The 144,179-nt window shown below is 42.0% G+C and overlaps 1 protein-coding gene across 6 annotated transcripts in view; it reads left to right on the forward strand.

Annotated features, from left to right (window-relative positions):
• TSSC4 (tumor suppressing subtransferable candidate 4) overlaps positions 1-3,519 on the forward strand; it is a 21,849-nt gene extending 18,330 nt beyond the window's left edge. For all 6 annotated transcript variants that reach the window (XM_044082756.1, XM_044082758.1, XM_044082754.1 and 3 more), the window contains one exon: positions 2,299-3,519. In XM_044082756.1, the coding sequence (XP_043938691.1) occupies positions 2,337-3,359 (1,023 nt within the window). In that variant the 5' untranslated portion in view covers positions 2,299-2,336 and the 3' untranslated portion in view covers positions 3,360-3,519. The remainder of the gene's footprint in view (positions 1-2,298) is intronic.
• Positions 3,520-144,179: the final 140,660 nt, after the last annotated feature.

A 144,179-nucleotide genomic window follows, 5' to 3' on the forward strand; every position in this document is an offset into this window, starting at 1 on the left:
ATAAAATAGTTATTTCTGTATCTAAAATACCTAAATGTTACAAGAAACAGAATAAACAACTAAACTGCTACAAGAATAAGCTTTTATTTAGGCAAAGAAGTTAAGGTCTATCCTTTGTACTGATCGTGGGTGTGTGCCGGCCTGTAAAATCTGATGTGTGTCCCGAAAATGTCCCACTTTGCCCATTTGAAAAGGTGGCAACCCTAGCCCCCCACAGTGGGGCTTGCCCTCCCTGCTTAAACCCATTTTGGATATTTTTTTTGTGGGTGTTTTTATAAGGTCCACGTTTGAAGACATTGACCATATGGTGTTCAATGTTTTCAACTGTCGATCCTGTAATGTAGACTCCTTAGAAATCTATATAAACACACACACCTCAGTAGGATGTAACAGAGACGTATGCTTTATGAATAAAAGTGTAAAGCTGCCAAGTTTCTGATACGTTACAGAAGTCTGGAGAGTGCAGTGCTAACAGAGATGCAAGACTGGATAGGTTGTTAGCAATACTCTTGGCACTGACAACGTTTAAACACGTTGGGCTAAACATGCACACTGTTGAAGTGGGATCTGAGTTTCTAGTCTGTGGTAAAGGATGTGGTTGGGGTGAATATCCCCACTGTAAACCAAGTTCTTTCTTATGTGATAAAAGGTTGCAAAATAATTTGGTATTGGGAGTATAATTCTTGACTTTCGTGAGAAAGTAGGCTTTTAACCTTTTGAGATTCAGTTGGGTGCCTGCACTAGCAAGCTGGGAGTACCAGATTGATATCTTTTGAGGAAATGTTAATAAGGGAAATAATTGTAGCAAGGTGAGTTATTAAAAGTACAGATGGGAGACCACAAGGGGATCACTTAAGAAGTTATAGAGATGCAGTTCTAAATTGCATTGTGGGTCTCATAAATTTGATGTGCTTGCTTTTTAAGTTTTTCTTGCATTGAACAGAAGTGCGCGTCCTCAAGTCACCATACAAATGAAAGCAGTAAGTACTATAAAATAGATCAGTTGTTTTTTTGGTCCTTTTTACTGTAGGGCTTGTGATCTGAGACTGAACTAAAACTTGTGATGTGGTCAAAGGATCTTCAAACGTGTTTACTTGTAAGCTCACACTCTTACTGTTTATAGCCTATTTGAAGAAGTAAAAACTGTAGCTAATAAGTTTAAATACTTTGTTTTATATTTGCCTGCCCAGTGCATTGAGGGATAAAGCCCTGACCAAGAATAAATTCAAGACTCAGATCGGTGACAAAGTTGGCAGGAATGATGACTGTACCCATTCTGGGGGGAGGAGAATGCTGGATGGGTGGATCTCTTGTTGAGCCCAGGTAGATACTAGAAATTGAAGACTTTGCAGGGCTGAGCATATGGGAATTGCAAGGATGCATAGCTGCTGTATGGACAAGGATTGCTTCCTTGGCCATACCTCATTGCATGTCCAGACTTTGGCCTATTACACCCAACACAGGGCCTTGGGGAGAAAGCCTTGTTGTTTCAGTCATCATATATGACTCTTCAGGATCTTTGTCCACTGCATGTCTTCCTTCTAGACAGTAGATGGCTGTAGATGTGGGGGTAAGTACAATTTGGATTTTTCTGTCCTTTTCCCTCCTGTCAGGCATTACCAATAGGAAGTTGCAGCTATGAGAGAGTCTTGCAGCTGATAGCCATAGCAAGTAGTTAAAAAAAAATGTTTATAATTTTGACACAGGTTTATTCTTCGTATTTTTATGTCTACCTTGAATCCCTGAGTTTAGGCCTGCATTGGACAGAAATATCGTACTTGCAAAGTCTTTAAATATTCTGTGATTGTTTACTCTTGGTCCTTAACTAAACAAAAGATACAGTGCATACTACTTAAAAAGGCAGATTTATTCCCCCACCCATAGATATTGCCCATACAGCAAGGTGAGTTGCCATATTTCCCCAGGATGGGTGAATGAGCATCACCTACTCACTCCATTCTCTTCCCACTTGGCCCCTTCTCCATTGCCGATAGTGATTCTTGAACATGTCATCTTGGATAATAACAGAGATTCATCCTTCTGCGCCACAGTCCTGAATTTGGTTAATTTTGTGTGAGTAGGTGTTTAACGCTTGGTTTTTTTTTTTTTTCCTCCCCCTCCCAGAAAATACTTTTGAGTGACGAGTTTGTAGATGTACAAACAGGTTGTAGATTAGTTTGAATTGCTATGCTTAATTTTGTTTTGATATTTTTCTGTTTAAATTTACATCCATATGAGCAGGTTTGTGCTAAGTTACATTTATTGCACTTAATTATTTTGTTTTTGTTCCTACTTTAGGACCTGAAATATAAAGGTTGGTGCTAGTCTCATTTTAGATGGCATCATGGTTGAATAACAATATGGCAGAACAAAAAGGTGAACTTTGTGTGACTCTTGATGCTGGTGAAGCTGCGGATGAGGATTGTGATTTGCCTTCAGATGATTTATCTCTCAGTGACTCTGATCCAGAAGACAAAGTATTCCTTAATGAACCCGAGGTCAGTGATATCTCTTCCAAAGAGTTTCCTTTGGGTGTTACCGACACTGAAGTGAACACTAAAAATCACAGCATCCAAGAAGATGTCAGCACTTCAGTAGAACAGCTGCCTTCTGAACTGTTTCAGTTAAAGGGGATGAGTTCCTCTTTCTCCCTTCGCAGTCGAAATATATTCGATAATTTAGAAAGTGCTGCCAAAGGTACTACATCCCCTTTAAGTGATGATGAGGATACTAGTTTATTTAAAGTTCCGTACCCCAAATCTCCTCTGGCAGTACACACATCAGACAGCGTTACAGAGCGGCAAGGAAAAGTTCCACCTAAACCACTCCAGTCTCTTCCAGATTATATAGAGCACCCTGAACGCTGGACTAAGTACAGCTTAGCAGATGTTTCTGAAACAAGTGACTTGCAGAATAGGCAAGTGGCACTGGAATTCTTGGACAGTTTGAAGAAATGTAAAGATGGAACATTAGGCAGAGAAAGTATATCTTATTCTTTTAATCAAAATCATGGTAATAAATCATCAGATAAGATCTTGTTTAAACAGCCAGTTAAAATGCAGGTGGATGGTTCCACCACAGGAGAAACCTTGCAAGAGAAGCAGTTGAAGCTGGACAGCCCCTCAAAATCAGTAAGCCTAATACACGTAGGCAAAGATAGTCCTGAGAAGGTAGGACTAGAACATTTAGTCCATGTAGATAATGATTCAGAAGATGGGGCGAAAAGGTCTGATACCAAAGCAGTGGAGCAACCCTGCAAAAACATTGAGGTGCCACCTCATTTGGGATTTCATCGCATCAAAAAGAGCATTAGAAAGAACATACGCCCCAAGTCCGACCAAGAAGATAATTCCGACTGAAACTTTCAGACTTCATTGGTCATTAATGGTGGGTTTTTAAATTGTTTTAAATTTTACTCCAGTAATTCCTTCTTTTACTGGGTAAGATCTTAAGATGTACAGATGTTGCAGAATGACTAGACATATAACTATCTTGCAGCACATGCAGATATGATTAAAATTCTGTGTACCATTTTTTTTTTTAATCTGTGAGAGTTATTATTTCTTGGATAACTGAAACCACTTTCTTACTGACATTGGCAGATGACTGTTTACATTCTCTTATAACACTGCCAGACAAATTTTCGTTTCTTCATAATTCTTAAATTTTATTTGTGTTTATCATTTTAGGTGCTAGGAAATAGCTGCTTTCAAATAAACAAACATTACATAACAGCCTAGAGGTACATTCATTTAAAAACAGTAGCAGTGAAAATGCCCATCAAGATTGTTTTATATAACCCTTTTAAAAGTAAACAGTAATGTGAGAAGACACATTCTTAAGGTCATAGAAGGATATTTTGCATTCATAAAAAGAACTGTACATTGGTTTCATTTCAAAATGAAAGAATTTGTAGTATTCTCAGTGGCTTTTGCTGGTTATTGCTGTAATTTAACCAGCTGATACATGTGCAATTTTCCATGGTAAAGGTTGTAAGAAAACCAGCTGGAAGAACAGCATACCATAATGTAGTGCTTTTAGCAAAACTATAATGAACCTCGGAATAGTGATTTAAGTTTTGTATAGGCTTTCTTAAAGCAATTTGAAGAAATATGTCATACAGCAGTATTAACTATAATAATGAAAACCCTTTCTCTAAGATTTAACTGCTAAAATTCCAGATTTAAGAATGCCCACAGAAGAAAATAACAGATGTTAATGGACATGTAAGTCGAGCTTCAGCCAGGAATCAATTTTATTCCTTATGATTATAATATAACCATCAACTTGGTCGATTCAGTACTTTCTGCTTTTTGGTGGTCCCCAAAAGAAAGCCGTAGATTGGGTTTTAGTTACATTAATTGTTAAAATGGCATTTTGATGCCCACACAATGTGTCTTTCAGCTTTTCCCGGTTAGGGGTCGCCACAGCGGAACTCCGGTCCATTAATGATTGGTAGTGGATTTTTACATACCGGGTTACCAACTCTGACGCACAACCTTCAACGAAGGCACACCCCATTCACGTATGCATCCACACAGAAGACACACTAGCTGAGAATCGAAAGGGACAACGTCTTGCTATGAGGCGACAACGCTACCGCAGCACCAGATGCCCACACAATATGGTATTAAAATCAGTTTGTAGTGTCCTGAGTACTCTGTCACTTACAAATGTCAAGATAAGGTCATTATCATAAATGGTGTCAGAAGACTTTGGTTATATCTTTAATGGTGCTCATAACTAACAGAAACATCACTGACTTCTCAGTTAAATATGACAAAACTTTAAAAAAACAGACTCCATCACCTAATATATTGTCACTCTAGGAAGATGAGCAGTGGAGTCAAATGCTTTGTCAAGTCAACACAGAAGAGAGACTGCAACTTTCAACTGATGTGCACGTTCTTTAGCCGTCTTCCGGAAAGGATTTAGTAGCTGTTGTGCTAAAGTGTCCTTTCCTAGTCCATGCTGAAAATTGCCTAGTAGATTGTTCTTGAAGTATGCAGAGTATTCATTTGACAAGTTCACTACCTGTCTCTTGTAAATCTTTAATAATGGAGATGTAACCGCAGTCAGGCAAGAATAATTCTTTTTAAGTCCTCCTTTTTAAGCATAATGAATAATGTGGTAAGCAACTTCCCACTACTAGGAAAGCATTTTATTTTTTATGTAGAGGTGTTAAAAGTATTTCTAATTGGCCAAACCTAAAAAAAAAAAAAAAAATTGGTGCCAGGTTTTAATATTTGTAGAGCAACTACCTCAGCAGTGATGTTTGGACCTATATTAGTACTGATGATCACTTCCATGGCTTGTTCAGGCGTAAACAATTTTAAGATTTTTTTTTTTTTTTATTTGGGTCCATTATCCTTGAGATTTATCTTAACATTTGAACAGTTTTACTTACATTTGATATAGCAGCTCTACTTTTATGCTGTGAACAAGAAGCTTACTAGTTCCATCCGACATATTTAGCAACTGACAGCATGTTATTCCCTTTATAGGTTCATAGGTAGGTACTAGGCTATCTGCCCTAGGGCCCATACAAGCCGAGCCAAAAAATGTACCCTGGCTTTCGCCACCCAAGAAAATTATTTTCCTGTGCCCCTGTCGAGCAGAGCCACAGAAGTGATCCCCGAGGTGAATTTCCCATTCAATCATCAAGATTTTTCTTGAAGAGTGCTAATGAGGAGCTCTCTTTGACATAGGTAGTCTGTTCCAGAGTATGGGAAGTCTCTGGGACAGGAATCTATCCCTCCAGCATGTTCTGTTTATTGTGGTGACAAGGTTTAGGTCCCTAGAGCGTGTAGCTCTGAGGGATTGGGATTTCTTTAAGTGGAGCATGTCCAACAGCTCTGGGTTTGACATAGCTTTGTATGTTAGGCAGAGATCGCCCCTGAGTAGGCGATATGTGATGGAGTAAAGCTGTAGTTTTTTTAGACTGTCTGCATAGGGCATCTGTTTGAGGCCAGTAATCCTCTTTGTGAGGTATTTCTGTGGTCTTTCCAGTTGTTGTAGATGTCTTGTGAGGTACATACCAAAAGGGGCATTGTACTCTATAATGGGTCTAATGAGTGATGAGTAGAGGGGAATGATGACCTTTTTTTTTTTTTTCTGGATGAGAATCCTTTTGTGATGAGATGAGCCACGTAGAAGGATTTCCTGACCACTGTGGCGATGTGATTATCAAAGGAGCGGCTACTGTCCACCTGTGTCCCAAGGTCTCATCACATTTTCGGCATTAAGTAGACTACCAGCTATGTGGTAGTTCATGGGTACAGAGTTTTTACCAAAGGGGATGACGATACACTTTTTGGCATTGAGCTTCAGGCCGTGGCTTTGACACCAGGTATCTGTCTCAGTGAGGTCCTTTTGTAGAGTGTCCACATCGTTAGGAGTTTTGATTATGGCTCTTAGTTTGCAGTCTTCTGCAAACTTTGTTAGCCAAAGACCTTCTGTGTTGGCCTGCACTTCAGAGAAGTAGATACCATACAGGAGAAAACCCAGGACTGAACCCTGTGGTGCTTCACTTGTCACTGGTGTGATGTTGGATTTGGAATCCGCTACTTTCACAGTGTGGGTTCTGTCCGTGAGCCAGTTGGCAGCCCATCTTGTGACACAGGGATTTATACCTAGTTTAGTGAGATTATCTATAATTCCAGAATGGGGGATGGTGTTGAAAGCCTTGGCGAGATCTAGATAAGCTGTGTGAACCATTTTACCCTTATCTATGGCTTTGGTGACTGCTTCAAAGAAGTCAGTCAGGTTTAGGAGACATGATCTGCCTTTTGCAAATCCAAACTGGGTAGGATCCAGAGTTTGGAGATTTACCAATGTCTTTGTTTGAGTTCCACGATGATATGTTCCATGGCCTTGCAGACCAGGCTCGTCAGGCTAATGCGGTAGTTCCCGGGGTCCATAGTGGCTCCCCCTTTGTGGAGTGGGATAACCGTCGCGGTGCGCCATTCAGTGGGTACAAAGCATGAGGTGAGGCTATGATTGAACATGGTACTTAGGTAGGGTGCCAGTTCATTCTGTAGTTTTGTGTACAACGCATCCTGGGATATTGTCAGGTCCCATGGATGCTGCGTTCTTGGCTTTTGAGAGTTTTTTTTACCTGTGCAGCCGTGATTATAGGAACTTTGCATTCTTCCAGTATAGAGATGGGCCATCTAGGGGGTGAGGGGGGGGGGTAAAGTTATCACTGAACCTATCTGCTAGGATGTTAGCAGTATCAGTTGGTTCTGTATCTTTAGTGCCATTGTGCTGTAACTCAGAGCAGATCTGAGTGTTCCCATTTAGATTCTTGACATAGCTATAGAATGCTATGTGGTTGTCTTTAGAGTCAGTGTCAATTATGTTTTTGTAACTAGCTTTGGAGGATTTTATGAGGGGATCTCCGCTTCTTACTGAGGTTGACCAGGGAGTTCCTCCAGTCATGGGATTTTACTCTTTTTTGCTACAGTTTCTTTCTTCTGTTGTAGAGTTTGTTTATGGCAGAGGACCACCAGATTGGCTTCCTTTTTTTTGGAGGATAACATCTTGGTTCTATTAGGGATAGCATGATCCTTGCATTCGTGTAAGTGCTTATAAAGTGCATTTGTGTAGGATTCTGCAGTCGTACCTATGTTGTCCATCTTCTTGGGTGTCATGAAGTTTGCCTCTTCTGTCTTGAGAAGTGTAAAGTTGGCTTTGGAGAAGTTTTTTTACGATGGTTTCCCTAATTGGAGGTGGGGGTGGGATGTGGATGTCTAGGCTGATTAGCTTGTGGTTGGATCTGACCAACGAGGAATTGACCTCTGGTGTGGAACACCGGTTTCCCATATTGGTAATGACCAGGTCTAGGATATTGCTGCCCCTGGTGGGGGTGTGAATAAGTTGATCCAAGGCGTTGGAATTTATGAATTCTAGAAAACGTTGAGCAAAAGAGTTGGTACATGAGTAGTTTTCCCAGTTAATGGTGGGGTAGTTGAAATCACCCATTATTAGGGTGTTGGGTTGTACCCTAATACTTTCCAGTGTATCAAGAAATGAGGAGTGTGAATCCTGGGGCATGGTGGGGGGTCTGTAGCAAGCTACAGTTTGGATTGTGGTCTTACCCAGAGTTAGTTGCACTTGGATAATCTCAGATGCATTATGCTGTGCAACTAGCCTGGAGGTGTTGTTATCCTTAAATAATATGGACACGCCTCCACCTTTAGTGCTTCGTTCTGGGTTAGGTGGCCGTAAGGTGTGGTATGAGTTGTAGCCTGATAATGCAGGGGTGCTCTCTGGAGCTTTGAACCAGGTCTCTGTCACTGCAAAGATGTCAATGTTCTCCATTTTAAGGAGTGCCTCGAGTGAGTGAGTGCATTTTGAGGTTTAGACTTCTAGCATTGAGTAGCATTACCCTCAGATTTTGCTTATTTGTAATAATTTTATTTTGTATTTTTGTATTTAATAACTGTATTTTTTTTTTTTTTTTTTTCAAATTTCTTGAGCCGTGGTTTTTTTTAGTCCTGCAAGGATTATTCATTTGGTCTCTGAGACCGTTCCACTCTTTACTGTTTCAAATTAGGTGGCTCTTTTGACTAACAGTTACTTACTTTAAGGACTTAATATCTTGTTTGCTAGCTTTAAGAGGCATTTTTACCTTTGCACAAGTTTCTTAGAAAGCAATTAGATAATGCATGCTCTACCAATTCATTGTATATCCTCTTTGAAGCTTGAGCAACACATTTTCTAGCATTCTGTATTACCGAACACCTTGAGTGGTCCTTTTTTTTTATACTGATCAATTTAAAGAATCAATAGATTATCACTGATTATATCCAACAGCCCAGCTGAGTTCAACTTGATGCCACCTCTATTATGCACGACCCAAACTGTGTACGAGCATAAACCTGAATTCGAACACCCATGGGTTTAGTAAGTGTAATCTAAAGTAGAGTCTCTCGAGTTTTTATGTTAGTGCAAGGGGCTTGCTAGTTATTATTGAAGTTGTCTGTCATCATGACCCACCCTTTTTTAGTCTGGCCCTAGTAATTTAGTCCTTCAGTGAATATGGTAGGAGGCAGGTGTAAACTACTCGGAATGAGAATCCACAACATCCAAAGCATTCAGTTCATCAATGTAATGTGAAATAGAAGGTTCGGCAAAATATTTTCATGTGTTAATGGAATTGTAACACCAGTTACCACTCTGCTACAGTGATAATTGCTAGTTAATGTTTTCTCTGCTTATTGTCCCAAGGTTAGAATCATGGTGCTGTTAAGTTGAATGCAAATGTAGGTTCACCTTGTAACCAAGTAAGAACATGGCATTCTTTAAACAAAAAGGTTTCACCATAAATAAGTTGATTTGTTAATTCAGCCCACAACATTCATCCACTAATTTGTATTCAAAGACTGGGATTTATAGAGATGAATTTCATAGGGGAAGATAGCTTGCACTGCACAGACCATACTCCAGTGCAATAACTAATCAGAGCTATATTGTGGGAATAGGTAGATTGCTGTACTTCAAACGGGACAGAGGAAAAAGAAGGGAATCTTAAGTGAAAGAGTGATGGAACACAGTGTGTAAGAATAATAGCAAGTTAGCAGTCTCGTGCCTTATTCATAGGAGGTTACTAGGCTATTGGCCCTAAGGCCGTTGTAAGCCTAGCCAAGAGTTTAGCCCATGTTTAGACAAATCGGCACCCAATGCTCCTGTCCAGCAGGGACATGAGTGTAATCCCTGGGGTATATTTTCTGTTTTCCATCTAGTTATCCAGGTTGTGCTTAAAAGGGGTAAAGAGGTACTCTGCTTTATGTGGAGAGGGAGTCTATTACATAGATGAGGGAGTCTCCGGGACACACATCTGTCCCGCCAAAAAGTCTTGTTGATGTCACAGAGCAGGTTGAGGCCGTGCATGCAGGTTACTCGCATGGAGCTTGACTTGCAGATTTGCTGCAGTCCCATCAAGTTGGGGTCCATGATCGCCTTGTATGCCAGACAGAGGTCACCTCTGAGTCGTCTGTACGAAACTGAGTAGAGGGATAGGCTAAAAGCCCTATTTGTGTATAGATGTTTGAGGCTTTGGATTCTGCTGGTGAGGAACCTCTGTGGTCTCTCCAGCTGCTGCATGTGCTTTGCGAGGTACATGCCGAAAGGTGTATTGTACTCAATGGACCTTATAAGGGAAGAATCCAGGGATGTCATTACTTCCTTCCCTGGATGAGATACCCTTACTTATGAGTTGGGCTATATAAAAGGCTTTCCGTACCATGGAAGCAACATGGTGTTCAAAAGTCAGGTTGCTGTCAACCTGGGTGCCCAAATCCCTCACTATTGATTGAGTGATTAGGACGTTGTTATTAATGTGATAGTTGTGGGGACGTCACTGGCCCCAAAGAGGAGGATGATGACGCATTGTTTGGTATTCAGCTTGAGGCCATGTTTCTGGCACCAATCATTTGTCTGTGTGAGACCCTGTTGGAGGATGTCCACATCAGTAGGAGAATTGATGACAGCACCCAGCTTGCAATCATCTGCAAACCTGGTCAGCCATAGCCCACTGGTTTTGGCCTGCATCTCAGAAATGTATATCCCAAATAACAAAGGCCCCAAGACTGAAGCCTGGGGTACGCTGCTTGTTACGGGTCTACTACTTGAGGTGGCTTCCACTGTTTTGACTATGTGTGTTCTATCAGTGAGCCAGTTTTCTACCTATCTGGTAACACATGTATTGATGCTTATTTGAGACAGTTTATCTATTATGCCCGAGTGGGAAATAGTGTCAAAGGCTTTGCCCAGGTCAAGGTTCGGAGGTGTGCACCATCTTTCCCTCGTCCATTGCTTTGGTGACTTTCAGAAGAAGTCAACCAAATTTAGCAGACATGGCCTCCCCTTGATGAAGCCAAACTGTGTGGGATCAAGTGTTTGGAGGGTGCCAATGTCCCTGTTGTTGAGGTCGATGATAAAACGTTCCATGGCCTTGCAGTGCAGGCTAGTTAGGCTGATGGGACTATAATTTCTCAGATTGGTAGACGCTTCGCCTTCGTGTCAAAGGATGACAGTGGCTGTCCTCCACTCAGCTGGATGAAGCCATTACTCCGGCTTTGTTGAATAGTGTGCCTAATGGTGTTGTAAATTCCTGCCTGAGTTCATGTAGGATGCAGCCTGGGATGTTATCGGGTCCCATGGAGGCTGTATTTTTTGCCTTTGAGAGAGAGCAGTGATGATCTGTTCCCCAGATATAAGGGAAAGGGGGGACAGGTACTGGGGATGTCCTGATTTACTGATGGGGGGGCAGAGGGGTAAAGTTTTCACTGACTCATGTCAGCCAGCAAGTTTGCTATATCTACGGCATTTGGATATGTGGTGTCCTTGACCACCAGTTCAGAACCGATCTGGGTGCTTCCTTTGAGGTTGCTGACATATGTAAAGAAGGCCTTATGATGGTCTCTAGTAGATGTGGCCGCTTTGGAGGATTTCACTTGTGCTCTTATTGGTTGTTCAGGCTAAGGAGACATTGCTTCCAGTTGGGCACCTGCTCCTTCTTGGTCTTGGACAACAATTTTTTTTCCTTTTGTTATAGAGTTTATTTATTGCAGATGTCCACCAGATAGGTTTATTTTTCCTTTTGGAGGATGATTTAGTCCTGTTTAGGTATTCCTGATTCCAGACATCTATGTAAATGCTCGTTTTGTGCTTTGGTGTCTTGGGTATTGGAGGAGGAGGTCCTGTAGTTGGTGCAACATGCACACAGAACAGGAGAGGAAATAGGATGTCACTAGCATTTAGTCTCTGCTGCCTCCTGTGGCAGCCAGCAGGATTTTCCCTTGTCTGCTCATGCTGAAAGAAAAAAAAGCTATGCAGGCTACATGTCGCCTACAGGTATGACTCAAATGTATGTAACAGATATAAAAGAAGGTTCTTGGCTGCACTGTGACCCACAAAGGAAATGACAAATGCCTGCTATTACCAGTCAGAGCATTCTTGCCACATCTTTGCTTTCTCCAGAGATATCCAGGGTAGCTGTAGTGCAAGTGACTAAACAATTCTCCCATGTGGGAGATGCCAGTCAGCCTGATTAGCCATTCTGCCAGGTTGTACCAGTTGTTTGCTTTATGGAATAGTCCTGCATAAGATCACAACTGGTTCCCTGAACTTTATATGAAAAATATTATTTTGCTATGCTTAACACACAAGGTCTGCATTCTCTATGGGGTACTAGCCTTGGCAGCCATTGTCATGAATTTACTGGAGTACATAATAATAATAGTCTGAGAATCCTGTCCTTCCCATGACTTTTGACTCGCTCCTAATGTACCTTAGCACAGCAGCAAAGTGTTGTGCATTTTCCATGCACAGCTTACTTGCATGAGTGGTTCGGCACTGCATGTTGGTGAGGGCATATGCGCTGCACGTTGGTGAAGACGAAGGTGTGTACATTGTAATTCTGAATGTTTCTCTGTAATACCCAGCAATTCATTGACATTAATGGAGTATAGCCTCATTAGCCTGTATGTAATGCTAACTAGTGATGACTTTTGTGGATGATCAGTTATGTTAGATGCTAAAATACATCAAGGAAACAGCAGTTGCACACATTTGAGCTGGTTGAAACACTGTTTTACAGCATAAAATCACTAGATGTTTGGCATTAATTCACCGTTTCAGAATCGCAAGGTATTAGGATTATATCCTGCTCAAGTTATAACCACCAGACAGTTTCAAACTATCTTTCACACACCATAAGTGTCCAGGGTTGAAGCAGAGCCATATCAAGAGAGCAGTTTGGGCACCGGAAGCTTCAAAGCTGTCTTGCTGCCAAAGTTGACTCCAACTTCAGGCTTTGTGGTTAGTTAGCAATTGTTGCAGGCTGGGCAATAAGAACCTTCCTGGGGAAAACCTTTCCACATTTTCATTTATCTGAAAAAAACCTGTGCTTTTTTTTTTCCTTGAAAATATATAGTTGTATTCTGGTAAGATTTTTTTTATGGATTGTTATGCCTTGTAGGGGAGATTACACAGTCAGTCACAGAGTAAAAACTGTGTAAAATATTTTTTCTTGTTTTCTACATATTTATGTACAATTAATGTGTTGTGGTAGGACATTGTGCTTTGGGGGGCTTTCGTTTTTAATTTTTTTTTTTTTTTTTTTTACCTCCAAAGCATTTTTCTGTCAGGAAGTTTACAAATTGTAAAAGTTCCACAACCCATCTTTCCAGGCTTTATTTTTGGCTAAGCCATGGAGCAGTTAACTGGTCCACTCATTTCCTTTTCTCATCTGCAAGAAAACGAAAAGCTTTTCTGAAGTCTTCAGGAGTTAGGCCTTCTCCCTTACTGCCTCAGCTACTGATGAGGAACTCTGCTGTGGCCAGTCTTTGTTTTTCTTCTGTTAGCTCATCAATGTCTCGGTCCCTCTGAAGACTGGGAATTGAAAATGTCCTCTCTGGCTGCAGGGTTATCCTGACCAAACAAAGGAGAACCAGTTTTGTTGGTCTTTGTGGTGGTGGTTGTGGGGAGTGAAGCCTTACCACATAATCACATCAGGATGTGTGATCCCTGGGATAGTGCCCCTGACATGAGTTTTCCAGAGAGTCTCTCAGGAAAAGAAAAAAAATGTTACTTATCCGTTTTTGTATGGATGAGGAAGACTTGCTTGGATCTGCTAAAGAATTTTTGCTTTTAATGCTTGATTTGTTTCTTCAGTGAATACAGATAGAAAAAGTTTTTTTTTTTTTTCCTTGCATTCTGACACTGATGAAAAAATTAGTTGAACAGAGAATTGATGGGGTTGATCTTTACTTCAATAATTTCACCTTAGGCTGGAGATTGTGATTCCGATGAGTTATTCATATTTTCCCCTCCAGAAGAGCTGCCTTTTTCCTGAAACCTTAACTAAAATGAAAGCAGTTTTTTTAGTGAGAACAGAATGAAATTCCTATTTCCTGGCAGATTTGTTCCAAGTAGATTATTTCTCAGCCTACCTTTGCCACTCCTCTTTTTATCAGCTTTAGAAAATGTTTTAACAGTTTGCAATATGCCTGATAGCCTCCTTCCCCTAAGTAGCATCTGTTTTCTAATCTTGAAATAGATTCAGCAGTTATTTCTTCATGTAAACACATACTGCTAAACAGATTAATGTTAACCCTATTCCTTCTGACAAGGATCGGAAGGCTTTTAATAAATTTGGAAAAAAAGTTTATTCTTCTGCTATATTAGAATTTTGAAATTCCAGGCTCACGTGTTTAAATCGCTAACTGGCTTCTTTAGAAAACACGATAAAATTAGGTGTTAACCTCCCCTCTTCAGAGGTAAGAAAAAAATGATTGTATCCACTTTTCATGTAAGCAAACACTGTTTAAAATGCTCCTTAAAGGAGAACTGCACCCACAGACTCAAAAAACATGTTCATTTCATCATGGTTTGGTGTTTTCTACATTTTAACACCACTCTGGGTCTATTTACAGGTTTTTAAATATTTTTATACATAATTTCTGAGTCTGACCACATGGGGTCTGGCATCTTGAAGTAATTCTGATTGTTTTGTATGCCTCTAGATATCCCATAATTCAGTGCTTGTCTGTAAAAATAAATACATCACACATGCCTCTTTCTTCCTAAAGCTCCTGTCACTACACTAATTTTACATGCACACTGCGGTCTTTCAATTCGTTTTAAGTAACATTTCATTACGTTCAATGACTAAAAGCACAAACGGTGCAAATGCCACAGAACAGACTTTCAAAGTGCTCTTTACTGCTGCTGCTTTTTTAGAATGGCTAAACTGTACTCTTTTGCAAAGCCTGAATTTGTATTACTTCGACTCCTCTCCCATCCCCCTTTACACCTAACTTCTCTAGCTGTCAAAGTGCTAAGGGTAATTTGAGCTCTTACCTACTGTGATTGACAGCTCACAGTAGGAGACATGACTCTTGTACTGTTTCCTTGTTCTAGCCTTTACTTTTTGTATGGATAGAGGAATGGCCAGAAAACTGTGACATCACAGCATGGGTGGGTTTTAGGACAGTAGTTGTGATGTCAGTTTGGAGAGGAAAATGGCCAGAAAACTGTGTCCGACCAGTGGCATTAATAACATCAGTGAAATAGACAGTTTTCCAGGGCAGGACAAAAGTTTTTTGAAAGTGAAAAAAACAGTACAGTATGTTTCTCTCCACTAGAGCAGTACCAATCTATTTAAAATATTTTAAATGCTATATTGTTGTTTGTTCACAACAGGGACAGTAAATAGGGAGAAAAAGAGAAGTTGAGCATTTAATAGTAGAATCCCATTGTTGTTTTGTAAGAGACTGTTGATGCCGTCTCCAAAGCTGCTGTTGCTGGATCAATTAAAAGATTTGCTTGGTTATATTCTCAAAACTTGCCAGATGTTGAAACTGAAATGTTCTTTTGACCCTTCTGCTGCTGAGGAACTTAAATATGCAGTAAAGAGAAATTGATTTGAGGTGTAGCCCAAATTTTCCACCCCTTTTATTAACCAAAGACCTTTTTTCAAAAGACAGTTTATGCAAAAAGGAGCTAGCATGATTTTTAAAAAGCAGTGGCAAGGAGACTAAAAGAAAAGCAAAGTCACCCAAAATCAAGGACGGCCCAAAAAGTCAGGATTACTTGAATGTTCAACCTCCTCCCCCCTTTGCAAGCTATACTTCTCTCTAGGTATGTGTCTTCCCCAGTAGATTTAGATTGTCAGACAAATGGGTTCTGAAAATCATCCTACAGGCGAACAGATGGCAAAGGCAGCCCTCACATATTTTAATGGGATTCATCCTCATCCTGCAAAGCAAACATCCATGTTTCTTCCAGTTTTTGATCAGATGTTGCCTTAAGGAGTCGGAACTAGTGTCCTCTGATCAGATGAGCAAAGGTTTTTCTTCAAGGATCTTTTGGTGTCACAGTAAGTGGGAATTTGGAGATGAGTCCTTGACTTCTCCTTTTCTCAGTCTCTGTGTCAGGATCTCAAAGATTAAATATTATCCCTCCAAACTTATCTTTTATTCCTCTACTCAGTTTCATGGTAATGTTAGACTTAAGTGATTGTTGCCATAAAATTCCTATTGGCAAAGATGTCAGACACTTTAAAATCTGTCATACATTATTTCTGCCTCTTACCCTTTAGTTTAGATATTGCATCAAGGGTATTTACAAGTGTCTGGCTGCAGTGATAGCTTACTACAGTCTTCAAGGCATTCTTTATCTTTCTTCATTTGGCTGATTACGTCATGTTTGCAGACTTTTCTTTAGTCATCAAACTTCTCCAGTGTGTCAAGAAACTCCTATTCAGTCTGGTGTTTTAAGTGATTTTACCAGAATCAAAAGTATGTGGCCCTTGAAGTACAAGTTTGTAAAGACTCTTGGTAATTTTTGGCCAAAATTAACACTCTAGAGTTTGATCCTAGTTATAATTTTTTTTAACGATCAATGTTGAGGACCTATATACGTGTATTCCACATCAAACTGGAATCGAATGGGTTGCCCATATGATGTTGAAACATGAAGCCCCTCGCCGAGACATCTCGTTGGTGATGGAATTGCTGGACTTGGTCTTGTCCAACAATTTCTTCACCTTCAACCAACAATTCTACCTACAAAAGGTAGGGTTGGCTATGGGGTCCCCATGTGGGGCCAATGTGGCCAACTTTGTCATGGCGTATTGGGAATCATAGGTTCATAGATTAGTACTAAGCTAACTGCCCTTGTGAGCCATTTTAAGCCTAGCCAATTATCCCTTGTGAGACTCAAACCCTGCACCTTGTGTTTGTAAGGCAAATACCTTAACCATTAGGCCACCCTAATCAGAGTTGGTGTTTAAAAGTGATGTGTATGTTAAATGTGTAGCGTACTACACTAGGTACCTTGATGATATCTTTGTATTAGGTGATGAACAGGTGGCAAGTTCCTTATTGGAAGGTTTCAACAGTTCAACTGAATTTTTAAAATTTACGCCAAATTTCAATCCTGTGGCCATTTCTTATTTAGATATTTGGCTCACTAAAAATGTTGAGTTGAATTGTTACATGGCTAAAATATTTAGGAAAAGCACTTACTCAAACATGTTTCTTCATTTTTCGAGCTGCCGCCCTTTTCATCAGAAAGGGGCGGTTGTAAAAGGTCAACTAGTTAGGTCAGCACAAATTTCTACTCAAGATGAAGGTTTTGAAGAGGAATGTGAATTTTTGAAAACAGCCTTCCTGCATAGAGGTTACCCAGAATGTTTACCGGATGCTTTAATAGAAGAAGTTAAAATAAAAGGAGCTAATCACTTGTATGAACCGGTCTTGATTGGGAGAAGTGTTATATTAGAGGTCACTTCGTCTGGAGAGTTGGATCAGTTACCCAAACTTGTTAAGGCTTCAACCTCACGGTTTGAAAATGCAAGTTGTAGTTTTATAACTACATTTAGTACACAGAGTAGCCCCTGTGTTAATATTGTCAAGAAAAACTGGGGGTTGTTTAGATGTAACCAGGTTTTAGTGCATAAACTTGGTGAACATCCAAAAATTGTATTTAAACGTGGTAGGAATTTGAAAGAATTGTTAGAAAAAAATACAGTTCAAACTGTTGAATTACCAGGTATGGTGAAATGTGAGTCTTGCAATATGTGTAAATACGTTGATGTGTAACTAGTTCATTCACAATCAATGATTATAAATATCTGATACAGGGGAAATGCAACTGCAACTCAAAGGAAATTGTTTACTTAGCCAAGTACATGTGTTGCTCTGCATTCTATGTAGGTAAAACTATGTAGGCTCCGTGATAGGATGTATGAGCACATTTATGCTATAAGTCGTAATAAAGCAGATAATTCGCTAGCTAAGCATATTTCTATGTTTAACAATCATTTCAAATGTCTGGTTATTGACAGTATTTCTTGAAATTTTTGGCGTGGCCCTTTTACTTTCAAACTAGAGGAGCTGGAATTAAAATGGCAAAATTAGATTGGATGCTTGTAATGTACCTGGCTTGAACGATTTTTGTTCATTCAGTAGTATTCTAAAACTTAGGAGTCTAGAGAGGTAAATTTGAAGTAAGAATATAATTGTTTTGTGCACTTAGTTAATTTTAATATATTAAATGATCTTGAGAAATTGTATTTTGCTTTTAACATGTTGATTACAGTTTTATAGTAAATTTTGTTAGGTGTTTAGTTGTACTTTGCATCTTTATGCAGAGTTAACTTGTAATATGAACTATTGTACTGTTTTATTTTTGCAGTTGAGATGCTCACAGTCATTTTCTTTGAAAAGCTTTGATTGCTTGGTTGATTGTTTAATTATCCTGCTACTTAATGCAGTTAGATTTGGGTATGTGTATATTCTGAAGAAGTCTGCCTTGAAGCAGACGAAAAGCGCTTCAAATTAAACTAGAGTGTGGATGCCAAAGTCGCTTGGATTTATGTCTTATAGATGCTTTGTCCAACAGAAGAAAAGCGCTTTGTAGCAAAATAGAACTGTATAGGAAATCTTCCGGAGATTTTCCAACTAATCTCTGACTGCTGCCAAGGAATTTTACTATTATGAGATGTTCTTCGTGTTTCACTGTTGCAGTCATCGCACTTGAGTTATCTGAGTGCAGGTAACCCTCAGTTGGCCCAAATACCAGAGACTTGGTATTTCTGTGTCAGTTGCTGTCGCTCTAGGACTGACGGCAGATTGTCAGTGGTATAAAAACAGGCAGCCGAAGCCATTACATCAGTCTTTCTTGCTGAGGAGCCAGAAGCAGTTCCTATGAGTGCCGTTCGGGCATTACCTGAGTTTTTGTTTCCAAATTGAATCATCCTGAAGTCTTCTAAAGCTAAGTACCCCATTGGGGATCCTTATTTCTTGCTCTGACCGATGTCAGGAAAAAGTTAACAAGTGTCTTGCCTGTGGAAAGCAAATACCGCACCAAGATTTCCATTCTTACTGTGTCACCTATTTAGGCCCAAACCATGACGTTACCTCGCTGTTGGTTTTGTGCTTTGTTCAACGCCCAAGCTATTTGTCATCGGGTCCTTATTGTCTCTAAATACTTTAGCTTTCATCTCTGTATTCTGAAATGGCTTTGGTAAACCATAGGACTACTGATCTCCTGAAAAAACATAAGGATAAAAACAGAGATGGACTGCACAGGTCCAAAACTGCCGACGACGCTTCCGTTAAGCTAGTCGCCAGTTCGCCGTTACTCAGTGAGGTGCTTTCGCAGCCCCTGATGCCCGCCTCCATGGATTCGCAGGCCGCTACCAAGACCCGTTCGGAGTCCGGTATGCTGCGAGACTCTTCGACTATAGAAACTGCGGATGTCTCTACCTTGGATGGGTCTGGAGCTGCTGTGCAGGCACTGGCTTCTGAGAAAGTTCTTCACACTACCGATATTCAACTCAAGTTGATGACTTCTTTTGCGTCTTCAGTTCTGTCTAAAACTACCAAGTTTCTAAGGCCAAGAGTATGAGTTACGCCTAAAAAAACAATGACCCAAACTGAAGCACCTGCTTCCTTGCCACATTATCAAATGCTTAAAATGGCAGACCTGATTAGGAGAAGCCAGCCTTCCCCTTGATAAGAGAAAGTGATCCGTCCCCAGCAGCTTTAACAGACCAAGAGGCTGACTCTGAGGTTTCTGAATATGAAGACATGCCTTTATCTTCTTATGAGGATTCGGATGCATAGGATTCCCTTCCCTCTGCTCCCCCTCCAGAGGATGTTCTCGTAAAGTATGTAGGGTTTCACCAAAAGAAACATTTCCACAGGGAATGCCAAGACTATCCTCGGTCCAAAAAGAGACTCTGAGAATGTTTAGATTTCCAACAACATAGACCTTTAGTAATCTCTCCAGTTGTGGATGATGTCTTTGTGAAAACCAGTCCGACTCCTGATACTATACCTCCTGCTCCAAGGAAAGCAGATCGGTACTACAAAGTCCCTGACTCTCACAAATTTATTTTCAAAAATCCTACTGCTGATCCAGAGGTCATTTCCCTGGGGCCTAAAGGTATAAAAGCAACTACATCTAAGAATCTCATCCCTTTGGACAGGGATTCCCTAGCTTTAGGCAGATGGGGTAAAAAAGTATACACCTCTGCAACTCTTGCCATTAGGGCATTGAATTGCCAGTTTCACATGCAGAAACACCAGCAACATATTATGGAACTTTATTAAGCAAAAATTATCAACCTTTACAGACTGTGCAGAAAATAAAGAATTACAAGAGCCTTATGCATTCTGCAAGCCAAGTCAGCAAGCATACTTTGCAATGTGTCTTTGACGCTCTAGAAGCATCTTGCAGAGCAACTGTCACTGGTTCTGTTCTGAGACAGCATGCTTGGCTTAAGGAACAGACCTTGCCAGACCATGTTAAATCAAAATGATTAAACGCCCTTTTGGACAAAGACAATGTTAGGCACCAAAGCAGAAGTTCTAAAAAAGATGGAAGAAAAAGCTTAATCTATGCAAACAGTTAAAGTTTTTTGCAAGTGCAGCCTCCTAGATTCAGTAGGCATTGCCCTTCAAAACATTAGTCTTTTCCAGTCCCCCTCAAGGCCGTCTCAAACTAGAACCAGGGGAAACAGACCCCCCCCCCCGATTACAGTCTCAGGGTATGCAGAGATCTAAGCGATGGAGTGCCTCCACTTCTAAAACAGGGAGTGCTAAGCCACCCCCTTATGGAAAGAATTCACAATGACTTCTCAACTCCACTCCTCACCTCTGCCCAACGGCCCGTGCCCTTGGGAATAAAACTGGCCCATCATGCAAAAAACTGGATCTCCATCACCAAAGACTGATGGGTCCTCAACATTGTATCCCAGGGGTACAAATTTTACTTCCACTCACTGCCAACCCGAAAGGGTTCCCAGACCTTCCTCCAAACGAGTGGACAGAGGCACAAAACCAAGTTAAATCCCTTCTCTCCATAAGAGCAATTCAGCCTGTTCCTGCAGAACAAATACGTCAGGGTTTTATTCCAGACTTTTCCTGGTACCCAGAAAAGAGGGCACTTGGCGCCCAATTTTAGACCTTTCCATTCTAAACACCTTCCTGGTGGTACCAAAATTCAAAATGCTCACCCTTCAGCAGTTTCTTCCTATGCTGTCCAAAGATGCCTGGTTATCCACCCTAGACCTAAAAGAAGCCTTTCTGCACATCCCTATCAGGGGTTCATGCAGGACATACCTACATTTCAGGGCAGGATCTATGCATCATCAGTTCTCTGCACCTCCCTTTGGCTTATCCACTGCTCCCAGAGTACTCACAAAATGCCTGGCTCCAGCCATTGCCCATTGCAGATGGAGAAAAATTCAAATTTATCCATACTTTGACGATTGCCTGATTCAAGCAGACAGTCAGGAAAAGCTGTTGCAGCACCTGATATTTGTAAAGAACCTTCTAAACTCCCTGGGGGGCACTATCAACAAAATAAATCAAAACTAGTCCCCAGTCAAAAGATTGTATTCTTGGGATCAAGCTTGGACACAGCATCCCAGATGGCATTCCTTACTCCAGAAAAACAAGCCTATCTGACAGGCTACTTCTCTCAAATGGCCACCAGAACCCAGCTATCGGCAAGGAAAATCCTGCAGGCCCTAGGGTTCATAGCCTCCAGCATTCTACTAATTCCATATGCAAGACTGCATATAAGGAAACTTAAGTGGTACTTAAAAAAAAAAAAAAAAAAAAAGTCTTTGGTGCCAACATTCTCAGGACCTGGAAACAGTCATACCTTGTCTAAGGACAGAGTTTCTTTGGTGGGCAGCAGCATGCAACCACAACAAGGGACTTCCCTTTACTCAACCCCACGCTGGCCAGACCTTAACCACAGATGCATCAGACTATGCCTGGGGGGGGGGGGCACACCTGGAGACAAGTGCATTCAGGGCCACTGGAGCCCAAGTCAAATTCATTTGCACATTAACCAGAAAGAGATGCTAGCTGTTCAGCATGCTCTGACAGCTTTCAGATCCCTACTCTCACCAGGACCCCTGCTAATAAAAACAGACAGCACAGTTATGTGGTACATCAGCAAACAGGGGAGAACCCCCTTTTAATACCCACTCTGCAGCCTAGCCATGGTCTTGTGGAACATGGCCTTGGACATGCATATTCATCTGCAAGCTCAATTCCTGCCAGGCAAACAAAACTCTCTGGCAGACGACTTTAGCAGAAATCTCCTAGACCCACACACGTGGCAAATAGAACTCGGCACCTTCAGCCTTCTAATCCAGAAATGGGGGACCCCAGAGGTGTACCTCTTTGCCTCCCCCTGCAATCACCAGCTCAGCAAATTCTGCACCAGGACACCTCACAGCAGGGCCTGGAAAGTGGATGCCCTATCCCTTCCAGTGGGAAAACCTCTCAATCTATGCATTACCCCCTGTACCTCTTCTCTCAAGAATATTACTCAAGGTAAGACCGGACAGACCAAGGGCAGTACTGATTGCCCCAGACTGGCCACGCCAGCACTGATGCTTACTACTGCACAGCCTGTTACCAGTGCCACCCTGGCACCTACCCCAGATCCCAACCCTCCTCACTCAGCAGGGGGAGGGGGCAGATCTTTCATCTGCAATTCCAAACCCTGAATCTTGCAGCCTGGCTTATTCCTTGAATTCTCCCCCAGTGACCAGCCTAAGCAAGCAGGTGCTGGATGTCATTCTTGAAGCCAGAAGACCCCAGTATAAGGAAATCCTATGCTGGTAAGTTTGTTCCTGGATTCAGTCTAAAGGAGAGGACACAGCACTGCCCTCCTTATTTTTAATCCTGGATTACCTAGCAGATCTACTCCACAGAGGCCTATCCTTCTCCTCCATTAAGATCCATGCCTCTGCCATCTCGGCTCATTACAACACTGAGCCACCACTTTTCTCTCACCCTCTCAAACAGTTCCTGAGAGGGGCAGACAACTTAAGGCCACTAAGGAGAGCACCCACCCCTGCTTGGGACCTTAACCTTGTACTGGAAAAGCTCACTCTACCCTCCTTTGAGCCTGCAGCATCAACAGAGTTAAACTTTCTCTCTTGGAAAACAGTCTTGCTTCTGGCCATCACTTTCAGATAGTGGAGTGTCTGAACTACAAGCACTTCATTATTTTTCATGTTGACAGGGTCTCCCTCAGGACTAACCCTTCCTTTATGCCTAAAGTGGTGTCCAGTGTGGCTCTCAACCAATCTGTCCATTTGCCAACCTTCTTCCCTATTCCATAAAGGGGAAAGGATCCTGCACTCCTAGGACGTGCACAGACAGCTCTGATTCTACCTTGGTAAGACTAAGCCCTTCAGGAGATCTGACCAGTTACTATTCAGTTTTGCACCAGGGGCAGAGGCCATTTCAAAAAACCTTTCCAAATCTATAGCACACTGTATCCATTTCTGCTACAAGCACCATGGGAAACCAACCCCTCAGGCGGTCGGAACACATTCCACTAGGGCAACTTCTACCTCTACAGCATTCCTCTGGGGAATCCCTACCAGGGACATTCTGGAAGCTGCTACCTGGAGTTCTGTACACACCTTCACCAAGCATTACCACCTGCCTATCTTTTCCAAATCCGGGGCGGGTTTTGCAACAGCTGTCCTGCAGTGCATACTAGCCAGCCCCAGCTCTTCTTGACTGCCTCCACCTTTTCTTCAGCTTTGGGAATCAACCCAAGTGTGATTGACTGCAACAGTGAAACACGAAAACATAGTACAGTTGTGTACACTTACCATAAATGTAGATGTTTGAGTGTATTCACTGTTGTAGTCTTGATTTCCCACCCTGCAGCCCCCTTGTCTCTCTTTCCTCTTTGTTTATTACTCACCCCTTTACCCTTATTGGTATTTACTTTTTACTGGTGGTGGTTTTAGCACCATAACTTAGCTCCCTATTTGGAGGGCTCCTGACATTTGGGGCAAGAAAAACTGATGTAATGGTGTCTGCTGCCTGTTGTTATACCCCTGACGGCAGTCCTGGAGCAGAAATACTAAGTCTCTGGTATTCGGGCTGACTGAGGCTTACCTGCAGGCAGATAACCCAAGTGTGATGACTGCAACAGTGAATACACTCTAACATCTACATTTATGGTAAGTGTACTCCACTGTACTTTTTGTGGCATCTGTGACTGTCACGATTCCCTAGGTCAGACTTCACATTAGAAAAATTCTTTGATACCTAGGGTCAGTCTGTTTTTTGGCATCAGCATTTATCATTTCAGACTCCAATGCAGAGGTTTATGGGACCAGAGGTTTTTGTGATGAGTGGACCAGGTCTTCAGACTTTGCCTGGGAGAATGTATTCATAGCAGTGAAAGTGCAAAGTCAGTGGAACGGAACAGCAATGTCAAACTGATGCTGGCAGTAATCAGTGCTTTGAAAGCCTTAAATGACTTTTGTTCCCCAGGACCTCTTCAAGTTATTACAGACACCACCACAGTGATGTAATATATAAACAGCTAAGGGGGACCAGATCTTCCTATTTGCACACTTGCCGTGATAGCTTAGGAGGTGGCAAGTCAGCTCTGTTTTGCTGTTCAGACCAAATTCTGCATTCTGTCAGGGCAGAATACATAGGAAGCTGAGCAGGTCCAGAACAGACACTTACAAATGCAAATTTCACCCAGGTGTATTCTAGGATGTAATACAAATGTGGGGAATGCATCAGATGCATGTTTCCCTCCTTTCACAACAGAGACTTCTGTTCAGGATTCCCTGCAGGTGTGCCTGGAAGAGCTTATGGACAGGAATTTTCCTGTATGCTGTTTCACCCTTTCTGCTGATACCAAAGGTACTTCTAAAAATCCAGAAGGACTTTACAAAATCGATGGTGGTGACTCAATTTGGCCCACGCTACATTCATTCTCCCTTCTTTTGAAACTGGCTAAGAGCAATTGACACGATCCTCCCCACAAATTATTTTACTCATTTAGTCATATCCTTTAGGCACTTTTTTTCTGAGGAAATACAGTGGGTACCATAGTAGCCCAAAACCCTACTACAAGAAAATCTTGCACGTCTAAGTGGAAGAAATGTTCTAGTTAGTGCCATGCTAAGATCCAGGATACATTTAAGGACCAATACTTCTGATTCTAGATTTGTAATAGTTATTCGTTTTTACTCAACTGTCAATATTAATCTTTCATTTATTTCTGCTTGTCTATCCTTAGATCCTCTTCCTCTGCCTGTCAAGTTGAGCAGTTTTTGAACGGAGTTTTACATTATCTATTTACATAGAAAAGAAGTGTCTCCTCCTTGATCTTAACTTTGTGCTTGAAAAAATTTACCCATTTTTTGGAAAAAAACAAAACAATAAAAAAAAAAAGAAAAAAAAAAACTTTACACTCCTTCCTTTTGAGTGAGCTTGTCACGATGATTTGAGGATTTTCATTTGCAGCACTGTTACTCATTGGTCTGACTTCTGCCAGAAGAGTATCTGAATTACAAGCTCTTCTGGTGAGTCAACCCTACCTCATTTTCTAGGACACTGTTTCTTTGAGAACAAGTCTTTGTTTTATGCCTGAAGTGGTTTCAGAGTAACTTGAGCCAAGCTGTTAATCTTGCTGTTTTCCTTCCAAAATCTGAAAATGTGGGAGAAAGAATCCTATGTCCACAGCCAGCTCAGATGCTACTTGGACATAACAAAATCCTTCAGGAAATCTGTCTGTGTCCCATGAAAGTCAGAAAAATGGACAACCAGTGCCAAAGCAGACAATTTCAAGATGGTTGTGTTGTGCTTATTCTTTTTGCTGTTTACCATAACAAGCCACTACTTCCTAGGGTTAGGACCCACTATACCAGGGCTTTGGCTACTTTTGTGGCTTTTTGGAAAGGGTTGAATACTAAATATTCTAGAGGAAGCAGCTTAGTCTTCACTACTTTTGCAAAGCGTTACTAGATTCCCTTTCAAGGTCCACAACAAGCTTTGCTAGGACCTTTCTCAAGGATTTCCTTAATTCTTGATTTTTTTTCTCCCTTTCTGTATTTTCCTAAGCTGTGGTAATCTAACCAAATAGCTTAGGCTATGGCAACAGGGTTTTAATTTTGAGCATATAATAATAATGTAAATTAATTTGCCCTAACAGTAGATGTTTATTTCACTGTCAAAGTAGCTTTCCCCTCACTCCACCCCCCCTATGTTTTGTTTTCCAAGTATCACCAGGGTTTGGATGTATGCACATTTGTATACATAGCTACATTTGTTTGTTTTACTACTGCATTTTCTTTTCCTGATTATTTACAGGGCTTTAGTTTCCCTTTCTGAAGAAAGCTCTGAAACTTTTGGCACACAAACTACTCTCTCTATGTAGATTTGCTCAAAAACCTCGCAGAAGGATGCATGATAAGTGCCCCGAAGCTTTGAAAGATGGGTGATTATATTGTGGACAGGGTATAATCCAGATAAGTTGGGCAACTGCAGCCGTTGCATGTTAGAACATCTACCATTCTGTTACTTACACAAGTGTACTTTACACTTTATAGAGGCTAGAGAGAGGTATACAGGGTTCAGTAGTATTTGCAAAGGGGTATTGCAGCAGTCATGTTGATGTGAATATTATTCTGTGAATATTATCTAAGAACAGTTGTGTTAAGTATAGTAACACTTTTCAGTACTGTGCTTGCCTGCAGCATAAAGCTGCAGCTATGTTGTACATAGGCTATGCTTTTGTAAACCTACAACTGTATGAGAGTGGCTATAGCCCACTGCAGCAGGACCGTCTCCCCTCCAGTCTGCTGCTGTTGCTCATACAGCATTGTCATAGGTTCATAGGTAGGTACTAGGCTATTGGCCCTAGAGCCAATATAAGCCTAGCCAAAAAGGTACCGTTGCTTTCGTCATCCAATAAAATTATTTTCCTGTGCCCCTGTTGAGCAGAACCACAGAGGTGATCCCTGGGATGAATTTCCTATTTCCCATCCAGTCATCAAGATTTTTCTTGAAGAGTGCTAATGAGGAGCTTTGATATAGATAGGTAGTTTGTTCCAGAGTATGGGAAGTCTGTAGGACAGGAGTCTTTCTTTCCAGCATGTTCTGCTTATTGTGGTGACAAGGTTTAGGTCCTTGGAGTGTGTAGCTTGGAGGGATTGGGATTTCTTTAAGTGGAGCATGTCCAACAGCTCTGGGTTTGGCATAGCTTTGTATGTTAGGCAGAGATCGCCCCTGAGTAGGCGATTTGTAGTGTAGTAAAGCTGGAATTTTATTTAGACTGTCTGTGTAGGGCATCTGTTTGAGGCCGGGAATCCGTTTTGTGAGGTATTTCTGCAGCCTTTCCAGTTGTTGATGTCTTGTGAGATGCATACCAAAAAGGGCGTTGTACTCTCTAATGGGTCTAATGAGTGATGAGTAGAGGGGAACAATGATCTCTCTGTTTTTTCTGGATGAGAAATCTTTTGAGATGAGGTGTGCCACCTAGAAGGATTTCCTGACTACTGTGGCAATCTGATTATCAAAGGAGAGACTACTGTCCACCTGTGTCCCAAGGTTTCATCACATTTTCGGTGTTGAGTAGACTACCACTTATGTGGTAGCTCATGGGTACAGAGTTTTTACCAAAGGGGATGAATATGCACTTTTTGGCATAGAACTTGAGGCCATGGCTTTGATACCAGGCATCTGTCTCAGTGAGGCCCTTTTGTAGGATGTCTACATTGTTAGGAGTTTCGATTATGGCTCCTAGTTTGCAGTCATCTGTGAACTTCATTATCCAAAGACCTTCTGTGTTAGCTTTTACTTCAGAAAAGTAGATACCAAACAGGAGAGGACCCTGGACTGAACCCTGTGGTACTCCACTTGTCACTGTCTGAAGTCGGATTTGGAGTCTGCTACTTTCATACTGAGGGTTTTGTCAGCCAGTTGGCAACCCATCTTGTGACATAGGGATGTATACCTAGTTTAGTGAGTTTATCTATAATTCCGGAGTGGGGGGTGGTTTCAGAAGCCTTGGCGAGATCTAGATAGGCTGTGTGAACCACCTTACCCTCATCTATGGCTTTGGTGACTACTTCAAAGAAGTCTATCAGGTTTAGGAGACCTGATCTGCCTTTTACAAACCCGTACTGGGTGGAGTCCAGAGTTTGGAGATTACCAATGTCTTTGTTTACAAGTTCCATTATGATACGTTCCATGGCTTTGCAGAGCAGGTTTGTTAGGCTAATGGGGTGGTAGTTCCCAGGGTCCGTGGTGGTTCCCCCTTTGTGGAGTGGGATAACTGTCACTGCAGCATTCAGTGGGCACAGAGCGTGAGGTGAGGCTATCATTGAACATGGTGCTTAGGTGGCGTGCCAGTTCATTTTGTAGTTCATGTAGAACACAGCCTGGGATCTTGTCGGGTCCCATGGATGGTGTGTTCCTGGCTTTGGGGGGAGAGGTTTTTACCTGTGCAGCCATGATTACAGTATCTTTGCATTCTTCTGGTATAGAGTTTGGCCGTTTAGGGGGTGAGAGGGGGGTAAAGTTAGCACTGAACCTATCTGCCAGGATGTTGGCAATATCAGTTGGTTCTCTATATTTAGTGCCATTGTGCTGTAACTCAGGGCAGATCAGAGTGTTGCCATTGAGATTCTTGACATAGCTATGGAATGCTTTGAGGTTGTCTTTAGAATCGGTAGTGATTTTTGTTTTCGTAACTAGCTTTGGAGGATTTTATGAGCAATCTCAGCTTCTTACTGAGGCTGATCAGGGAGTTCCTTCAATCATGGGATTTTACTCTTTTTTTTTTTTTTTTTTTTTTTGGCAACAGTTTCTTTCTTCTGTTGTAGAGTTTGTTTATAGCAGGGGAACATTAGATTGGCTTCCTTTTTGTGGAGGCTAGCATCTTGGTTCTGTTAGGGATAGCATGATCCATGTACTCATGATGGTGCTTAAGTGCATTTGTGTAGGATTCCGCAGTCGTACCTCTATTGTCCGTATAGATGGGTGTCATGAAGTTTGCCACTTCTGGCTTAAAAAGCATTGGTTTTGGAGAAATTTTTTACGGTTTCCCTAATGGGGGGTGTGGTCTGGATGTGGATGTCTAGGGAGATTAGTTTGTGGTCGGATCTGAGTAATGAGGAATTGACCTCTGGTGTAGAACGGCAATCACTCATGTTGGTAATGACCAGGTCTAGGATATTGCTGCCCCTGGTGGAAGTATGGATAAGTTGATCCAAGGCATTAGAATTTATGAATTCCAGAAACCGTTGAGCAAAAGAGTTGGTACTTGAGTAGTTTTCCCAGTTAATGGTGGGGTAGTTGAAATCGCCCATTATTAAGAGTGTTGGGTTGTACCCTAATATTTTCCAGTGTATCAAGAAATTAGGAGTGGGAATCCTGGGGCATGGTGGGGGATCTTTAACTAGATACTGTTTGGATTGCGGTCTTGCCCAGAGTTAGTTGCACTTGGATAATCTCGGCTGCATTATGCTGAGCAACTAGCCTGGAGGTGTGGATATCCTTAATGAATATGGACATGCCTCCACCTTTAGTGTTTCAGTCCAGGTTAGGTGGCCAAAAGTTGTGGTAGGAATTATAGCCTGGTAATGCAGGGGTGCTCTCTGGAGCCTTGAACCAGGTATCTGTCACTGCACCGATGTCGATGTTCTCCAATTTAAGGAGTGCCTTGAGTGAATGCATTTTGAGGTGTAGATTTCTAGCAGTGAGTAGCATTACCGCCAGATTTTGCTTGCTTGTACCTGTTATGATGGTGAATTTGTCATTTGAACCTTGCCTAAAAAAGGCACTATAGGGGTGGCAAGAGCCTTAGCCAGTATCTGGAATCCCAAGGGTGACTAGTGCAGGCCTTTTTTGGCAACGCATTGTGGTCTGTCAATCATGTCATCCCAGGCAGGCAGATACTGGATCCCCTTAGAATGACACCAAAAACTTAGCCAATTGTTGGTCAATCATTTTGTCCTTGCACTGTGGTATCATTCTGGGTGATGGCAGGATGCTACTCGGGGCTAGGCTCATACCTGCCCGGGCTACAAGATCAGATAGCTCCTCCGTGTGTCTCTTCATGTACTCCAGGGAGGTGCGTCTCAAGTCATTCACACCAGCATGGACAATGACAGTCATATTTGTACTTGTGGAGTGACCTGAGTGCGTGCATTATGTGACGGATCCTGGCACCCAGCAGCTGACACTAATTTTCTCCTTGTTTAGCCTGGTGAGTGGAACATCAATGTGCCTGACTATAGAGTCACCTATGACTAGAGTGTTGGGTACATTGTTATGCCTTATGGGCTGTGGTTGAGTGGCACACTGAGTTTGTGGGCTATGTCATTTGGGTTGCATTTCTGCTTTGGAGGTCTCTGTTGCTTGAACAGATTTTTATTGAGAGCCTCCATGAATGTAGGTGTGTGTTTTGTGTTGCTGTGTGTATTTTGGTGGTGTAGGTTTTGAGGGACTATGTGATGAGTATGGTGTGGTGCAAGTGTTTACCTTCTCCTCTTGACTGTCTACTCCAGTCTTGGGTGAAGAGAGCTTTGCTTCCAGTTTGGCCATATAAGTGCATCTCTCACAGGTTGTAATGTTGGGTGGTAGGAGGAGAGGGTTGCCTGTATACATGAGGCAATTTCTGCATTGCCCCAAGATGCCCAAATTCATCAGGTAGACAGGAGAAAACACCGGGAGCTGACCCTTAGACATGCCTGGATATGTGCTTATTTATTAAGTACTAAAAATTGTAAATGTGTGAGACTAGGCCATGGTAACACTATTTGATGCACAGTAGCATTACTGCTCTGGACTGTGCTGGCATGCAGCAGAAAGTGATACTTGCCTTAGTGATTGCTTCCAGTATCTGCCTGCTCGTCCCATGATGTAAATGTCTGCTAAGGGTACATCTTCTGGAGTCCTACATGTGTGGTACCCCAGACCACTTATCCCTGCCTCCAGTGCTACCTACATTCTCATGTGAGGCCCCAGAATTGCTTTCAGGGAAATGGCCATTCACTACAGCTCTCAATGGACCCCTGTATGTTTAACTATCCCTATATAGGTCTAACCCTGTCATTACATATCTTGCCAACCACTGGAAAATCTTACTGTTCAGCATGTCTGTGGACTCCATCTGTCTGTTATTTTCCAGTTCTGTAATATGTTAGAGAGCTAGGCCAATGTTTGTATGTGCCACTGGTACCACACAGTACCACCACACATCACCTTTTTTGTAATGTGACCTATTCTCTTCCTAGATGTTTGAACATATTTGAAAGATGGTAGATGGCAGTGATAAAAATCTGTTAAGTTCCCCAAAAAAGAAGCCCTACTACAGGCACTTTAAATGCATTGATCATGGCTGTTTGGGAGAAGCAGCAGCTACCAGCATCTATGGATTTTGTATGACACCGTGGTCAAAATGTTAATGTCATAGGTTTGGAGGAATTGCACAATACAGCAATGGCAGAAGCATGTCAACAACATGTACCAGTTCTTGTAGAATATGTATAGCATATTGGCAGAAGTGACTGCAGTTTGGTGTTGAGGGAGCTTTCACTGCAGCCCTCACAGATGAGTGTTCATTTTTGCATTTCTGCATGGTGGCTGAGGGAGCAGATTTTATACTGAGGGGAGGAGGACTTGACATGAGTTCTGGGAGTAGCCACATGCCTCATCTCACATGGGAATTAGCCAGGTTATAGCCATATTGCATCTACTGTATTAACATTTTATCTGGGCTAACATAAGGGAGCACACACACAAGTCACTGCCTATGTGTTCCTTAAGAAAATTGGGTGCTCAGATTCAGTGGCCCTCCAGCAAATGTCAGTGGTAATTACTGTCATGCACCCACTTAACATTTCCATGCATATTGCAGGGCTTTGTGGCTTTCAAGTTGGGAACTATCACACTGATATTTCATCTGCTTGTGTATTCATAGGAACGTGCCACTGATGTCCTTCAAGGATGCATCTGCAGTCCTTACAAATGGGTTGTCCTGTCGTCAGGCAGCCCTCGGTCGGCCGGATTCCAAAGTCTGGGTCTGGCTTCGGCTGGTGTTGCTCTTCACCCGACGTCATAGCTGCAGTTATTCGGGTATAAAGGCATCAGCCGACGCCATTTTCCTCAGTCTTTCTTGCCGCGTGGCGCCCGAAGCAGAAGCTGTTCGCAAGTGCCGGTCGGACAGATCCAGAGATTACTACTACCGAATACTACTTCGAAGACTTCTAAAAAGCTAAGTACCCCGTTGGGGACTCTTTCTTGCCTCAGCCGATGTCAGAGAAAGTTAATAATTGTTTATCCTGTGGGAAACAAATACCTCATAAGGATTTCCACTCCTACTGTATACATTGCTTAGGCCCAGACCACGACGTAGCAGCTTGTTTAGCCTGCTCTTCTTTTAACCGGACGCTCAGACGTCGGTCGGAGTTTGCTGAACAAATTTTCGGCTCTGATTTTGCCTACATTATGCCGTCGGACCCTCCGACAGCACAAATTTCGAAAAAGCGAAAAGAAAAGGACCGACACTCGCGGTCCGCGGTTTCGGCCGAAACCGCGATTAAGCAAACCACGAGTGTCTCGGTTTCGGCCGAAACCGAGATAGCGGTACTTTCTCCAGCTGAAACCATGCCTTCTACCGAGGCCTCCTCTAACCTGGTAGAATCTGCTTCTGAAAATCAGCCTTCTGTGGCGGTTTCCCAGGATTTATCAGACACAATCCCACTGGATATTTCCACCCCTGCACGTGGAGCTGCTAGGCCTCCTGCAGCCATGTCTATTAAGGCCTTTGCCAGGGCCAAAGCAGCAAAAGCTTCAAAATCTGTGCCTACCAAACCACCCCCACACAGGCCCAGCACTAGCTCACATATGTTATCTTTGGCTGAGGATTTAATTTCTTTAATTCGTGGTTCCCAGCCCCATCCAGACAGGTCCTCTCTTCCCCCTCCAGAAAAGAGGCCTAGAGCAGAACCCCCTGAACCAGTATCCTCTGATGGTTCTTCTGATGAATCAGAACATTCAGAACTTCCTGAGGCTCCTTATTCTCCTTACGAAGACTCTGATGCTGAAGAGTCCATTCCTTCAGCCTCTCCGCCTGAGGAATTTTCCTTTGGGGAAACATTGCATGCTATGAGAGAACAATTCCAGTGGCAGGGCCAAGATTTTTCAGACTCCAGGAAAAGGCTTAGAACCTTTCTACATTTGCCACAACATAGGCCTTTGGCTATTCCTCCAGTCCTTTCTGTTGTAGATGATGCATTTAATGATGCTTGCACTGCTCCTGACTCTCTACCTCCGGCTCCTGCTAAGCCCGATAGGTTCTACAGGGTCCCGGACACTCACCATCATTTATACAAGGCTCCCTTAGCAGATCCAGAGACCATCGCTCAGGGCCCAAAAGCTGTAGCTACTACTTCCACTAGAAACCCCCTCCCCTCTGAAAGGGAATCCAGATCCTTAGAGAGATGGGGTAAAAACGTTTACACTTCTGCAACCTTGTCAGCTAGGGCTTTGAACTGCCAGTTTCATATGATTCAATATCAAGAGTTTATGCTTGACCAGTTAACTAAAAAGCTTTCCTCTGAAGAATCATTAGATAAGAAATATGTTCAGGAAATGGTACATAACATACAGCAGGTTAGTAACCATTCTTTAAAATGTGGCTATGATGCACTGGAGGCTTCCTTTAGATCAGCCATGACTGGCACAGTTATCAGGAGACATGCATGGTTGAAAGAACAAGCATTACCAGACCATGTCAAATCAAAGCTCTTGGATGCACCCATGGACAAGGTCAATTTATTTGGTTCCCCTGCTCAACAGGTACTAAAAAAGATGGAAGAGAAGGCAAAATCTGTACAAACGGTCTAAGATTTTTTGCAAGTTCAACCTCCAAGGTTTAGCAGGAACTGGCCCTCCAAACATTGGTCCTTTCCAGATTCCTCTAAGGCCCAGAGGGGCAGGTATAGGCATCCAAGAGGCAGAAACCAATCCAGAGGTACCTACAGGGGACGCCAATGGCAAGGTAACAACCAACGAGGTACACACGCAGCCACCACCACAACAACAACTCAATCACAGTGACTTGGCAGTGGCACCGCCTACCAGGGAACAACTAGAAGCACCTTTAGGCGGAAAACTAACATTATTCTCAAAAAACTGGCACTGCATAACAAGAGAAAAATGGATTTTACAAACTATAGACCAAGGTTACAGGTTCCATTTCCATACTCTACCAGGGAAGAGAGGAATGCCAAACCTACCACCTTCTCAAAGGACAGAAGCTCTAAAACAAATATCTCAGCTATTAAGAATGAGAGCTGTGGAAAGGGTACCACCTATGGAGCAAGGAAAAGGATTTTACTCCAGACTCTTCCTGGTTCCAAGAAAAGAAAACAAATGGAGACCCATTCTAAACCTGTCCGCTTTAAACACATTCCTGATTGTTCCAAAATTCAAAATGCTGACCCTACAGCAACTTCTTCCCATGCTGGGCAAGGAGTCTTGGCTGGTAACTCTAGATCTCAAGGAGGCATACCTGCACGTCCCCATAAGACCAATTTGCAGAAGATACCTCAGATTTCTTGCAGGATCAGAGCATTATCAATTCTCAGCATTGCCTTTTGGCTTATCTACTGCGTCCAGAGTGTTCACGAAATGCCTGGCATCAGTAATTGCTCATTGCAGGCTTCAGGGAATCCAAATTTATCCATACCTGGACGACTGCCTGATACAAGCGGACAACAAAAACAAACTAGCAGAAGACTTACAAAGAGTCATTTACCTGCTGCAAGCCTTGGGATATACAGTCAATATAAAAAAGTCAAGGTTGACTCCATCCCAAAGAATAACCTTTCTGGGTGCAGAGCTGGACACATCAAAACAAATGGCATTCCTAACTGCAGAAAAGAAAGAACAACTACCTCTCTACTTCTTGGCATTAATCAAGCAGAACCACCTAACTGCAAGAAAAATACTGCAAGCTCTAGGATTCATGGCATCCTGCATAATCCTGGTCCCTCATGCCAGGCTGCATATGAGAAAGCTTCAATGGTACCTAAGGAATTTGTGGTCCCAGCACAAGCACAGCCTAGAAGCCAAAATTCCAATAATTCCATGCCTGAAACAAGAGTTCCTATGGTGGGCTCATGCCTGTCAATCAAACCCAGGACTACCCTTCTGCAACAGCCAACCAAGCCAAGCCATCACGACAGATGCCTCAGACCTCGGTTGGGGAGCACACATGCAGGACAAGTGCATACAAGGCTTATGGACTCAAGAACAGCTGTGCCTACACATAAATCTAAAGGAAATGCTGACAGTAAAAATGGCAATCCAGTCATTCCGTCCATTTCTCCAAGAAGGTCAGTTGCTGGTAAGGACAGACAACACCACAGTTATGTGGTACATCAACAAACAGGGGGGCACACATTCATATCCTCTATGCCGGCTGGCGCTGGACCTATGGAATGTGGCCCTGACCTACAACATTCAGTTACAAGCAATCTTTGTGCCAGGAAAAGAAAACATTCTAGCAGACATATTAAGCAGAACAACCACAGATGCCCACGAATGGATGCTTCACCCGGACATCTTCAAAGCCATCACAAAGAAATGGGGATTACCACAAATAGACTTGTTTGCATCTCCGGTCAATCACCAGCTAAAGAAATTCTGCACGAGGACGCACCACCCACTTGCTTGGAAGGTGGACTCCCTTTCTTTCAGTTGGAAAAGCCTGACAGCATACGCTTTCCCACCACTTCCTTTGATGCACAAGGTGCTTCTGAAGATCAAAGAGGACCGTCCCAGGATCATTCTGATAGCTCCAGACTGGCCAAGACAACATTGGTACCCATTGCTGAGGAGCATGTCTCAAGAACAAATATGGACATTACCCCTGAGCCCATTATTGTTAACACAGAACAATTACAGAATACTGCATCCAAACCTGAAAACTCTGCAACTAACTGCCTGGAACATTACATGACAGCAATTAACCCAAACTTATCCCAAAGGGTTAAAGACATAATCCTGGAGGCACGCAGGCCTGCAACAAGAAAGAATTATGCTGCAAAATGGAAACGATATTTCATTTGGAGTACTGCAAAGGGAGAAGATGTGACTCTAGTAAACATGGCCAACATCCTGGAGTACTTGGCAGAGCTCTTCCACACAGGCCTGTCCTACTCTTCCATCAAGATACATGCTTCAGCTATTTCAGCACAGTATAGCTTGGATCCTCCTGTCTTCTCTCATCCCCTGCTCAGGCAATTTCTGAGAGGAATTAAAAATGTGAAACCTCCCAGGAAACCACCAGTGCCAGCATGGGACTTGAATTTTGTGCTAGAGAAATTAACACTTCCTCCCTTCGAACCAGCAGCGACAGCAGAATTACAATACTTATCATGGAAGACTGCTTTTCTACTGGCAATAACCTCAGCTAGAAGGGTCTCTGAACTACAGGCACTAATGGCAGTACAACCCTTCCTGATCTTCCATCAAGATAGAGTGTCTATGAGAACAAATCCTACATTTATGCCTAAGGTGGTATCCAGAGTGTCATTAAACCAGGCTATTCACCTACCCACATTCTTCCCAAACCCACAGAACAGGGAGAAAGGCTTTTACATACCCTGGATGTACACAGGCAGTTACGCTACTATCTGGACAGGACTAAGTCCAATAGAAAAACTGACCAGCTACTGGTAGCATATACCACAGGAAAGGAAGGAAAACCAATTTCAAAACAGACAATCTCCAAATGGATAGGAAATTCCATCAGATTTTGTTACTCCTACCATGGAAAGAAAACTCCAGAAAACATCAGGCCTCACTCCACGAGAGCTACAGCCACTACTACAGCTTTCTTACGAGGCGTGGCTACCAAGGACATTATAGAGGCTGCTACTTGGACCTCCGTGCATACATTTGCCAAGCATTACAATTTGCCTTTATACTCTAGATCCCGAGCAGGTTTTGCCACTGCTGTTTTGCAAGGGATCCTAGCTACACCATAATCACTACTCTTCCTCCTCCCCTTGCTTAGCTATGGTATTCTACCCATTTGTAAGGACTGCAGATGCATCCTTGAAGGACATAGTACAGTTTTGTACCTACCATAAATGTAGATGTCCGAGAGGAATGCATCTGCAGTCAGGATTACCCACCCTCCTTCCCCTCTGAGGTACTCCTAGGGTATTTGCCAGCCTCCAGCTAGCTTGGGGGGGATCTATTATGGTGTATTTGTTTGTATATATGTACATACATACTTATTTTTATGTTTACCTTATATTATTTGGAATCATTGGCATTTATCCAAATTTAGCCTTCCAGGAGGGCACCTGGCATCTGGGGCAAGAAACACTGAGGAAAATGGCGTCGGCTGATGCCTTTATACCCGAATAACTGCAGCTATGACGTCGGGTGAAGAGCGACACCAGCCGAAGCCAGACCCAGACCCAGACTTTGGAATCCGGCCGACCGAGGGCTGCCTGACGACAGGACAACCCATTTGTAAGGACTGCAGATGCATTCCTCTCGGACATCTACATTTATGGTAGGTACAAAACTGTACTTTACAGTGACATGTGTAAAGCCTGGGCGTGGACAGCTGACTGGATTCAACAGATATGCATGGTCTAAGGAGTGAAAATTTGTCATGCAGACTCTTGGTCCTAAAATATGTTATATGGTCTCTTTCCTGGGAAGTCCTACTCCTATTGCTTGTTGTAACGCTGTGACTGCCTGCACACCTACTAGAAAATGCACACCTTGAGAGAGCTGGCTATTCCTGTTAAGGGTTGTCTTCCCTGGAACTGGCAGACCAGTGTTCTACATTTGACACATGGATGCATGTGGCATAGTAGGCTACCAGTGATTCAAGGCACTGGACATGGTTGCAGCTAGCCCTGAACATATAGACATGTCAAGGCATCAGTCAGAAGATGTGCAGGGATGTAATCCAAGTACAGTCCTCAGTCACCCACATGGACTTTGAGACTGGTGTGGTGCATGGCCACTGGGATGATGATACCAAGCACTGCTTATGCCTCTGGGTAACAGGAGTTCATGCAGAATGCCTTTATTGGACTTATTCTGTCCACAGTGTTGTATCCATAGCCATCTCCATTCAGATATTTGCTAGGAGCACCATCACTGCCCTGTACCCTACTGTTGCAAATGTGTGGGGTTTATGCCTGTGACCATGACAACCACATAAAATGGTCATCACAGGAAACAGTCTACTTCTGTCACAGTCAGGGCATCTTCATACTTCACTCCACACCAAGGGTTGGCTATACTGCAAAACCACTCGTGGTGGGGCACCTTGTGCACACCTCATACAGGTCCTTTTCCACTAGTTCATTACAGGTAAGCTTTGTCCACCTGTTGCAGGGATCCCACTTCACACGAAAGTAGTGCCTCCCCATGACCCATCATTACAGTGAATGCACAGCACAGGCCTATATTGGATCGCCTACCGATTCAGTCGAAGAAGTCACATATGAGTAATTTATCCATCTTGTGACTGTGTTCCTGCATTTATTATTGGCCCCATAAATATATTGCTAGGGAGATGGCCATATGTTCACGTGTCTCTAGTTACCAGTGTATGACTGCAGTGATCTGCACATGTTTTGTACACAGTAGTGTAAGTGGAAAAGTATGATGTATGGAGAGACTATGTGGCTCAACCATGTAGTACCCATCAATGCTTCTACAAAATACTACATGCATATTTTTCTCTCTGAAATTACTGCCACCGTTTACATACTGGGACCCATAATAGTATTCTAGATATTGTCGCTTTACATATACACTGGGTGATGAATAGCAGCTTATTGTTCTTTGTTTCCATCTGTTCTCACTGTAGGTTGCATTGGGTCCTGCTTTTGTGGGTGTTGAGTGTCCTGTTAATGATTATTGGGCCGCCTGCTTCCTTGGGATCAAATGTAATGCACAGCATGCTGTGAACAGCTGATAGGCTGTAATGAGGCATAATGTAGTGTTACCCAGATATGTCTGTGCAGCAGATCCAGGATTTCAGCAGGCTTGACCATATGTTCCACTGTATTTCTGGTTTGGATGTGTGTGGTGATGTCTTGATCTTTGGCCATGCTTTGTAGGTTCTGTAAGGGTGTTAAACACCAAAAAAAGAAGCGACAAAAACTATAACTTCAAAGTGTTCACAACGAAAGAAAGCAGGAACCACAAGGTGCATGTAAACACTTAAATAGACCACACGAAAAATGTCACAATATATCCAGTATATCCAGCGCTTTCACTCTGTCAATACTGAGCTTTGTCAAGATAAAAACCTACTAGCCTTGTTCTCATTAAATAGAAAGTGTTATGTCATGTGACTTGTTAATTAAATTGTGTTAAAATCAATTAAGCTGTAACCTGTTTATAGCAAAAACTAAAACAATGGACAGTCACACTACAGTATGTCTAGCTTCAACGCTAGTTGTTCAATACATTATAATATGTATAATATATTTTTAAGATAATATTCAAAGACTAAAGGCTACAACTTTGACCAAGAAACTAATCATTTCTTCGCTGCTTCATAATTTAGTGGTTTAACATTGCATAATGATAATATTTAGAAATTTAAATATTTAAACAATTGTTGTGAATGTTTGTTTAATATAAGGCTTTAGTATATATTACCAATAACTTACTTGACAATTTTAATCCTATAATATGAACGACTAAATAAATATATACAAAAATACATTAAATCTGTAAATGCAAGAAGTTTTTAAACCAAAAAAGTTCTAAAAACAGTATTAAAAACATTGTTATAGACATTTTAATATTTTTAAAAGCAAAAAGAATAAGTGGATGTAAAAATATATAGAAATATATAAAAACTGAATGAATGAATGCATTGATACCTAGTTATAGACGGGCCATTCTTAGCTTTAGGACACTACTCAAGTTGATGCTGTCATTAAGACCAGGAAATTTACCAGCATCTAATTTAAGCTGCCAAAGAAGCTCCTTGTATTCCAATCTGGTCTCCCAGTCGCCTCCCCTGTTGTCTACCATCACATGCTCTAAGACATTAAATTTAAGTTCCATGTTCTGACACAACATAGAATGCTTATAAAAAGCATTAGATTCTTTCTTTTTGGATACGTCATATAAGTGTTCATAAATCCTCCTTCTCAAAGTTCTTTCTATTTTTCCTATGTAGAAACTGACATTTTGTACAAAAACCTAAATAGACTATACTTTTAGTTCCACAATTGGAATAGCGGTTTGCTTGAAAGAGGGACTTCCTCGATGGAATATAAAGTGAATCACTGTTAATAATGGAGGTGCATTGTTTGCACATCCCACATTTAAATGTACCTTTTCTACAGTTAGTCTTTGATGTTTTAGGGAATTGTTTCATTTCAAATAATTCTTTCATGTTCGTATCCCTTCGTCTAACAAAATTAGGATGCTCAGGGACTATGTTTTTTAGTTCATCATGAAGCGTAAGAACTGGCCAGTGTCTTAAAACAACATCTTAAATTTGACTAGAATTGTTGGAAAAAGTGTGAAAGTAGTTGTTCTGATGTTCAGTCTGTTGGTCGGTATTGCTGTTATCAACCTGGGTATCACTTAATCCTAAAAGAGGGGGATATTTACTTTCTCTATTGTTGGTAACTTCTTTGGCTAAAGTATTAACCAATGAAACAGGATAACCTCTTTCAAAAAACAATCCCTTTAGAAAACCAACTTCATCCAAATAGTGGTCTATAGTGCTAGACATTCTTGAAGCTCGGATGAGCTGCCCTTTGACAATGCCTTTCTTCTGATGGAAAGGGTGACCACTGTCAAAATGCAAATATGAGTTGGAGAAAGTAGGTTTTCTTTATAATTTAGACGTAAACTTATGATTTGGAATATCCTTCAAAAGAGTTGCGTCTAAATAATTCAGTTCATCCCTGCTGACCGTGTAAGTAAAAGACAAAAAAGAAGTAGTAGAGTTTATGTAGTTAACAAAATCATAAAAGTCTGTTTCAGTTCCACTCCATAATAAACAGATATCATCCAAATATCAGGTATAATGTTTTATGTGGTCAGCCCAGCTGGTTGAGAAAATAAAAGTTTGTTCCCATTTGTGAAGCACTATGTTAGCATAGAGGGAAGCACAAGGAGCACCCATCGCTACTCCTTTCTTTTGTTTGTAAATTTCTCCATTAAAATAAATAAAATTGTTTTCTAACACTATCTCCATAAACTCGACTAAGAAGTTTGTAACATTAGCACTAAGGCCAGCTTCATTAACTAGTATCTCGTTGAACCAGTCTAGACCTGTAGAATGTGGAATACTGGAAAACAACTCCACTATATCTATAGTAATCATTAAAAGCTCAGAATGAAATAACTGAGGTTTAATACTTTTAAGAAAGTCCCATGAATCTTTACAAACCTGTTTCAAAGATAGAACAACATTTTTTAATGCTTGATCAATAAATTTACCTAGGGGCTCAGTAATACCTCCCGCCCAGGAAACAATAGGTCTAAATTTCAATGGATCTAGGCCTTTGTATGTTTTGGGGATACCAAAAATTATCGGGGTCTTAGGTTTAGCTACATGGAGATAATTATATAATTTCTCATTAATAGCACCTTGTAATAGGTGGTCCATTAGCAGGAAATTAATCTTTGAGTAAGCTAAATGCATTTCATTCTTAGAAACCAGCTCATATTGGTCAGAATCCTGCAACATACTATGAAGACAGGCATCGTAATCTGTAGTATACATTAAAACAACCCCACCCCCTTTGTCGGGTTTCATAACCCTACTGTGTTCCTGCATTTATTATTGGCCCCATAACTATATTGCTAGGCAGATGGCCATATGTTCACGTGTCCCTAGTTACCAGTGTATGACTGCAATGATCTGCACATGTTTTGTACACAGTAGTGTAAGTGGAAAAGTATGATGTATGGAGAGACTATGTGGCTCAACCATGTAGTACCCATCAATGCTTCTACAAAATACTACATGCATATTTTTTTCTGTGAAATTACTGCCACCGTTTACATGCTGGGACCCATAATAGTATTCTAGATATTGTCGCTTTACATATACACTGGGTGATGTACAGCAGCTTATTGTTCTTTGTCTCCATCTGTTCTCACTGAAGGTTGCATTGGATCCTGCTTTTGTGGGTGTTGAGTGTCCTGTTGATTATTGGGCCGCCTGCTTCCTTGGGATCAAATGTAATACCCACCATGCTGTGATGGGGCGTAATGTAGTGTTACCCAGATATGTCTGTGCAGCAGATCCAGGATTTCAGCAGGCTTGACCATATGTTCCACTGTATTACTGTATTTCTGGTTTGGATATGTGTGGTGATGTCTTTATCTTTGGCCATGCTTTGTAGGTTCTGTAAGGGTGTTATCAACACTGAAGCTGAGAAATTAATCGGCAGGCATTCACTGCTGGGTTGCTTGGTGATTTGTAGTATATAAATGAACTAAGCAGTTGCTACATAAGAAAAAAGTTTGGTATTTAATACTGAAGTCTCTCTCATGGCATAGAAGAGAGAACACTTTTTTAAAGAAGTAGTAATGCAGTCTGACTTTAAACCCAGATATTGCCAAGTACTGCCATATGGGCTAAAATTGAAGCTGTGGTATGTGCGTAGAGAATTGGTGTGAAGGCTGTCCTAATGGTCATTCATTCACACCAGGAAACCTAATGATTGAAAGCCTACAGATGGACAATGCAGATATTATCCAAGAAAAAAAAAGCCATTTTCATGTGTTTTTAGAATAGATACCTATTTGGTATCATACGAGCTCTGGCTTCAGGAATCACTGGTGTTTGTACTGAGTGCATTAAGATCACCCCATGCAAATTAAAAGCTACCCTACTAACATTCTCTGCCAGTCTTAACAGTGGAAGTTGCTTACCTGACACCAATACTTTTGAACTGTGGAAAAAAAAACAAGATTTATTTATACCTTTCACATCCTTTTTAGTCACCTTTTGTTTCTCCTCTTTTCCAGTTAAAACTATTGAATCTAAAGTGTTATTTTGCTAATCATTGAATTTAGAATTTTCTTTGTCCCTGCTTTATCCCTTTTTCTCTTCCACTGGCTTCTTATTTATTGTTAGTGTTATTCTTACTGGTCCTGTTCCATCGAAACCAGTCGCCATGTCCTTTTCAGCTCCCATACCCAGCTAGCTATGTTCCAGTTTGCTGCTGTTTTTTTACTAGTCTTTGTACTGTTTGTACTCCCATTTTCATTGAATAACTCTTTGACGTGCATACCTTGAGGGGAGGTCACCTTTGAGCTAACCGTTTCACTCACTCTTGTGGAAATAGTGAGCAGCAGGTGTTTCCATCATGCTTCAAGCACACATATGGTATTCATGTAGACTAATACACCCAATATTTTCCTTCAAAGCTTTGTTTCACCTCTGAGAACTGGTAGCTTGTATAGTACTACTGCTGTCACCTGCATGCTGCCTTTGTATGCCCCAAAACTGTGGTACTTTCTGAAGTAGAAGGTTATTTTTTCTTCTCTCTGGTTTGATGAATACAGGCTTGGATGAATAGCTTCCATACCTACCAGAATGCTACTCCTCACCTCCCTAGGGGAAAAGCTGTTTTGTGAGGCTCTAGAGCCTTATACCTTTAGATACAAGGTCAAAGCAACAGAAATCACCAGAATTAGACTCCTCTTGTTATTTTTGCCACCATTTATGAGTTGGATTATATTAGCTAAGTACCAAGTTGATAGATTTAGAATGTTTTCCTAAATGTGGGCTTCTTTTAATTGAGAAGTTTTCTTTCCATTGTTGGTTATACAGGCCCTTGTCTTCACTTTTAGTTTCAACAGATACATTTCTGTAGGTCTACAGTGGGATTGCATTTGAATGATGCATAAAGTGGTAGCCACTCTTAGTGCAGGTAATTGGCAGAGCTTTGTCTCAGTCTCCTTCACTGGATCTGAAGAGGTCTTTATCCATAGTACTGCACTTACACTGTGTATCACCACCAGAAGGCATACATTCAGGTGCCATAACTGTCCTATTACCCACACCAAAAATTGCTTAAGGAAGCAGAAGACTGCTGCTTCTTCAGAGGAAATTCTGTCAGCGTTCGTGTCTCTCTTCTGGGTTTATTTAGTGTGGATTTGAATTATTCCTTTTGTTTTAATTACATCACATTGCCATAGTCTGTAAATGTAAGAACAAAAAAGAAAATTGAAAAGTTTTGATATGCGTGTGAAGGTTTTGTATTTGCTTTCTGTTTCAGTGATTGCAGAATTCTTAACTTGCAGCAGTCTTTGAAAATGCTATCATATGGACTTGGTGATTATTTTTTTTTTCGTTCTTATCAATAATAGCCTTTGGAATACTTAAGTTTTACTTTGACTTGTATCTCTTTAGGAGAAAACTCACCCCACACACACACAATTCTAAAGACACATTTTTCCCATTTTAATTTTATTTTACTGTAAAAATTGTATCTTAGATTTCTACAAATTTTGTCAACCAATTTACTAAAAATAATAAATGGGACTAGAATATGGTGTGGTACTAAAGTAAACGAGTAAATAAGAAATAAAGTACCGAACCAATAAGGCTGGACTAAAACCTAGTTGAATAACACACACAGAAAATATAAAGTAAGCGCTTTCACGATTACCACATTGCTACCTCAGACTGTTTGGTAAAATCAGTTATTAGAAGCAATCCAAGTCTGTCAACCTTAAAGGTATACCAAAAAATAATGATATGCAGTGTTTACATCATTACAATGTATGTGTTGAAACAATAAAACCACAAAAATGTCATGTAAATAACTGTTTCATTGTTTAAGTGGATGTGCTTTCAAGAAAGGTTTGAGACTGGAGGCAGCATTCAAACCTGGTGGTTTATCTGCGTTCAAATGTAAAATCCATTCCTTTTTTGTTGCTTCTGTTTTATTAACTATATCTCCACCCCTTAACCCTTCATCCAGAGTCTGGAGAACTAGAAACTTGAAGGAATGTTCAGTCCCAAAATGCATGCAGTGTTGTGCTAATGCATTCATACTTTTCTAATTTCTGATGTCTCTGTAGTGTTCAAGAATTCTATATTTTAAAAGCCTGCTGGTTTTGCCTGTGTAAAAAGCATGGCAAATCTGACAACTACAGAAATGAACAATATTTGACAGTTTACAATTTGTGTAGAAGTTGAGCTCTATTTTAAAATATGCATGAGGATGTAAGTATGTTGAACATGTTAGAATGTGTTTGCAAGCTGAACAAGACCTGCAGGCGACAGTGTCAAGTCTACTTGACCAAATTACTTTCCTGTTATACTGCGATCTATAACAAAGATGTTGTTTCAAAAGATTTGTTATTTTTAAACATAAAATGTGGTACTGTCTGACTCCTTTTAGATGTTTATCATGTTTCGCTGTTGCAGTCCTTAAAAAATGGTTTATCCAAGCCCACCGTCGGCCAGAATACCAAAGTCCTTGGTAAATGTCAGCTGCCTTTGGTTTCAAGCCTGACGTCCGGTACAAAGGAAGGCAACCGATGCCATTTCCTCAGTCTTTCTTGCCGTGGAGCCTGAGGCAGAAACAATTTGCATGAGTGCCGGTTGGCCGATTACCTGCTTTTTGTATTCCAACTACTAAAGCTGAAGACATCCTCAGATAAGTACCCCGTTGGGGTCACTCTATAACAAATGTCAGAGAAAGTTAATAACTGTCTTGCCTGTGGAAAATAGATTCTGCACTGTGATTTTCATTCTTACTGTATCACTTGTTTGGGCCTTGAGCACGACGTCCCTAATTGTGATCTCTGTGCCTCTTTCAACCCATATACTATACGCCGTAGAGCTAGGAGCTTATATAAGCATTTCGGAGTTTAGCCTAAGTTCATCGGTATGGTGTCTTCTGGTCTCCCGACTTAAGATGTTCCTTAGAAGCGCAAGGATGAAGACCGCGACAGGCCTAGGGTCAAATTAGCCAACGATGTTCCTATTAAGTTGGTTGTCAGCCTAGCGGTAGTCAGTGAGGCGCTTTCATTGCCCCTGCAGTCCGCGGATGTTTAGCAGCAGGCCTCTACTGAGTCCTTTTCTGAGTCCTCCATTACCACAGGCTTCCAGTTCTTATTCGGACCCTCCGTCAGTCACCACCTCTGATGGGTCCAGAGCCGCTAAGCAAGCACTGGATTCTGAGGCCTCTTTTCTCCGCGAGGAGACCAGATCAAGACCGACTACCCTGGTTCAGGCTACTGCAGTGGCTAGGCCTCCTGAGTCCCTCCGACTTTCTAGCAGGCTTTCCAGCCGCAAATTTACTCAAAAGCAGGCGCCGGCCTCCCCTCAGATGCCTCCGTCTCAGATGATTAAAATGGCTAGTGATGTCTTGACCCTTATCAGGGGCTGTCAGCCACCTTCTGAGAGGGCTAGGGAAGGGAATTGTCCCCAGAAGTTTTGTCTGGCTCAGACTGAGATTTCCTGAAACTCTGTTGATGAAGAGGGAAACTCTCAACTTTTTTCTGGTTTTGAGGATTCTGATGCAGAAGACTCTATCCCTTCTGCCTCTCCCCTCCAGAAGATTTTTCTTTTGGATATACTCTGAATACTGTTAGGGAGCATTTCTGATGGGAAAGTCAGGACTACCTTCAGTATAAGAAAAGGATTAGTGAATTCTTGGATTTGCAACAGCATAAGGCTTTGGCGATCCCTCCGATATTGGAAGTTGTTGATGTTTTCATGGAGAATTCTTTGACTCCTAATTCTGTTCCTCCTGCTTCCAGAAAACCTAACAGGTGTCATAGAGTTCCTGATTCTCAACAGTTCCTTTTCAAGAATCCTACTGCTGATCTGGAGATTTTCTCAGGGCACTAAGGGTGTTAAAGCCACAGTTGCTAAAAATCCTGTTCCCTTTGACAGGGAATCTAGGGCTTTGGATAGATGGGGTAAAAAGGTTTATACCTCTTCCACCCTTGTGATTAGGTCAGATGTTCATCGTGTTTCACTGCTGCAGTTATTACACTTGGGTTATCCTGCTGTCAGGCGGTCCCGCAGTCGGCCAGAGTTCCAAAGTCTTGGTCCGGCATCTGTTGCTGTCGCTTCTTCCATAACGTCAGTGCCCCAGGGGTATATAAGATGCAGCCAACGCCATTTTCTTCAGTCTTTCTTGCCACACGGTGCCTGAAGCAAAAGCAGTTTGCAAGTGCCGGTCGGATGACTCCTGAGATTTTTGAATTCGAATTTCAGAACCGAAGTCTTCAATAAAGCTAAGTACCCCATTGGGGAAACTTTTTCTTGCCTCAGACCGATGTCAGTTGTGTTGTTGTTGTGTCTTTCAGCTTTTCCCGGTTAGGGGTCACCACAGCGGAACTCCGATCCGCTAATAATTGGCAGTATACAGGCTTGCCGGGCCTAACACACAACTTTCAACAAAGGAACGCCCATTCACGGATGTCGCCACACAGAAGACGCTCTGAGAATCGAACGGGTAACATCTAACTGTGAGGTGGCAACGCAAGTTAATAATTGTATTTCTTGTGGGAAATACCTCATAAGGATTTTCATTCTTACTGTATTCCACGCCTAGGCCCAGACCACGACATCACTAGTTGTCGGTTTTGTGCTAGATTTAACAAGCGCACTATTAAACATCGGTTTGACTTTGCTTAACATTACTTTGGCTGAAGGTTCAATTATACCATGCCATCGGAACAACTGACGACTGGAATACACAAAAACACAAAGACAGATAAGGACAGGCATCCGAGGTCCAAAACTGACGACGAAGCCTCTTCTAGGCCAGTCGCCGGTTCTCAGTGAGGTGCTTTCACAGCCCCTGACACCCGCTACCTCAGAGCCACAGTCAGCCTCCGACGTCCACGTGGAGATGTGTAGGCCTCTGGAAACTCAAGGTATTGGGCATACGAAAACTAACCCCTCAGATGGGTCTGGAGCCGCTGAGCAGGCATCGGCTTCTGAGGGTGTTTTCAGACCTTCACAGCTTACCACCAAAACAACAACTAAGTCTAAAACTCCATTAAAGACAAAGAAGCAAGTACAGCATTCACCTGCACAGACCTCCATGCCTAAAAAAACAGATGCTCAAAATGGCTGAAGACCTAATTACTCTGATCAGGGGTACCCATCCCCCTCCTGATAAAAGGCCTAGGCAGGATACAGACTATGACTCCTCTGACCAGGTTTCCATTTCTTCTGATTCCTCTTCAGACTAGGGATACTCTTTACCCCCCTATGAGGACTCTGATGCTGAAGAATCAATCCCTTCAGCCTCTCCTCCTGAGGATTACTGTTTTGGGGAAACTTTACATACCATGAGGGAGCATTTCCATTGGGAGGGCCAGGATTATTCAGAATCCAAGAAAAGGCTCAGAGACTTTCTTTTATTGTCTCCGCACAGACCCCTTGCTATTCCGCCAGTGTTGGATATTGTGGATGATGTGTTCTCTGAGTCCAGTTTAAATACTGATTCTTTCCCCCTGCTCCAGGCAAGCCAGACAGGTACTACAGAGTCCCTGACTCTCACAAATATCTTTATAAAAACTCTGCTGCTGACCCAGAAAATATTTCCCAGGGTCCCAAAGGGGTAAAGGCTTCCATGGCTAAAAATCCAGTTCCCTCTGACAGGGATTCTAGAGCATTAGACAGATGGGGGAAGAAAGTTTACACTTCTGCAACTTTAGCAGTAAGCGCTTTATATTGCCAGTTCCACATGCTTAAATACCAACAATATTTAATGTCTCTGTTAAAACAGAAAATGCTTACAAGCTCAGAACATCCCGACTATAAGGAAATGCAGGATTTATTGCATGCAGTTGAACAAGTGGGAAAACATACTCTGCAATGTGGTTTTGATTCATTAGAGGCTTCTTGTAGAGCAGCAGTTACAGGATCTGTGATTCGAAGGCATGCGTGGTTAAAAGAACAAGGTTTACCTGATCATGTTAAGGCAAAATTATTGGATGCTCCATTACAGCAGGATATTTTATATGGTGTTAAGGCAGAAGAGGTATTAAAGAAAATGAAGGATAAGGCAAAATCTATGCAAACAGTGAAGGATTTCTTCGAGGTACAGCCACCTCGATTTAGCAGAAATTGGCCTTCAAAAAATTGGTCCTTTCCAGTGTCAGACAGACCACAAAGAGGCAGATAAAGATGCCCAAGAGGCAGATCTCAGCCCCAAGGTTCTTACAGACCACGGCCGTGGGGTGCTTCAACCCCAAAAGGAGGGGAAAACAAGTCACAACCTTATAGGAAACAGTCCCAATGACTTCCCCCATTCAAATGCCAAGCACTTACCTTTTGGCAGTTCCCTTAGGGGGAAAATTAGCACTTTTTTTCACAAAATTGGCATATAATCACCCAAGACAAATGGGTTCTGAATATTCTCTCTCAAAGTTACAGGTTCCACTTTCACACTCTACCAAGACCAAAAGGAATGCCAGACCTGCCACAGAATCAATGGGCAGAGGCACAAAAACAAATTACAGCCCTCATGGACATGAGAGCTATTCAAAAAGTGCCACAACAGGAACACGGACAAGGACTTTACTCAAAGACTTTTCCTGGTCCCCAGAAAGGACAAAGCCTGGAGACCCATACTGGACCTTTCTACTCTAAATACTTCTTGTAGCAACAAAGAAGAAACACAGGAATGGTCCGTAATAAAGAACTGCAAGCTAGCAATCACCACAAGAAGGACGACTGTTTACCTAGGTTTCGTCTTGGTCAAATTTTATTGGGAGATGGGTATGCTCAATTAGTTTTAATTGAAATTAATTGAATTCAATTAGTGGGAGTGTATTTATTGCCTAAAGTTTGCACAAGTTATTGTTCTGAAGAAGTCTGTGAAGAAAGACGAAACCTAGGTAAACTGTCGTCCTTCTTGTGGTTGATGCTAGCTTGCAGTTCTTGATTACGGACCATTCCTGTGTTTCTTCTTTGTTGTTACAAGCAGTATTTGTGTGGTCTATCTATTTACTCTAAATACTTACCTGGATGTTCCAAAATTCAAAATGTTGACACTACAGCAACTTCTTCCCATGCTGGGCAAGAAGGCTTGGCTTGTTACTTTGGACCTGAAAGAGGCATACCTGCATGTTTCTATCAGACAGAATTGCAGAAGATACCTCAGATTCATAGCTGGCTAAATGCATTACCAATTGTCTGGACTGCCCTTTGGCTTATCTACCGCGCCCAGGGTCTTCACAAAATGCCTGGCACCAGTAATTGCATTTTGCAGACAAAAAGGAATCCAAATATATCCCTACTTGGACGACTGCCTTATTCAAGCAGAGCGCAAGGACATTCTTCTAAAGCATCTGGTGTTTGTAAAAAGATTGCTAATTTGCGTAGGGTACCTAGTAAACGAAAAGAAATCAAAACTAGTGCCCTCACGAGATAATATTCCTGGGTGCCAGCTTAAATACAACAGCCCAGATGGCTCATCTCACGCCAGACAAGCAAGGACAACTGACTCAGTACTTTCAATTGATGGCAACAAAAACCCAGCTCCCTGCAAGAAAAATTCTGCAGGCCTTTGGGTTCATGGCGTCCTGCATACTACTAATACCATATGCCAGACTGCATATGAGGAATTTACAATGGTACCTAAAAAGTGTTTGGACTCAACACTGTCACAGTTTGGAAACAGTAATACCACTTATTCCCTGCCTACAGCAGGAGTTTCGATGGTGGGCACAGGCATGTCACCACAACAAGGGACAGCCTTTCACTTTACCCACAGCCAGGCAGACACTAACAACATGCTTCAGATTATGCCTGGGGAACACACATGGCAAGAAAATGTATGCAGGGCAAGTGGGCCGCAGACCAAATGCATCTTCACATCAATCAAAAAGAGATGCTAGCTGTACAAAATACCCTAACAGCTTTCAAGGACCTTCTGCATCCAGGACAACTATTACTAAAGACTGACAACATCACAGTTATGTGGTACATAAACAGGCAAGGGGGCACTCATTCCTATCCCCTCTGCAGACAAGCAATGACCTTGTGGAACACAGCTCTAACCAATCAAGTTCATCTGCAAGCACAGTTCCTGCCAGGAAAGAAAAATACTCTGGCAGACTTAAGCAGAAACATCATGGATCCTCACAAGTGAAAATTAAATCCACAAGTATTCAGCATGATAACACAAAAATGGGGGTACCCAGACATAGATATTTTTGCCTCCCCAATGAATTGCTAACTACAGAAATTCTGCACAAGGACTTACCACACACAAGTATGGAAAGTGGATGCTCTCTCGTTAGCTGGAAAAGCCTAAAAGTTTATGCCTTCCCTCCACTGCCTCTTCTTTCAAAGGTACTCCTAAAAGCCAGACAAGAAAGGCCAAAAATGATCCTGATTGCCCCAGACTGACCACGCCAGCACTGGTACCCAATCTTAAAGAACTTGGCTCAAGGCCCACCTTGGATTTTACCTCTAATTCCTCATCTTCTGACTCAACAAAACAATCAGATCCTGCACAGCCAGCTCAAAACCTTAAACCTGGCTGCATGGCAGATTTCTTAGCCAAGCAGACAACACCTCCCTCTAAAGCTGTTGTGGATGTCATTTTGGAGGCCAGGAGGCCCAGCACCAGGAAATGCAATTCAGAAAAGTGGAAGAGATTCTGTGCCTGGAACCAGGCTCAAAGCTTTGACCCTCTTGTCCCAAATATTCCTCCAGTATTACAATACTTAACTGAGATGCTGGACAAAGGCCTATCCTTTTCGTCCATTAAGATCCACACGTCTGCCATCTCGTCTCATTACAACACGGATCATCCTATTTTCTCTCATCCATTGCTAAAACAGTACTTCAGAGGGGCTAAAAACATAAAACCGCCCCAGAGAGCACCAACTTGGGACCTCAATTTTGTCTTGGAAAACTAACTTTACCTCCTTTTGAGCCAGCCAATTCAGCAGAATTAAAATGTGTCATGGAAAACTGCTCTGCTTCTGGCAATAACCTCAGCACGAAGATTCTCAAGAGTTACAGGCACTAATGGCAGTGGAGCCTTTCATGATTTTTCACCAAGACAGGTTTTCTTTAAGAACAAACCCTACATTTATGCCAAAGGTGGTATCCAGTGTGGCTCTTAACCAAACTGTTCACTTGCCAACTTTTTATCCAAATCCCAGGAATAAAGGGGAGAGACTTCTGCATTCATTTGACATACACAGGCAGTTACGTTTCTACTTGGACAAAACAAAAGCTTTCAGGAAAACTGAGCAATTGTTTGTAGCATATGCTGCAGGATCACAGGGAAAGGCTATTTCAAAGCAGACCATTTCAAAGTGGATAGGGCACTGTATCTGTTTCTGCTGCACACAGCATGGGAAAACTGTACCTAGCAACATTAGGCCACATTCCACCAGGGCAACAGCTGCTTCAACTGCCTACCTTAGAGGAGTACCTACCAAAGATATCTTGGAAGCTGCAACTTGGAGTTCAGTACACACCTTTACCAAACATTATCACTTGCCTCTTTACTCTAAATCCAGAGCTGGCTTTGCCACTGCAGTACTGTAGGGCCTCATAGCCACCCCAAATCCTCTATAGAACCAGCCACCCAACCTCAGCTTTGGGATTCAACCCAAGTGTAATGAGTGCAGCAGTGAAACACGATGAACATAGTACAGTTTTGTACCTACCATAAATGTAGATGTTCGAGTGTATTCACTGCTGCAGTCCAGGTTACCCTCCCTCCATCCCCTCTTTCTTAGCTGGGACTTATCTATACTTTTCTACCCTATACTACCTGTGTGGTGTATTTGCTGGTAACTGATGGTTTTGGTTTTATTTTTTTATGTATGTTTTATTAGCAATATGTATTGCCTACCTGTTTTGGGGCACCTGACATCTGGGGCAAGAAAAAAACTGAAGAAAATGGTGTTGGCTGCATCTTGTATACCCCTGGTGCACTGACGTCAGGGAAGAAGCGACAGCAACTGACACCGGACCAAGACTTTGGAACTCTGGCCAAATGCAGGACTGCCTGACGGCAGGATAACCCAAGTGTAATGACTGCAGCAGTGAATACAGTCTAATATCAACATTTATGGTAGGTACAAATCTGTACTTTTAATTGTCTTTTTCATATGCTTAAGTATCAGCAGCATACTTTGGAGGCTATTGAGGCTAAAATTGCTGGTGTTCCTTCCCAATGGAGAGTAAGGACATGCAAGAGTTATTGAATTCTGCCACTAAACATTCTCTACATTGTGGTTTTGACACTTTGGAGGTTTCTTACAGGGCAGCAGCCACTGGTTCTGTTATTAGAAGACATGCTTGGTTCAGGGAACAGACCCATTCTGAACCTGTCATATCTAAATTACTGGATGTGCCTTTGCACAAGGACAATCTTTTTGGTAACAAAGCAGAAGAGTTGTTGAAAAAGTTGGAGGAAAAGGCCAAACTATGCAAACGGTTAAGGATTTTCTGCAAGTTCAGCCTCCTCGCTTTAGTAGACATTACCCTTCTAAGAATTGGACTTTTCCTGATCCTAGTAAATAGAGTCGCACTAGGCCTAGGGGTTACAGGTCTTCTAGGGGACAGACTTCATCCCCTCAAAAGGCTAAGCACTGGCAAGCTTCCTCTTCAAAATCTGGGAGTTATAAGCAAACCTCCCAAAGCAAGCATTCCCAATGACTCTGGCCTTCCCCTGCCTGCCTTTGCAGGCCCAGGGTTTCCTTTGGGAGGAAGGTTAGCCATTTTTGCAGATGGCTGGTCCTCCATCGCAGACAAATGGGTACTCAAAATAGTATCGAAGGGCTAAAAGTTCTCCTTTCACACCTTCCCTGTCCCCCAAGGATACCCAGATATCCCCCTCACATCAAAGGGCAGAAGCAGAAAAACAAGTTTCTTCCTTTCTAAACCTGGGAGCAATAGAGCCAGTTCCTGCACTACAGATAGGCCAGGATTTCTACGAAAGACTTTTCCTGCCCCCCCCAAAAGGGGGCACCTAGTGCCCTATTCTGGATTTGTCCATTCTAAACATTTTTATGGTGATTCCCAAGTTCAAAATGCTCACTCTTCAACAGTTGCTACCAGTGCTGGCCAAGGATTCCTGGCTGATGACTTTGGATCTCAAACTTATCTGCACATCCCAAAAAGGGAAAGCTGCAAGCAGTTCCTTCGCTTCAGGATGGGAAAGGGACACTTCCATTTCTCTGCACTGCCCTTTGGCTTGTCTACTGCTCTGAGTTTTTATGAAATGCTTGGCTTCAGTCATTGCTTTTTGCAGGCAAAGAAACATACAAATTTACCCTTACTTGGACGATTGTCTTATTCAAGCAAACTCTCCAGAGCAACTTCTAAAGGATTTGGACTTTGTAAAGAACATTCTCATCTCTTTGGGCTACACTTATCAATGGAAAAAAGTCAAAATTGGTACCCATCAGGGAGATTGTATTCCTGGGAGCGAGTCTCAACACAGCGGGCCAGATGGTATTCCTCCCTCAAGAGGAACAGATGGATCTTTAGAATTACTGCAAGAATTTCGCAAGCATGACCCAGCAGTCTGTAAGGCAATTCCTGCAAGCCCTGTTATTCTTGGCTGCTTGTATTCTGATGATTTCATATGCCAGACTGCATATGAGGAAAATACAATGGTACCTCAAGAACCTTTTGTGTTAACACACTCAGGATTTAAACTTGATACTTCCTCTGATTCCCTGCCTGTAGACAAAGTTTCTTTGATGGGTGACTGCCTGTTCACAGAGCAAATGTCTGCCTTTTTGTCCACCTCCTGCCAGCCAGACTCTCACCACAGATGCCTCGGACTATGCTTGGGGAGCACATCTAGAGGGCAGATGCATTCAGGGGACTTGGAGCTATCAGCAGATTCATTTGCACATAAATCTGAAGGAATTGATGGCAGTCCAACAGGTCTTGATGGCTTCCAAGCATCTACTCTCTCCTGGTACTCTTAGGACAGACAACACCACAATCATGTGGTACATCAACAAGCAGGGAGGGATTTGCTCTTACCTTCTGTGCAGACAAAGCATGATACTATGGTCCACAGCAGCTTCCATGGGCATTCATCTGATAGCTCATTTTCTTCGAGGAAGGCTCAACGCCTTGGGAAAATGGTTGAGCAGGCAGGTCCTGGATCCTCACAAGTGGCAAGTAAACAAGACCATCTTCTATCGCATCATTCAGCGTTGGGGCACTCCCCAGGTGGATCTCTCTCCTCATCTCTGACCAACCACCTTATCCCAACCTTTTGCACCAGGGAACATCATGACAAAGCTTGGAAAGTGGATACTGTGTCCCTCCCCTGGACACAGCTCTCAATCTATGCCTACCCTCCTTTGCCTCTTCTTTCCAGAGTGCTGATGTTCTTCATGTTTCACTCTTGCAGTCATTGCATAATTATCTGCTTGCAGGTAGCCCTCAGCTGGCCTGATTATCAAAGTCATGGGTCCTGCTTCGGTTGCTGTCTCTTCTTCCATGACGTCAGGTATTCAGGGGTATAAAGCATGCAGCCTACGCCATTACATCAGTCTTCTTGCTGTGCAGTGCCCGAAGCAGTTCGCAAGTGCCAGTTGGCCGACTCCTGAAATTTTCATTTTAGAGTTTCAGAACCGAAGTCTTCAAAAAAGCTAATTACCCCGTTAGGGATCCTTTTTCTTGCTCTAAACTGATGTCAGTAAAAGTTAACAATTGTATTATTGTGGAAAGCAAATACCTCAAAGATTTCATTCGTACTGCATTCCTTGCTTAGGCCCAGACCACGACGTCCCTCGCTGCCAGTTTTGTGCCTTTTTCAATCCTCTAACTATTCGTCATCTGTTCATTTTTGCAAGCTATTTCGGTACTCTGTTTAATTATCCAGAAATGGCTTCTGTAAGCCATCCAACTAATGACATTCCGTAAAAACACAAAGATAGAGACAGGCAGCATAGGTCCAAAGCTGCCAATGACACTTACGTTAAGCTACTCACCAGTTTGCCAGTGCTCAGTGAGGCGCGTTCACAGCACGTGATACCCGCTACTTCAGATTCGCAGGCCTTTACTGAGACCCATTTGGAGTCTGGTATGCCGCAAGGTGCTTCTTCGACTATGTAACCTGCGGATGTCTCTATCTTGGATGGGTCCGGAGCTGCTGTGCAGGCACCGGCTTGAGGGTGTGTTCAGGCCTGACTTGCATATCGAACCAATGCCATCTTCTTCAAGGCCTAAAACTCAATTCACACTTAGAAAACTGATGTCCAAACCACATAGTCAATCCCATATGCCTAAAAAAAAAAATAAGAATGGCTGAAAACCTTATTACTCCAATTAAGGGAAGCCAGTCTTCTCCCTCTAAGAGACCTAGAACTGATTTTTCCCTCTGAGTCTTCTGATCAGGATTCTGACATTTCTGCTTCTTCTGATGACCAGGATTTTCCCTCCTCTACCTATGAATATTCTGATGCAGAGGACTCCATACCATTTGCTTCCCCTCCAGAAGATTTATCTTTTGGTGAAACTTTGCACACTCTTAGGGAGCATTTCTGCTGGGAAAGCCAGGATTACTCTGACTCCAAAAAGAGGCTTAGGGAATTCTTACTCCTACCTCAACATTGGCCTTTAGCTATCCCTCCTGTACTGGACAGTGTAGATGATGCCTTCTTGGAATCTAGCCCGGCCCCAGACACTTTACCTCCGGCTTCCAGGAAACCTTGACAGGTGTTAGAGTACCTGACTCTCACAAGTTCCTCTTTAAGAATCCTACTGCAGACCCAGAGACCATTTCACAGGGACCCAAAGGCATTAAGGCTAATACTGCCAAAAACCCTACCCCCTCTGATAGAGATTCCAGGGCCCTGGACAGGTGGGGTAAGAAGGTATGCACTTTTGCTGCTTTGGCCATTATGATCTTAAACTGCCAGTTTCATATGTTAAACTATCAGCAGCATATTATTGGATTACTTGAACAGAAAATGATGTCGATTCCTGACTGTGCTGAAAATAAAGAATTACATGATTTAATGCAGTTTGCTGAACAAGTTGGTAAACATACTTTGCAATGTGGTTTTGGCTCCTTAGAGGCATCTTGCTGGGCTGCTGTCACTGAGTCTGTTCTTAGGTTCATACTAGGCTATCTGCCCTAGGGCATTTATAAGCCTCGCCAGAATGTGTTTGGCTTTCGCCACCCATTTTAAATTAATTTTGCTATGCCCCTTTTTTGAGGTTAGTATACTGTGCCTCTGTCTAACAGTGACACAGAAGTCATACCCGGGGTAAACCTATGATCTCCCATCCACTCATCAAGATTCCTCTTGAAGAGTGTCAATGAGGGACTCTGCCTAACCTGGACTGGGATTTTATTCCAGAGTGAAGGGAGCCTCTGGGTTATGAATCTGTCCCTCCAGCATGTCCTTTTTATTTCAGTGCTGAGGTTCAAGTCTCTCAAGCGTGTAGCTCGATAGGATTTGGATTTTCTGAGGTGCAGCATGTCCATTAATTCCAGGTTGGACATGGCTTTATACGTCAGGCACAGATTGCCTCTGAACAGGCGTTATGCCACTGAGTAGAGCTGGAGTTTCTTTAACCGGGCAGCATATGGCATCTGTTTGAGCCCTTTGATCCTCTTGGTGAGGTACTTTTGGGGTCTTTCCAGTTGCTGCAGGTGTCTGGTAAGGTACATCCCAAAAGGGGCATTGTACTCAATTATGGGCCTGATGAGGGATGAGTAAAGAGGCACAATGACCTCCCCTGATCTAGATGTGAATCCCTTCATGATTAGGTGGACTATATAAAATGTTTTTCTAACCACTTTGGCCACGTGGTTGTCAAATGAGAGATTGCTATCAGCTTGGGTCCCCAGGTCCCTAATTACTTCTTCTGTACTTAATGGATTACCACCTATGTGGTAATTTGTGGGCACTTTGTTTTGCCAAAGGGATGACTATACACTTTTTGGCGTTTAGCTTGAGGCCATGGCTCTGGCACCAGTTGTCTGTTTCTATGAGGCCCTTTTGGAGGATGCTTGTGTCTGCTGGAGAGTCGATTATGGCGCCCAGTTTGCAGTCATCTGCGAACTTTGTCAGCCACAGTCCTTCCGTGTTGGCCTGTACCTCCGAGAAATATATACTGAACAGGAGAGGTCCCAGGACTGAGCCTTGTGGGACGCCACTTGTAACTGGTTTGGAGTCTGACATGGCTCCAGCAATTCTAACCATGTGGGTTCTGTCCTTGAGCCAGTTTGCAACCCATCTAGTGACATAGGGCTTTATATTTAAGCTGGTGAGCTTATCTATAATGCCCGAGTGGGGTATTGTATCGAAGGCTTTTTCGAGGTCCAGGTAGGCTGTGTGGACCCACCTTCCCCTCGTCAATGGCCTTGGTGACTGTTTCAAAGAAATCAACCAGGTTTAAGAGGCAGGATCTGCCCTTAACAAAGCCGAACTGGGTAGGATCCAGTGTCTGTAGGTCCCCAATATCTTTATTTATGAGGTCCATGATTATCCTTTCCATAGCTTTGCAGACCAAGCTAGTCAGGTTTATGAGGCGATAGTTTCCAGGATCCGTTGAGGCACCACCTTTGTGGAGAGGGACCACAGTTGCTGTACGCCACTCTTTGGGTACATATCCTGTAGTAAGGCTGAGATTGAACAGTAGTTTTATGTTTGGGTTTAGTTCTTGGAGTTCATGTAGGACGCAGCCCGGGACACCGTCTGGTCCCATTTATGCTGTGTTTTTTGCTTTGGAGAGGGTGGCTCTTACCTGAGCATCCGAGATGTCAGGGGGGCAGCACTCTGCTGGAATAGATATTTGCCCTTTTGGTGGGGGGGGGGAGAAGTTTGCGCTGAACCTGTCCGCTAGGATGTTGGCAACGTCTGTGGGTTCGGTGTATTTTTTGTCATTTTGGACTAATTCTGAGCATATCTGGGAATTACCACCCAGGTTCCTAGCATAACTAAAGAAAGCCTTGTGATTATCCTTAGTGTCCTGTGCAATTTTTCTCTCAAAGACGATTTTATGAGTGCCCGTAGTTTTTTGCTAATACTGATCAGAGATGCCTTCCCTTTTTGGAATTTTGCTCTATCATTTAGTAGCTTCCTCCTTCTATTGTATAGCTTGTTTATGGCTGGGGTCCACCAGACAGGACGTCTGCCTTTGGAGGATTGGGTCTTGGTTTTATTTGGGATCGCATGATCCATGCATTCCTGAAGGTGTTCATAGAATGCGTTTATAAAGGATTCTGCGGTCTGGGCCGTATTTTCCACAGGCCCGGGGGCTTTGAAGGATTCCACCTCAGTTTTGAGGAGTGTGAAATTTGCTTTAGAGAAGTTTTTCACTGTGGTTTTCTGGGCAGGGGTGGTGTCGGGATGTGAACATCCAGTGAGATTAGTTTATGGTCTGATCTTACCAGTGAGGGATACACTTCTGGTCTGGAGCATAGAGTCCCCATGTTGGTGATGATCAGGTCCAGTCCATGTCTTAGAAGGCATGCTTGGCTTAAGGAGCAAACTTTGCCAGATCATGTTAAAGCTAAATTACTGGTTGTTCCCTTAAACCAAGACTGCCTGTTTGGCACAAAAGCAGATGTACTACTTTAAAAAGATGGAGGAAAAGGCTAAATCTATGCAAACTGTTAGATTTCCTGCAAGTACAGCCTCCCAGATTTAGTAGGCATTGGCCTCCTAAGAATTGGTCCTTTCCTGTCTCTTCCAGGCCTTCTCAGTCCAAACCCAGGAACAACAGACCACCTTAGGCTACAGTCCCAAGGTACTCACAGGCCTAAGCAGTGGGGGGCTCCCACTTCCAAAGCTGGAAGTAGTAAGACACCCTCTATGGTAAACTGTCACAATGACTTAACCTTAAACCTTCCAAAACCTGCAACTGACTGCTCCTTTAGGGGGAAAGATTGCCTTGCATGCAAAAAACTGTGAACTCATTACCCAAGACAAATGAGTTTTAAATATAGTTTCCCAAGGATACAGATTCCACTTCCACACCTTACCAACCCCAAACAGTTGGTCAGACCTACCCCCAAATCATTGGGCAGAGGCTCAACAACAGGTTCTCTCTCTTCTAAGTATCAGGGCCATTCATCCTGTCCCAGCAGAAGAATGCGGACAAGGCTTTTGTTCAAGACTTTTCCTGGTACCCAGAAAAGACAACTAGCGTCCCATCCTGGACCTGTCTATCCTAAACACCTTTTTGGTAATCCCAAAATTCAAAATGTTAACTCTTCATCAGCTGCTTCCCATGTTAGGCAAGAATGCCTGATAGTCCAATGTTGCCAATCTGCACATCCCAATAAGGGAATCTTGCAGAAAATACCTACTCTTCAGAGCAGGACTACATGCACTATCAGTTCTCTGCACTGCCCTTTGGCTTATCTACTGCACCCAGGGTATTCACAAAGTGCCTAGCTCCAGTCATTGCATTCTGCAGGCAAAGAAATATTCAGATATGCCCATACCTGGACGATTGTCTAATCCAGGTAGAAAGCCCGGGCATACTATTAAAAAATCTGGCATTTGTAAAAAAACTGCTAACCTCACTGGGGTACACCATAAATGAAAATAAATCTCACCTAGTACCCTGCTAACAAATTATATTTCTGGGAGCAAGCTTGAGCACAACTTCCCAGATGGCCTACCTCACGCCAGAGAAACAAGTTTGACAGGCCACTTCAAACTACTGGCCACAAAGACCCATCTATCTGCAAGGAAAATACTGCAAGCCCTGGGGTTCATGGCCTCTTGCATCTTACTAATTCCATATGCAAGACTGCATATGAGGACACTACAATGGTATCTAAAAAGCCTATGGTGTCAGCATTCTCAGAACCTGGAATCAATGATTCCTATCATTCCTTGGATAAAGACGGAGTTCCTTTGGTGGGCAGAGGCCTGCTGCCACAACAAGGGACAGCCATTCACTTTACCCCCTGCTGCCCAAACCCTAACAACATATGCATCAGAGTATGCATGGGGGGGGGGCTCACTTGGCAGGGCATTGCGATCAGGGCAAATGGAACCTGAGTCAAATGCATCTGCATATCAATCAAAAGGAAATGTTAGCTGTACAGAATTCTCTGACAGCCTTCAAGTACCACATTCTTCCAGGACAATTATTAGTAAAGACAGACAACACCATTGTTATGTGGTACATAAGCAGGGGGGAACGCACTTGTACCCTCTCTGCAGACTAGCCATGGCTGTGTGGAACACAGCCTTGAGATACCAAGTGCACCTACAAGCTCAATTCCTGCCAGGCAAGCTAAATTCACTGGCAGATGACCTAAGCAGAAATTTCATGGACCCACGAGTGGAAACTGGAACCAGATATATTTAGCATGTTGAGAAAGAAATGGGGGAGCCCAGAGATGGACCTTTTTGCCTTCCCTCAGAACTACCAATTGGGCAAATTCTGCACAAGGACTCCCCACAGACAAGCTTGGAAAGTGGATGCCCTGTCCTTCACCTGGGAAAGCCACTCAGTTTATGCCTTTCCCCCTCTGCCCCTCCTCTCGTAAGTTCTACTAAAGATCAAACAGGACAAACCAAGGACAATACTTATTGCACTAGACTGGCCATGCCATCACTGGTACACACACTTGTGCAGTATGTCACTGCTGGAACCATGGCATCTGCCCCAGACCCCTTCCCTGCTGTCCCAGCAGGAGGGCCAGATTTTGCACCCTCAGCTTCAAACCCTGAACCTTGCAGCCTGGCTAATTACCTGAGCTCTCTAATACCATCCCTCAGTAAGCAAGTGCTGGATGTCATTGTGGAGGCAAGGAGGCCTAGTACTAGAAAATCCTATGCTGAAAAGTGGAAAAGATACTGTTCCTGGAGCCAAACTCAGGGGATGGGCACATCAGTGTCCATCTTTCCGCATATTCTTCAATACTCAACAGAGATGCTTCACAAGGGCCTTTACTTCTCTTCTATTAAAATTCATGCCTCTGCCATTTCAGCACATTATAATACTGAGCCTCCCCTCTTCTCTCACCCCCTGCTAAAACAATTCCTTAGAGGGGCCAAAATTTTAAGACCACCCAGAAGAGTCCCTACTCCAACCTGGGACCTTAACTTTGTATTGGAAAAGTTCACTCTACCTCCTTTTGAGCCAGCTGCAACTGCAGAGTTGAAATTCCTTTCTTGGAAAACAGTCTTCCTTCTAGCCATCACTTCAGCAATAAGAGTGCCTGAATTACAGGCCGTCATGGCAGTGGAGCCCTTCATCATCTTCCACGTGGACAGGGTGTCCCTCAGGACCAATCCTTCCTTTATGCCCAAGGTGGTATCCAGTGTGGCCCTCAATCAGCCCATTCATTGGCCAACCTTATTTTCTAATCCACAGAACAAAGGAGAACAAATACTGCACTCTTTGGGCGTGCACAGACAGCTTAGATTTTATTTGGACTGGACTAAGCCTCTTGGGAAAACTGAACAGCTGCTACTTGCCTTTGCTACAGGGGCAGAGGGGAAAACCATTTCTAAGTGGATAGGCCATTGCATTCATTTCTGCTATAATCACCATGGAAAACCTACCCCACAGGGGATAAGATCACATTCCACCAGGGCTGCATCTACTTCAACAGCCTTTCTCGGAGGTGTTCCTACCAGGAATATACTAGAAGCTGCTACCTGGAGTTCTGTACATGCCTCAACCAAGCATTACCACTTGCCAATTTTTTCTAAATCCAGAGCTGGTTTTGCCACTGCAGTCTTGCAGGGCCTAAAAGCTGGTCCTAATGCTCTCTAATTGCCTCCTCCCTTCCTTAGCTTTAGGAATCTACCCAAATGTAATGACTGCAACAGTGAAACACGAAGAACATAGTATAGTTGTGTACACTTACCATAAATGTAGATGTTCGAATGTATTCACTGTTGCAGTCCTGGTTACCCTCCCTCCAGCCCCCTGACTTCTGTTGGCTGTACCTCTCTTCTTCTTTACTGTATTTAAGCTTTCTGGTGTATTTGCTTTTTGTTAGAGGTGTAACCTTGTATATAATTGCTTTCCATTATGGGGGCACCTGACATCTGCAGCAAGAAAAACTGATGTAATGGTGTCAGCTGCATGCTTTATACCGCTGACTACCCGACGTCCTGGAAGAAGAGATGGCAACCGACACAGGACCCAAGACTTTGATAATCAGGCCGGCTGAGGGCTACCTGCAAGCAGATAACCCAAATGTAATGACTGCAACAGTGAATACACTCGTCCATCTACATTTATGGTAAGTGTACACAACTGTACTTTAAAGATAAGGGACGAAAAACCAAGGGCCATTATCATAGCTCCAGACTGGCCCAGGCAACTTTGGTATGCACTACTTTGCAGTCTCTCCCAGTCTCAGCCTTGGCATCTTCCCCTGATACCCGATCTCTTGGTTCAGGAGGGAGGAAAAATTCTACATCCACATCTTCAGACTCTGCATTTGGCAGCCTGGCTCATAATATAAACCTTTCCCAACAGGTGGTTGAGGTTCTTCGTGAGGCCAGGAGGCCTAGCACTGGGAAATCTTATGCTGACAAATGGAAAAGATTCTGCATTTGGATGCAGGCTAGAGGGGAAGACCCTTCTCGACCTGCTCTTCCTCTTATTCTTGACTATCTGGCAGGCTTGCTTAATGGTGGACTTTCCTTTTCTTCTATCAAGATTCATGTTTCGGCTATTTCTGCTCATTGTTCCTTTCAGCGACCCATTTTCTCTCACCCTTGATGAAACAGTTCCTCAGGGGATCAAGCAATTTAAAACCTCCCAGAAGGGCACCTACTCCTGCTTGGGAGCTTAATTTTGTACTTAAGAAACTGACTCTGCCTCCTCTTGAACCAGCTGCTTTAGCAGATTTGAAGCTTCTCTCCTGGAAGACTGCCTTTCTCTTGGCTGTTGCTTCAGCTGGAAGAGTTTCCGAGCTGCAGGCCTTAATGGCAGTAGAGCCTTTTATCATCTTCCATGTGGATCAGGTTTCTTTTCTAACTAATCCCTCCTTTATACCTAAGGTGGTTTCTAGCCTGACTCTTAACCAGTCTGCCCACTGCCTACCTTCTTTCCTAATCCTCAGAATAAAGGGGAAAGGTTACTGCACTCCCCGGATGTGCATAGACGGCTTAGATTGTACCTGGACAGGACTAAAAACTTTTCGAAAGTTGGATCAGTTGTTCGTCAGTTTTGCACTTGGAGCTCAGGGCAAAGCTATTTCTAAACGGAACATTTCTAAATGGATTGCTCATTGTATTCACTTTTGTTACTTACAGCATGGCAAGGTTCCTCTACAGGGTGTTGGGACCCATTCTACTAGAGCATCCTCTACCTCAGCAGCTTTTTTAAGAGGTGTACCTACTAGGGACATCCTGGAAGCAGCTACCTGGACTTCTGTCCACACTTTCACAAAGCATTACAATTTACCCTTGTTTTCTAAGTCCAGGGCTTGTTTTGCCACTGCAGTGCTGCAGGGCATTCTTAACCCTTAAATAGTGGGTGTGCCTTTTGTTCTTTTTTCCTGGGCTTTGGGAATCAACCCATTTTGTAAGGACTGCAACAGTGAAACCAGAACATAGTACTGTTGTGTGCACTTAACATAAATGTAGATGTTCGAGTGTATTCACTGTTGCAGTCCTGGTACCCCCCTCCATCCCCCTTTTTTCCTAGGGCACAGATTGGATTTTTCTTTTCCTGGTCTAGCCTTCTTGGGGGCTCCTGAGAGTTAAGGCAGGAAAAACTGAGGAAATGGCGTTTGCTGCCTTCCTTTGTACCTGATGTCAGGCTTGCAACCGAAGGCAGCAATGGTTTGAGTATGCACGTGTTTTCTGTATAGAAATGGAGACTGGTCTTTGATGGAGTCAGGAAGGCAACCAGCTAGGTAACTTAGGTTGGGATTGTTAATCAGTATACAATCTAATGTTGACTGCTTTTTGGAATGTTCGTAAGAGTTGGGCAGTTCATGGGGTAGGGTAAAGTTGAAATGATTTGGGAAGTTGGAGGGGTTATTGGATGAGCAGAAGTGCCAAGCAAGGTTGAAATCACCAAGAAGTATTGTTTCTTGGTTGAAATTGGTAGATACCCAAGAAAGGAGGGAGATAGGTGGCTATGATGATTATTGTTTTGTTTGGGTTGATCGTGAGGTGAGAAGTTAAGATTTTGGAGTTGGGTAGGTCAGGAGGAGCACAGTTTAGTTGTTCAACTTTGAGGATGTCTTTCAGCACAATGGTGATTCCACCACCTTGTTTTTTTTCAATCTGTCGATAGTCTAATGATATTAGAGTCTGTTGTGATAACTTCATTGTCTTTAATGTGGAGCTTTAGCCAGGTTTCATTCATCGCAGATATATCAGGTGAGTAAGTGCTAGGGCAGCATGGAATTTGCTAGGTTTTCTTATGATGCTAAAGAGAGTGAAATTGATAAAGAGCAGGTCAGTATTAGAGGTCTTCAGAAATCGGGTTATGGATGGGAATGTGTAGTAGACCAAATTGAATTTGTTGGGGTGATAACTGAGGAAGACAGTTGGCAGGGTGAGAAGTTAATATTGGGAAATGGGTTTGGATAGATGTCAGCTTGGAGTTTAATTTGTCTTATAGAGTGTAGTAGAAGCTGTCTGAGTTTGAAAGGTAAGAGAGGTTGAGTTATAAAGTTGTGGGCTGATGTCTGTGTAAGTGTGGAATTGAGAGTAATGGGTGGGCAGTGGAAGTGTCTGATTTGGGATGAGTGGAGGAAGGTGGAGTAAGAGTATTGGTTAATAAGGAGTAGTAGAGAAGCATGGTGGTTGGAGAGGCAGGAGAGGGGTGTGGGGTACAGTGAGGTGGTAGAGAGTAGTGCTTGGAATATGCAGTGGAAAGTGTGGGGTTGAGGTTGGGTTGATGCTTGAGAAGATGGGTGTGGATAGGCAGAGGGGACTGGGGTGAGTGGGGGGGTGGGAATGGAGTAGTGTAGGGGAGCAGAATGAGCCCGAGCAGAATGAGTTGGTCCAGGTTGTTGCACAGGATACTGGTACAAAAAACAAATGAGCAGCTAGACACCAGGTATGTTCATATATAATCCTAGTTATGGCCTTGGCCTAGTACAGACATAGAGCTTAGGTGTGTAACCTTGAAGTAACTTTGGTCACAAGCAGTACTAGTAAAATATAACAAGGGAAGCTAAGCAGGTACTAGGGGTCAGAGAACTAGAAGTGGGGAAGGAGAGCAGTAGTAAAGTTTAGGTTGAGTGGCGTGCCTGCAGCCATTATTACAGCTAAGACTTATTTCCCCTAGACTTTACATACATTACAGTGTAAAAGAATTTGCAGGTTTTAAATGGAAGTTACCACCTATAAAAGAAAAAAAATAAGAGGATATTGTGTAAGTGGGGGAAAAAGAGGGTTTTAGTTCAAGGAAGAGATAGTTATGGAACAGTTGAAAAAAAAATACAATAGAAAACATATAGAGCTATTGCAGTAGAAAAGTCTGTATATGGTATTAGTATTGAGTAAAATTTCACTAAGCAGTCAAATATCAGGATTTGGGGGATGGCAGTCTTTAGATACAGTACAAGCAACTCTTTGTCATAGTTGCACTATTGAAAAGTTAAGTTACTCATACAGCTGAAAAGCACTAAGTACAAGCCGTTTACTTCCCATTTTTGGGGATAAGACAACTTAGGGAGTTAAATATATTATCTAATGTAATCAAACTCAATGCAATTACAACTGACACACAGACATAAAGCATGCATTAGCTTAATGCTAACCAACTGTGAATGCAACACCATGGTGTAAATTTTGATGTTCTTCATCTCACATTGCTGCAGTCCTTACATATGGGTAGTCCGCTGTCCTCGGTCGGCCCGAATACCAAAGTATTAGGCTGACGTCGGTCAAGGCGCTTAGAACTGACATCAGGACGTCAGGGTACAAAAGCGCATGACCGACGTCATATCCTCAGTCTTTTTTGCCTCATGGTCCGATGCAGAAGCAGCGTTGCAAGTGCCGTTCGGCGTTCTGAAATTTTTCGAGTTCGGAGTTTCAGATCGAATCCAAGTTGGCTAAGTACCCCGTTGGGGAATATTTTGTTTTTTTCTTGCCTCAGTTTATTACCGGATGTCAGAAAAAGTGAATAATTGTATTTCTTGTGGGAAACAGATACCGCATAGGGATTATCATTCTTTGTGCATTCCTTGTTTGGGGCCTGAGCACGACGTAGTCGGGTGTCGCTTTTGTGCTAGGTTTAATAAGCGCACTATTAAGCGAAGGTTGGATTGTGCTAGGCTGGTCTTCGGTAAGCGGTGCAATTATAATATGCCGTCGGATACTCCGCCCGCTTCCACGAAGAAGCGCAAAGACAAAGCGGTTAAACCCAGGCAAGATGAGTCGTCCGTTCCGGACGCCGGTTCTTTAGAGGCTTCAGTGGAGCCGGTGGTTCCGACGGAGGCTTCTCTTGAATCTCAGGGGGAGACTTTGATTTTGCAGGATGTGGCCTCTCAGGAGGCAGGTCAGGCTGAGGGGACTTCCCAGGTTTCTGTACTCCCCTCCCTTCCCAGGGTGATTAGGCCTTCTCCTTCTGTTTCCAGGGCTTCTTCCAGAGGCAGGCCAGGTTTGGCTTCTGTTGGTGTCAGTCCTAGTTCAGCAGGGTCTGTGCCTAAGAAGCACATGCTTAAAATGGCAGAAGATTTGATTACTCTGATTAGAGGTTCTATGCCCCCTCCAGATAAGAGGCCTAGGGTGGAGCCTGAGTTGGAAAGTTTTGAACAGGTTTCAGATGATTCAGAGTCTTCGGCTGAAGACATGCAGGAATTCACTCCTTACTCTGATTCTGATGCAGAAGATTCCACTCCTTCTGCTTCTCCTCCAGAGGATTTTTCTTTTTCAGAGACTCTTCATTCTATGAGGGAACATTTTAAGTGGGAAGGTCAGGACTTCTCTGATTCACGGAAAAGGCTTAGGGAATTTTTGTTTTTACCTCAGCATAGGCCTTTAGCTATACCCCCTGTTCTGGATGTAGTGCAAGATGTATTTTCAGAGGCTTCCCTTAATCCTGATTCTCTGCCTCCTGCGCCAGTTAAACCTGATAGGTATTACAGGGTGCCTGAGGCTCATAAATATCTTTATAAGAGTCCTAGGGCGGACCCAGAAACTATTAGCCAGGGACCTAAGGGTGTCAGGGCCTCTGTTGTTAAGAATCTAGCTCCTCTAGACAAGGAGGCTAGAGCTTTGGATAGATGGGGAAAGAAGGTATATACCTCTTCTACTCTAGCAATGAGGGCTTTGAATTGCCAATTTCATATGTTGAAATATCAGAATTTTCTTCTTACTCAATTGAAATCTAAGGTGGATGCTTTGGCGGAAGGCATTGAATGTAAAGAATTACAAGATTTGGTACATGTCTCTGAACAGGTGGGTAAGCATTCTTTACAGTGTGGTTTTGATGCTTTGCAGGCTTCCTCTAGGGTGGCTGCCACTGGTTCAGTCCTTCGCAGGCACGCCTGGCTTAAGGATCAGAATTTATCTGACCATGTTAAGACAAGAATTTTGGATGCTCCTTTACAGTCTGAAGTGTTGTTTGGTCCACCTGTGGAGTCTGTCTTGAAAAAATGGAAGACAAGGCTAAGTCTATGCAGACTGTTAAAGATTTTTTGCAGGTTCAGCCTCCAAAGTTTAGTAGAAATTGGCCTACTAAGGGGTGGACGTATCCTTCCTCTGATTCTCAGTCTAGGGGTAGATCTAGACGTGGTAGGGGCAGAGCTCAGAGTACCTTCAGGCCTAGGACATGGAGTTCACCTGCACAATCTTCAAGTGAGGGCAGGGGCCAGTCCTTTCGTAAACAGGCCCAATGACCCACTTTTTCAGCTGCCAGATCCTTCTTGCCTGGCAGCACCTTTGGGAGGAAGGTTGGCACTCTTCAAGGAAAATTGGCTTTTAATTACCCAGGACAAATTGGTATTAGATATCATACACCAAGGTTACAAGTTTTATTTCCATACCTTGCCTCCTTTCAAAGGCATGCCAGACGTTCCTCCTCAGCAAAGACTAGAGGCTCACAAACCGATTTCTCAACTACTTCAAATAGGAGCTATACAACCGGTCCCTCTGTCAGAAGTGGGCCTAGGATTTTATTCTCGCCTGTTTCTTGTACCAAAGAAAGGGAACACGTGGAGACCAATTTTGGATTTGTCTATCCTCAACACATATCTGGACATTCCAAAGTTCAAGATGTTGACGTTACAACAGCTTTTACCTCTGCTAGGCAAGGATCACTGGATGGTGACTCTGGATCTCAAAGAGGCTTACCTACATGTTCCTATCAGGCCCAGTTGCAGGAAATATCTGCGTTTTCGGGCTGGGGCTTTTCATTATCAGTTCTCTGCATTGCCCTTTGGCTTATCTACTGCACCCAGAGTGTTCACAAAGGTCCTGGCTCCAGTGATAGCCTTCTTCAGGCTGAAAGGAATACAGATTTATCCTTATTTGGACGATTGCCTGATTCTAGCTCAAGGAAAGGACGAGCTTCTTCATCATATACAGTATGTGATGGCAGTGTTAAGATGCCTAGGGTATTCTGTGAACGAAATAAAGTCCAGTCTAGTACCCTCTCAGGACATGTACTTTCTGGGTGTGAGACTGAATACAGCATCCCAGATGGCCTTTTTGACCCCGGACAAACAAAAGAATCTTTCTCTCTATTTCCATCAATTGTCTCGTCAGTCCAGGCTGACTGCAAGGACAGTCCTTCAAGCCTTGGGGTTCATGGCATCTTGTATTCTGGTACTTCCCAATGCCAAACTGCATATGAGGAAGCTACAATGGTATCTCAAAAATGTATGGACGCAACACTGCCAAGATCTGGACACTGTCATTCAGATAATACCTTGCATTCAAAAGGAATTTTTGTGGTGGGCTCAGGAATGTCACCTAAACAAGGGACTCTCTGTGACCCGACCAGAGGCGAGTCAGATTCTAACGACAGATGCCTCAGACAAAGCTTGGGGAGCTCATCTAAATGGAAAATGGGTACAAGACACGTGGCCTGCCAGACTTCAGCATTTACATATCAACTTGAAGGAGATGTTAGCAGTCCAATTTGCATTGATGGCTTTCAAGGATTTACTTCCAGGGCAGGTGTTGATTCAAACAGACAACACAACTGTCATGTGGTACATCAACAAGCAAGGGGGGACACATTCATACCCTCTATGCAGACAATCAATGATTTTGTGGGAGACTGCTCTCAGTTTACAGTTAACTCTTCAAGCAAGGTTTCTGCCAGGAGCACAGAACTCCTTAGCAGATGTGTTGAGCAGACAAATAATGGATCCCCACGAGTGGAAATTGGATCCTCATGTATTTCAAAAATTGACAGTGTTATGGGGAACTCCAGACATAGATCTGTTCGCTTCTCCACTAAATTACCAGTTGCCAAAGTTTTGCACAAAAAGGTTTCATCCCACAGCTTGGAAAGTGGATGCTCTATCATTCAATTGGAGCAATCTTCACGTCTATGCCTTTCCTCCACTGCCTCTCCTCCCAAAGGTACTCCTAAAGGTCAGACAGGACAAGCCAACCATGATTTTAATAGCTCCGGATTGGCCTCGACAGCACTGGTACCCATTACTGAGAAGTTTGGTACGGGAGCCTCCATGGCCTTTACCTTCGATTCCACACTTGCTGTCTCAGGAGAACAGTCATTTACTCAATGTCAAACTACAGTCTCTGCATCTAACAGCCTGGCATATTCTGTTCTAGATCCTGGAGGGTCTCAGCTACCACAACAAGTTTTGAATGTTATTTTGGAGGCCAGAAGGCCTAGTACAAGGAAAGTTTACGCTGATAAATGGAGGAGATTTTTCATTTGGTGTACAGCAAAGGACTTTGATGTTTCCAAACCTAATTTAAGTGCTTCTCTTCAATACCTGACTGAGTTATTGGACAAAGGCTTGTCCTTCTCCTCTATAAAGGTTCATGCTGCAGCCATTTCTGCTCACTATGACTGTGACCCACCATTATTTTCTCATCCTTGGTTTAAGCAATTCCTTAGAGGGGCAAAGAATATAAGACCCCCACGTGGAGCTCCTACTCCTGCTTGGGATCTCAATTTTGTGTTGGAGAAACTCACTCTACAACCTTTTGAGCCTGCAGCTACTGCCGAATTGAAATTTTTATCATGGAAGACTGCTTTTTTGTTGGCCATTACCTCTGCGAGAAGGGTTTCTGAATTACAGGCCCTTATGGCAGTTGAGCCTTTCTTAATTTTTCATAAGGATAGAGTATCTTTGCGTACTAACCCTTCCTTTATGCCTAAAGTGGTTTCTAGTGTGGCTTTAAACCAAACTATTCATTTGCCTACTTTTTATGCAAACCCTCAAAATAAAGGGGAAAAGATTTTGCACACTTTGGATATACACAGGCAGTTGAGATATTATTTGAGCAGAACTAAAGGGTTCAGGCAGTCTCAGCAGTTGTTTGTTTCTTTTGCTTTGGGTTCTCAGGGCAAACCTGTTTCAAAACAAACTATTTCTAAGTGGATTGTTTTTTGTATTGCATTCTGTTACTCCCATCATGGTAAGGAGGTTCCAGCTGGGATCAGGCCTCATTCCACTAGGGCTACTGCCACTTCTACAGCCTTTTTAAGGGGGGTGGCTACTAAAGATATTTTGGAAGCTGCTACTTGGAGTTCAGTGCATACTTTTTCTAAGCATTACCACCTTCCACTTTACTCTAAATCTAGGGCTGGATTTGCCACTGCAATTTTACAGGGCATTTTGGCAGCCCCCAATGCTTTATAATTTTGCCATCCTCCCTTACCTCTGCTTTGGGATTCTACCCATATGTAAGGACTGCAGCAATGTGAGATGAAGAACATAGTACAGTTTTGTACCTACCATAAATGTAGATGTTCGAAGATCCACATTGCTGCAGTCCAGTTAACCCTCCCTCCTTCCCCTCTGGGGTGGTGATGTGTTTTGGATTGTAAATATTGTACATATTGTAAATATTGTTAGCACAGGGGTGGTTGGATGTTCTTTTCTGTTTTTTGGCTATGGCCTTTCTTTTTGGGGCCTTCTGACATCTGGGGCAAGAAAAGACTGAGGATATGACGTCGGTCATGCGCTTTTGTACCCTGACGTCCTGATGTCAGTTCTAAGCGCCTTGACCGACGTCAGCCTAATACTTTGGTATTCGGGCCGACCGAGGACAGCGGACTACCCATATGTAAGGACTGCAGCAATGTGGATCTTCGAACATCTACATTTATGGTAGGTACAAAACTGTACTTTTAGAGGTTATATGCTTCTTTTAAATAAGGACTGAGGCTAAAAAAGACCTAATATTATTGTGTTATAACATATCAAGAAAGCATTGGTTGTTTATAAAATAGGCAAGTATAACATAAAAATAAAAGTAGAAGTTGGCAAATCAATGAATTAATGCACTAGCACCAAGACTACAGGATCTGATGAAGCTAAACCTAGCGAAAGCGCTTATCCCCTGTACTCCTGTTTGCTATGAATAAATGCCTATTTTAATTTGAATTACAGAAGAACTTTGGATTTACGTTTTTATCCTCGTTTTTGCACATGCACCTGCTTATTTACTAAACTATTTTATAACATAAAAATGTTAGGTTACCTTGTAGTAGATGTCTTTTTGATTTTCTAACTTCTGTTTATGTTATAGAGGAGTATAAAATCTTTTTTTCCAGTATTATTTTACAGATATGAAGATAAAGAATAGACATATTTATATGAGGAGAAAAGCAAACTTTAACACTTTATTTCTTCATATATAAATTAGTAAACCAGTCATATGTCTCTTAATTTCTTCATTTAATTTACCTTCCATCCGTTTTCTCTGCTTGTCTCTTCAGGGATGTAATGGACCAATCCATATCTTCTGTTTGTCCAATATTTTATTAGTTTGTAGTTATGGCAATGCAGGCCCAGATCTTCAAAGAGTTTAGTTTCATTAGAAAAGAATGTTTTTAATCTGGCAGGAAACAGTAGATGCATTTTGATTTGCGTTTTTTTATAAGTTCTGTAATGAGAGGAAGAAATTAATTTCTCTTGGATATTACTGCTGCAGAACAGTCATTGTCAAAACGAATGTTACATCCATCTATTTTGAGTAGTGATTTAGCCCAGGCAGCCTTAAGAGCAAATTCTTAACCTTGAGAGGTAAAAAACAATAATAATAGACTTCAGAGAAGTGTTGTTTTTAGATGCAGGAGTAACTAAATATCTATGTGCTCTCGCTATTCTGAACAGGTATATGGATGTTATTCCTGTGAGATCTGTTTTCAAGGTAATCAATTTTGGATAGAAGAGGATTTTGCTTTAACAGGCACTCAATGTTATTTTCATCCTCATTCAGTCTTCTATGGCACTTAAAGAATCTTCAGTGCCTAATACCTGGATCTTCTGCAGCTGCAGAGCATCATTGATTTCTTCCATTTGTTTGGATCAGTTCTGTTTAAAATCTTCACTTGTGGTGTACAATGTATCTATCTTGGTTGATACTTCTTGAATGTTAGTACAGAATATTGTGGTTACCTTTGTATGACTCATTGTAAGGCTGAATAAGAAGACAAATATTTCCCACAAAGAATTTGATAGGACAATAATGGAATTTGTAAAAAAAAAAATTATTTGATACATTCTTCAAGTACTGCAGGATTAATCGAAATTCACTCGGTTAAGCTGTTTAGAATTGTTTAGAAATATCATTTCCTGTCAGAAAAAAAAGTCAAAAGCAGAGCAGGAGAAAAGTGCTGCTGTCCTAGTCACATCCTGGCCAAGTACCCTTACCTAAAATGCAAAACCTTTTGTTGGTAGATGTCAACCCCACCCCCCATACTTTGTAGGTATGGAAGTGACATCCTCCTAGGGATTATGCCTTTCTTTTTCTCCTAGAATATTATTCTGTGCTGTGCTATAGTTCTGTGCTGTCTTATGTATTTCATATGGGATTGTTGCATTTCAAAGGGCATGTAATGCCATTGAGAGGATCATGGTTTTAATTGCATTGATTTATACTATTTAATGATGTTAGTTTGGACTTTGCTTTTAATAATCATTTTTGTGTTTTTTAGTATTTTGAGATTGTTTTCGTACTATAACTTGAATGTTTTGCATGATTACCAAATACCAAGTCTAGATATGTAAAAAAAGATTCCCTTTTGATATGTGTACTACTAAATCTCAGTCTCTACACTGAGATTTTATTTTTATTGCAGTCTATCCCTGAATATTTGCTAAAATTTCTAAATAGCCTCATTACTGAATTAAAAGCTTTCTGTCATTGTTCACTAGTTAATTCAGCTTCAGTACATGAGCATATGTTGTAAGAATGCTAAATTGCTGTGCAGGCTGTACAAGCATGCTTGTGGTGAGAGTTTCCAACACTCCTCTATAGACTATGATTGTCACTGTATTAAAACTGTTGCAGATAAAGAATTGATGCAGCTACATACCTCAAGCTAAGGCATTTGTATAAGTATGTGGTATGTGACTGTGCCAAGTTAAAGCGCATTTTTTACATTTGAAATTTTTGAGAAAAGTAGCTGCATTTAACCTATTCCAAAACCTCTGCAGTTTGCTTTTTTCCTTGCAGTTTCAGCCTTGCAGGTACTTCTTGCTCTCCATACTCCATTTGCCGCATCTGTTCTGTTTTTCTTAAATCTTTAAATAAAAATGGATGAGCAACTAAAAATAATGTATGCAAAAGTGTCAGTGACTGCTGCTCTTCAGCCCTCCACGGACATCTCTGCATTCTGATCCCATAGGAAGATAGTGCCAGCTGGGATCTACAGAGATGTGCATTGCTGATTCCCCCAAGCACATCTTCGCCATACTGTTAAAAGGAGTCTTCACGCGCGTGTGTGGCAAATGGAGGAAGTAAAAGGGATTGTGGTTTGTCTGGTAACAGCAAGTGCTTAGATGAGCAGCCAGCTCTATTATCCTTCCTCAACACTGTCTCTATAGCCATGGGCAACCATAAACTTATTTCTTGCCTATTCTTGGACCTCTCAAAAGCTTTCAACACTGTCTCACACACACTTCTGCTGCACAAACTGCATAACCTCAACTTCTCCTCTGATACTGTTGCATGGTTCTACAGCTACCTCAGTCAGTGAGATGGCACTCTGCACTCTCCCCTCCTCTCCCTGTACAAATGGGGGAACCTCAAGGGTCTAGCCTAGGGCCTTTACTTTTTAATATCTTTACTAATCAGCTCTATGCCTCCTGTCCTCCGTCATCTTTAGTGCAATACGCAGATGACTCTGCAGTCATAACCACAGCCAACTCTCCCTCTAAGCTCTTCTCTGCTACCCAGGCATCTTTTAACTTGGCTAAAACATGGCCCTCCAACAACCAGCTCATCCTTAACCCTAAAATAACAAAGCTGTTACTCCTCCTACCTAAAAAGTTCAACAATATTAAACCCTTCTTCTCCATACAGTCCCTTAATAACACTCCCATTCAGGTAAAATCCAGCACTAAGCTCTTAGGCGTAACCATCGATGATCAGCTTAAATTTGACTTTCATGCTAATAACTGTATAAAAAAGACTCATTCATAACTAGGGCTCCTTTACCATAACAAGAAATTCCTTGCCCCTGAAGCCAAGATTACTCTCTCTCACCGACCTTCTACCCAGTCTAATGTACAATTCTCAAATTCTCACAAATCTTAACTCAGCACTGCTGACCAAACTCAAATCTACCTACAACAAGGTAGCTAGATTTGCTGCCCAACAAACCTACACATTTCATCACTCTCTCTCTAAAACACCTAAACTGGCTTGAATTACCCCACCAGCTTCTTCTCTCAGCTCGAGACTATCTTTTTTTTATCCTATACCAGTCTTCCTACTGCCCAGCACTATCCCTTCTCATCTTCCATTATTCTCCCTTTAGACCTCTCCGAAGTACTAACCAAGACCTACTACAGATCTACAAATCCAAGTCTAAATTTGGACGCAACATGTACAGCTATCACCCCACTATTACCTGGAATAGGCTCACACTAGAAATCAGGACCCTTACTAATCCTAAACAATTTAATTCAGCCACCAAAGAGCACTTTAAAAGTCACTGGTCCTGCCACTGCAGTCTCTCTCCTTAAACATCCCCTACTTCACATACCTTAATCTACTTTCTTCCCTTAACTCACTCTTCTCACTAGCACTCTCTAATTTTCCTTGACTACTCTTTCTGTTGTCTTCTAAAATCTATTAATCAAATCATCTCAGAGAGATATTCTATTGTTATTGTCTTGCCTTCATGCAACTACATAATGATAAAACTGGGTTTTTGTAACCACTTTCCCCAAAAACTATATTTATCTTAATGACATTTCTTTTTATACAACTTGAAATAGTTTTGCTATACTCCTGATAATTGACACTGTATAACATTGTATTGCTACTTAATGCCCTGTAATAATCCTATAACATTGCTGTTTAATGTGAATTTATAATGAAAATTGTATAATATGTTGGAACATTTCTGCCTAGGCCTCAGCTGAAAAAGGGCTCTTCAGCTCAGTCGGACAGTCCTGGTCAACAAATGTAAAATAAATAAGTGTTATTGCAGAAAATTGTAAGACTTTGGCATTTCACATTATAAATGTTCATATATAACTAGTGAGTGTGTTTGTTTGTGAGAGAGAATGAGATGATGTCCTTCAAGGATGCATCTGCAGTCATAACATATGGGTTGTCCTGCCTCAGGCAGCCCTTCGGTCGGCCGGATTCCAAAGTCTGGGTCTGGCCTCGGCTGATGTCGCACTTTCCCCGACGTCAGAGCGTCTGGGGTATAAAAGCATCAGCTGACGCCATTTTCCTCAGTCTTTCTTGCCGCACGGTGCCCGAAGCAGAAGCTGTTCGCAAGTGCCGGTTGGTCAGATCCAGTGAATTCAGCTACCGAAGACTTCGAAAAAGCTAAGTACCCAGTTGGGGACTCTTTCTTGCCTCAGCTGATGTCAGACAAAGTAAATAATTGTTTAACTTGTGGGAAACAAATACCTCATAATGATTTCCATTCGTACTGCCTTCCTTGCTTAGGCCCAGACCACGACGTATCGGCCTGTTCAGCCTGTGCTTCCTTCAACCGACAAACTCTTGGACGTCGGTCGGAGTTTGCAGAGGAATTTTTTGGGGCCAATTTTGCATATAAAATGCCATCGGAGACTCCGGCTTCGCATTTGGTGAAAAAACGGAAGGACAAGGACCGACACTCGCGGCCCGCGGTTTCAGCTGAAACCACAGTAAAGCCTACCGCAAGTGTCTCGGTTTCGGCCGAAACAGAGTCCTCTGAGATTCCTTCTTCTGAAACCATTCAACCGACCACCGCGGCCCAGGAGGCCCCGGCTGAGTCAGCTACCGAGCTACCTACCGAAACCAGTGTCCAGGAAATGTCCGACACCATACCTTTGGACATTTCTACTCCTGCACGTGGGGCAGCTAGGCCCCCTTTCCTCCATGTCCATTAAGGCCTTTTCTAGGGCTAAAGCTGCTAAACTTTCTAAAGCTTTGCCTCCCAAGACTACCTCCCAGAGGCCTTCCTCTAGTTCTCAGATCCTCAGCCTTGCAGAGGACCTTATTTCTTTAATTAGGGGTTCACAACCTCACCCAGACAGGGCCTCTCAACCTCCACCAGACAAAAGGCCCAGGACTGACCCCTCTGACCCACACTCTTCAGATGAGTCCACGGATGGCTCTGAGTTGTCAGACCACCAGGAGGAGGCTTATTCGCCCTTTGAGGATTCTGATGCTGAAGAATCTATCCCTTCGGCCTCCCCTCCTGAAGAGTTTTCCTTTGGTGAGACTCTACACTCCATGAGAGAGCATTTTCAATGGCAAGGTCAGGAATTCTCTGATTCTAGAAAAAGATTAAGGACCTTTTTACATCTGCCTCAACATAGGCCCTTAGCTATACCTCCTGTTTTGAATGTAATTGATGATGTGTACAATGATGTCAGTACAGCACCTGATACTCTCCCTCCGGCCCCTGCCAAGCCTGATAGATACTACAGGGTCCCGGATTCCCATTACCATCTGTATAAAGCACATTCTGCAGACCCAGAAACTATTTCTCAGGGCCCTAAAGGGGTTGCAGCAACAGCTAAAAATCCTCTACCCTCTGAAAGAGAGTCTAGAGCTTTAGAGAGATGGGGAAAGAAGGTATATACTTCTGCAACTTTTTCTGTTAGGGCATTAAATTGTCAATTTCATATGATACAGTACCAAGAGTATTAGTTAGATGAACTGAATAAGAAACTTTCTTCTCCTGAACCCCTTGACCGTAAATCCCTGCAGGATTTGGTACACAACTCACAGCAGGTTAGTAATCATTTCTTAAACTGTGGCTATGATGCATTGGAGGCTTCATTTAGATCAGCTATGACTGGGGCAGTCATTCGTAGGCATGCCTGGCTGAAGGAACAATCTCTGCCAGACCATGTTGAAGCTAAACTCCTGGATGCTCCAATGGAGAAACAAAATTTATTTGGCTCCTCTGCTCAGGAGGTCTTAAAAAAGTTTGAAGAAAAGGCAAAATCTGTGCAAACAGTTAAGGATTTCCTGCAAGTACAACCACCTAGATTCAGCAGAAACTGGCCTACTAAGAATTGGTCCTTTCCAGACTCTGACAGAGCCCAGAGAGGCAGGAACAGACGCCCTAGAGGCAGAGGCCAGTCGAAGGACTCCTACAGAGGCCGTCAGTGGCAGCCTGCCAACCAGAGAAGTAGTGCAACAACAGCAACAACTACTACTACACCAGGACAGGCTCAATGACTTTACTCTGATTCCGCCTACCAGGGATCAACTGGAAGCACCCTTGGGCGGAAAGCTGGCTTTATTCTCAGAAAACTGGCATTATATTACAAGGGACATATGAACACTGCAAATAATAGGCAAAGGATACAGGTTCCACTTCCACACTTTGCCAAAAAGACACGGAATGCCAAACCTACCACCAAATCAGAGGCCAGAGGCTTTAAGGCAGATCAACAACTTACTTCAAATGAAAGCTATAGAAAAGGTACCACTTTCAGAACAAGGCCAAGGATTTTACTCAAGACTATTCCTTGTACCAAGAAAAGAAAATCAATGGAGGCCTATTCTCGACCTGTCCGCACTAAATACTTATCTCATTGTCCCAAAATTCAAGATGCTGACCCTACAGCAACTTCTTCCCATGTTGGGCAAGGAGTCTTGGCTGGTGACTCTAGATCTCAAGGAGGCATACCTGCACGTCCCTATTCGACCAAGTTGCAGAAGACACCTCAGATTTCTTGCAGGATCAGAGCATTATCAATTCTCAGCATTGCCCTTTGACTTCTCTACTGCGCCCAGAGTATTCATGAAATGCCTGGCATCAGTAATTGCACACTGCAGACTTCAGGGGATTCAGATCTACCCATACCTGGACGACTGCCTTATACAAGCGGACAACAAGAAAAATTTGATAAAGGACTTGGCTTATGCCATCCACCTGCTACAGGCCTTGGGGTACACAGTCAACATCTAAAAAAGTCAAGACTTGTGCCATCCCAAAGAATAACCTTTTTGGGTGCAGATCTGGACACAAACACCCAAATGGCTTTTCTCACAGAAGAAAAACAAAAACAACTTCCAGATTACTTCATGATGCTAACAAGACAAACTCAGCTTACTGCAAGAAAAATCCTGCAGGCCCTGGGTTACATGGCATCCTGCATAATTCTGATACCACAGGCCAGGCTGCATATGAGAAAATTACAATGGTACCTAAGGAGTGTATGGTCTCAACACAGTCACAGTCTAGAAGCTTTGATACCAATCATTCCTTGCCTTCAAAAGGAATTTCTGTGGTGGGCTCAGGCCTGCCAGTCCAACAGAGGGTTGCATTTCAACAAACCAAAAACAAAACAAACCATCACCACGGACGCTTCGGACCAAGGATGGGGAGCACACATGGAGGGCAAATGTATCCAAGGCCTATGGTCTCAAGGTCAGCTACGCATGCACATAAACCAAAAGGAAATGCTGGCAGTGATGCATGCAATCGAGGCTTTCAAACCTTTCCTCCATCAAGGCAACCTGCTAATAAGGACAGACAGCACCACGGTCATGTGGTACATAAACAAGCAGGGAGGCACACACTCCTACCCTCTCTGCCGGCTGGCTATGAATCTATGGGAACTATGCCTGAACCTCAATTTCCAAATACAGTCCCAGTTCGTGCCAGGAAAAGAGAATACACTGGCAGACAGCTTAAGCAGAACTACCATGGATGCACACGAATGGATGCTGCACCCAGACATCTTCCAACTCATGGCAAAGGAATGGGGAATGCCGGAGATAGATCTGTTCGCCTCCCCTCTCAACCGTCAACTGAAGACATTCTGCTCAAGGACATACCACCCACAAGCTTGGAGGGTGGACTCTCTTTCAGCTGGAAAGCTCTAAAAGTATATGCCTTCTCACCTCTCCCATTAATGTACAAGGTTCTACTGAAGATCAGGGAGGAGCAGCCAAGAGTGATTCTGATGGCCAAGGCAACACTGGTATCCATTATTGAGAAGCCTGTCTCAGGCAAAATCATGGCCTCTCCCCCTATGGCCTCTTCTGACGCAGAACAATTTCAAGATCATGCATCCCAACTTGAAAACATTGCAGCTAACTGCCTGGAAAATTCCTTAAATACCAAACAAGATGCCTTATCACAGAGAGTGAAGGACATCATCTTGGAAGCTCGCCAGCCTTCCACAAGGAAGACATACTCAGCTAAATGGAAAAGATTTCTCATTTGGAACACATCAAAAGGCTCAGATGTGACAGTGGCAAACATGACACATATTCTGGAATACCTAGCAGAATTGTTCCACAATGGCCTGTCCTATTCTTCCATTAAGATTCATGCCTCAGCAATTTCAGCAGAATACAATGTGGATCCACCTATCTTCTCACACCCTCTCCTCAGGCAATTTCTGAGAGGGATCAAAAATATTAAACCTCCAAGAAAACCCCCTCTACCCGCCTGGGATCTCAACTTTGTGTTGGAGAAACTAACACTTCCTCCATTTGAACCAGCAGCATCAGCGGATCTACAGTTTCTGTCTTGGAAAACTGCATTCCTTCTGGCAATAACTTCAGCAAGAAGAGTATCTGAGTTACAAGCATTAATGGCAGTACAGCCATTTCTTATCTTCCATCAGGACAGAGTTTCACTAAGAACCAATCCTACTTTTATGCCAAAGGTGGTATCCAGGGTATCCTTGAACCAAGTTATTCACTTGCCTACGTTCTTCCCAAATCCACAGAATAGAGGGGAAAAACTTCTGCACACCCTGGATATACACAGACAACTACGCTACTACTTGGACAGAACTAAAACTAGCAGAAAAACTGACCAACTATTTGTAGCATATGCTACTGGGGTGCAAGGAAAAGCAATTTCCAAACAGACAATTTCAAAATGGATAGGAAATTGCATTCGATTTTGTTACTCCTTTCATGGAAAGACAGTTCCTGAAAACATCAGGCCTCATTCCACAAGGGCCACAGCCACCACTACAGCCTTCCTACGAGGGGTGGCTACCAAGGACATTTTAGAAGCTGCTACTTGGAGCTCCGTGCATACATTTGCCAAACATTACAATCTGCCTTTATACTCCAGATCCAGAGCAGGTTTTGCTGCTGCAGACCTGCAGGGGATATTAACTACACCATCCTTTTCCTAGTACCTCCTCCCCCAGATTGGCTATGGTATTCTACCCATATGTTATGACTGCAGATGCATCCTTGAAGGACATAGTACAGTTTTGTACCTACCATAAATGTAGATGTCCGATAGGTATGCATCTGCAGTCAGGTTTACCCTCCCTCCTACCCCTCAGTGGTATTCCTAGGGTACTTACCCCTCTTTTAGCTAGCTGGGGGAATCTATTATGGTGTATTTGTTTGTATATACATGTATATAATTATATAAGTTTGCAAATGTTTGGAACCTTTTTTGCATTTATCCAAATTTAGCCTTCCTAGAGGACACCTGGCATCTGGGGCAAGAAAAACTGAGGAAAATGGCATCGGCTGATGCTTTTATACCCCAGACGCTCTGACGTTGTGGAAAGTGCAACATCAGCCGAGGCCAGACCCAGACTTTGGAATCCGGCCGACCGAAGGGCTGCCTGAGGCAGGATAACCCATATGTTATGACTGCAGATGCATGCCTATCGGACATCTACATTTATGGTAGGTACAAAACTGTACTTTAGGGACACTGCATGTGATTGTTAGAGATTTATGAGGGTGCATGTTTGAGAGAGAGCGAGACTGACTAGGCTGTGTTTGCATGAGAGGAAGAGTGGCTAGGCTGTGTGTGTGTGGGGGGGGTGTGTGGCTAGTCTGGGTCTGTGTATGTTTGAGAGGATGTCCTTCATGGATGCATCTGCAGTCATAACAGCGGGGTTGTCCTGTCGTCAGGCAGCCCTTCAGTCGGCCGGATTCCAAAGTCCGGGTCCGGCTTCGGCTGATGTCGCACTTCACCCGACGTCATCTCTGTTGGTCTTCGGGTATAAAAGCATCAGCCGACGCCATTTTCCCCAGTCTTTCTTGCCGCGTGGCGCCCGAAGCAGAAGCTGTTCGCAAGTGCCGGTCGGTCGGATCCAGAGATTATTTCTACCGAATACTACTTTGAAGACTTCTAAAGCTAAGTACCCCGTTGGGGACTCTTTCTTGCCTCAGCCGATGTCAGAAAAAGTTAATAATTGTTTAACCTGTGGGAAACAAATACCTCATAAAGATTTCCACTCTTACTGTCTGCCTTGTTTAGACCCAGCCCACGACGTAGCAGCCTGTTCGGCCTGTGCTTCCTTCAACCGACGAACGCTTAGGCGTCGGTCGGAGTTTGCAGAACAGTTTTTCGGTTCTGATTTTGCGTACATTATGTCGTCTGATCCTCCGACTACACTTTCTGCCAAAAAACGCAAAGATAAAGACCGACACTCGCGGTCCGCGGTTTCGGCCGAAACCATGCTTAAACAAACCGCGAGTGTCTCGGTTTCGGCCGAAACCGAGAAAACTGATCAAAGTACAGCTGAATCTATCTCTACAGCTGAGACCCCTGCTACAACTCTTGAACCAACCTCAGAAGTTTTATCCACTACGGCGGCTGCCAATGACTTATCAGACACCATTCCCTTGGATGTCTCTACCCCAGCACGTGGTGCTGCTAGGCCTCCAGCAGCCATGTCCATTAAGGCCTTCGCCAGGGCTAAAGCAGCCAAGACTTCTAAAACAGTGCCTGTTAAACCCCCTCTACCAGGCCCTCTTCTAGTTCTCAAATGCTTACTTTGGCAGAAGATTTAATTACATTAATTAGAGGATCTCAATCTCACCCAGACAGGGCCTCTCAGCCCCCAGAGAAGAGACCTAGGGCAGAGCCCCCTGAGCCAGTGTCCTCTGATGACTCGGCTGATGAATCAGACATAACTGACCAGCCAGAGGCCCCTTTCTCCAATTTTGAAGATTCTGATGCTGAAGAATCTATTCCAGCTGCTTCTCCTCCAGAAGAATTCTCCTTTGGGGAAACCTTACATGCCATGCGAGAGCATTTCCAATGGCAGCAACAAGATTTTTCAGATTCCAGAAAAAGACTTAGAACCTTTCTACGCCTTCCACAGCACAGGCCCTTAGCTATACCTCCTGTTCTCTCTGTGGTAGATGATGCTTTCAATGATGTCTGCTCTGCTCCAGATTCATTGCCCCCAGCCCCTGCCAAACCAGACAGATTTTACAGGGTGCCAGATACTCATCACCACCTTTACAAGGCCCCTCTTGCAGACCCCGAATCTATATCCCAGGGTCCCAAGGCAGTAGCCGCGACCATAGCTAAAAACCCTATTCCTTCTGAAAGGGAAGCAAGGTCACTAGACAGATGGGGTAAAAAGGTTTACACTTCAGCTACTCTCTCAGCTAGAGCTTTAAACTGTCAATTTCACATGATACAATACCAAGAGTTTATGCTTGATCAGTTAACTAAAAAACTAACCACTGATGAATCTCTTGACAAGAAATATGTATTAGAGATGGTAAATAACATACAACAGGTTAGTAACCATTCCTTAAAATGTGGCTATGATGCACTGGAGGCTTCATTTAGATCAGCCATGACTGGCACAGTGATAAGAAGACATGCATGGCTAAAGGAGCAACCTCTACCGGATCATGTTAAAGCTAAGTTGCTAGATGCTCCTATGGATAAGACAAGTTTGTTTGGTACACCTGCACAGCAGGTTATAAAGAAAATGGAAGAAAAAGCAAAATTAGTTCAAACGGTTAAAGATTTCCTGCAGGTTCAACCCCCAAGGTTTAGCAGGAACTGGCCTGCCAAAAATTGGTCCTTTCCTGACTCCACAAGATTTCAAAGGGGCAGGAATAGACGTTCCAGAGGCAGAAACCAATCTAGAGGTGGTGCTTACAGAGGACGACAGTGGCAAGGTAACAACAGAGGCTCAGACACAACCACTGCCACTACAACAGCACAGCCACAGTGACTTAATCCTAAATCCGCCTACCAGGGAACAAATAGCAGCTCCTCTAGGCGGAAAGTTAACCTTATTTTCAAAGAACTGGCACCACATAACAAAAGACAAGTGGATTTTACAAACCATAGATCAAGGTTACCGATTCCACTTCCACACTTTACCAGTCAAAAGAGGAATGCCAAATCTACCTCCAAATCAAAAAGCAGAAGCTCTACAACAGATAATGGAGTTAGCAAACATGAGAGCTGTGGAAAAGTACCAACAGCAGAGCAAGGAAAGGGGTTCTACTCCAGACTATTCCTAGTTCCAAGAAAGGAAAAAGTTGGAGACCAATTCTCGACCTGTCCACCTTAAATACATACATCATTGTACCAAAATTCAAAATGCTGACCCTACAGCAACTTCTTCCCATGCTGGGCAAGGAGTGTTGGCTGGTAACTCTAGATCTCAAGGAGGCATACCTGCACGTCCCTATTCGACCAATCTGCAGAAGATACCTCAGATTTCTTGCAGGATCAGAGCACTATCAATTCTCAGCATTGCCTTTTGGCTTATCTACTGCGCCCAGAGTATTCACAAAATGCCTGGCATCAGTAATCGCCCATTGCAGACTACAGGGAATTCAAATTTACCCATACCTGGACGACTGCCTACTACAAGGGGACAACAAAAGCAAGTTGACAACAGATTTACAAAGGGTCATTTACTTGCTACAAGCACTGGGATACACAGTCAATTTACAAAAGTCAAGACTGATACCATCCCAAACAAGGACATTCTTGGGAGCGGAATTGGACACAGTAAGACAAATGGCATTCCTAACTACAGAAAAACAAAAAGAACTCCCTCTTTACTTCTTGGCACTAACAAAACTGAACAAGTTAACAGCAAGAAAGGTACTGCAGGCCTTGGGCTTCATGGCATCATGCATAATTTTGGTCCCATTTGCCAGACTTCATATGAGAAAACTACAGTGGTACCTAAGGAATTTATGGTCCCAGCACAGGCACAGCCTAGAAACAGAAATCCCACTAATTCCATGCATAAAACAGGAGTTCCTATGGTGGGCTCAGGCATGCCAGTCAAACCCAGGCCTTCCCTTTCGCAGAGGTCAAGCAAGCCAGAACATCACAACAGACGCTTCAGACCTAGGATGGGGGCCCACATGATGGACAAACGCGTGCAAGGATTGTGGACTCAGGATCAACTTCACCTGCACATCAACCTAAAAGAAATGCTGGCAGTAAAACTGGCAATCCAAAAGTTCAGACCATTTCTCAAAGAGGGCCAGTTGATGATAAGGACAGACAACACCACAGTCATGTGGTACATCAACAAACAGGGAGGCACTCATTCGTACCCCCTATGCAGACTGACTTTGGAACTGTGGACCCTGGCACTCAGCTACAACATCCAGCTACAGGCAATATTTGTACCAGGAAAAGAAAATACTCTAGCAGACATATTAAGCAGAACCACATCAGATGCCCACGAATGGCACCTGCACCCGGACATCTTCAAGACCATCACAAAGAAATGGGGAATGACTCAGATAGATCTATTCGCATCACCCCACAATCACCAGCTCCAAAAATTCTGCACAAGGACATTCCACCCATTAGCATGGAAAGTGGATTCTCTCTCCTTCAGCTGGAAAGGCCTAACAGCATATGCATTCCCACCTTTTCCCTTGATACACAAAGTATTACTAAAAATCAAGGAGGAACAGCCAAGGATAATCCTGATAGCTCCAAACTGGCCAAGACAACACTGGTACCCACTGCTGAGGAGCATGTCTCGGAACAATATGTGGCCAATACCCCTGATGCCTTTGATGCTAACTCAGAACAACTACAGCACCATACATCCAAACCTGAAAACGTTACAACTGACTGCATGGAACATCACATAGCAGCAGCTAATCAACAACTTTCACAAAGACTTAAAGACATTATTCTTGAAGCATGCAGACCTTCAACAAGAAGGAACTACGCAGGAAAATGGAAAAGGTTTGTCACTTGGAGTTCTGAAAGAGGAAAAGATGTGTCAAACATAGATATGCCTAATATTCTGGAGTACCTGGCCGAACTTCTCTATTCAGGCCTGTCCTACTCCTCCATCAAGATACATGCATCAGCTATTTCAGCAGAATACAGCTTTGATCCACCTGTTTTTTCACACCCTTTGCTCAGACAGTTCCTCAGAGGAATCAAGAATGTAAAACCTCCAAGGAAACCACCATTGCCAACTTGGGACTTAAACTTTGTTCTAGAAAAGTTGACACTATCACCCTTTGAACCAGCAGCAACAGCAGACCTACAACACCTGTCTTGGAAAACTGCTTTCCTACTGGCAATTACTTCAGCAAGGAGGGTTTCAGAACTACAGGCCTTAATGGCAGTGCAACCCTTCCTAATCTTCCACCAAGATAGAGTGTCCATGAGGACTAATCCAACCTTTATGCCTAAGGTGGTATCCAGGGTGTCCTTAAACCAGGCAATCCACCTCCCTACCTTCTTTCCCAACCCACAAAACAGAGGGGAAAGAATATTGCATACCTTGGATGTACATAGACAGCTACGCTACTACTTGGACAGAACCAAAAGCAACAGAAAGACTGACCAACTTTTTGTAGCCTATGCAACAGGAAGGGAAGGAAGAGCTATTTCCAAACAGACAATCTCCAAATGGATAGGAAATTGCATTCGATTCTGTTACTCCTTCCATGGAAAACCAATTCCACAGAACATAAGACCTCATTCTACAAGGGCAACAGCCACTACCACAGCCTTCTTACGAGGAGTGGCAACCAAAGACATTATTGAGGCGACTACTTGGACCTCCGTGCATACATTTGCCAAGCATTATAATTTGCCTCTATATTCCAGATCCCGAGCAGGGTTTGCCACTGCTGTACTGCAAGGGATCCTAAACACACCATAATCTTCCTTTATCCTCCTCCCCTAGTTGGCTATGGTATTCTACCCAGCTGTTATGACTGCAGATGCATCCATGAAGGACATAGTACAGTTTTGTACCTACCATAAATGTAGATGTCCGAACTGGATAGCATCTGCAGTCAGGATTACCTCCCTCCTTCCCTCTGTGGTACTCCTAGGTGTTTACCCCCTAATAGCTAGCTGGTGGGGGGGAGTCTTCTATGGTGTATTTGTTTGTATATATGTACATACATGCTTATTTTTGTGTTTACCTATACCTTTTTTGGAAACATTGGCATTCTATCCAAAAATTTTAGCCTTCCAAGAGGGCTTCTGGCATCTGGGGCAAGAAACACTGAGGAAAATGGCATCGGCTGATGCTTTTATACCCGAAGACCAACAGAGATGACATCGGGTGAAGTGCGACATCAGCCGAAGCCGGACCCGGACTTTGGAATCCGGCCGACTGAAGGGCTGCCTGACGACAGGACAACCCCGCTGTTATGACTGCAGATGCTATCCAGTTCGGACATCTACATTTATGGTAGGTACAAAACTGTACTGTATACTGACTAGGCTGTGTTCGTGTGTGAATTACATGTGTGTATAATGAAACCGTGTATGTGAGGTGTGCAATCCCAGGGATATTGAATACTGTTTGTGAATGTTGACCTATTTTGTCATATTTATCTTAGTAAAGTCTTCGTGGGCTGAGATGTAGTATAATATGCATGCATGGGATGGCAGTAATAAATGAAACACAAATGGAATTGGTAGCATTGACACATGCTGAGCTATACAGCATTATTTTTCTCTGCGGTTATGAATTAGCAATATTTTTAAAATCAACAATATAAGAATGCTTATGTTCGCATTGGAAGCAAGGAGGCATGTAGAAGATTTCATTATTTGGTGTATCTGGGCAATGAAGCTATCACATGGATGTGCAGGGCTTGTGAAATTAAACTGTTGGTTGTAGTGGAAAGTATGAAATACTTCCATATTTTCACTAATAATGAAGGCTTGGACTGATTGTTATGTTCCAAGGATGTATGTGCAAAACAGTGGCTTTCAAACAAGCAAAAAAATGCCAGAAGTTTTGTAAGATAAAACTATAGAGATATACAACTACTTGTTTTAGGTGCATGTTGTTAATGTTAGCAATATTTGTTCTAAAATCTCTCTAATTGTGAGCCCTGCATTAGGGAACAGAGTAAGTGTCAACAAGCTGATAATTATCTGGAATGAATATGAAACAAACTGTGGGGTGTAAAGGACCAGAATTATTGAAGAGTGTTTGCAAAAAGTTATGAAAAGTATGAAATATTTCCTTTCGTACAAAAAAATGAAGTGTGATATTGTCATGTTGGAAGGCCCTATACAAGTGGAGGGTGTTTCTAAAACGCGGCAATAAAATGTAGCAGGTAACTTGTAGGAATACACTAATGTGTTTGAAGCAGATTATTAGCATGAACGTTGTCCCATTATTAAGGCATTAGCAGAAGTTTTATGTGCAAGAGAACAGTGCACTTTTGGAATGAATAAATGCAGTTGATCTTAGGTTTGTTTCTCTAACCAAAATTTTCTGACATATAAATATTTGATGTATACTGCATTGACAACATTTAGAGTAACATTTCTTTAACAGTAAGTCTTGCGTTGGCATGGAATGTTGCATCTACAAACTAAAAGGAGTCTGATGTCTATAGTGAATACATCACATAGGATGTACACGTCTTGAGGTATTGAGTGTTTGTCAAAGTTGTAAAATTGTGGAATATTTTCAGTGTTTGTCAAAGTTATAAAATTATGGAATATTTTCCATACTTGCATTAATAAATTTTAAGTGGAATATTATGTTGTCAGTTTATGGAACATCGACCAAAAACGGACCAGCACATACAGGATTGTAAAAAAATAGATAATATTTATTGCAACGTTATACCAACAACCATAATAGCAGTGGTAAAAACCAGTGCTAAAGCAAACCGGTTTCGGCTAATGCTAGCCTTTCTCAATGCCAAAAATATCTGATAAGAAAAAGAAAACTTCCACCATATTAGGTCATTTTTATAGTCCCACTCTTAAAGGAGTATAACCCATGTGTAAAGTAAATACATTTAGTTCCAATATACAAAACACATTATAATCCAATGCATATGTCAAACAAAAATACATGCATATATATCCCACAAAAATATAACATTGTTGGAATATGTAAGCAAATATATAATATGTACATACTTAATAATATGTGCAAATAGTATGAACCAATGAAAATATTGATACCATGCCACTCTAGATATAATACGAATACATATGTAACTGGCATATATTGTTTTTTAAAAATAAATAATGCCAGCAATTCTAATAGCCCAAAATGGATAATTAAATCTTTCATATTGTATGGTTACCAACATATTCTGAAAAGTTAAAGATGAGATGAAAATAATAATCTCAATATGATGGTTCTAATGTGTTTAGTCCAGGCCTAAAAAGACCCCCTAACCTAATGATCCATTTATTCTCCATATCATTAAGTTTTTGATGCCATCCTGCTTTAAATTTGTGATGTAAAATGATTCTATCTATAATGACATGTATAAGTAGCTGAAGGGTGTTCCAGGGTATGTTTATATAAAGCATTAGTAGTGCGTCTATTCCTAATGGCACTCATATGTTCACATATTCTAAGTTTGACAGACCTAGACGTCTGTCCAATGTAAAATGCAGAACAATTACAAGTGGCCAAATATATGGCCCAATCAGAACTACAATTGGCAAATATCCTGATATCAAAAACCTGAGATGTATTTTTACTGGAGAATTCACTAGTTTTAAGCATATATTTGCAAAAAGAACAATGGCCACATGGAAAGCTACCTTTAAGTATTTCACCCCCTAAAGTAGTTTGTGAAGAAATGTGTGGGGTATATCTCTTGTAATGAGTGAAGAAAGAGTGTAAATTCCTACCTCTACGGTAGGAAAAAGAACATTGCTCAGGTAATATGTGATTCAAAATCTCATGTGACCGTAATATATCCCAATGTTGATTGACTATCTCAATAAAACGGTTGGTATTGGCCCCATATGTGGTTACCAACCTCAAAACAGAATTGTTCTGTAAGCCAGATTGAACCTTATGCTTGGATTTATATTGTAATAATTCCAAACGTGATAAATTGTTGATAATATTCAAAGATTTGGAAATGTTATATGTTTTGTATCCGCGATCAACAAATCTGTTAGATAAATCATCACAAAAAAGAGAACAATCGTGTGAAGAAGAGCATATCCTTTTCATTCTCATAAATTGAGATTTAGGAATGTTCTGGATGATGTGGCGTGGATGACAGCTATCAGCATGTAACAGAGTGTTGTACTGAGGAAATTTTCTATGAACAGACGTAGCTAAGGTATTCTCCTCAAGCCTAGTAACCAAAACATCCAAAAACACAATACTTGCATGTTCAATATTAGCTGTAAATTTAATCCCAAAAGAATTATCATTGAGATAGTTAATAAAATTAGATAGTTGTTCCTTATTGCCACGCCACACCATCCAACAATCGTCCAGATATCTCCTCCAAATATCCAAATACGGAAGAAATGTATTGTGTTGTGTATCATATATATGTGGCCTCAAAATAGCCCATGAAAAGATCCGCATATATGGGGGCAAACGAAGCCCCCATTGCTGTTCCATTAATTTGCCAATAGGCTTTGCCATTGTAGTAAAAGATGTTTTTAAACAATACAAATTCCGTAAGTTTGGTCAGAAAATTGTTGAATTCAGTTGAGTATAACTTAGATTTATACAGCCAATAGGAAACAGCTAAGATGCCTAATTCATGTGGTATGCTGGTATATAATGAGGCTACATCAAGGGTACACAACCACCAAGAAGATTCTAACTGTGAATCATTGACAATATTCAGGAATTCCGTTGTATCCTGAATACGTGATCTAATATGGGTCAACAATGGTTTTAAATATTGTGTAAGGAAGGCTGATAGAGGTTCAGTTAAAGATCCACACCCAGATACAATGGGCCTGCCTGGGGGGTTTTGAGCATCCTTGTGTATTTTAGGTAACAAATACAGGTATTGTGGAATGGGTTCCTCCACCTGCAACTGTTTGGCTAACTGTTCAGTAATTACCCCCTGGTTGATTGACACTTCCAAAAACCTATCAATTTCTTCCTTAAACCGTGGAGTGGGATCCACATTTAACTCCCTATAGTAGCTAGAATCCGATAGTTGTCATAAAGCCTCATTGATGTAAGCATGATGGTCCATAACCACAATGGCACCCCCCTTATCGGCCATGGTGATAACTAACTGGTGATTGTTTTTAAGCTCCAACAAAGCCTGTCTTTCCATAGGAGATAAATTGTTAAATTGTGGTTGGTACACATTCGCAGAGTGTAGCTCTTTCATAATACATTCCTTAAAAATGGAAACATGTTTGTTCATCGGAGGAACAAAGGAGGATTTTCCAAATCTAAATTCAGTTGGTCTTTGAGAACCTTCATTGTCTGAAAAAAATATTTTGAGGTTTAGTAGTCTGCAAAAATCATTAACATCATTTAATAAATCATTTTCGGAAACCACAGAACTTGGGACAAAATTCAATCCTTTATTTAGAAGTGTCATCTGGACTGGTGAGAGGACAGTGGAAGAAATATTGTAAACATTATTAGTTACTTTATCATTTGTTTCAACAAATTTTGTAAGGTTGGTGTGTTTGAACCTAGATCTATGTTTTCTGCCCCCCCCTCCTCCTACCCTTTGATCTAAAGGGGGCATCTGTCTTCTTTTTGCTACTGGGGACGCCTGACGTGAAGACACTTCTCCATCAGTAGCCGAAGAAGTTTCCTCTTCGGAAGTAAAATCTGAAGAGATATTGTGATGTCTAAGAATAGACCTCGGTCTTTTTTTATTGTTACCCCTCTGAGTAGTTTTTAGTTCACTAAATCTGACTGTTTTCTGACTAATAAAAGGTTTCCCTTTTTCATAGTCCATAAGGTCACGCTGAAATTTATTAATCTTACGTTTCATCAATTGTTTTTCCAGCATAGACAAATCCTTAGCCAAATCTGAGACATGCTGGGAATAAAACTCTTGCTTATTAAATTGTTCAGCCTCCACACATAAACTTTGAATATCTGAAAGATTACCAGTGATGGTTCTGTCATAATATTTTAACAGACATTCTACAAATAACATAGAAGATGAATGTTGTGCTTCAGCCCAGTCTTTGGATAACTCGTTATCAATATGGGCCACTAAAGGTTGTAAGCGTACTCTCAACCCCCTTGGTGTTATGTCCTTAGCTTGATAAGCTTTGAACAATTTCATGTGCCATACATTAGATCGCAAGATTTTCATCTGTCTCCCAAGTTTTGTGAAAACATAGCTACATTTCTGTTGATCATCTACTGTGTGATTGGACATATGTGAACCAGCATTAGTGGCTAGGCCAAACACCTCAAGATTATCCCTATCAGATGCTAACCCATGTAAAATTTCGTTTAAATCCATATTTAAATAGTTCCAAAGCCCAAATAACAACACTCAGGACTTGTAAATTTCTAAACAACCCAAACAGAAGTAGTCTATAAATGGAAAAATGTTTATTTTAGAAAAAATCCAAAATAACATTCAAGGTTGTTAAAGATGTCTGGATTGTTATAGTCAAATCATCAACACTACCCATCTATTAATAAAAGCCCTATTACAATAAGTGACCAATCCAAATAGGTATATCAAATAACCAGCAAAATACTGGCTGTAGATGGTAAAATAACAGTGATCTAATGTTGGTAACCATACAATGTGAAAGATTTAATTATCCATTTTGGGCTATTAGAATTGCTGGCATTATTTATTTTTAAAAAACAATATATGCCAGTTACATATGTATTCGTATTATATCTAGAGTGGCATGGTATCAATATTTTCATTGGTTCATACTATTTGCACATATTATTAAGTATGTACATATTATTATATATTTGCTTACATATTCCAACAATGTTATATTTTTGTGGGATATATATGCATGTATTTTTGTTTGACATATGCATTGGATTATAATGTGTTTTGTATATTGGAACTAAATGTATTTACTTTACACATGGGTTATACTCCTTTAAGAGTGGGACTATAAAAATGACCTAATATGGTGGAAGTTTTCTTTTTCTTATCAGATATTTTTGGCATTGAGAAAGGGCTAGCATTAGCCGAAACCGGTTTGCTTTAGCACTGGTTTTTACCACTGCTATTATGGTTGTTGGTATAACGTTGCAATAAATATTATCTAGTTTTTTACAATCCTGTATGTGCTGGTCTGTTTTTGGTCGATGTTCCTGTTTTTTTGACCGTGCATGCTAGTCCCACGTGCGTGATGCCTTGGTTGGTTTGGTTGCAGTCGTCAGTTTATGGAACCCTATGTAAGCAGTGGTTGTTAAAAAAAAAAAAAAAAAAAATGGTAAACACACACTTGGACAATAGAAATACAGCAAAAGATATCTTTGTGTACACTGAACTAATATTGGTGATAATACTTCTTTTAAAGTATGTTGTGGCTTAGGAAACAAGGTGACATCTGCATGCTGCTGTTTTATGGTAAATACGCCCTGTTAAAAGCACCACTCTGGTATGCGCAGTGCTTGAGTTACAGACTTTGCAAGAGAGTATGACAAATATGAGATTTTGCATGTTTACATTAATAAAAAAAATGGAGTGTGATACTGTCATGCCAGGGAGTCATGCACAAGCATTGGGTGTTTGAAGAAACAACACTGCTAATACTTGGGTAAGACAAAAACAGGCACAGATATAACTTTGTTTGAGGTACATTTTGTCTAGTATTCCCCTGACACATATATTGTGTAAGTGCTACTAAGGCATGAGATGACATTGTAATCCCTGGTGACGCTGTGTGTAATTGACATTAAGGTACAACTATATAAAGTTATCTCTGGTGTCTAGTGTAGTCCTGACCCAATATGGCAGGTTTTCCTCACTAGTCTGTGGGAGTGTGAAAGTATAACAACCCTGCAACCTACACACAAACACTTCTAAGCTACCCATTCACTAATCCTCCTCCTGTGACCTGTCAGGGTTATTAGTCACTCGGACTTGCATTCTCATATGTAGCCCCTCACATGCCCACACCCACAATACTACCTGTCTGCTAATCTAACAAAACAAAACCATCCCCAAATGAGTAGGCTTGTAAAACGCACCAACACAATAAAACTCCACTAAGACTCGTAGGAACAAAGACCATAAACAGGATACCTTATAAGAATCATTTTGCAAAAATCTTTTAAAATTATAACTATTTCTATAAGTAAGCCTAGGTGTACTAAATATTTTAACCAAATCTGAATTACCTTGTAAAATGTTCCATTTCTTAATAATAGAGAAAATACTAGACCTGTCTATAGTCCGATCTAAACAACATCGTGTGTAAGAGGGAGGTTACATTTATTATCACTTTATTTGTACAAAGAGGTTGTAATGAGATTTTAAGTACCATAGCAGATGAAGTTAGTAATAGGAGGACTACTGATTTTCAACCTATATTAAAATTTGGGTTCAACATTTAAAAAAAAGCGAGCAGATGAGTTAACAGATAATTGTATAGCATGCTGTTTAGATATGACTATAGACATGACTAGTATTTCCTCTGTCTGCTAATCTCCCTGATGCATCCCCCCTACTGTTGATGGATGATCATGGGCTTTTCATTAACTCAAGTGTGTATGAGCAGCTGTGAAAAGAATCTGCACTATGTAAAATGCTTACTACAGGTAGTTCTGAAGGAGAGCACGTGGCTAATTAACATATGTTTCATCAATGTTTAGTATGGTCATAGAGGCATCCCACTATGGTACTGGATGTCTTCTTGTTTCAGCAGGTAGTTAGGGCTGTCTCTGAATACAGAATGGGTATAGTGAGTTTTGCAGTAATCTTTCTGAATTTCGCTCCTTATCTGTGGACATTAAAAAGTTATGTTTTACCTTACCTTGTGTCTCTGAAAATATTAAGTATCAGACTGCTTCTTTCAGGTAATGTTTCTTTTGCAAGAATGAAACGTACTAAATAAAATAGTAGCCCTGTTTGGTACCTTTTGTGTATTTCTGTGTTTTCCACTTCATTTCTGTTTACCAAATTTAGGAATATTATTTAATGTTGTAATCCATGCTATAAATTTTTGGACCCTGTTTTGTTGTTCCATTTAGTGAAAGATGTATTTCCCATTTAAGTGAAGCAAATAAAACCAGGTCTACGTTCTCCTTGATCCACAGCCATATAATGTGCCTCTGTCCACCAACTGCCTGTTATCTGTCTTTGTAAGAAGGTCTCATTATCCTTCATCTATTACTTATGGCAGAGTTTAGGTCAGTCCTTTGACACATATATTTAGTGATTCATGAGTTTGAGCAATAATTAGATAGGTCCCATTTTCCTTTTGGAATCACTGTAGTTTTTTCTTTCCTCATATTATCCTCCACTACAACAAACTTAATGTTTTAATTATTGTGTCATCACTCCATTTATGAAATTCTGCAGAAAATCCAACTAGACCTTTAGCTTTATTAAAGTGCTTTATTGTTTGTTTTTCTGCTATTTTCCTTTCCATTATCTGTTAAGGATTGTTGTCCAATCTAGATCTTGTGACCATCTTTCATTGTTCTTGTGTGTGCATTGTCTCGCATGCAGATTTTTCAAAAAGAATGCCGAGCATTACAAGGCGATATTTTTAAAAATGATCGTGATATTGCTGAAATAGAAATAAAAAAAAAAAAAGAAAAGAAAAAAATGAATAGGGACAAATCGGATTATTTAGATGAGCGTGCCTATCCCAGACCATAGGGGTTTAATCCTTGGACTCCCAAATTACAAGCAACCAGTGATATGATGAAGGAGGAGAAGAAGGTGCAGAAGCAGATATCGATAAGTGTCCCTTTAGACACTGGACCAGTATGGAGATCTGAAAGGTTGAACAGAGCCAATCAGCAGCAGGACCCACCCAATGCGTGGAGGCAGTGTCATTGGAACAATGGACATAATGATGGGCAGAGGAGAGATTTCTCCAGTTACAGATGGAATTGGGCTTTTGCAATCAAAAGCCTGGTGCTTTTGGAAAAGTTTTTGAAACACAAGACTGCCCACAGACTGTATTCAGTTCTAGAGGTGATTTTGTTTGGTACAATTTTACACTGAATGATTATGCTACCGACTATCCAGTTTGCTTTGTAAAGGTTTTGCCTTTGTACCAGCAAGTACTATTAAAATTTAAAAGCTACTTTTGGAATTTAAAGTTGATCTTAGAAAGTTAAACTTAAAAACTATTATGGAGTCTGATTTGGTTAGTAGTATTACATCGGACTAGCACTTACAATCCATCATTGTCATTGCCTTTGCTTCTATTCGAGAGACTTGTGGAATCTGACTTCAGGTGTTTGTGTTCTCATGCTAGAAACCCTATTAATAATGGGAATTTATCGGATACTGAGTTTGCTTTGCTTTTAAAACTTGCTCATGATAAAAGCATGAGAGGGATGAAACCAGCCAGGGGGGCTGGGGCCGTTGTAATAAGTAGGGATGATTATGTCAGTAGGATGAATATTTGTTTTGAATAGTGACTTTTATGAGGAAGTGTCACTCAGATTTATACATTTAGCATACAAAACAATTGATTATTTTTTGAAACACCTTTTAGATCAAGGACAAATTATGTGTTGTATGATTTTTTGTATGTAATATATCCTGTGGTACAGTCTATTTTTGGTATTCTGAAGATGCATAAAAGTATCACCCCCCCCCCCCCCAATGAGACCCATTGCCAGTGCTAGTTGTTGTAAAACTCACCCCTTAGCTAAGTATATTGACACCAAGCTGAAAAAATTGTTTGGAAACTTTTACTTATTTGTGTAGGGACTCTTGGGATTTTTTGTTAAAAAATCAAAAACCTGACATACTCAAAACTTTTTTTTTTTTGTTAACAGTTGATGTGGTTGAGTTCAATACAATTCCACATGATGTTGGTTTGGCCTGATTTAATGATTTTTTTTTTATATGGATCTACTGACTTTGATCAAAATTAAATTGGTATTTTAAGCTTGCTTATGGAACTTGTTCTTAAGAAGAATTTTATTTTTTGGATGGTCAGTATTTTCAGCAATTTAAGGAGGTGGCTGTGGGGGCCTCATGTGCCCCGATTTTTGCCATCATCATCCTTATCCAGTGTTAGAAACACTTTTTGTTCAATCACATTTTTCCAACCCCCCTGGAAGATATGTACTGATATCTGGACAATATTTTTTATGGTTTGGAATGGTAATATAGCTGACATAGGCCCCTTTGTTGAATATTTGAATTCTACCACCCCCTTTTTTTTAAGTTTACGTATTCCTTTGACCTTTTTTCTATTAATTATTTGGATGTTAGAATTTTTAAAGATGATGACAATCATGCTATAGTGAGCAACATCTAAAGGAAACCAATGTATTCTAAGTCTGTTGCATTGTCAGAGTAGCCATCCTGAGTTTCAAAAGCATGGAAGTGTAAAAGGGCAATATATTCGGTTGGCAAGAATGATTTCTGATATGTGATTTGATGAGGAAATTAAAGTTTTAGCTGATATGTTTCTTGCCCATGGTTATCCCATTCAGCTTATTAACTTCTTTAGTTGTGAATATATTTGTGTGAATGAAAGTGAGGATAGAGGACTGGTGAGGATGCAGGGGAGTAGAGTTGGCGAAGGTGGATGAGTTTAAATACTTGGGAGCAACAGTTCAGAGTAATGGCGAGTGTGGAAGAGAGGTGAAGAAGAGAGTACAGGCAGGGTGGAGAAGAGTGTCAGGAGTTACTTGTGACAGACAAGTAACAGTGAAAGGGAAGGTCTACAAAAGGGTAGTGAGACCAGCTATGTTATATGGGTTGGAGACAGTGGCCCCGACAAAAAGGCAGGAGTCAGAGCTGGATGTGGCAGAGTTAAAGATGTTAAGATTTGCACTGGGTGTGAAGAGGGTAGATAGGATTAGAAATAAGTATATTAGAGGGTCAGTCCAGGTTAGACAGTTTGGAGACAGTCAGAGAGGTGAGATTGCGTTGTTTTCGACATGTGCTTAGGAAGGATGCTGGGTATATTGGGGAAAGGATGCTAAGGATGAAGCTGCCAGGTAAGAGGAGAAGAGAAAGGCGTAAGATGAGGTTTATGGATGTGGTAAGAGAGGACATGCAGGTGGTTGGTGTGAGAGAGCAAGTTGCAGAGGACAGGAAGAAATGGAAACAGGTGATCCGCTGTGGGACCCCTAACTGGGAAAACCCGAAAGAAGTAGTAGTGATGTACAAAAAAGAAAGGACATAGTTATTTTACCCTTAGACGTCAGGAAAAATAAGTCCAGTAGTTCTATTTCCAAACATATTAACAGCAATCCTGGCCATTACTTTCTTTTTTTTGGGGGGGGGGGGTGGATTCTGTTTTTTTTTTAAACTCCTTAGGGGGGCCCTTGGAGGACTTATTAAAACAACGTGAGTTACTATGGAAATCTAGACTAAATGCCTATGCTCCCCCAGGGCTCAGTGAAGAAATTTCTTTTGGAAGTGTTTTAAGATTGAGATCGTATAACGTTTAAATGTTTTTTTTTTCATTTGTATCGGTATTTATTTGTTATTTTCATATATTTTCTTACTTGTTTTTTCTTTTCTCTAATTGGTTTTAATTAGATATTAACAATTAATTGTGTGTGTGGGATCATGTAAGTGATAATGAGGGGTATTTAAATCTTTTTGTATGGTATGTTTTTACTCCGAGGAAGTATGTTGTATTATCAAATGAAAGTGCTCAGTCTTGTATTAAATTGTATTTTGCTTGCCCTTGGCCTCGTTTTCTTTTTTTTTTTTTTGTTGTTGTTTCGGTAGTAGTAATTGTTTTGCCTTCGAGGTTCCTGGCTTTTGTTCTGTTATGATTAAAAACTACTACTTTATCTTTTGTTGAAAATACTGTTTCTCCTTGTCCATTTTGATTGCTAGAATTACATTTCTCTTTATTGTCTCCTTAAATGCCCTCTGTTCCACACTGAACCTACCTAATGACTGCAATATGTTCCCGTAATTGGCCCCTACATTCTTTTGGGAGAGGGTGAGAGGTAGGCAATTGCAGGCTATGTGACAGTCCTATGACTCGCTCATTCCAGTCTATTTCCACTTAGGTTGCCTTATCGATGAGTACTGATGAAACTGAGTACAGATAAGATCATTGTAATGGCAACAAGTGGGGAAGTCGGAAGAAGTTGAGAAATGAGAGAGAAGGGAAAATAGCAGAACAGGTTAATAGCTTCAGGTACCTGGGAGAGTGGTGGTTGAGAAGTGAAGTCTAAATGAGGAGGTCACAGCTAGAATCAGAGTGGCTGCAGCCAGCTGGCACAGTGTGTCAGGGGTAATGTATGAAAGAAGAATGCCAAAGCAGCAGAAAAGTAAGGTGTACAAAGCAGTGCAGATACCAGTACCACTGCATGGTACAGAAACCTGAGCAGTAAAGGCAGAGCAGTTGAGGAAGCTAGTGGTGATAGAGATGAAGTGCCTGGGGTGGGTGTTAGGGTGCACAGCATGAAACAGACTAAGAAATGAGGACATAAGAACAGAAGCCAAAGTAGCTCCACTTGCAGAAAAGGTTAAAGAGTGCAGATAGTGGTGGTTTGGGCACATCTGCAGAAAAGCAGAACACAGTCTAGTGAAGATGGCTTGGGACAGATAGAAAGAAGGCAAGAAAAAATGATGGTGTCCAGCAAAGAGGTGGATGGATTGTGTAAGAGAAGACCTGCGACAGTTAGGCATTAGAAACTATATAAAGTAAAATATTTTTCCCAAAGCAATAGTGTAAAAGAAATTGTTTGCTTTTGATGCAAAATTTGAAATAAGAAATGTTTGCTATAATGCAAAAGAAAAGTTTGCTTTTAATGCAAGGTTTGAAATAATGTAAAAGGAAAATGTTCTTTTTCTAAAGTGTAGAAATGTAACATGCAAGGCTTGAACTGCAAAGTTTTAAAAGTAGACAATGTGCTTAGCACAGCAGCTATGTGTCAGTCAGGAAAATATAAAACATGCTTAGTTTAGCTTATCTGTGAATACATGTGGTTTAGAGATGGTTCACAGAAAATATAAAACATGTCTAGTTTAGCTTGTTTGTGAAAATGTGTGGCTGTGGGCTTAAATTGGTACAGTAAATGGCATCCTGTTATGACAAACTGGAGCATACAAAGAAGGAAACTGTTGAGAGATTTGATGTTTTAAAAGGAAATAACAAGAACGTTTTGTGAGTCTCCAGGTGCAGAAATGAAATAAATAAAATACAGACACTTCAGCCGAGGTGACGATGACATGGAACAAACATCAGTCATGTAAGCCACAGACACTAAAAAACAACACCTGCTGCTATCTAAAAGTGTATATACACTGGACATGGTTTGGTCTTTGTTAGAGCCATCTTGATCAAGTGTGCATTGATCCCAGGCATGACACATTTCATGAGAAGCAAAGACTTTTTCCAGCTCTGTTATAATAGAATTAAAGTAACTCTGACAGTATAACCGCTTGGCAATATATGCATCTTGTGATAAACTATAATGGATACAGTAGTATGTTGTCATTCTGGTCACTTGCCATGTAAATAATTTAACAGGCAGGAGTGTCGAATAAGGTAAGAGAGTGGCATTGAATAGGGAGAAATGGCGGTAAGTGACATGGCACTCTGACCCCATGTAGTAAATGGGAGAAAAAAGTTGATGATAATGACAACTGCATTATAGGGTAGAGATAAAATAATCAATGGGCATTAAAGAGATAAATTAGTTTGCAGAATTGGATCAATAGTTTAAGCTTTAGTATTACCAAAAGTAAAACAATACTTTATATTGCTAACTCTGACACTAATTTTGGTATAAAAGTAGGAGACAAATATCTGGTAAAACCGATCAGAGGATTAGGTACAACAGCTTGCTCAACATTTAACTATAAATATGGTGATTAAAAACAAAAGCATTGAGACAGAAGGGTTTAATTTGTAACAGTATTGTATCAAGAGATACAACTATTCTTTATATATTTCAACAGTAAAGGCCATCATTGAGTATAACTGGTGTATAGGCTTACTCTTTAAAAGAGATGAAATATTACAGGGAGTACAAAGAAGATATGCAAAGCGAATCAGTGAGATCAAAGGTCTTCCGTATACAGCGAGACTAAAGTATCTTGATGTGTACAGTTTTATTCAGATGTATATGAAGTTTTGCTTACAAGGCAGTGAGCATTTCTGTAAGAAATTGATCTCTCAATATCGAAGTTTAAGATATAGAGGGCCATGTTTCAAAATATGTAGGAATAAAACATGTAAAAAGGATTCTTGTATATAACACACATGATTCAGAAATGTGGAATAAAATAGCATTGAAATAAAGTGTACCACTATAGTATTTAAGGAAAACTGGGTAATTACATGGAAAATAAGTATAATCCTCGACTGAGTAAATCTGTGATATAAAAGGTTTAATTGACCACTTGTAGCACATGCTCAACTACAAACTATTTTGGAAACTTTGCCTTCAAATTCCCTTTCTTAAATATGCTAGCTCCACAGTTGCTCAACTGTGGTGAAAGGAGAAACACCCTAGAAGGGAGAAAACATTAAACACATGGACTACTGTTGTAGTAAACCAAATGTACAGGAAGTATAGTTGAAAACGTAGGTCTTCAACAAATCAGGATCAGGGAAAAACGAATAAGGTGGTCACAGTAACTTAATACATTTCTATAAAGCCATAAAGTAATAGAATGAGCAAGTACAGTTAAACTAGATTAGAAGTCTTGAGAAAAGAGAGTGAAGTGCATATTTTGCCAGAGCTGTATTTCCACTTGCAGCCTTCTTTTGAATTTCTTCAACAAAGGGCAATTATTTATTTTGATTTATTAATCAGATGGGTGGTGTAGAGACCATTATTATAGCAGAACGTTAAATCATTACAGTTTGTAGATCTTGTTCTAAAGTTAGTAACATTTGCTTTAAGTGCATGACATAACTATTACAAGACATTTATGGTAAAATTACAGTGTACATTATTACAGTAGTTGGGCGCATTCTTTTAAGGAGTACAACCGTGAAAGACTTTTTCAACATTTGATATAAAAATGGATTTAACAAGACAGATTTATAGTTATGTACAATATAGCGTTTAGAAAAGGAATTAAGCAACAGATTTTAAGTACTTTCGTGAAGGAATGTATTATAAAAGGAGTGACGTAGCATGTATTGATTATAGTTATGTGTATGATTTGACAAAAGAGTTTGCTTGTTGAGTAATTATTTGAGTTTTAACCTCTCTGCAACAGTGCCAGTCATAGGAGTTAAAAAGTCAAGCAAATTAGTTCTGAATATTGTGTAGTTACTTAATTTCTGAAATGTGGTTGAAGGAAGTTCTACTTGGGTTGAGTTAGTTTAGAAAGACAGTTTATCCTAAAAAGGTAAGCAGATGGGTCACTGATGCTGGACAACTTGATGATGTGGTTGCTAGTTCTGATTATTAGCCAATTACCTAGATATGAGCAGTATTTCATATAAATGAGACATGATGGTTAAGAGTGGTCTTGCCAGTAACTGGAAGACATTTTTTAGGGGATGGACAGTGGAACTTAGAGTAACTGGCAAGGTAAATGAGTTGTTTGGTAGAATATCACAAAACTGGGAAAAGCCTGATAGTATTCTATGAGCATCTTTGTCCACAGAGCAGAAAAGCTTTAATGGACCGATGCTGAGATAGGGAGGATCCTGCATTAACTATGGCTTTTTTTTTAAGGCGTAATGGGAGAGGTCGAAAAAACGATCCAAAAACGAACCAGCACAAGGTAGAATACGGCTATATTATCATATATTAATTCAGAAACATACCGGTTTCGGCTGTATTGAGCCACCTTCAGTGTAAATAATTACAATAATGAACAACAGCTCCATCCTGGTATGGCCTTTATATAGAAAAATGTATTGATATAAAAAGATGTCTTAAAGGCATATCCCCTAAATTGAAACACATTCAATATGCAGATATCAAAAACATGAGTTATGTTAAAATAATATTATAATACACAATTGGTGCTGAAAACAGTATTATATTCCTATAGAATGATATATGCAATGTTAGATATGTGATAATATTCATATTATAATACATAAAAGATGCATTCTATAATATATAGGAAATATGCATATTATAATGCATAGAAAAGTAGGCTGGCGCTTATTCCAATTAATTTAATCCAGGTTTGAAAAGAGCCCCTAACCTGGTAATACAAGTTGATTCCATATTGTTAAGTCTATTGTGCCAGCCTGCTTTAAAGTTTCTATGTATAGAAATCTTGTCAATAATAATAAATTTAAATTGTGAAGTGGGGTGACTGATAGTATGTTTGTATAAAGCATTGGACAACCTGCGATTTCTGATAGCACTAAGATGTTCACTAATTCTCAGTTTTAAAGGTCTAGATGTCTGACCAACATAAAATGAAGAACAGGTGCATGTCGCTAAATAGATGACCCAATCTGAACTGCAATTGCCAAAAATGTTGATCTGATATACCTTAGAGGTGTTTTTACTAGAAAATTCCTTAGTTTTCAAGATATGTTCACAGGCACTGCAGTGTCCGCATGGGAAGCATCCAACCAAAGGGTCACCAAAAAGTGTCGTTTGAACTGTTGTGGCAGGTTTATATCTTTTATAATGAGTCATTTGAGAATGAATAGTGCGACCCCTGCGATATGAGAAAGCACATTTCTCTGGTAAAATCTCATTAAGATATTCATCAGCCTTCAAAATGTCCCAATGTTTATTAATAATCTCCCTGAATCTGATTGTATTATTCCCAAAGGTAGTAACAAGCCTGATTGGCTGAGCAATATTAGATTTGTCCTCATTCCTCTGTTGTTTATATTGTAATAAAGTGGAGCGAGATGTCTCCTTGGTCAAGTCAAAAGTTTTGGAAATATGATATTTGGAATATCCACGACTCACAAGCCTATTAGACAGATCTTGTGCACATACTTTGTAATCCTCATCAGATGAACAAATGCGTTTGAGGCATAAAAATTGGGATTTCGGGATGTTTCGGGTGATGTGGTGGGGATGAAAACTGGATGCATGTAATAATGTATTATATTGTGGGAACTTCCTATGTACCCTAGTAGCAAGTGTGTGATCTTCCTGTCTACAAACTACTACATCCAGAAACACAATTTCTTGAAATTGTATATTTAAAGTAAATTGAATCTCCCATGGATTGTTGTTTAAATATCTAACAAAATCAATGTGTCTTATTGCCCTGCCACACCATCCAACAATCATCTAAATATCTTCTCCAGATATCCAAGTTGTTGATATACAAGTTGTAATCAGAATCCTATATGAATGATTGTTCGAAAAATACCATAAATAATTCAGCATATATGGGGGCAAAAGATGCCCCCATAGCCATGCCTCTGATCTGCCAATCGGCTTGTCCCTCAAAGTAAAAAATATTTTTTCACATTACATAATCAGTAAGTGTCAAAAGGAAATTATTGAAATCAATAGTATATAAATGCGACCTATCCAACCAATAAGAGATTGCAGAAATACCAGCGTCATGGGGAATGCTTGTGCAAAGGGATGAGACATCTAGTGTGCATAACCACCAATCTGCTTCCAACTGTGAATCCTGAATGATATTTAAAAATTCGGTTGTGTCCTGTAGCCTAGATCTAACATTAGGCAATAAAGGTTTAAGATAGTAAGTAAGGAAAGCAGATAATGTTTCGGTTAAAGAGCCTCTCCCAGAAACAATATGCCTCCCAGGGGGGTTGGTAGGATGTTTGTGAATTTTTGGAAGAAGAAATAAATACTGAGCAATAGGCTCAGCCACTTTAAGTTGTTTACAAACATGTTTAGTAATGATACCTTCATCCATAGCTAGATCCAAAAAAGAATCTATATGTATTTTAAAGTTAGGTGTCGGATCGACAACCATTTTTATATAAAATTGAGCATCAGATAGTTGCTTCAAAGCTTCAGCTTGATACATTTGAAGATCCATAACAACAATACCACCTCCCTTATCAGCTGGAGTGATGACAATATCATGATTCTGTTGAAGTTCTTGTAACGCTAGTTTTTCTGCTTGGGTGAGATTGTCTGTAGTAGTAAGTTGGTATCTGGTTGAAAAATGTAAATCTTTGATGTCAATTCCTTAAAAATAGCAACATGTTTGTACATTGGTAGTTGAAATTCCGACTTACCGAATTTAAAACCAGAAGGTCTTTGAGAAAAATCATTATCTGAAAAATTTTTGGGATTAACCAATCTACAAAAGTCATGAATATCCTTGACCAAACTATGTTCAGGAACAGATGAAGTCGGGACAAAATTGAGTGCTTTGTTCAATACTTTGTGTATAGGAGATGGTTCAAAAGAGGGTATGGTTATGTACATTGTTCACTATTTCACAATATTCTGTAGGAGAAGTTGTAAGCTTTGTGTGCCTGTTTCTATGCTTTCTACCACCCCTCTGTCTCTGACACCTAAAGGGTCTGATTGTTTCCTTTTGGGAGCTGGGGACTCCTGGTAGGAAGGAACATCATACTCTGTGGTGGAGGATGTATCATCTTCCGAAGTACCACTGACAACAGAGTCCTTCCTTCTCAGTATTGACCTTGGTCGTTTTCTACCATAATTGTTTTTGTTATTAGGGTCAGTAAACCTAACATACTTTTGTGTAACAAATGGTTTACCCTTGTCGTAATCCGACAGATCCCTCTGAAATTTATGTGTTTTCCTCTTTACCAGCTGTTGTTCAAGAATGGCTAATTCCTTGGACAAATTGGTAATGTAATGCCTATAAAATTCTTCTGTTTCAAAACTTTGGGCCTCAAGACAGACCTTGTGAATATCTATAACTTGCAACTCAATAATTCATTCATAATAGCTGATCAGGGTATTAACAAATAACATCGATGCCTGCCTGATGCTGGGCATGTGCGCAGTCCTGTGACAACTGATAGTCAATTACTCCTACCAAGGGTTGAAGGTGAATCCTTAACCCTCTGGGTGTAATATCTTTAAGTTTGTAGGCCTTAAATAATTTTAAGTGCCAAATGTTAGACCTAAGATTTTTCATGTGCCTTGTCAATTTTTGAAAAATTATCCCACATTGATGCTTGGAATCAACCTCCACATTGTTAGAACTCATGGTCCCTGCTGCATTAAGACCAAAGGCCTCTAAATTGTCTTTATCAGCTGATAATCCTGACAAAATGCCCTTTAACTCATTAACCCCGAGTACCATCACACAGCACCTTCATGCTTGCATCTGAGCGCACTGTGTGACTGTAGTAATTGCATGGAGTTACACCCGAGTGACTTCCACCGACGTATCTAACTTCACATTCCTGCTGTAGCTCCCATGTTAAAAACAAAGTTGAAAAAGTACCTGAACTTTTTCAGTTACTTCCTCAACTTAGTTTTGAGTGTGGATTTGCATGATGTCAGTATTTGAATTTTCATAGAAAATCAGCTTAGTATGTACGCTGTAATTCCAGTAAGCCGATTCTCTGTGCATTGCAAGAAGGAAGTGTCGGCAGCCAATCGGATTCCAACAGCCAAACTGCCACTTGCATAACAGCTCCATCCCCAGTGTATGGTTTCTTTGGCGGGTCCAGCATTAGCAGTTCAAGTTGCTGCATTCACCAGAATAGCTGCCGGATCCCTATATTTATTTTTTCAAACCACTGAGTTGTGTGCCACTTTGTCAGTTTGCATTTGCTGCCACTTAGGAAAAGACAGCCGTTTACGGAGCTCCTCACCATGAAACAAGTCGTTCATCTTCAACTGAGTTCTAGAAAGTAGAGGTGGTTTCTCTCCTTCACTTCACCCTTTAGTAGTGGGGAAGCAGCTTTGTTTTTCTGTTGGTTTAAATTTTGGGTTCTAAAATGCAGGTAAATGAAACTGTTACTCATATAAATCGTTTCTCCTTTTTCAAGTGAGAGTTGTCGTTGGGATTTACTATTATCTGCTGCATTATCTGTGTTGGTATAAGAATGTGGCTTTACCTGAGGGCCGATTTCAGAGTAAAGCTGTGTTTATTTTTTTTTTTGCATGTATGCTAGTTTGTTCATTGCAGAAAATTGGGTTTGGTTTCCTTAATGCATCTACTGTTTACTTTTTTTCTGTTTTAGTACTTCTGAGGGTGTGTTTTACTTTATCTATTTTATTATTTTTTGTAGCATTTATTTACAGATTGTGACTTCCGTTAATTCTGGTATGGGAATTAAATAGAGTGCAAGTATTGCTTGACCGCGGCAGTGTGTCCTGATGCAGGAGCACTTCCTTCTAAAAAGTCAGACAGTTGGCGTGATGATCCTATTTTCAGACAGCTGAGGTGTATGATGTAAAAGCGTACCCTTGTGTGTTCTTGAGATGAGTTAACCTGAGTAAATGGCCATATTCCTTGGTATTTTAGGATTGCTGTTTTTTCTGCAGTACTTTCATTAATTACTTGACTTTTTTTAGGAGTTGGGGGGGGGGGGTTTAGTCGTGGGATACATTCCTGTCCTGTCCCTGAGAAAGGTCGTGTAGAAGTGAGAATAGCCAATAACTGCTGTTTCTGAAGATTGCTTTCAAAATTGTCTGAATATTGACATTTCGTGAGCATTTCTATATACTGTCTTTAGTTTCTTTTGAAGCGTGGTGCACTAAATGACTAAATGTATTGTTGCTGCCCATAAAGGAAAGAGTCGACCTTTTACTCTGTACGCTAAAACTATTGTGATTTTTGTTTGCCTTTTGTGGTAAACCTCTGAATATTATAATCAGTAACGGCAGGTATTAGAACATTACAGGTTTTTGTGACCGTAACGGCTGAATGACGGTTCCGTTTCCATATTTGCGGTTGCGGTTAAGCTGTTTTTAATCAAACTGATTATAACTGCAGTCCTTATGAACTGTGACATTTTGTATGATTTTGTGGAAGGATTTCTGCGAACCTCACCTATATTAGAGTATTGCTTCTTCCCCAAGGTACATGGATATATAAGAAACCTCAATATAAAAATAAAAGACCCCCACTACTATTTAGGGTGTGCTCGTGACTTGCCCTCTGCATAAAACACTTGAATGTGTAAAAGGGACTTTATGAAGTGGCTGTTAGGAGAGTTAATTCACACATACATTTTTATAGTTTCAGGACTTGCATTATTGAGTGAACATCTGATAGGAGTCCTTAGAAGAGCATGCCTGCATATTAAATATTTATGAAGTTCTGATGACATGAGTAAAAACTATGACTAGCACAGTGATATAGAGGTTGCTTTACAGCACTTAAATTATCTGGTTTGATTCTCATCTGGTGTACCTGTCCTTGAGTGTCGACATGTTTTCCCCTGTATCTGCATGGCTATTGCCTTGGTCTCCAGTTTCCTCCCACTTCCTAAAATATGTCAATATGCACTAAATTGTCCATGTATGTGTGTGTTTCTATCTGTGTATATGTAGGTATTTATGTATATCTGTGCCTGTGTGTGTATTTGAGCATGTGATTGTCTTATACCCACTGTTTTCAGGAATAGGTATAACTTTAAACATAAATAGGATAAAACTGTATATTGAAAAATGTGCAAATGAATAAAAAGAGCTTTATTTCTTTAACATATATATTTACATTATTTTATTACATCATTGAATCCTTTCACACTTCTTTCCTGTCCAGCTTCTTTCTTTTTCGTCTTTTAGAATGGGCTCCCTCCATCTGCCTTTGATGCGCTGTGGACTGGTGAGCAGGTTGTGGTTGACATTCCTTATGATGGTTGTCTATCTTATTTATCTTTTTGTGATTACCTTGCAACCCGATATATAGTTTATTTGTGCCAGCTACCGAGTCTCTGCCCAGAAGCTCATAGAGTGCCTCCAATGCCTTGTTCTTTGCTATTACAACTCCTCTCTTAGTCTCTTTGTTAGCCAACAACTATTTCTTCTTAGCCTGGTCCATCTTTTCTTTTTCCTTCTTTTTCATGCAGTCCTTTCTTTCTTTGGATGAATTCCTGGGTTTCTTCATTCCACCACCAGCTTTCCTTATGTACCAGGCTCAGCTGCATATCTGTTCTATAGTCCTCACACATGCTGTGTTGAGGCACTGCCATCTTCTTCTTTTCTTACTAGGAGGAAGTCTACATGAGTTGCATGTTGGCCACTCTTGTATGTGATCTTGTGACTCTCTCTCTTACCGAACCATGTTGGCAGCCATCAGGCCACTTACTATGCAGATCTGATGTATTCCTGACTGTGTACAGATTTATGAGAGAGGGTGAGTATATGCATTGAAGGAGAGAGAGTGAGTGGTGTATGAGAGAATGAACGGTGCATGCATGAAAGCAGTTTGTATGTGTGTGTGAATGCAGCAGCGACAGTGTACAGATTTATGAGAGAGAGTGAGTGTATGCATTGAAGGAGAGAGTGAGCGGTGTATGAGAGAATTAACGGTGCTTGCATGAAAGCAGTTTGTATGTGTGTTTGAATGCAGCCTAGGGACAGAGACACATATACACATTGTGTGGTATTTTGCGAAGAAGAAAGCATTGTGAAGCAGTGGTCATCATGCTGAGAATGTATGTCCTTGACCGGGGGATTTGGAAACTCTCAGAGCTTATGCATGCCACCTTGAGGTACCTTCACATATGGACAATATTGATGCTACCAGAGTGAAACAGAAAAAACAATGTTGCTTTTTCATGTCTTCCCTTGTATAACTTGTAATATGACTGTAAAAGGACTGCATACCGAACTTAATTGTTAAGACTTGCCTCCTTAACTCCATTCTAAATAATGTACAGCTTTCCATGTACTTGTCATTATTTTTTTTTCTTTTACTTCTATGTTATTCCTTCTTGCGGTACTAAAGGTATATCTTTTTTTTCTGGCTAGCTTTTTAAGGTTTTTATTCTAGCAAGAGAAAAATATCTCATTGACTAAAGGACATGGTTTTCTATAACTGAACTCATTTTCAAGTAAGAAACATCGGCAGGCATTATCGACATGTACAATTTCTCATAGCCCTTCACCAGTCCAATCTGTCTAATTCAGATTTAATGTTATAAATAAAAACAAGCAGATTTTTGCTCGCCTCTCATGGTAAATCTTGCTTTATGTAGTCATTCTGAACGGTACGAGATTTGGCCCATAAAGGAGAGACTGGCATGATTCTGGGTAATTAACAGATAAGGACATTCATTCTAGTTTGGAGGGTTTACAAAAGACGAACTGTGGTCAGAGAGGGGTTCAGATGGTTTAGGGCTATAGACTATATATTGTACATATGCAATTAATGCGGCTTTGAGAAAGCTGCTGGATTGTATTGCATGAAGGGAGGAAAGGGGAGTATGAAAGAGAGTATAAAAGGGCAGAAGGTGGTAGGGATAAGATGGTGACAAAAATTAATGAGATGAGGATAACCCCTGGTACCACAGGCAATGAATTTGAGGAGGGCATGGGGGAGAGAAGTCCTTCCTAGTCCATCCAGCACTAGGTGACATAGGCAAGTAGGCAGCCACTCTGTTCAAATGAGAGATAAAGTGTATTTGTGTTGCTGGCAATTCATGGCGGACTGAAGTCATTAAGTAATGACATACGAGTTTCAGATTTCACCTTCAGAAAATGCATTGGTAGCTTCATCTGTCTGAATTTCCCATTGTCTAGATGTCTGATGACTTGCAGTCCTGCTTGGGATCTTACCTGTTGGTTAATTTTTGTCCCTGCCTTTTGTCTCTTTTTATGTGGGCTTTCAGAGATTGAGTTGTCCTTATGTGCCATGTATTGTTGATAATGGGGAGAGGCTAAATCTGGGAAAGTTTTGTGAGCTTGACTAAATCATACCATTCTTAGTTATATAGGTGATTAAGATGAAACTGCTAGTGCAGCCTTACCGTTACAGTAACTCTCATTACTTTAATTTGCTCCAGTTAGAGGCCAGGGACTCTAGTGCTCTGCCAAAGTAGTCCAAATAGTTACTTTTACCCAGAGGCCTAGTACTAGAAGCATGTACAAAACTAAAAGGGTGCATTTTCTTTGTGAGCTGCTTCTGAATGTTTGGACCCCTTCACAGCTTCTGTCTTAGCAGTGCTACATTACCTGTCTCAGATCACTGACTCTGGAATAAGCTGTTCCTCTGTGCGTTTAACTGCCATTTCTAATTTACATCAAGGTTCTAAGTTCTGCCATTGATATTTCTGAAGGCTGGTAAGACCTTTCTCAGGGGTAATCTCATTGTCTGACCTCCTATCGGAAATCCCATCTCTCCAAGAGGTTTGTAAATTGTTGAAGGAAAAGTGAGTCTTTGTCCTTTTGAACCAGATGCTGTGGTAGAATTAAAAATATTGGTTTTAAAAATGATTCATCTAGTGGCCTTTATTTCTGCTAGAAGAGTATGTTACTTACAAGCTTCTGCACTTGCTCTTCATACTCATTTTCCACAAAGTATTATAACAAAGGTGAATATTAGTTGCACTGTACGGATTCACGCAGAGAGTTTTATTTTATCCCATAAAATCTAAACCGTTAGCAAAGATGTCTGCATTTTGGTGGTTTAATAGTAGATGTTTTGTTTGGGGAAGCATTTAATTTTGGTCATTGTGCATACCTCAACAGTCTACTGAAGGGGTTTCTTGGGTGAAGTGTTCATGCTGGTGGTTACACATGCTAGAAAATGTTACTGTAGGCTTGTTTGTGGAAACATTTCATTTTGGGTGCATGTATACCTGGACATAATTATGAGGATGTTGCTTGGGGAAATAATTAATTGTGTATCAGGGAAGTGCTTGTGCATACATGGTCTTACTGCTGTGCCAATTTGTGTTATTTTGGTGCCTGTGCATACAGAATGCAAACAACTGGAGAGGTTACTGGGGACATATAGAAAGTTAGTCTGCAAATTACAGTGGGTTACATCACTTCTGCTTGCATTATTCTATTTGTGATTATATTGCCTGAGTGACATCAATTATGAGAAATATATTAATCTTATTTCTGTGACTATCTCAAGAAAGGAGCATCACACAGTAATGGTTAAGGTATCATTTTAAAGCTGACATTCATACTGACAAATTAAATTCAAATTGTATGGGTCTGCATGGTACTTTGACCAAGATATTGTGCTTTGCTTTTCCAAAAAGGTAAAAAATATGCACAATATCAACATTCCTTGCCAAATAGTGCATATCAAAGTCATTATTAAATATCAGCATTTACACTGTTGGAAAGGTCAGTGTCTGATGAACAACTTTCGCGTTTATATTTTTAGTCTAGCTCTTATAGTTAAAGAGTTATGAACATTTGTTTTCTGTATGGTATTAGAAATGGATTTTCTGAAAATGAGCTCAGGCTGCACTGTTGTTCCTATGGTGGAATTAAGCAGGCAGCTTTTTCAGTGCTGCTCCGGAGTGAATGAGTTAAATCCATAATATTGGTCACTAGCAATATATCCAGCAGCTGCTCAGTGGTAAAAGTGCTGTAGGGAAACAGAAGATGCAGACAAGTCTGTAATCTGAGGGAATCTGCAGATCAACCCTGAAGAGGTGAGAGAATTTATGTGAATCAGTGTGCTTCATCCAGGGGAATCACAACCCCTAAGTGAAACAGAGATAAATGAATTGTATTTGGGTTGATGCTTCGATTTACCTGCTTCAGATTCTGTGCGTGTGGAATTTAAAAATCTGAATGGCATATCCCTTTGGGATGTCGTGAAAGTGGAATTTAACTTCTTATTCTATATTTAATACCTGAAGAGAATCAAGAATACAGTATTAGGCAGCAACTGTGAATATGAACTTGATTTAATTCAATTAACACATTTTATAGGAAAGTTCACTAAAGAATGATAATTTATTTTGCAGGCATTTTGTGGTTCATTTCAATTACCCTCAGGCTTTATCAGAATATTTCTTTATTTCACTTTGTAAAAGGTGACAAATGCACTTGCTTAGAACTAAAGATCTGCAAGTTGTAGGCTACACTGTGTGGATAATTCAGACAGTATTTTAAATATCTTTATTAAATCACAGGTTGAACAGTGACATAGATGCTCATACATTAATAGAAAAAGAGGATAAACCACAGTGTCATTTTTCATTATTTTAATACAGTGTACATATGCTTTCCTTTTACTAATCATTCACATTGCATAAAATTGCTCAACTCCTGCCTTCCCTTTAAAGCTTCACTACTCCTTCTGAACATTATTATGCATGTAATTTTTCAACAAATTTCATTTATTTCAGTAACTTACTCCTTCCCTTTTCTAGGCTGTTGTGTAATGGTTAGCATTGTCACCTCACAGTAATAGGTTCTTTGGTTTGATTCTTGGCTGGTGTGCCTTTTGTGTGGAGTCTGCATGTCCTCCCTGTGGTCGAGTGAGCTTTAAAGATGTGCAGGTAGGTACATGAGTGTGGGTGTGTGCCTTCTGTGAAGGTTGGGTGCTGGGCTGGCAACTCAACACTGTAAAAACTCCATTGCCAATCAATAGCGGACCAGTGGTACACTGGGGTGACCCCTAACTGGGAAAAGCCGAAAGACATTGCTTTTTTATTCCTTCCCTTTAAATAAAGATGCCACATTCATTTTTGTAATCTCCTTTACAATGTTTAGTCCTTCAGTTACAGTTAGTTTAGATTTTAATTCCCATGTTCTATTAGTTGCTTTTTTGGCAGCATTAAACTTACTAAGCCTTATTTTTATCTATGCATTTCATATCATGTCTCAGGTCAAAATGATCATTTTCATAGTTACATTCATTTGCTCTCCCAATAGTTCTGACAAAGTACTCTGTAGGGAATTTTTCAAATCTGTCAACTTGTTACACTCCTGAGAACATGTTCCAAATTCTTTCCTTTTCCCATCACACCTTTGGAATTTGATGTTTATCTGAGGAAATGTTCTCTGAAATCTGCTCATGGTATAAATGAACATAAATGGACATATTTTGATCTCTGTGATTGATAACTACCTAGGAAAAAAGTAATAACATCAGGAATAGAAAACAGTGTCATGTTACTGAAAAGGTTGTTGCATGTCATATCCACATGAAGAATGTGGAGCTAAGGGCAGTTAAAATGTTTTGTATGCATCTTGAAACTCAACCTTTGCTTGCCTGTGTTGTAAGAAACTCAAAAGTTGCAAAAAATGCTATGTTGCAACAGTGGAAAAATACATAAATCATGTATCTTTTTTTGTTAGTGAATTGTCCCATGTTTAAAGCAGATAAATTTCTGTTGTGAACTTGGATGCGGTTCTCCGATACTAAAAGAGATTATCCTGCTTGTTAAATGCAGTGTTGGTAGAAACTGCATTTAGCTGAGAGGAGCAGTATTTGGAGGAGACGTACAGCTTTGAGAAATGAAAATGAAAGAAAGGGTGATTTGTATTGCATAAAAAAAGCAGCCTTAGGTCAACTGGAGCCCTAGGCAAAAGGGCTCCACAGCGCCCCCCACCACACCACCCGATGGCCCATCCTGGTTTACCTGCACCAAATAAATACTGGAAAATCACCCCTACTAGAGTGGCGCCCTAGGCGGCCGCCTAGTTGGCCTATACCTAAGGCCGGCTATGCATAAAATGGTTAACTATAACTGCTTGAACTTAATTAACTAGGTGCTGTTAGAAGCAACTTGTCCCCACTGAACTGTGTGTGCGTTGGTTGACATAATCATTAAGGAATTTATCTCACAGATAACAAGCTACAGGGTTTGATTCTGACCTCTGGTTATAGGCTAGACTTTTAATAGTCTGCTGAATGATGACCTAATAATTTACCCATGCACCTACGTAAGAAATCTATGGCAAAGTATGAGAAAAAAATTTTGAGCACTGTATAACCCGCGGTGGTGGTGCTGCGGTAGCATTGTCACCTCACAGTAAGACGCTGTCCAGTTCGATTCTCAGCTAGAGCGTCTTCTGCGTGGAATCATGCGTGAATGGGCATACCTTCGTTGAAGGTTGTGCGTCAGGGCTGGTAACTCGGCATGTAAAAATCAACTACCAATCATTAGTGGACCGGAGTTCCGCTGTGGCGACCCCTAACCGGGAAAAGCCGAAAGACTCAATAACATACATCTACAGGAACATTTACCATATGCATGAATGGAGACTGGCGTCAGTAGTAAAACTGTTTTCACATCAATTACAAGTTACCAGGAAGAGGACATTTCCTTTTTACTGCTACATAAAGCTTTGCAAAAAAAGGGAAAGAGGAGTGTCTGTGAAACCAGTGGTTTCAAGTTGTGGGTATAAGCAGATGTAAGATGCTGTTTTTAAAATTAAAACCCTGTACAGGGGTAAGGGCTATACTATGAACTTTGTTAAAAAATGTGAAAGTGAAATCTGGTAGAAAGTACAGTCACTGACAAAGATAAGAACATAATTGAGAATGTAGGATTATAAAGGTAGCTATGTGAACTATCACCTAGCAGGGGTGATTGGTAAAAAGAGTGGAACAAAGGGTTTAAGAAAATGTGAACAAAATGCAGAATTAAAAAAAAAATTGGCTGGGCCTTACCAGCAAAAAGAAATGTCAAAATAAAACAGAGAAACTGCTGATCTGTTTAAGGCTTTCTAAACAAGTTGGAATAGTAAACGGAATCATAAAGATGAATGCTTTAATCAAACTGATGCAGCATATATAACTGAAGAAATGGTCTTACTGAAAGAGAAGTAAGGTAAATTTATGTGGCTATCAACTCAGTTTTGGTTCTCTGAAGCAGGAGAATGAAGCAGTCTGCCATAGCTGAGAAATACACATCAGGGAGCGACATTTAAGAATGCTAACTCTAATGTCAAAAGTGGGCAGAAAGTACAGCAATTTGCAGATACATACAGACAGCTGAAGCCAGGCATGAGTGAGCATTTGGGTGTACTGGTTTAGAGGGATACCTACTGTAATTCTCAGACTTATAATTGAATTGTGAAAACATCCTTAAAATACAGCAGAGCAGTGAATGCTGAATATAACTGTTCTTATCTGAAGTTTTTTTTTTTTTTTTTTTTTTTGAAGGGAGCAAGCTCCCCTGCACTCCCTGATGTGGGGCAATCCCTCATATCCCTGAACTTGTGTCATGGAAACAGTGTTGTGGAAATGAGCTTTTCTGGTGGCTTTGCTACTGCTTGATATGCCTTTATTCAAGAGACATTCATTTTCGATAGTAGTGCTGAACAGCGTTTATATACAGAATTATTTTGCTTTCTACTCCCCTGCAACTAAAATACGTATTTCAGCTAAGTTGTATGGTGATGATAGCATGCTTTTGACTTGAACATTTGTTTTTATGCTTAACTCTCACCATTTCTAATTAGCAGGACATATATGGGCATGACTCTCACTTGGCCAGTTATAATATAGATTTTTTTACAATAAAACTCTTAAAGAAGAGACCTTCATGGCCTCATTTTTGTACAAGTCATATAGACTGTGTCTTTAGCAACTCATCTGATACAGTGAGGTAAACCGAAGGTATGCATTTACTCTTGTCTGTGCTGTAGACTGAACATTTCCTAAATGTGCATGTAATTAGGAATTTCCCAAGTTATGAACATTAATTGCTTAACTTTCCCACCAGTCCGTTCAGAATGTTTTACCTGCTTAATGAAATTATGATGTCATAGACCCATTTGTCATGTCATGAACCAATATAAGAAAAATCTTTCATTAATATTAATCAAACTTACTGATCAGAAATGACAAATTATCTTTCACTGATGATGATATTCATTTTAGCTACTGTAGCTCTGCATTATTGCTGGAATAAAGCTGATATTTTACCACTGGTATTTGGATTTTTCCTTTTGGCAGCATATGAATATATGTATTACTAACTTGTGTCTACAGCCATGAAGTTAATTATATTACATTATGCTAAGATCATTTATGGCAGAAAGATAATAAGTGGAACAAAAACAGAAAGGCATTTACATGATGAGCAATTCAGGAAATCACTGGGATGTGTAGAGCAGCATGGCTGGTACCACCACATAGCGGTAGTAAATATCGTCACTATCTATGTTCATCTACATTAAATTAAAGTAATAGCGGTATCAAGGTGGAGAGATGAGCTGCCCACCAGAGATAAAACAGTTGTGCCATAATAGTACTTCAACTTGTAAAGAGATTGAGGGCCGAGAGGTAACACTAGCTACAAAGCAGACTACATTTATGCCGTAGTGATACTTAAACTAGTATGGGGATTTGGTGGGGGGCGGCACTGCATCAGAGATTACTGTAAACTCTTGGACCATAATGACATGTACACTAGTATATAGTTCTGTGAACTCACAGAGAAGTACAAGACTTTGGTGTGTGTGTATGTGTTATGTATGTATGTATGCATTTTTGAATATGTATGTGTGTGCAAGACTGACTGTGGGATTGCCTATGGCTACACAGTGCATCTGTAGCACTTGCCTACTATGACATGCAAATCAGCAGTGACCTGTATTTCACTGTATTAACTGTGATTCAAAGATATGCAAATGAGTTGATAATTAGGTGTTTCATCATTGCAGTTTACATGTCTCTGAACCACAAAATAGCATAGGTTCATAGGTTAGTACTAGGCTAACTGCCCTTGTGAGCCATTTTTAGCCTAGCCAGTTATCCCCTGTGAGATTTAAACCCTGTGCCTTGTGTTTGGAAGGCAAACACCTAAACCATTAGGCCACCCTGCCAACCCCTGTTGTAGATGCAGGGACTTTTGCTCATACTGGATCATTTTAATGAATCCAAAGACGTGCGTCTAGAGCATTTCTCCCCAGGCCTCCATTGAAATAGGCTCTGTCCTAGTCTAACTTTCCCAGTTAATAAATAACATATAAATAAATTAAGATCTGAAGTAGGCAGACTTCATTTGTCTGCAACCTGTGGGTATCGGATCCGACCTCGGATCCGAGCCGGCATTTCAAAAGCTTAGGCTCCGAGCTCCTAGCTCCTCCCTCTTACCCATAACCCCTTGCCAATCCCTGACTGACCTCAGATTTCGTTTGCCGCTTTCAAGTTGCGACGGATTCTTGAGCTCCTGGCGTATTTCTAGTACAGATAAGTTTTTTGACTGAAAAATTTTCTGAAATCTTAATTTAATTGTTTTAGTTAGTTAGTGTTGAGTGTGTTAGGCTTTCCTCTCTCTTTATTTTAAACTTTCCATCGGGTTTTGCGTAGTTTGCGTGTGTGTGTTAGTTTAGGCCTATTAGGGCTTGTCATGTCTGAAGCCCATAAGGCTGTATTCTCTAAATGTACCGAGTGTGGCCATAAGCTGTCCCCAGCGGATGGCCACACTCGGTGCGTTAAATGCTTGGGGGTTGAACACCTGTCATCTGGTTGTACCATTTGTGCAGGGTTCAACCCCCGAGCTTTGAGGGAGCGGAGGTCGAAGCTGGTGCTGGCGGGACTTCTCCCTCCAGATACCGCTTCGGCTTCTGCCCCTTCTACTCAGCAAGCTGTTGCTGTGGGCTCTCCTCCTCCGGCTGGGACTCAACCTCCCTCTAAGTTGCCGGAGGAGAGAGAGTCTTCTAGGGAGAGAGAGAAGAAGGAGAGGCACAGGGAGAGGCACCACAAACGGAGAGCTGAAACCTCCAGTTCAGCTCCTCCATCTAAGCGGGCCTCCCCTGTGCCTTCTAGCTTTCCTCCTCCTCTGCTCCACTCCCCTCGGTTCTCTCCTGGGCCCGAGGAGGAGGAGGCTAGCCCTTCAGGGAGGTCCCCAAGGCGGCTCTCTAGGTCCGCTTCGGTGGCCTCCACCAGATCCACTTTTTCCATGAGCGAAGCAGATATGGACCGGATGATGAGGAAATTCATCCAGGCCCAAATGCAAATGGGAGTGCTCCTAGCCCCCCCCCCCATCCGGGAGGGGCTTCGACCCCTTTTTTCGCCCCTTTGGCTCCTTCTCCGACGCATACCTTGGGTTCGGAGCTGTCGGCGCCGGGCAGAGTTGGATCCGGGGGTGGGTCGGATCCGATAGGTCGGTGCACCTCGGATCCGTCCCATCCCTTGAGTGCTTCGGGTACTTCGGACCCGACCTCTCGGAGCCGAGGACCGAGCCTCGGATCCGAGGGAGCTGGTGTGTCTTCGGCTCCGTCCAGGTCGGAGCACACTGGTCTCTCGGATCCGACGGTTTCGGCTCCGCCCGATCCGCGCCGGATCCGAGTGGGGGTCGGCTCTTGGGGTTTAGAGAAGCTGGCTCCCCCTCGGCATTCGACGTAGTGGAAAGGGCACTGTTGAGGACGTCCGGACCCCCGGTCCCTGCCACGGTTCCACCCCGCACTCCCTTGCAGTTGGGCCAGGCCCCCACCAGCCGGTCCCAGGGACAGCCCGCCTCGATGTCCCAAGTAGTTCCTTTGGAACTTCCAGCTGCGGAAGAGTACTCCTCGGACAGCCCCCCCGATGAAGTACCTCGGAAGCGTAAGTGCAAAAGGAGGCATATGGACTCCCCTGAGTCCGTTACCGAAGACACAGACTTGGATGAAGGGGAAGGCTCCCCAAGATCACCCCCTGAAGATGTCTCATTTGGAGACATTATGGAAATGTTAAGGATCAGGGGGGGGTGGTCTGCCCCCAAGGCTTCCTCAGACGAGTCTGTGTTCTTGGAGGCATTCGAGGCGGGCCCGTCTACCTCTTGGGTGTCCCCTCCTGCCGACCCTCTGGTGGACCTTATTTCCATCAGAGCGTGGAAGGATCCGGACACCGTTGAGCCTGTACCCAAGCATCCTGACCGTATCCTTTCCCCTCCGGCGGACCGCACTCACTGGAGCAAGGGCCCCCCAGTAGATGCCATGATGATGGCTGCAGCCACTAAGAGGGAATTGGCCCAGGAGAGTCCCTCTATGCATCCTCTGGGCAAGGAGTCCCGATCGATGGATCGCATTGGGAAGCGAGTTTTCAGTTCAGCAACCTTCTCTTTGAGAGCGCTGAACTACATGGCACACGTCATCAGGATGCAGCGGGATCTGATTAAAGAATACGCTGCATCTCCCCCAGAGTCCATGTCGAGTGAGGATAAGCAGGTATATTCCACCCGAATGGCCACTCTTAGATCGGTTTCTAACACATCCATGCGGCTACTTTCTCACGCTACCGAGGGAGCCGCTAGAGCCAGCGGAGCAGGCCTAGTCATGAGGCGGCAGGCCTGGCTCCGCCACTGTGAGTTCGCTGAGCCCTTCAAGGCGACTTTCGCGAATGCCCCCTTTGATGGTTCTGCCTTGTTTGGCAAGACTGTTCGCGAAACACTGGTCCAGAGCGAAAAGGACGGGAAGACGCTGTCTGCCGTCGGAGTCCGCTTCTCAGCTCCCCAGAGGTCCTTCTCGAAGAACCAAAAGGGACAGAAGAAGATGTGGTTCCGGAAATCACAGCAGTCCCAACCTGCTCCGGATAACCAGTCCTCCCGTGGCAGAGGAGGACAGGGAGGTCGCCGTCCTAGAGGCAGGGGGGGCTCCTAGAAACTTTGGGTCCAGAGAACTGTTCTCTGAGAGGCCCAAGCAGCAACCCTGAAGGGTTGCCCGGCTGTCCATCTCTGGAGGCAGTCGGGGGGTGTTTCTCGAGGCACCTAACTTCTTGGGAGTCCGTCACATCAGACCGTTGGGTGCTTCGCGTGATATCCAGAGGTTATACAATCCCCCTGTACAAAGTTCCCAGATCTCGCAACCTCCCAGATGTTCCACCCGACCAAAGGGAGGCAGCAGCTATCGAAATTGAGCAACTGCTAGAAAAAAGAGCTATCCAGTGTGTCCCCCCAGATCAAACCGGGTCAGGGTTTTACTCCAGGTTCTTTATGGTGCCAAAGAAAACGGGGGACTTAAGACCAATCTTAGATCTTTCCCTGCTGAACCTGTCAGTAACCAAGCAAAAGTTCCGGATGGTCACCCTTCAATCTATACTCCCCCTCTTGAGGGAGAACGACTGGATGTGCTCCATCGACCTCAAGGAGGCGAACTACCACATTCGCATGGACAGACGGTCCAGGAGGTTTCTTCGCTTCCGGCTGGGAGCCAGTCATTACCAGTTCAGGGTCCTCCCCTTTGGTCTCACCTTAGCCCCCAGGGTGTTCACCAAGGTTCTAGCGGTGGTAGCGGCCCACCTGAGGCTCCAGGGATTACAGGTCTTTCTGTACCTGGACGACTGGCTCCTGACGGCATCATCAAGGCATCTTCTGTGCTCAGCCAGGGACTACTTTCTTCGACTAGCCCCAAGGCTGGGCATCACTGTCAACTGGGAGAAATCTTTACTGCATCCCACTCAAGTTATAGATTTCATAGGAGGAAGGCTAAACACCAGGTCAATGCGAGCCTTCCTCACTCCAGACAGAATTGCCAACCTGAAGTGTCATGTCACAGCGGTCCTGCAACCATTTCCGACAGCAGCTTCGGTCCTGAGGGCCCTAGGTTCGATGGCGGCAGCTATCCCGCTTCTTATTCATGCTCGTTTACGCATGCGGGTGCTCCAATGGACCCTTCAGGTTCAGTGGTCCCCTCTCTGTTCCTCTCTCAATACTCCGATAGCGGTCAGCAAAGCATGCAAGAACTCCCTTCTTTGGTGGCTTCTTTCTCCGGAGCCCCTGACAGGGAGACCCTTTTGTGCAGCATTTCCCCGAGCCACAGTGACCACGGACGCTTCTTGCCTCGGGTGGGGGGGGCATTCTGCGGGAAAGATTGTCCAAGGCACGTGGAACCCCACAGAGACGTCTTTGCATATAAATGTCCTGGAAATGAGGGCGGTGCTTCTAGCGTTGCAAGCACTTCACCACTTTCTTCCTTCAGGGACTATTGCAATCCAGACAGACAACATGTCGGTAGTCTGGTACATCAACAAACAGGGAGGAACCAGGTCCTATCCCCTTTGTCGAGAGGCCATGAGAGTCTGGGAATGGGCAATTTCCACCAAACGCTTTCTGGTAGCAACGCACATTCCGGGAAAATCCAACATCCTTGCGGACAAACTCAGTTGCACCATTCTTTCACCTCACGAGTGGTCTCTCAATCCTCAGGTAGCGAAGAAGATTTTTGCTGTTTGGGGGCAACCCTGTTGCGATCTTTTTGCCTCTCCCTCAAACGCCAAATGCGACAATTTCTTCGCTCTGCTTCCCCCACCAGGGGAATTCCCGAGAGATGCTCTGGTGCATGCTTGGCCTCCCGGTCTCCTTTATGCCTACCCTCCACTACCTCTGATGCAGAGGCTTCTGCAGAAAGCCAACAGTTTGGGGAGCAGAATGATTCTCATTGCCCCGTTCTGGCCTCGTCAACCCTGGTTCCCCTTTGTATGGTTTCACAAAATCAGTCCACCCTGGATTCTGGATCCGATTCCGGATCTCATCTCCCACCCTCTGGGAATTTCGGTTCCCAATCTACGCACCCTGAAATTGACAGCTTGGCTGCTCCAGTTCCATCCTTGATTAGGACTCCCGGTATCTCGTCACCGGTCAAGGCCATTTTAGTGGCAGCTCATAAACCTTCCACCAGGCAGGTTTATCGGAGCAAATGGAAGAGATTCTCTATTTGGGCGGTTCAGAGAACTTTGGATCCTTTCTCAGCACCTATGTCTGCAGTGCTGGATTTTTTAACCGACCTCTTTCATCAAGGGGCAAGTTCTTCCACGATTAAGGTACAATTGGCAGCCATCTCGCATTATCACATTGGTCATGAGACAGCCCCCCTCATGACGGCGAAATTGTGCAAAACCTTTCTCAAAGGGATTTTTTTGTTGAGGCCTCCAGTCAAGGAGATTGTACCACCTTGGGACCTATCTTTAGTTCTGCAAGCCCTTACTGCTCCTCCCTTCGAGCCTGCAGCTTCTACAGACCTAAAGTACCTTTCCTGGAAGACTGCCTTCTTGGTAGCTATCACTTCAGCCAGAAGAGTGTCTGAGCTTCAGGCTCTATGCGTCAAGCCGCCTTACCTTTCTTTCTTTCCAGATAGGGTGTGCCTCAGGACCAATCCATCTTTTCTCCCGAAGGTCTCTTCAGAATCTAATATTAACCAATCAATCAATTTACCTGTGTTTTTTCCCCAAGTACTCAAACAAAGGAGAATACAAATTGCATTCCTTGGATGTTCATAGACAATTACGATTTTATCTTCACAGAACAGCTGGTCACAGGAAATCAGACCAGCTGTTCGTCTCCTTTGCCAAATTTGCTTTGGGTAAAGCAGTGTCTAAAGTCACACTATCTAGGTGGATTGCTAATTGTATTCTGCAGGCTTATGACACTTCAGGTAAACCTGCTCCTCAGAGGGTTACGGCTCATTCTACTAGGGCAGTCTCCACGTCAGCCGCCTTTAAGTCCCGTGTATCATTGGATGATATCTGCTGCAGCTACTTGGGCCTCGCCTCATACTTTTATTTCTCATTATAAGGTGGATGTTGTTTCCAGGGGAAGAGCATCCTTTGGCTCAGCGGTGCTCCGGAACATCCTTCCATGATGGCCGCCCAAGATTCAGGTAGCTGGGGACTCTGTCCCACAGGTTGCAGACAAATGAAGTCTGCCTACTTCAGATTTAGAAGTTATGTACTCACCATAACGTTCCATCTGAGTAGGTGACTTCATTTGGATGCAACCATCCCCCTGACCTTTATAGAGCGAGCATTTTTGCTTTTTCGTGTACTGTAGTCAGTATTATTTAGGCAAACTCAATCTGAGGTCAGTCAGGGATTGGCAAGGGGTTATGGGTAAGAGGGAGGAGCTAGGAGCTCGGAGCCTAAGCTTTTGAAATGCCGGCTCGGATCCGAGGTCGGATCCGATACCCACAGGTTGCATCCAAATGAAGTCACCTACTCAGATGGAACGTTATGGTGAGTACATAACTTCTAATTCTACATATAAAAAACAGAAATCAGTCTGGCATTGGCTTGGTAATCTTGTTTTTTTGCAGATTGTGAAATTAATTATATAATAATTTACCTGTTTGTTAGAAGTGCATTAATGGAAGTATGTGGCATTCCATGAAATGCATAAAGTGTATGATTCTGAAACCATTTTTATCATGTTTACCCTTTTGATTATTATTTTTAAATTGGTGCTCATCATGTACTATTGACTGTGTAGGTCCTTATGGGCCACTGCTATGGTTTGCTTCATTTCAAATTAGTAAATTGTGATATTAATTTTGTATTACTATACATTCTTGGCCATGCCCTGTCACATGCAATACGCTGTACATTGTAAATAACTCCAGTAGAACTGACAATGTATATGTAAACAAACATTTCTAATAAAGGAGGAATAACAGAATACATATTTGTATAATGTAAATTAATAACTTATAAGCTACAGTTATATGATGAAACCTATCCTATTTGTGAGTAGCATTTAACTGCACTGTACTCTGGACCAGTGATTTGTTTATTTTATAAAACTGCCTTCAATTACTCTCTAAATATCTTTTCCATATAGTAATATGTATATTATCTCTTATTTAGCCACAGGCATTTTTCCGTGGAACTGTAAATGCCTGTATCTTCTGCAGAGCTATGCCCTGAGAGTACTCATTGAACAGATGTACAACAACTAAATCTTTCCTCATCTCAGTTTTGATTTTCATTGCAGATCTATAAAATTATCAGCTTATGCTAACAGACTTCGAGGAGATTATAAGAGCACATCATAAATGAGTTGCCAGTACCAGTACAAAATAAATGTGGCAGAAAATTCATGTTGTATGTCATTTTCTTGGGTAACTGCAACTGTGTATATGAAAACAAATGGCTTTTGTTATGCTGGCTTGTGTACTGGAGAACTGCTGCAAAAACTCCATGCATGATTTTTACATGGTGTACTGGAATCCCAGCTCTCTGAATATTGCAGATGTTATTTTTTATTTCTAGCAATTTATGTTACTTCATAAGGCATAGTCTTCTGCGTCTGCCTGTATTTGTCCATACCCTTTCCTGGCTTTTCAGTTTGGGTGGTACAAACTGACGTAGACTGTCACTCATAAAGAATGTATGCATCCTGGTAGGTACATGCACACCCACTAGTGACACTTCACATTCTGAATTTAAGTACCATTATAGAATTATCACTTGTGACATATGCAAACTTACATTTATCTAAAAGTAATCAAACCATATTAACAAGTTCCCATTTACAAATATAATAAATTACATATTTTTCTGCATTTGTTCTTCCCAAAATTTCCATTTATTCTGTGTAATTTAATATTTTCTAAAGATCCCCTTCCTGTTCTTTTATCTATGTTGCAATATTAACTACTACAAGTATAGTTGGTTTAGATTTTGATTTCTATTCTCTACTAATTGTTTATTTGGTAGCCACCTGAAGTAGTTAACTTCATTTGATTAGCAACCTGTGGGTTTCAGATCTGACACGGATCCGAGCCGGCAGCATACCAAGCAAAAGATCCACTCTCCAAGCTCCTCCCCTCTACCCCGTACTACACTGCAACCTCCTTCCAATCCCCAGATCTCGTTTGCTGTGGCTTTGCCAACATGGGATTTTTGAGCTCCAGGCAAGTTTGTCAGGGTTTTTTGAAATTTATTGGTCTGTGTGTGCCTCTTTGATATATCTTTAGATAAGTATTAGTTTATCTCTCATTACGGATTTCCTTCCTGGCTAGATATTTTCATTTTGTAGTTAGAAAGTTGTTAACTTTCTGTCCGTGTAGGCCCCCCTTTCTGCCCGTAAACTGTGTATGTGTGTGTGTTTTTACTATATTGGAAAGTCAGAAAGTGACTTTCTCTAAGTGCACAGAGTGTGGCCACAAGCTGTCACCAGGCGATGGTCACACTCTGTGTGTAGTTTGCTTGGGGGTGCCTCATTTGTCATCCGGCTGCAAAATCTGTGCGGCCTTCGACCCCCAGGCCCTGCAGGATTGCAGGAACAAGTTGATTCTGGCGGGTTTTCTATCAGCGGAATCAACTTCTGCTGCTGCTTCTTCCACAGCTTCGCCAGCCACGGCTGTGGCTGTCCAGCCTTCTGGCCCTCCTCCCCTGTCCGGGACTCACCCTCCCACCTTGCCACAGGGAGAGAGAGAGGCCAAGAAAGAGAGAATGAAAGACAAACACAGGGAGACGGAGAGAAAAACAGAAAAGGAAAAAGATCGAGAGAAGGGCCGCAAGCGGCAGGCTGAGTTGGATCCAACGGCTCCTCCCGCTAAGGTGATTTTTGTCTCCTGTTAAAGTTACTAGGCCATCCTCTCCTCGGCTCAGTTCAACACATTTTTCTCTGGAGCCAGAGGAGGAGGCTAGACCACCCTTGAGGTCGTTTTTGCATTGGTGGCGTCCTCGAGATCAACTCTGAGCATCTCTGAAGCAGACATGGATCGGATGATGCGAAGGTTTCTACAAACTCAACTGCAGATGGGATTGTTGCTGGCTCCCCCACCCACCAGTGTGTGGAGTTCGGCTCCGTTTTTTGCCCTGATAGCTCCTTCTCCAATCTACCATCAGATTTCAGAGTCTATGGATCCGAGGAACCCCAGATTCAGGGGGTCGGCGCTGATGTTACCTTCGGCCTCGATGCCTGCCATGCTCTCGAGTCTTTCAGATCCGAGCTCTCTGAGCCGAGAGGTGGGCGTCTGATCCAAGGGGATGAGTGCATCATTGGCTCCTTTGTGGTATGGGAATACCATCCCTTTGGATCCGGCCGTTCCAACTTCAGCTCCGATCCCTTCGGATCTGAGAGTCACAGCCACCCTCACCACCAGTTTCAGGGAAGTCGGTTCTCCTTCAGCGTTTGTTGTGGAGAGGGTTTTCTCTGAAGGATCGAGACCCCTCACTCTTTCCTCAGGGTCCATCCCTGCTCCCTCGCAGTTGGGCTTGTCTTCCGTCATCCAGTCCCCCCAGGGACAGCCTGTGTCTATTGTGCCCCAGCCAGTTCCCCTGGAGGAACACAAAACCATTTGTGAGCCCTCCCCGGAGAGTCCACCCACGGAGGTTCCTTACAAACGCCAGGTAAAAGGAGGCACTTGGACTCCCCTGAGTCCCTCACTGAGGATACCAACTTGAAGGAAGGAGAAGGTTCCCCCAAATCACCCCCGAAGACATCTCCTTTGGAGACATAATGGAAATCCTTCGCCAGAAAGGGGGGGGGTCTGCCCAAAAACCTTCCTCTGACGAGTCTGTATTCCTGGAGGCATTCGACACAGGTCCATCTACCTCTTGGGTGTCCCCCCCAGCCAACTCTCTGGTGGACCTTATCACCACCAGAGCTTGGAAGGAGCCAGACACTGTGGAGCCAATACCCAAAAGGCCCAACAAAATATTGAGCCCCCCCCCCCTGGCAGATAGAGCTTCTTGGAGCTAAGTTTCCCTGGTTGATGCCATGGTGGTGGCAGCGGCCACAAAAAGTAACTCACCCAGGAATGTTCCTCGGTCCACCCCCAGACAAGGAGTCCAGGGCGATGGACTATCTTGGAAAGTGGACTTTTGCTTCAGCTACCTTTACTATAAGGGCGCTGAATTAGTTGGCCCACATAATTTGACTGCAGCAGGACCTTGTGAAAGAGTATACAGATTTGCCCCCAGAGTCCATGTCGGACGAGGATAAATGGACCTTCTCAGCTCGTATGGCCACACTCAAGTCTGTGTCCAGTACGTCCATGTGTCTACTCTCTTATGCCACCAAGGGAGCTGCTAGGGCTAGCGGGTCTGGTATCGTCCTAAGACATCACGCCTGGCTCCATCTTTGTGATTTCTCAGAACCCTTCAAGGCGCCCTTCGAAAACGCACCCTTTGACGGTTCGACCCTGTTCGGGAAGACTGTCTGCGATAAGCTTGTCCAGAGCGAGAAAGACTGGAAAACGCTGTCAGCCGTCGGGATCCACTTCTCTAACCCTCAAAGGTCCTTTTCCAGGAACCAGCGAGGGCAAAAGAAGCTGTGGTTCCGGAAATCTCAGCAGTCCCGGAACACTCAGGCCTCCTTTTCCCCCAGAGGCAGAGGGGGACAAGGTGGACGCCAGCCCAGAAGTAGAGGAGGGCTGAAGAACTTCAGGTCTTGGGAACCTTTTTCAGATTGACCTGCACAGCAACCCTGAAAGGTTGCCTGACTGCTCCTCTCTGGAGGCAGTCAGGGGGCGTTTTTCGATGCACCTAGCCCAATGGGTGTCCATCACGACAGATCGCTGGGTGCTTCGAATAATATCCAGAGGCTATTCTATTCCCTTCACAAACAAGCCCCCTTACACAAGATGCCTCCTGGACATCCCACCCGCTCAGAGGGAGGCCGCGGCTTTGGAAATACAAAAGCTGCTAGAAAATGAGCCATCCAGCAGGTGCCCCCAGACCAGTCCAGATCAGGCATCTATTCCAGGTTCTTTTTGGTGCCAAACAAAAGACGGGGGACCTAAGGCCGATTCTCGACCTATCAGCAATGAACCTGTTCATTGCCAAGGAAAAGTTCCGGATGGTCATGCTTCAACCCATTCTCCCCTTCTTGCAGGAGGAAGACTGGTTGTGCTCGATAGACCTCATGGATGTGTACTACCATATCCTGATGGACAGGCGATCCAGGAGGTTCTTCCATTTTCGGCTAGGGGCCAGTCATTATCAATTCAGGGTCTCTCTTGTGGTGGCTCCGATCCTGGGATTTGCAGGAGGGACGTCCCTTTGTTGCACTCCAACCCCAAGCCACGGTGACCACGGACGTCTCCCGCCTAGGGTGGGGGGGCACAGTTCGGGTGGGACTGTTCAAGGCACGTGGACTGAAAGCGAGACGGTTCTGCATATAAATGTTCTTGAGATGAGAGCGGTCCTTTTAGCGTTGCAGGCTCTTCATGCTTATCTTTCTCTGGGAACTATTGCGATCCAGTCAGACAATAGGTCAGCAGTCTGGTATATCAACAGACGGGGGGAACCAAGTCTTATCCCTTTTGTTGAGAAAACATGAGGGAATGAGTGATCTCCAACAATCGTTTTCTGATAGCAATGCACATTCTGGGTCGATCCAACATCTTGACAGACAAATTGAGCAGAACTATTCTTTCTCCCTACGAGTGGTCTCTGAACCCTTGTGTAGCGGAACAGATCTTCAAGTGGGGTCAGCCTTGCTGCAATCTCTTCTCATCACCATCCAATGCGAAGTGCAGTGAGTTTTTCACTCTAATTCCCCCGACGGGGTAAGCCCCCAGAGACGCACTTGTTCATGCTTGGCCACCTGGTCTTCTTTATGCGTATCCCTTGCTCCCGCTCATGAAAAAATTCTTGCAGAAAGCTCATCGGTTGGGGTAGCAGAATGATCCTCATAGCCCCATTCTGGCCTCATCAAGTCTAGTTTCCCTGCCTATGGTCTCATCTCATAGCTCCACCCTGGATCTTGGATCCCATTCCAGATCTGATTTGTCATCCCTCGGGAATGCTTCTTCCGAATCTGGACAGACTGAAGCTCACAGCTTGGCTGGTCCAGTTCCATTAGTTGCTAGGACTCCTGGTATCTTTTCCTCTGTTAAATCCATCTTGGTTGCGGCACATAAATCCTCTACCAGGAAAATTGACTGTAGCAAATGGAGACGTTTCTCCATTTGGGCTTCACAGAGAAATCTGGATCCTTTTACAGCTCCGATCTCAGCAGTATTAGACTTTTTATCTCATATCTTCCAGCAATGAGCTAGCTCTTCCACAGTGAAGGTCCAGCTGGTGGCTATTTCTCATTTCCATGTAGGGGGCAACTTAGGCTCTCTTGCTGCTGCCAGAATTTGTAAGACCTTTTGAAAGGCACTTTACTTCTGAGACCTCCTATTAAGAATCCGCCCCTACCGTGGATCTGACTTTGGTTCTGCAGGCCTTAGTTGCGCTTCCTTTCGAGCCCTCAGCATCAGTTGACTTAAATTTGTGTCATGGAAGACTGCTTTTCTGGTAGCTATTACCTCAGCCAGGAGAGTGTCGGAGCTTCAGGCTCTTTGTATGAAACCCCCATATCTAGTGTTTCATAAGGACAGGGTGTTTCTCAGGACTAATCCGTCTTTTCTCCTAAAGTTGCTTCTGAGACAAACATTAATCAGTCTATTAATTTGCCTGTTTTTTTTCCCTAATTTTCAGAACAAAGGGGAATACAAACTTCATTAGATGGATGTTCACAGGCAGTTATATTTTTATTTGCACAGGATGGCGGTCTTTCGTAAATCTGATCAACTTTTTGTTTCCTTTGCTAAGCCTTTTTTAGGGAAACCAGTTTCAAAGGTGACTGTCGCTAGGTGGATTTCTCTTTATATCCTACAAGCATATAGAGAGCTTGGTTTACCAGAACCAGTAGGAGTTCATGCTCATTCTACGCATTCTATGGCAACGTCTGCCGCATGCTGGTCTAGAGTTTCCCTGGGTGACATTTGCTCAGTGGCTACCTGGGTGACCTCTCACACCTTTATTACTCATTATAAACTGGATTTGGTGTCTAAAGGAAGGGCTTCCTTTGGCTCTGCAGTGCTCCGGAATATCCTTCCTTAAGGGCCTCCAAAGATTTCGGGTAGCTGGGGACTCTGTCCCACAGGTTGCTGATCAAATGAAGTTAACTACTTCAGATAAAGAAGTTATGTACTCACCATAACATTCCATCTGAGTAGGTAAACTTCATTTGTCAGCAACCGTCCCTCCCTCCTTCCCCCTTACCTTGGCGATTATTTCTGCTGAGCTCGATGTTCAGAGTTCACGAGCTTGATGTTTGTCCTTGGTTCAGGGGTCTCAGGTTTTAGTTTGTTGGTGTCACATGTGGAGTGACAAACTCGATCTGAGGATTGGAAGGAGGTTGCAGTGTAGTATGGGTAGGGGGGAGGAGGTTGGAGCTTGGCTGTTTATGCTTGGTATGCTACCGACTCAGATCCATGTTGGATCAGAAGCCTACAGGTTGCTGACAAATGAAGTTTACCTACTCAGATGGAAAGTTATGGTGAGTACATAACTTCTTTTTACTTTGTGGAATGCTTTCTATGCTTCACGACCCACCAGTAACAGTGGTATTTTCTTAAATTCTGCTTCCCTCTGCATCATCATTGTTCTATTAATGTTGTCAGATGTTTGCATCTCCTCTACAAGCAACACATCAGTCCCCCATATATCAGTTTTGGAATCACCTTTGCCATTCTTTTAGCCATTATAGAAATAAACACTATAATTAGGGTTTAAAATTGAAATGGCTCTATATGAAGCTGGATCAGATGGATCTTTACCATCTTTAGGTATTACAGCCACCACAGCTTTCTTCCAGGATGTTGATGCTTCCCTTCCTTTTAAAATACTGTTAAAACCTTCCAGCTATGTATCACTTTCTTCAATCCTAGCTTCCATACTTCCACCAGAATACCCCTTATTTCTGGAGACTTTTCTGCAGATTGGTTATACATCAGTATATTAGCTCATCTCCTCCTGTCTTAACTATTAGTTGTTGAGCCTCATTTATCTCTAAATGTTGCATATTCGTAAATATTTCCAGCAAAACTTCTGATGAAGCCCACTATCTGTGGGTGAAAGCGCTTAACTTTTTATGGAATAAATCTGTTTTTACATTCAGTGGCATTGGACTTGAATATTTTAAGTTTGTTGAACATCTGGTTGCTGTGAGTAGATAGCGAATTCTTGGCGTTCTAGTTTCGCTAACTGTTCCACAAAGGTTGGTAGTCACATTTGAAATAACCTAATAGTAACAGCCTGCATTTCATTGCTGGAACCTGTGTTCTGAGAGACTGCTTCTTAATCTATTTGCAAATATGCAGAGCTGAGTATATTTTTTTGGTTTTAGAGTTTGTACTGTTAATTGTTGCTTAGATCTCTGCTGAAACTGTTTTGTCCCACCCACCCTCCCTATTTTTTTCTTGTAGTTTAAATTTGGTGGCTTTTGCAGTTGCCCACCTCGCTGTAGATTTGATCTGGGACACTCCCTCAGTCCCATCTCTTTACCACATTCTATCTAATAAACTCTTTCTGCACTTGCTTTTAGTCCTTTTTAATTTAATTGCATTTTTTTAAACCATGCTTGGTCTAATATTGCTGCATATTCAAGTGTGCTAGCTTACACTGCATGTGAATTGTTTTTACTGCTGTTTTAGCTACTTTTCTGTAAAAAATATATATATATACTGTAAGCCTCTTTTCTACCTTTCCTGTAACTAGTGTTCCAGATACAAATTTGCTGCATCCAGGACTATATGTAAGCTTTTGAGTCCACCCAAGCCTTTCTGTGTTGGAAAGAAGCCTTCTAGCTTATCAGTGGGAGTGGTAAGTACTAGGTAACCTGTCTACCACATAAGGAGTGGTTCTGGCCCAAAAATTGTAGTTATTGGCCATTTGGGCAATCTTTTCCATCTCTCAACTTTCTGATTTGAAAGCCTGCATTTCCACTTGTTTCTGTCCTGTAACTTTTCTAGTGCAGATACAGATTCTTAGTTTTAGCACTTAAATTTGCTTATTCGTGCTCAGCACTTGTTCAGAACTCGTAAGCACTAAATAAGCTACTAATTACTATAGCACTCAACCTTCCTCATTACCTAGAGGAAAACAGTTTTTGTACTTACTTTTCTCACTTGTTTAGAGAAAAACAGCTCTTGTACTCACTTTCCTCACTTTTCTAGAGGGAAATAGTTTTTTATTCAGAAATGTCCAAGGGTCAGCTCCCATTGTTCTCTCCTGTCTATCTGATGGATCTGGGCATCTTGAGGCAATGTTGAAATTGCCTCATGTACACAGACAACCCTCTTCTCCTACCACCCAACACTACAACCTATGAGAAATGTACTTATCTAGCCAAACTGGAGGTAAAGCTCTCTCTAACCAAGTCTGAATTTGACAGTCAAGAGGAGAAGGTAAACATTTGCACCACACCACACTCATCACATAGTCTCACTAAATCTACACCACCAAAATCCACACACAGTCACACAAAAACATTTGCAGAGGCTCTCAGTATTAATCTGTCTAAGCAACATAGACCTTCAAAGCAGAAACGCAAGCAACCACCATCCCCCAACACAACCCAAATGACACATAGCCCACAGACTCAGTGTTCTACTCAACCACAGCTAATAAGACAAAACAAAGTACCCAACACACTAGTCATAGGTGACTCTATAGTCAAGCACACTGATGTCCCACTCATCAGGCTAAACAAGAAGAAGGTTACTGTCAGCTGCCTGTCTGGTGCCAGGATCTGCCACATAACCCATGTACTCAGGTCACTCCACAAGTACAAATATGACTCTGTCATTGTCCATTTTGGTGTGAATGACCTGAGACATACCTTCCTGGACCACATGAAAAGAGACATGGAAGAGCTCTCCGATTTTGTAGCCCACACAGGTATGACCTTAGCCCTGGGTAGCATTCTGCCATCGCCCAGAATGATACCACAGTACAAGGACAAAATGATTGACTTCAACAATTGGCTAAGCTTCTGGTGTTATTCTAAGGGGATCCAGTATCTGTCTGCTTGGGATGACATGGTTGACAGACCATGATGCTTTGCCACAGATGGCCTGCACCTGTCCCCCCTGGGATTCCGGATACTGGCTAAGGCTCCTGCCGCCCTTATAGTGCCTTTTTTAGGCAAGGTTCAAATGACAAATTCACCACCGTAACAGGAACAGGCAAGCAAAAACTGAGGGTAATGCTACTCAATGCTAAAAGTCTAAATCTCAAAATGCACTCACTCGAGGCACTCCTTAAAATGGAGAACATCGATATCTGTGCAGTGACTGAGACCTGGTTCAAGGCTCCAGAGAGCACCCCTGCACTACCAGGCTGTAACTCATACCACACTTTTCGGCCATGTAACCTGGACCAAAACACCAAAGGCGGAGTTGTGTCCATATTCATTAAGGATAGCCACACCTCCAGTCTAGTTGCTCAGCATAATGCATGTGAGGTTATCCAAGTGCAACTAACTGGGCAAAACTGCAATCCAAATTGTAGCTTGCTACAGATCCCCCACCATGCCCCAGGATTCCAACTCCTCTTTTCTTGATGTACTGGAAAATATTAGGGTTCAACCAAACACCCTAATAATGGGTGACTTTAGCTACCGCACCATTAACTGGGAAAACTACTCATGTACCAACTCCTTAACTCAACGCTTTCTGGAATTCATAAACTCCAATGCCCTGGATCAACTTATCCACACCCCCACCAGGGGCAACAATATCCTAGACCTAGTCATTACCAACATGAATGATCAGTGTTCCACAACTGAAGTCATCTCCTCGTTGGTCCGACCCAACCATAAGCTAATCACTCTTGATATCCACATCCCACCCCCAACCCCCATAAAGGAAACCATGGTAAAACATTTCTCCAAAGCCAACTTCATGCATCTTAAAATAGAAGTGGTGAACTTCATGACACCCATGCAGATGGACAATACAGTTACAACTGCTGAATCCTGTACAAATGCACTCTATAAGCACTTAGATGAATGCATGGATCATGCTATCCCAAACAGAACCAATACACTATCCTCCAAAAAAAGGAAGCCAATCTGGTGGTCCCCTGCAATAAACAGTGTACAACAGAAAGAAGAAACTGTTGCAAAAGAGAGGAAAATGAAAGTTATAGAAAAGAATGTTACAGTAATTCTTACTTATATAGTACTAGTATGCACCCACAGCATATATTCGATAATGTAGTCAGAGATCAAGGAATGAGATTATCAAGATTTTGTTGAACAGAAAGATTTTGAAGAAGAAATGTTGCTCCTAGAACAGAGATTTACTCAGAGAGGATATCATAAATCCAAGGTCAGTGTAATATTGAATCAAGTTAGATATAGTAAACCCACAAAAGGCAGACCATATTTTGCACAAATGACAGAGGGAGATAGACAGTTAGTCATTTCTAGAAAATGTAGAAGGAATAAGGGACGGTATATAATGCCAGTTAAATATGCCAGTAATGTACAAGTAGTTACTAACATATATAAAAGATACTGGCCTGTATTAGCAGCAGACCCAGAAATTAGAAAAGTGGTAGGGCTGAACCCTCTTATTTTTAAAAACATGACTAACATAAAAAGGATGTTATGTTACCCTAATAGCACTAAGAGAGAACCAAGTAAGGGGATAAAACCGTGCAATAGCTGTAATTTTTGTCAACACACAGAAGTGTTGAAACAGTTCCTTCATCCAGATTTAAAGAAGATCTTTTGGTTTAATGCGGAAGGGACATGTGATACTGAGCATTTGGTTTACTTAGCTTACTGTGAGACCTGTATGGCTTACTATGCAAGTAAAACAGAAAGTTTAAGTATAGAATTAGGGAACACTTATATGACATACAGAAACAGGTTTCAACTAATGCATTAGTCAGTCATGTCATGAATACCTCTGCCTTACATACTTTTAAATTTTATATTGTAGAAAATACTAGGAATATGAATAGGTTAAGGGACATTAGGAACAGGATTGAAGTAAATGAGACTGAATGAATACTTAGATTAAGAGCTGATGTAGGTAAGGGGCTTAATGATAAAGTCCCTATGAAACCAGTCCTGCAAGCTAGACCACTTAGGAAATCGCATTTAGCCTAGTTTTAATGTATTTATATCTGTTCAAAAGAATTATTAGGTTTACCAATAGTACATTTTCATATACTATTTATCTGTATGCTTTTATATTTTTACTAAAAAGTGCTTTTTGTATGTTTATAAGTACATACCTTTACGAAATATGTTTTTACATATACATCTTTATATACCTTTAAGAAATGAAGTTTCCAATTAAATTAATTGGATGTTAATACATTTGGTGTATTTAAATGGAAGCTTTTGAGTTCTCTGTAGATACGTCTGAAGAAGCAGTGGGTGCGAAAGCACTTAAGTTTTTTTCTGTGTTTTTGTTTCATTAAATGGACTGTTTGAAAAAGCTATATAGTACCGTTGGTTTGCCTCACACCTTTTTGCCTTTTGGATACCATTTTTGTTTCTGGGTGTTTCATGCATTAATCCAGTGGTAGCAGTTATTCTTTTGTGTGTACAGTTGGTTTACATTTTAATTTCCATTTTCTATTAGTTGCCCTATGGCAGCATTAAACTTACTAAGGCCTTACTATATCCATGCAATTCAGATCCCATGTCCTCAGTCAAAAGTATCGTTTTCATAGTTACATCCATTTGTTGTCTTAATAGCTCGGACAAATTACTTTGTAGAGAATTTTTCAAATCTATCTTTTTACACTCTTAAAACACATTAGAAATCCTCTCCCTTTCCCATCACACATTTGGCATTTGCTATCTACCTGAGGAAATATACTCTGAATTCTGCTTGTGGTATAAAAATACTTATGCAAACACTTTCAAGTAAAAAACCCTACATCTTCAGGAGGGACATATTTTGATCTTTGTGATTGCTAACTAACCAGAAAATAAAAAAAAAGTGATAAAGTCAGGAATAGAAAACAGTATCATGTTACTGGGAAGTGAGTACTGAGAAGATTGTTGCAGGTCATTCTCACATGAAGAATGGGGAACTAAGGTCAGTTAAATGTTTTGTATTCATCTAGAAGCTGAACCTTTGTGTGTGTTGCGTGCTTGTGTGGAAAGAAGTTGCAAAGAATGCTATGTTGCAACAGTGGAAAAATACATAAATCGGGTTCCATGTTTAAAGCACATAAAAATCTCTGTTGTGAACTTGAATGCTGTTCTCTAATACTAAAAGAGAATGATCCTGCTTGTTAAATGCGGTGTTGATAGAAACTGCATTTAGCTGTGAGGAGCTGTGTGTGGAGAGGGAAGTCCAACTTTGAGAACTAAAAATGAAAGAGTGATTTGCAGGGTTTAAAACCGTTATTTATGACTACTAGAACTTAATTTTAACTTAGTGCTGTTGGAAGCAAGTTGTCCCCAGTGAAATGTGTGTGTGTTGGGGTGTTGGCATAATCAGGAATTTACCTCACACATACAAGGTTTGGCTTGTAATAGTCTGCTGAATGGTATTTACCCATGAACGTACATAAGAAATTTGTGGTAAAGCGTTATAAAGCTAAGCCAAAAAAAAAAAATAAATAAATATATATATATATAGGTTCATAGGGTTATACTAGGCTATCTGCCCTAAGGCATTTATACGCCTAGCCCAAATTTTTGTGGCTTACGCCACCCCTTATATGAAAAAATACTGTGCCCATTAGTTTGTTGTGCCTCTGTCCAGCAGTGACACAGAGATGATTCCCGGGGTAAACCTACGATCTCCCATCCACAGGTCTAGATTTCTCTTGAACAGAGTCAGCGAGGTGCTCTGCCTCACATGGACCGGGATTTTATTCCACAGCATAGGGAGTCTCTGAGTGATAAATCTATCCCTCCAGCACGTCCTATTTATATCCGTGCTAAGGTTTAAGTCGCTTGCTCTAGTGGATTTGGATTTTTTGAGGTGGAGCATGTCCATTAATTCCGGGTTGGACATGGCCTTGTATGTCAGGCACATGTCACCTCTGAGCAGATGGTATGCAACTGAATAGAGCTGGAGTTTCTTCAATCTGGCAGCATATGACAGATTTTGGAGTCCCTTTATCCTTTTGGTGAGGAACTTTTGGGGTCTCTCCAATTGCTGCAGATGGGTGAGATACATCCCGAATGGGGCATTGTACTCGATCATTGGTCTGATAAGTGAAGAGTACAGGGGAACAATGACCTCACTAGATCTGGATGTGAATCCCTTCATGATCAGGTGGGCAATGTAGAAGGTCTTTCTAACCACTTTAGCAATGTGAGTGTCAAAAGAAAGGCCACTGTCAACCTGGGTCCCCAGGTCCCTGATAACCTCTTCTGTGCTTAGTGGATTGCCACCTATATGGTAGCTTGGGGTTACCTTGTTTTTCCCGAAGGGTATGACTATACATTTTTGGCGCTTAACTTCAGGCCATGGCTCTGGCACCAGCTATCTGTTGCCGTGACTCCCCTCTGAAGGCGATCCGTGTCCGATGCACTTTCCACTATGGCCCAGTTTGCAGTCGCCTGCAAACTTTGTCAGCCAAAGTCCTCCCATGTTAGCCTGTACTTCTGAGAAGTAGATGCCAAACAATAGGGGCCAAGGACCAAGCCCTGTGGGACACCACTTGTGACCGGCTTGGAGTCTGACACAGCCAGCAACTCTAACCCTGTGGGTTCTGTCCTTAAGCCAGTTTGCAACCCATCTTGTGACATATGGGTTTACATTTAAGCTGGTAAGTTTTTCTACAATACCCGAGTGGGGTATTGTGTCGAAGCCTTTGCAAGGTCAAGGTAGGCTGTATGGACTGCCTTTCCTCATCAATGGCCTTGGTGACTGTTTCAAGAAGTCGACCAAGTTCAAAAGGCATGATCTTCCCTTGACAAAGCCAAACTGGGTCGGGTCCAATGTCTGCAAGTCCCCTATATCTTTGTTTATGAGCTCCATTATGATCCTCTCCATAGCTTTGCAGACTAGACTTGTTAAGCTTATGGGGCGGTAATTACCAGGGTCCGTAGAGGCCGCCTTTGTGGAGTGGGACCACAGTTGCCGTACACCACTCCTTGGGCATGTATCCTGTGGTAAGGCTGAGATTAAACAGCTGCCTTATGTGCGGGTTTAATTCCTCATTTAGCTCGTGTAGCACACAGCCGGGGACACCATCCTGTCCCATTGATGCTGTGTTTTTAGCTTTAGAGAGAGCAGCTTTCACCTGCGCATTTGAGATGTCCGGAGGCTACACTCGGCTGGGATAGTTATCTCTCCTTTAGGGGAGAGGGGTGAAGTTTGCACTGAACCTGTCTGCCAGTATGTTGGCAATGTCTGTGGGTTCAGTGATTTTTGTATCATTTTGGACTAATTCTGAGCATATCTGGGAGTTTCCACCCAGGTTCCTAACATAGCTGAAAAGGCCTTATGATTGTCCTTTGAATCCATGGCAATTTTTCTCTCAAAATTGGCCTTAGTTGATTTTATGAGTGCTCGTATTTTTTACTAATAATGATCAGGGGTGACTTCCTTTTATGGATTTTGTTCTATCATGTAATAGCTTTCTCCTCTTATTGTAAAGTTTGTTAATGGCTGGGGTCCACCAGACTGGACGTTTGCCCTTTGTGGAAAGAGTCTTGGTTTTATTTGGGATTGCCTGATCCATGCAGTCCTGGAGGTGTTCATAGAAGGCATTTGTAAGGGCTTCGCCAGAGCTTGGGTTGTGGTTTCCTCTGGCTCAGGGGCCTTGAAGGATACCACACCAGTCTTGAGTAGTGTGAAGTTTGCTTTAGAGAAGTTCTTCACTATGGTCTTTTTGTTTGGGGTGGGCGGGATGTGGATTTCCAGTGAGATTAGTTTATGATCAGATCTCACCAATGAGGGATATACTTCCGTGTGGAGCATTTTGTCCCCATGTTTGTGACAATGAGATCTAGTATATTTTCTCCTCTCGTGGGAACAGTGACTAGCTGTTCCATGGCATTTGAATTTATGAACTCCAGGAACCGTTGGGCTAGATAGTTAGGGCTTGAGTAATGTTCCCAGTCTATATTCGGGTAGTTGAAGTCACCCAATATGATGGTGTTTGGAGATACATTTATACCCTCCAGTGTCTTCAGGAAGGCTGTGTGGGGTTCATGAGTTTGAGAGGGTGGCCTGTAGCATGCTACAATTTGTAGAGCAGTTTTGCCTATGGTTAGTTGCACCTGGATGGTTTCCGGCTTCATGCGTTGCCACCAACCTGGAGGTGTGAGTATCCTTTATGAATATGGATACACCCCTCCTTTTGTGGTGTGGTCCGGTTTTGGGGCCGAACGCATGATATGAGGTAAAACCTAATAGTGCCGGGTGCTTTCAGGAGCCTTGAACCAGGTTTCAGTTACAGCACAGACATCGATGTTCTCCATACTGAGAAGGGCCTCGAGTGCGTGCATTTTGAGATTTAGACTTCTGGCATTGAGCAGCATTACCCTCAGTTTCATTTTCTAGGGTGGTAGGTTTAGAATTTGAGCCTTGCCTAAAAAGGCACTATGGGGTGGCAAGAGCCTTAGCCAATATCCGGAATCCCAGGGTGACAGGTGCAAGCCGCCTCATGAAGCAGCGTGGCTTGTCAAGCATGTCATCCCAGGCAGACAGACACTGGATCCCCTTTGAATGACACCAGACATTAAGCCAATTGTTAAAGCTGATCATCTTGTCTCTATATTGTGGCATCATTCTTGGTGAAGGAAGGATACTGCTCAGGGTTAGGGTCATACCTGCCTGGGCTACATAATCAGAGAGCTCCTCTATGTCTCTTTTCATGTAGTCCAGGGAGGTACGTCTCAGGTCGCTCACACCAGCATGGACAATGACTGTGTCATATTTGTACTTGCCGTGGAGTGACCCGAGTGCTTGTGTTATGTGGCGGATTCTAGCGCCCGATAGGCAGCTTACTGTGACCCTCTCCTTGTTCAGCCTGGTGAGTGGGACGCCAGTGTGTCTGACTATGGAGTCACCTATGACAAGTATGTTTGGTGTTGTATTTGGCCTTAAGGGCTGTGACTGCTTTGCACACTGCTTTTGTGGTTTGTGTGTTGCTTGTGGGGTGTCTTGAGGTAGCAGTTGTTTGGGTGTCTGCTTTGGAGGCCTCTGCTGTTTAGGTAAATTTTTACTCAGAGCCTCAGAGTATGTCTTTGTGTGTTTATGTGTTTGATTCAGTGGAGTGGTAGCATTATGTGAGGCTGGTTTTGTGGTGTGTGTAGTTGCCTTCTCCTCCTGTCTGGTCTTGCCAGTCCTGAGTTGAGAGAGCTCAGCCTCCAGTTTGGCTAAATAGCTGCATCTCTCGCAAGTATTTGTGTTATGTGGGAGGAGGAGAGGGTTGTCTGTGTACATGAGGCAGTTATAACATTGCCTCAAGATTCCCAGATTCACCAGCTGGACCGGAGAGGAGATTGACAACTGACCTTTGGACATGCTAGAATAATATTGGGAAATCCTTAATTGAAAACAAGGGCCAGTGGGGAGTGAGGGTGTAGTGCTTTTAATTTTAGTGCTGACTTATATAATTGCTTTAGTGAGCAAGTGCCAGGTAACTTGAGTGCAATGTGTTACAAGTAACTAAATGCAAAAGACAAACAGTAACTTTCTTTCAAGTGAAACAAGGAAATAAGTACAGTAAGCAATGCAGATATCACTAGTGATCCACAGAAGCTGAGAAGTTGCGTATTAGGTGGAATTAGCTTCCAGGAAATAACAAGCAAACAAACAACAAGCATATAAACAAAGCTAGATTCAGTAGGCCTGGATCTAGTTTATGCTGGGGCAATGAAGGTGAACCAATTTCAGAAGATACAGTTCAAATATTCAGGCACTATAAACCTTTAACCAGAAAATTCCCAGCTCAGAAGGGCAGAGTCCAGCCTCTTCTCCCACAAGAGTGCAGACCACGAACCTTCTTAATGTAAAATAACTGGCCTGAAGCCCAAGTGCCTAAACCAGAACTAATACACTTGGACACTGGGCTCTCAATCAGCAGTTCCCAACTTAGAAGGATGAAAGCTACCTGTCCTGCCACCACAGTGCTTGCCACAAACCTTCCTAATGTAAAACAACTGGTCTGAAGCCCAAGTGCTTAATCCAAAAGACTTGAATGATAGCTACACTTTAATCAAGTTACAACCAAGCAGTAATAAATACCATTGAATACTTTAGAGAATGTCTGGATTAGTGCTCAAGTTACACAAACAAAGCTAGATCCAGCAGGCCCGAATCCAGTCTATGCCACAGCAAACAAGGCGCACCAACTTCAGTAAGAAACAGTTCAGATATGCATGCACTATAAGCCTTTAACCAGAAATTCCCAGCTCAGAAGGGCAGAGTCCAGCCTCTCCTCCCACAAGAGTGCAGACCACGAACCCTCTTAATGTAAAATAACTGGCTTGAAAGCCCAAGTGCTTAAACCAGAATTAATACACTTTTAGAATAACAGACACTGAGCCCTCAATCAGCAGTTCTCAACCTAGCATGATGTAAGCTACCTGTTCTGCCACAACAGTGCAGACCACAAACCCTCTCAGTGCAAAACAACTAACTGGTCCGAAGCCCAAGTGTTTAAACCAAAAGGCTTAGAATGAGTTACACCAAGCAGTAATAAATACAATTGAGTATTTTAAGATGATGCAAAAGTAAAAAGAATTAGGTAAAAACACAAGTACAGTAAAAGCAGATTAATTTTTTTTTTTCTGAACAAGTGCTGAGATCAAAGAAACAGATTTGAGTGCTGAAACTAGAAAACTGGCTAGTTATAAGAAAAAAAACAAGCTAGAAGGCTTCCCTCAAACACAGAAGGGCTTGGGGGCTCAGAAGCCTACAAATAGTCTGTACCACTTAACAAGAAAGGCAGGAAATAAGCTTAATTTTTTTTTCTATTTCCCAGATGCTCTCTTTGTACACAGTAGGAGTGCCTGAAATCAGAATATGATCAGACTGCACTCAGTTGAGTGAGCAAATGAGATGGGCCCAGAGGCAGGCTGAGGGGCGGGCAGTTTCAATGCCACTAAGATTAACACCAAAACAAAAACAGGGCGGGTGGGTGGGGATAACTGAAGAGCAGAATAACTTCAGTTAAAAATTCCTTCAACAATCCTTCATACACAGTTTAAATCAATTTAAATACTGTATTTTTAAAAAAAAAAGTGCAGAAAAAGGTACTTAAATTCTCTTATACGTCCAGTTGAATATAACCAAGTTCTTAGCTGGCCAAGCTGAAGTTTTAAAGCAGGAATTATTTCACATGCACCAGTTTAAATATGCAAGGACAGGAAATCAAAGAATGTGGCTACCCCACACCTGTAATTACTAGCAAATAACAAAATTCAGCCAACACTAGCTTCAGTTCAAGTTACTGAAGAGCAGAATAACTTCAGTTAAAAATTCCTTCAACACTCCTTCATACACAGTTTAAATCAATTTAAATACTGTATTTTTAAAAAAAAAAGTGCAGAAAAAGGTACTTAAATTCTCTTATACGTCCAGTTGAATATAACCAAGTTCTTAGCTGGCCAAGCTGAAGTTTTAAAGCAGGAATTATTTCACATGCACCAGTTTAAATATGCAAGGACAGGAAATCAAAGAATGTGGCTACCCCCACACCTGTAATTACTAGCAAATAACAAAATTCAGCCAACACTAGCTTCAGTTCAAGTTACTGAAGAGCAGAATAACTTCAGTTAAAAATTCCTTCAACACTCCTTCATACACAGTTTAAATCAATTTAAATACTGTATTTTTTTAAAAAAAGTGCAGAAAAAGGTACTTAAATTCTCTTATACATCCAGTTGAATATAACCAAGTTCTTAGCTGGCCAAGCTGAAGTTTTAAAGCAGGAATTATTTCACATGCACCAGTTTAAATATGCAAGGACAGGAAATCAAAGAATGTGGCTACCCCCACACCTGTAATTACTAGCAAATAACAAAATTCAGCCAACACTAGCTTCAGTTCAAGTTACTGAAGAGCAGAATAACTTCAGTTAAAAATTCCTTCAACACTCCTTCATACACAGTTTAAATCAATTTAAATATTGTATTTTTTTTAAAAAAAAGTGCAGAAAAAGGTACTTAAATTCTCTTATACGTCCAGTTGAATATAACCAAGTTCTTAGCTGGCCAAGCTGAAGTTTTAAAGCAGGAATTATTTCACATGCACCAGTTTAAATATGCAAGGACAGGAAATCAAAGAATGTGGCTACCCCCACACCTGTAATTACTAGCAAATAACAAAATTCAGCCAACACTAGCTTCAGTTCAAGTTACTGAAGAGCAGAATAACTTCAGTTAAAAATTCCTTCAACACTCCTTCATACACAGTTTAAATACTGTATTTTTTTTAAAAAAAAGTGCAGAAAAAGGTACTTAAATTCTCTTATACGTTCAGTTGAATATAACCAAGTTCTTAGCTGGCCAAGCTGAAGTTTTAAAGCAGGAATTAT

This window comes from Protopterus annectens, chromosome 9.part0 (genome assembly GCF_019279795.1).
Source record: "Protopterus annectens isolate FY-2018-M chromosome 9.part0, PAN1.0, whole genome shotgun sequence".
NCBI classification, from domain to species: Eukaryota; Metazoa; Chordata; order Ceratodontiformes; family Protopteridae; genus Protopterus; species Protopterus annectens.